The 144,179-nt window shown below is 41.7% G+C and overlaps 5 protein-coding genes and 1 pseudogene across 6 annotated transcripts; 5 read left to right on the top strand and 1 right to left on the bottom strand.

Moving 5' to 3' along the window:
- The first annotated feature begins 44,657 nt into the window (after nt 1-44,657).
- Nucleotides 44,658-47,020, top strand: LOC144331499 (putative ankyrin repeat domain-containing protein 20A2). Its single transcript, XM_077949057.1, has 2 exons — nt 44,658-44,894; nt 46,076-47,020. Exons 1-2 carry the CDS (start codon nt 44,658-44,660, stop codon nt 46,967-46,969), a joined length of 1,131 nt encoding a protein of 376 aa, XP_077805183.1. The 3' UTR covers nt 46,970-47,020.
- A 1,203-nt stretch (nt 47,021-48,223) lies between these two features.
- LOC721761 (ankyrin repeat domain-containing protein 18B) lies at nt 48,224-72,425 on the top strand. Its single transcript, XM_077949056.1, has 9 exons — nt 48,224-48,252; nt 55,501-55,630; nt 62,442-62,723; nt 63,644-63,855; nt 65,161-65,383; nt 69,468-69,569; nt 70,033-70,086; nt 72,147-72,151; nt 72,263-72,425. Exons 1-9 carry the CDS (start codon nt 48,224-48,226, stop codon nt 72,423-72,425), a joined length of 1,200 nt encoding a protein of 399 aa, XP_077805182.1.
- A 152-nt stretch (nt 72,426-72,577) lies between these two features.
- Nucleotides 72,578-73,455, top strand: LOC144331540 (uncharacterized). The gene is made up of 2 exons (XM_077949096.1): nt 72,578-72,747; nt 72,901-73,455. Exons 1-2 carry the CDS (start codon nt 72,607-72,609, stop codon nt 73,150-73,152), a joined length of 393 nt encoding a protein of 130 aa, XP_077805222.1. The 5' UTR covers nt 72,578-72,606; the 3' UTR covers nt 73,153-73,455.
- A 23,421-nt stretch (nt 73,456-96,876) lies between these two features.
- LOC144331539 (uncharacterized) lies at nt 96,877-101,320 on the top strand. Its single transcript, XM_077949095.1, has 2 exons — nt 96,877-100,388; nt 101,018-101,320. The coding sequence occupies exons 1-2, from the start codon at nt 100,126-100,128 to the stop codon at nt 101,175-101,177; spliced, it is 423 nt and encodes a 140-aa protein (XP_077805221.1). The 5' UTR covers nt 96,877-100,125; the 3' UTR covers nt 101,178-101,320.
- Nucleotides 101,321-103,196: 1,876 nt separating this feature from the next.
- On the top strand, nt 103,197-118,199 carry LOC144331498 (calponin-2-like; annotated as a pseudogene).
- An 8,773-nt stretch (nt 118,200-126,972) lies between these two features.
- On the bottom strand, nt 126,973-133,026 carry LOC144331536 (uncharacterized). Of its 2 annotated transcripts, XM_077949093.1 has the most exons (3): nt 129,227-133,026; nt 127,902-128,611; nt 126,973-127,272 (listed from the first exon to the last, which is right to left on the bottom strand). In XM_077949093.1, the coding sequence occupies exons 2-3, from the start codon at nt 128,108-128,110 to the stop codon at nt 127,053-127,055; spliced, it is 429 nt and encodes a 142-aa protein (XP_077805219.1). In that variant the 5' UTR covers nt 128,111-128,611; nt 129,227-133,026; the 3' UTR covers nt 126,973-127,052. The 2 variants fall into 2 exon arrangements, with proteins under 2 accessions (XP_077805219.1, XP_077805218.1); XM_077949092.1 differs by having other exon boundaries at nt 127,902-133,026.
- Nucleotides 133,027-144,179: the final 11,153 nt, after the last annotated feature.

Below are 144,179 nucleotides of genomic sequence, written 5' to 3'. Positions count from 1 at the left end.
TTTTTAGTTTTAGGAGAAACACAGAATAAGATTAGAAGCAAGTAAAGAGGAACTCTATGATCAGTAGTAGACTATTATAGTACATTCTCAATAGTACTATGTTTTTCTCCAGTTATAGAATTTACTTGAATGACGCACAATTAATCAATTATTAGTATTATAGGAGATGGGGTCTCTCTATGTTGCCTTGGCTAGAATACCGTGTCTATTCATTGGTGCATTCATAGCTCACTGTATCCTTGAACTCCTGGGCTCAAGCAGTCCTCCTATAGTAGCTGGGACTACAATTTTGTGTGGTTATATCTGGCCTGATACACAATTATTTATTTATTTAGTTTTGATATAGGGTCACCCTCTGTTGCCGGTACTGGGGTACAGTGGTGCCATCTTGGCTCACTGCAACTTCTGCTTCTTGGCCTTAAGTGATCCTTTCACCTTTTACCTTAGCCTCCCAAGTAGCTGGGACTACAGGCATGTACCACCACACTTGGCTAATTTTCTTTTGAAGGTGTTGTTGTTGTTGTTGTTTGTTTCTTTGTTTCTTTGTTTGTTTGTTTAATAGATGAGGTCTCACTCTATTGCCCAGGTGGGTCTGGAACTTCTGGGCTCAAGTGATCCTCCTGCCGCAGCCTCCCAAAATGCTGGGATTTACAAGTGTGAGCCACTGCACCTGACCTGCACAATTATTATAAAAAGGAATTAAGCCCACTTCCGTTGCAGAAAATTGACCACCTTTTCGTTTTTTTCTAGAAACATTCATATTGTAGAACATATTGTCGATCACCCAGATTTTCTATTTTTTCAGTTAAAATAGGATTGCTGCTTATTTCACATTATTTTCTGACATTATCGTTTCATTTATTCCTTTTATGGCTTTATTCAATTGGATAGATATAGAAATATAAGACTTTCCAAGTCAAATATCAAGGGAAAAAAAGAAAAGGAAAACAGATTAGGGAAAGCTATTCTGTGAAATAACCACCTGATTACAGTTACATATATCATATCAACTTCATAAAAATCTTACACAATGCATTTGTGTCAAGGTTCCCCAAGAGCATCCCCAGGTTTGGTGGTTCACTAGAAAGACTCACAGGACTAAGGAAATAGTCATACTCAGATCTTTACTTGATTACAAGAAAGGGGGCAAAGCAGAATTAGTAGAGGAAAAAGGTGCATGTGTCAAGTCTGGAGGAAACCAGGCACAAGCTTCCAGGAGTTCTCTCCTGTGGAGTTCCCAGGATCTGCTTCATTCTCCCAGGCTCACATTTTGACAACATTTGTGCAGTGATATCTAGCAGTACCAGAGTCTCATTAGAGACTAAGTACCCAAGTGTTTCTATAGAGGTTACTCTCCCTGACATGTACCCCAATTCCAGACTCCTAGAAGGAAAGCAGCTGTTCAGAGTAACCACACTGTTTCTGTAAACACTTTAGACACAGTGAGCCACTCTCCTTAGGGAATGGTGGAAACCCTTCTAGGCTCAAATGATTCTCCTGCCTCAGCCTCCCGAGTAGCTGAAATTAGAGGTGCCTGCCATCATGCCCTGCTAATTTTTGTATTTTTAGTAGAAAAGAGGTTTTGCCATGTTGACCAGACTGGTCTTGAATTCATTTCCTCTGGCTGATCTTGAACTCATGACCTCATGTGATCCCCCCACCTTTACCTCCAAAGTGTTGAGATTACAGGCATGAGCCACTGAGCCCAGTTGTGAATATCTTCTTAAAATCAGTAACTTTATTTCTTAGAGCAGTTTTAGGTTCACAGCAAAATTGAGAGGAAGGTACAGAGATTTCTCATATATTCCGTGCCTCCCACATGCATAGCCTCCCCCATGATTAGTATTTTCCACCAGAGTGGTACATTTGTTATGACTGATGAACTTACATTGAGACATTGTAATACATTCTAATCACTCAAAGTTCATAGTTTACATCAGGCTTCACTCTTGATGCTGTACATTCTGTGAACTTGGACAACTGTATAATGAATGATATGACATATATCAATTACTGTAATATTATCGACAGAACAGTTTCACTACCCTGAAAGTTCTCTATACTATGCTTGTTCATCTCTCACTTTCTCCCTAGCAACTCCTGGCAACCATTGATCTTTACTCTATCTTCACAGTTTTATTATTTTCAGAAGAGTACAGTGGATATCTTTTTGAATAGTTAAAAAATTAAAGCTCCATGGTAATTGAATGTAGTCATTTAAGATGTTCCTTGTCCTTTTTGTTTTCCTTTTGCTTCTTTATCACTGTAAGGAATGATATATGCTGATGAGATGTGCTTTGCATACTCAGAAAACATGATTTGTATAGATGTTTGGGACATAATAGAAAGGGTTGAGGGAAAGGACACCATGCCGTGCCACACGGCACAAACTGGAGTATCTTGCTGTATGATGTGGGTCCAGATAGACTCTCTAGCAATGGAAGGGGACAAGCGCAAGGGGTTGGACTTTATAAAAGTGGAATCACTAAGTCTGTCATACTTACCTTCGGTTGGAGTTAAGACCAGGCAGTGAATGCTATAGGTAAATACATGTGTTTCTCACTGATCCTCTTCCTTTGAGGGATGAGGTTGACAACAGCCTGTAGTATGATGACATGACTCATCTACAACTAGATTCTGTCATGAGGGATGGTAAGGGAGTTTTGCTTGATGTGAGGTGAAAAAGAATTTTCTTCTCCTACTTGGGAGAAGAGCAAGCATTGGAATATTCTAGTAGTAAAAGGGCATTGATAGTTTTCTTTCTATATATTTTTCACATCAGATAATACTGCCCAGCAGCCTGCCACACCTCCCCAGTGTTTCTTAAGCTTCTCTCTGAATGTGGATAAGCTCTTAAAGGAGTGATGTTTCCAGTGGTTCTTTCTGTGGGAGGTAAAATGGCAGGTGAATTTGGGCCTTGTTATACATAGGGCAGAACAAATAGCTACAACTAAGGAAACCACCCAGCACCTTCCCCAGAAGAGTATTAGCCAGAGTAACACACCGATCTCTCTTCAGCTCTTCTCCACTGGTGGCTGGAAGGTCTTTGCAAGGATTCTTGTTTCTGGTCTGATTCCTGTGTTTTGCTGGCTTCTGGTGATATAGGGTGTTTTATCCTAAACTGAACAGTTTGAACTGAAGAGCTAGAGAGGCTGTGTTGTGCTATAACAAAATAAGTGCAGTAGTTCCCCCTTAACTGTGGGAAATACATTCCAAGACTCCCAGTGGATGCATGGAACCACGAATAGTACTGAATCACAAACTGGTTTTTCCTATACGTACATATGGATGACAAAGTTTAATTTATAAATTAAATTAAATCTTATTGTGTCTGCAGATAAGGTGTGAGAATTGAATGTTGTCATCAGCAGGAAAGATTTTTGCTTGTTGGGGGAAAATCTCTCCACGCTTTGTCACAGAAGCCTTCTTTGTAGATGATTGTTGCTGTGGCGTGAAGGCAGAGAAAACCCTGTCAAGTATGTCTTTCCTCTCATATAGTGGATAAAGGGTACTACTGTATACTCTGTTTTAACGGCCTCTCATATTTTGGTCCAGAAATCATGCTCTTTGACACTGTTGACTCATCACACCTGTTCTGCTTACAATACCATTTTTACTCCCTCTCATGGGGTGTGGCTGGGATGACTTGTATACTGCAGGTTACATGTAGATACCAAATTTTATAAATTTATTCTTCTTTGCATCTAATAAATACAAAGGGGAGAGATCTTACTGCATTAATTACCTATCAATAGGTATAATTAATGTTAATTCTAATAAGGTCCCAGGCATGCTCCCAAAGGAATGCTTTATAACATAGCATCAGTCTTATGCTTTAAAAAAAGGAAACCAAAACAAAACAACAACAACAAAAACAGCATCTAAAGCATACACATTAGTGTGCACATTTTTTCATGAAGGTAGAGTCTTACTATGTTTCCCTAGCTGGTCTCAAATCTCTGGTTTCCTCAAGTGATCCTCCTGCCTCATCCTCCCACATAGTTTAGAGTACAGGCATGCGTTGTTGTGCACTCTTATCCTTTTAATATTCTGTACATTTATTATTGAATTAAAATGCATTTTTCCTTTTGCTTTAATAGATATTGGAAGTTCTGATGAATCTGCAGTCAGGTAGGATTTAATAGATGTAAACATTTATGTTAACTAAGGAAATAGAGATGGAAGAAACTAATATCTGTTGAGCGTTGTATTCTGGGCTAGACATCCTACTATGTTCTGTGCATTTATCATCTCATAAAGCCATCACAACATCTGTGTTCCTATAACCTACTATTTATTCAGTAAACAACTATGGATTAGTGCAGTCGATTGATTGCCTCATGATCCCATAGTTAACAAAGAAGCTGGCCCACAACTTGACCGTCAGCCTGTCTGCCTTCCAAATCCCTTCTCTTGCTCCTCAGCATAGATTGATAGACATCTGTGCAGCCATTGGATCAAGGTATAGGTCTGAATCAGTTTAATCAGATTCATTAATTCAATTAATGCCTAAATTAATGAGAGTTTAAATACCTTAAACTCTCATTGAAGGTTATTGTTAGAATGTGGTTAGTCCAAGAATCTGTCCGAATGAATTTTAAAATTTCCCTGGTAACCAGTATCTTCTTTTTACCATCAAAGTCTTTAGGGCAGAACCTACTTAGCTTTGGCCATAGGACTGGAAGTTTTACAAAAGTTGTTTTAAGTCATCACTATTCTTCCAGTTTAGGTAACAACATTTATGTCATCCATTAATTGAATTTTAAGCTCAGCTTCAGGACAGATAATTTGTGTGTGTAAATTACTGTCAGGCTCTGCCAATATATTGACTGTCACTATTTGTTATATAAAGCTCAAGGTCAGTTTTCATTGAATATTTTGTAGATTTAGACAGATGGAGGCAGAAATAGGTAACTAAAATCTCTTTTTAGAACAGAGGTCCTATTTTAATTTTATCAAGAATCATTATTTAATATATGGATCACTGACCTTTCCCCAGATTATGTCTTTTGTTTGAGGGGGAAGCTGGATATAAACTGGCAGTTATAAAAATTGTAAAGAAATCAACTTGCTCTTTTCATTGTGTGTTTTTGGTTTCAAGCATTTTCCATGAACTGCGTGTGGATTCATTGCCTACATTGGATGACAAAGACTTGAGTGTTGCTACTAAGGTAAAGTGGTGTCTTGTAAAATTAATTTTCTCACTCTGAATCTAGTTTTGCATAGTATTTACTTTTCAAGTTTAGCAGTGGTTTACCTGTCATTGTTTTATGGTGATAATGGAAAGGTGGTCAGAGAAAAACATACATATGGCTAGTTGATTCAAAAAATGTGTTTAACTTTGGTAACTAACAAAAATTGACAAGTACTGTGACCGGGTTGGAGCTTTGAACTGGAAAATAATAGTGACGGGAAAGTTGCATTAGTAAATGCTCCCCCAATAGAAGAAATATGAAATTTGGTTAAGGTTTATTTGGATAAATAGTAACACTTTGACTTTTAAATCATACAATTGTGACTTTCAGACTTTCATACTATTTATGCCTCTATAAATCTTCAGTGATCAAATGATTTGCAGTAATCATGGAGCCCCTCTGGTACCTTTTAGTTGTGAAAATGTCTAGCACATAGCATAGAGCTTTTTCTTCTTGGAAACTTATTATTGTGTTATCATATAGTTTCTAGGAGAAACTGTTTCTCTACCTATATTATTGATTCTATAGTGAGACTAAAATAATATTAAAAATTGTAGGAAAATTGCTGAGTGTGGTGGTGTGTACCTGTGGTCCCTCCTGCTTGGGAGTTTGAGGCAGGAAAATTGCTTGAGCCCAGGAGTTTGAGAACGGCCTGGGCAACATAACAAGACTGTATCTGATTTAAAAATATAAATTGTGTAATGTAGAAATTTAAATTTATGTTTTCAAGATTTGTATCGCAAAGGGATTTTTTTTGTGTTTTATGAGATGTCCATGAAGAGTTTATATAAAACATTTCATCTAATTTCATCTAATTGAATAACATGTATTTTGCTGCAAATAACCAGTTCTAGAAGCAGAGACTCTTAATACCAATATAGTAAGACTTTAACATCATAATTTTATCATCATAGTTTTTAAAAAATATTTACTTGGCTGCGTTCAGTGGCTCATGCCTGCAATCTTAGCACTTTGGGAGGCTGAGGTGGGTAGATCACCTGAGGTCAGGAGTTCAAGATCAGCCTGGCCAACGTGGTGAAACCTTGTCTCTAAATAAAAACACACAGAAAAATTAGCCGGGCATGATGGCACATGCCTGTGCTCCCAGCTGCTCAGGAGGCTGAGGCAGGAGAATCACTTGAACCCGGCAGGCAGAGGTTGCAGTGAAACAAGATCACACCATTGCACTCCAGCCTGGCTGACGGAGCTTGACTACATCTTTAAAAAATAAAATAAAATAAGATAAAATAAAATAAAATAACCACTCAAAGTCCTTATAAATAATCATTGGAAGCTCCTGCATACCATGAGCTACTGGACGTCAATGAACATACTTGTGTGTATCCTGGAGGGCCTAAAATACAGTCTTCTATGTAAGAAGCATTTTAATTATTGTTTTTTTTAGATGGGGTTTCATTCTGTCCGCCAGGCTGGAGGGCACTAGTGAGATCTTGGCTCACTTCGATCTCTCTTTCCTGGGCTCAGGTGATCCTCACACCTCAGTCATCCAAGTAGTTGAAATTATAGACCTATGTCATGATAGACCTGTGTCACCATGCTTGGCTGAGTTTTCAAGAGACAGGGTTTTGCCTTGTTGCCCAGGCTGGTCTTTAACCATTGGGCTCAAGTGTTCTGCCCGCCTCAGCCTCTCATAGTGCTGACGTTACGGATTGAGATGTTCAGCCTCAATATTTGTTTAGTCTGAATAAAGAGACAAGTGAATTTTTAAATAATAGAATGTTATAAGTAATATACCTAATGTATCTAATAATTGAATATTGTATTTAAAATATTGCTTACATTTGTGTTATTGTTAATATTTAAAGTTATGTAACTTTTGAAGTGTTATGTTGAGGAATTATGCCATAAATAACAAGGAAATAAATTAGAAATAGGTCATCAGTAGCAAAGAGGGTTACAATATATTTTCTAGTATGATTCAACTGGAATCTTAACATTGTGATTTTAGATTAACATTTCTTAAATGTTTTATTAGGCCCAACTCATGTTCTATTAAATATACCATTTTAAGCTATACATTACCCTTTAGAGTTCTGGTGACAAATTCTTTTTCTGGGTGGAAAGTTGATGGAAAGTTCCAGGTTTCTCTCTGTTATAATAATTTTCTTTCAGGTAGTGGTAGATGACCATATTTACCTATTTGAAAGTTTTAGAGTAATGAAGTCTATCACAGAAGTACTTACAAAAAACTTATTGGAGCATAAATATTAATTAGTATTATTAGGGATATGAAAGAACAAAAGGCTGTGTTACAGATTTCTTTCTCCAGGTACTTTATTGCACTTCATGTTGTTTCTTTTCTTTCTTCACTTAAGCTCATATTTCATTGATCAATTAGGCTTGTTTTTCATTTGTATCTCTCTTTACTCTCACATTTTAAATAGAAATTTTGGAGGAGTCAGGGTCTTGCTCTGTTTCCCAGGCTGGAGTGTAGTGGCATGATCTTGGCTCGCTACTGTCTCTAACTCTCAGGCTCAAGTGATCCTCCCACATCAGCCTCCTGAGCAGCTGGGATACAGGCACAGACCATCATGCCTGACTCCTTTTTGTACTTTTGTGTAGAGATGTGTTCTCATTTTGTTGCCCTGGCTGGTCTCAAACTCCTGAACTCAAGCAATCCACCCACCTTGGCCTTGCAAAGGGCTGGGATTACAGGTGTGAGCCACCATGCCTGGGCAACATTGAGGTTTATTTAAAGGAATTGATTAGGGCTGTGTGTGCTGGTGCACACTGGTTATCTCAACAGTGTGGGAGGCAGAAGTGGAAGGTTTGCTTGAGCCTAGGAGGTTGAGACCAGCCTGGGCAGTATAATGAGGCCTTGTCTCTACAAAACTACCAATAAATACATTAGCCTGGCATGATGGTATGCACCTGTAGTTCCAGCTATCAGGAAGTTGAGGTGGGAATATTGCCTGAGGTCGGAGGGTTGAGACCACAGTGAGCCATAATGATGCCACTGCATTCTAGCCCTGGGTTGACAGAATGAGATCCAGTTTCATAAAAAGAGAATGATAAGAATCTCTTGATGTAACTCATTATAATTTTTTAAATGGAAACTAATTCTTGATATTTCCTTAGAAGTGTGTCCCCGAGAAATTGTCACAGCCTTTACCTGGACCTTCCCATGAAAAAGACAACAGAATAGTCAATGGGAAAGGAGAAGGTGAGAAGTGTATTTTATTTAAAAAGTCATTTGATGGAATGTTTCTTTTAAAACATGAGCACTAATATAGTCTACTAGCTAAAGAAAATGTCCTATTAACTATAATAAGTAAAGGAGAAGTCAAATGGTGATAAATTATGTCTCTAACCAAGGGTCAGCAGTTGATTCTATTGGGAGCACCACTAAAGGAGCTGAGTGTGAGTTCCATTTTAAGATACTCTAAGACCTGAGGCAACTCAGGAGAGAGGGAAGAGGAAATGAATAAAGAGAAAGAAAGAATGAAGAGCGCAGAGTGTACATGTAATACATAAAAAAACATATGCGGGCGTATGTAATGGAGGTTAGTAAAGTCAAATTGCTCTGTAGAGGAAGGAAGAACAGGGTGTTAGAAATAGGAAAGAAGATAAAGTAAGCTTCCAGTATGAAAATGTGTCAGCGAATTAGAGTAACATTTTCCTACTCTTGCTGTCATCCTCACTACTGGGGAGGCATTAAGGATTGAGGTACTTTACCACACAGACCTGTGGTTTATCTACCATAGATGAATATCACCGTAAATGGTCAGCCATGAATGGCTATAATTTAGTTTTATAGAAAATGGTGTAAATTCATGGGATAGTATCGTATAGGCCAAATTAACATCGTTGAAATGAACAGTGTTGGGTGATTTATGGAGAAGAAATTAAGTAGAGATGGTATTGCCTGATTAAAAGTTCATTAGAAACATTATGGCTTATAATGTAGTATTAAATTCAGGGACATAGTAGGGAAGAAATTGACGCTAGGCCAAACAGGGCAATTAGGGTAAACCAATATGCAAGCACATCAGTGTAGAAAAGGGCATTCAAATTGTCGTGAATTAGTTGAGGAGCTTCTGGAAAGTGCACATTCTGATTCAGCAGGTATGGGATTCTGTATTTCTCATGAGTACTCAGGTGATGTTGGTGCTGGTCCCTGGACATATCCCTGAATAGCAAGGGAATAGCCTTCCTTTAGAGAAATCTGGAAAAAGAACCATTGGAGAGCAATTTAAAAAATAACAGAATCCAGGGAAAGCATTAATTTCCTTTTATTTCTGAGCATGATTCTAGCCACAGGGGAAGGAGAATGAGATGAGAAGAGAGAATACAGGTGTACACTACTCCTGAACACAGATGACAACAGTGGTCGCAATGATCCATAAAAAGCAGCTAGGAAGGGAAGCATCAGGATGACAGATCTAAAAATCACTTTTTCAAAGGAAGAGGGATTGTGAAAGGACAAGGAGGGAGGAAAGAAAGACATTTGCTGTGTTCTTGGGAGTTAAAGCCAAGTAAACTTGAGATGAGTCACTTCCAGTTACCTTGGCGTATGGCCAGTCTCACAAGAGAGGTTATTGCTGTGGAGAGTACTGGAGGCAGGAGGGAGTGCTAGACTTGGGGTAAACTGCAGCAGCTCATTTCATTTCATAGCTGTCAGGCCTCAGAGAGAGAAGTTTCACTGACATGAGCGAATAAGATGTGATTAAGTTGCATATAGATGCTTTGGCTAATTTTTTTTTGAGACAGCTAGTTATTTGATATGATAGCTGTTTCATAAATGTCCTTTACAGTGTAAGATAATATACCAAACTTAGTTAATTTTAGATGCAATCATATTATAAAATTCATTCTGTGAATACCAAATTTCTCATTTTCAATAAATACTGCACTGATTTTGCAATATAAAAGTGTATTCATATCCAGCAAGTCTGTGGTATTTCAGTGTTTTCTTTTTTGATAAATATTTTGATATTTTTAACTGATTCTACATGGTTTGGGATCAAAGAGCTGTAATTTAAGGCCAAACGAGGGGATAGGAGAAATGCAGGTGCTGCAGTAGCCCATGTGGTCATGGGAAAAATGAATATTTTATTTAGCTGTGATTTCATAAGTGTGTATAACAGCTGATCAATTTAGAACACTGTCTTTGATGAGAGGTGAATTGCACGTTCACCTGAACTGTCATCTCAACTGTGTATTTCCTCAGCGACAGGACATGGGGAATTTATCTGTGGTGTGCTGGCAGCAATGCCTCTGATGTGTTGAGTGAAAATACTCTGTACCTTCACCTTTAGCCTTGACATTGATACCCTCAGGTTTGATTTCCTCATCTGTTTAATGGTCTCTTTTCTCCTCATCAGCCCACGTGTTTACAGTGATATCCAGGCTTTTCTGTTTTAGGTATAGGCATTTGAAACATAATGTCACTATTGAAATGTAAACTGAGTATTAGGAATCCTATATTCCTATTTTCCTCATTATATTTCTGTCATGTTGCTGTCCTAGGCAAGGAAAAGAAGCAGCCAAGAATTACCCTCAAAACTTTAAGTAATTATATACAAATCTTTGGTCTATATTTAAGGCTTCACATGTGAATTCTGAAGGTATTCGTGCATTGAGGGAAGATCATCTCAGTTTAATGAAGGCAGTTTTTAATTTAATGTATATTCATTAAATTGCTTTTTGAACATTTTGTCTCTAGTACACAGAAACACACTATAATGTCATGGGTATTTGACCTTAATGTGTTCATGCACAAACTTAGTTATTCAAATATTTTCTTATCCCTCAAGAATCTGTTCACAGGAAGTGGTGGATAACACATCCTACAGTTTGGATGCAATTCTTTCATCTTTTTGACTTGTTTTGTGATGAACTGCTTTTAATGGATGAACCATTTTTTTAGTTTTAGGAGAAACACAGAATAAGATTAGAAGCAAGTAAAGAGGAACTCTATGATCAGTAGTAGACTATTATAGTACATTCTCAATAGTACTATGTTTTTCTCCAGTTATAGAATTTACTTGAATGACGCACAATTAATCAATTATTAGTATTATAGGAGATGGGGTCTCTCTATGTTGCCTTGGCTAGAATACCGTGTCTATTCATTGGTGCATTCATAGCTCACTGTATCCTTGAACTCCTGGGCTCAAGCAGTCCTCCTATAGTAGCTGGGACTACAATTTTGTGTGGTTATATCTGGCCTGATACACAATTATTTATTTATTTAGTTTTGATATAGGGTCACCCTCTGTTGCCGGTACTGGGGTACAGTGGTGCCATCTTGGCTCACTGCAACTTCTGCTTCTTGGCCTTAAGTGATCCTTTCACCTTTTACCTTAGCCTCCCAAGTAGCTGGGACTACAGGCATGTACCACCACACTTGGCTAATTTTCTTTTGAAGGTGTTGTTGTTGTTGTTGTTTGTTTCTTTGTTTCTTTGTTTGTTTGTTTAATAGATGAGGTCTCACTCTATTGCCCAGGTGGGTCTGGAACTTCTGGGCTCAAGTGATCCTCCTGCCGCAGCCTCCCAAAATGCTGGGATTTACAAGTGTGAGCCACTGCACCTGACCTGCACAATTATTATAAAAAGGAATTAAGCCCACTTCCGTTGCAGAAAATTGACCACCTTTTCGTTTTTTTCTAGAAACATTCATATTGTAGAACATATTGTCGATCACCCAGATTTTCTATTTTTTCAGTTAAAATAGGATTGCTGCTTATTTCACATTATTTTCTGACATTATCGTTTCATTTATTCCTTTTATGGCTTTATTCAATTGGATAGATATAGAAATATAAGACTTTCCAAGTCAAATATCAAGGGAAAAAAAGAAAAGGAAAACAGATTAGGGAAAGCTATTCTGTGAAATAACCACCTGATTACAGTTACATATATCATATCAACTTCATAAAAATCTTACACAATGCATTTGTGTCAAGGTTCCCCAAGAGCATCCCCAGGTTTGGTGGTTCACTAGAAAGACTCACAGGACTAAGGAAATAGTCATACTCAGATCTTTACTTGATTACAAGAAAGGGGGCAAAGCAGAATTAGTAGAGGAAAAAGGTGCATGTGTCAAGTCTGGAGGAAACCAGGCACAAGCTTCCAGGAGTTCTCTCCTGTGGAGTTCCCAGGATCTGCTTCATTCTCCCAGGCTCACATTTTGACAACATTTGTGCAGTGATATCTAGCAGTACCAGAGTCTCATTAGAGACTAAGTACCCAAGTGTTTCTATAGAGGTTACTCTCCCTGACATGTACCCCAATTCCAGACTCCTAGAAGGAAAGCAGCTGTTCAGAGTAACCACACTGTTTCTGTAAACACTTTAGACACAGTGAGCCACTCTCCTTAGGGAATGGTGGAAACCCTTCTAGGCTCAAATGATTCTCCTGCCTCAGCCTCCCGAGTAGCTGAAATTAGAGGTGCCTGCCATCATGCCCTGCTAATTTTTGTATTTTTAGTAGAAAAGAGGTTTTGCCATGTTGACCAGACTGGTCTTGAATTCATTTCCTCTGGCTGATCTTGAACTCATGACCTCATGTGATCCCCCCACCTTTACCTCCAAAGTGTTGAGATTACAGGCATGAGCCACTGAGCCCAGTTGTGAATATCTTCTTAAAATCAGTAACTTTATTTCTTAGAGCAGTTTTAGGTTCACAGCAAAATTGAGAGGAAGGTACAGAGATTTCTCATATATTCCGTGCCTCCCACATGCATAGCCTCCCCCATGATTAGTATTTTCCACCAGAGTGGTACATTTGTTATGACTGATGAACTTACATTGAGACATTGTAATACATTCTAATCACTCAAAGTTCATAGTTTACATCAGGCTTCACTCTTGATGCTGTACATTCTGTGAACTTGGACAACTGTATAATGAATGATATGACATATATCAATTACTGTAATATTATCGACAGAACAGTTTCACTACCCTGAAAGTTCTCTATACTATGCTTGTTCATCTCTCACTTTCTCCCTAGCAACTCCTGGCAACCATTGATCTTTACTCTATCTTCACAGTTTTATTATTTTCAGAAGAGTACAGTGGATATCTTTTTGAATAGTTAAAAAATTAAAGCTCCATGGTAATTGAATGTAGTCATTTAAGATGTTCCTTGTCCTTTTTGTTTTCCTTTTGCTTCTTTATCACTGTAAGGAATGATATATGCTGATGAGATGTGCTTTGCATACTCAGAAAACATGATTTGTATAGATGTTTGGGACATAATAGAAAGGGTTGAGGGAAAGGACACCATGCCGTGCCACACGGCACAAACTGGAGTATCTTGCTGTATGATGTGGGTCCAGATAGACTCTCTAGCAATGGAAGGGGACAAGCGCAAGGGGTTGGACTTTATAAAAGTGGAATCACTAAGTCTGTCATACTTACCTTCGGTTGGAGTTAAGACCAGGCAGTGAATGCTATAGGTAAATACATGTGTTTCTCACTGATCCTCTTCCTTTGAGGGATGAGGTTGACAACAGCCTGTAGTATGATGACATGACTCATCTACAACTAGATTCTGTCATGAGGGATGGTAAGGGAGTTTTGCTTGATGTGAGGTGAAAAAGAATTTTCTTCTCCTACTTGGGAGAAGAGCAAGCATTGGAATATTCTAGTAGTAAAAGGGCATTGATAGTTTTCTTTCTATATATTTTTCACATCAGATAATACTGCCCAGCAGCCTGCCACACCTCCCCAGTGTTTCTTAAGCTTCTCTCTGAATGTGGATAAGCTCTTAAAGGAGTGATGTTTCCAGTGGTTCTTTCTGTGGGAGGTAAAATGGCAGGTGAATTTGGGCCTTGTTATACATAGGGCAGAACAAATAGCTACAACTAAGGAAACCACCCAGCACCTTCCCCAGAAGAGTATTAGCCAGAGTAACACACCGATCTCTCTTCAGCTCTTCTCCACTGGTGGCTGGAAGGTCTTTGCAAGGATTCTTGTTTCTGGTCTGATTCCTGTGTTTTGCTGGCTTCTGGTGATATAGGGTGTTTTATCCTAAACTGAACAGTTTGAACTGAAGAGCTAGAGAGGCTGTGTTGTGCTATAACAAAATAAGTGCAGTAGTTCCCCCTTAACTGTGGGAAATACATTCCAAGACTCCCAGTGGATGCATGGAACCACGAATAGTACTGAATCACAAACTGGTTTTTCCTATACGTACATATGGATGACAAAGTTTAATTTATAAATTAAATTAAATCTTATTGTGTCTGCAGATAAGGTGTGAGAATTGAATGTTGTCATCAGCAGGAAAGATTTTTGCTTGTTGGGGGAAAATCTCTCCACGCTTTGTCACAGAAGCCTTCTTTGTAGATGATTGTTGCTGTGGCGTGAAGGCAGAGAAAACCCTGTCAAGTATGTCTTTCCTCTCATATAGTGGATAAAGGGTACTACTGTATACTCTGTTTTAACGGCCTCTCATATTTTGGTCCAGAAATCATGCTCTTTGACACTGTTGACTCATCACACCTGTTCTGCTTACAATACCATTTTTACTCCCTCTCATGGGGTGTGGCTGGGATGACTTGTATACTGCAGGTTACATGTAGATACCAAATTTTATAAATTTATTCTTCTTTGCATCTAATAAATACAAAGGGGAGAGATCTTACTGCATTAATTACCTATCAATAGGTATAATTAATGTTAATTCTAATAAGGTCCCAGGCATGCTCCCAAAGGAATGCTTTATAACATAGCATCAGTCTTATGCTTTAAAAAAAGGAAACCAAAACAAAACAACAACAACAAAAACAGCATCTAAAGCATACACATTAGTGTGCACATTTTTTCATGAAGGTAGAGTCTTACTATGTTTCCCTAGCTGGTCTCAAATCTCTGGTTTCCTCAAGTGATCCTCCTGCCTCATCCTCCCACATAGTTTAGAGTACAGGCATGCGTTGTTGTGCACTCTTATCCTTTTAATATTCTGTACATTTATTATTGAATTAAAATGCATTTTTCCTTTTGCTTTAATAGATATTGGAAGTTCTGATGAATCTGCAGTCAGGTAGGATTTAATAGATGTAAACATTTATGTTAACTAAGGAAATAGAGATGGAAGAAACTAATATCTGTTGAGCGTTGTATTCTGGGCTAGACATCCTACTATGTTCTGTGCATTTATCATCTCATAAAGCCATCACAACATCTGTGTTCCTATAACCTACTATTTATTCAGTAAACAACTATGGATTAGTGCAGTCGATTGATTGCCTCATGATCCCATAGTTAACAAAGAAGCTGGCCCACAACTTGACCGTCAGCCTGTCTGCCTTCCAAATCCCTTCTCTTGCTCCTCAGCATAGATTGATAGACATCTGTGCAGCCATTGGATCAAGGTATAGGTCTGAATCAGTTTAATCAGATTCATTAATTCAATTAATGCCTAAATTAATGAGAGTTTAAATACCTTAAACTCTCATTGAAGGTTATTGTTAGAATGTGGTTAGTCCAAGAATCTGTCCGAATGAATTTTAAAATTTCCCTGGTAACCAGTATCTTCTTTTTACCATCAAAGTCTTTAGGGCAGAACCTACTTAGCTTTGGCCATAGGACTGGAAGTTTTACAAAAGTTGTTTTAAGTCATCACTATTCTTCCAGTTTAGGTAACAACATTTATGTCATCCATTAATTGAATTTTAAGCTCAGCTTCAGGACAGATAATTTGTGTGTGTAAATTACTGTCAGGCTCTGCCAATATATTGACTGTCACTATTTGTTATATAAAGCTCAAGGTCAGTTTTCATTGAATATTTTGTAGATTTAGACAGATGGAGGCAGAAATAGGTAACTAAAATCTCTTTTTAGAACAGAGGTCCTATTTTAATTTTATCAAGAATCATTATTTAATATATGGATCACTGACCTTTCCCCAGATTATGTCTTTTGTTTGAGGGGGAAGCTGGATATAAACTGGCAGTTATAAAAATTGTAAAGAAATCAACTTGCTCTTTTCATTGTGTGTTTTTGGTTTCAAGCATTTTCCATGAACTGCGTGTGGATTCATTGCCTACATTGGATGACAAAGACTTGAGTGTTGCTACTAAGGTAAAGTGGTGTCTTGTAAAATTAATTTTCTCACTCTGAATCTAGTTTTGCATAGTATTTACTTTTCAAGTTTAGCAGTGGTTTACCTGTCATTGTTTTATGGTGATAATGGAAAGGTGGTCAGAGAAAAACATACATATGGCTAGTTGATTCAAAAAATGTGTTTAACTTTGGTAACTAACAAAAATTGACAAGTACTGTGACCGGGTTGGAGCTTTGAACTGGAAAATAATAGTGACGGGAAAGTTGCATTAGTAAATGCTCCCCCAATAGAAGAAATATGAAATTTGGTTAAGGTTTATTTGGATAAATAGTAACACTTTGACTTTTAAATCATACAATTGTGACTTTCAGACTTTCATACTATTTATGCCTCTATAAATCTTCAGTGATCAAATGATTTGCAGTAATCATGGAGCCCCTCTGGTACCTTTTAGTTGTGAAAATGTCTAGCACATAGCATAGAGCTTTTTCTTCTTGGAAACTTATTATTGTGTTATCATATAGTTTCTAGGAGAAACTGTTTCTCTACCTATATTATTGATTCTATAGTGAGACTAAAATAATATTAAAAATTGTAGGAAAATTGCTGAGTGTGGTGGTGTGTACCTGTGGTCCCTCCTGCTTGGGAGTTTGAGGCAGGAAAATTGCTTGAGCCCAGGAGTTTGAGAACGGCCTGGGCAACATAACAAGACTGTATCTGATTTAAAAATATAAATTGTGTAATGTAGAAATTTAAATTTATGTTTTCAAGATTTGTATCGCAAAGGGATTTTTTTTGTGTTTTATGAGATGTCCATGAAGAGTTTATATAAAACATTTCATCTAATTTCATCTAATTGAATAACATGTATTTTGCTGCAAATAACCAGTTCTAGAAGCAGAGACTCTTAATACCAATATAGTAAGACTTTAACATCATAATTTTATCATCATAGTTTTTAAAAAATATTTACTTGGCTGCGTTCAGTGGCTCATGCCTGCAATCTTAGCACTTTGGGAGGCTGAGGTGGGTAGATCACCTGAGGTCAGGAGTTCAAGATCAGCCTGGCCAACGTGGTGAAACCTTGTCTCTAAATAAAAACACACAGAAAAATTAGCCGGGCATGATGGCACATGCCTGTGCTCCCAGCTGCTCAGGAGGCTGAGGCAGGAGAATCACTTGAACCCGGCAGGCAGAGGTTGCAGTGAAACAAGATCACACCATTGCACTCCAGCCTGGCTGACGGAGCTTGACTACATCTTTAAAAAATAAAATAAAATAAGATAAAATAAAATAAAATAACCACTCAAAGTCCTTATAAATAATCATTGGAAGCTCCTGCATACCATGAGCTACTGGACGTCAATGAACATACTTGTGTGTATCCTGGAGGGCCTAAAATACAGTCTTCTATGTAAGAAGCATTTTAATTATTGTTTTTTTTAGATGGGGTTTCATTCTGTCCGCCAGGCTGGAGGGCACTAGTGAGATCTTGGCTCACTTCGATCTCTCTTTCCTGGGCTCAGGTGATCCTCACACCTCAGTCATCCAAGTAGTTGAAATTATAGACCTATGTCATGATAGACCTGTGTCACCATGCTTGGCTGAGTTTTCAAGAGACAGGGTTTTGCCTTGTTGCCCAGGCTGGTCTTTAACCATTGGGCTCAAGTGTTCTGCCCGCCTCAGCCTCTCATAGTGCTGACGTTACGGATTGAGATGTTCAGCCTCAATATTTGTTTAGTCTGAATAAAGAGACAAGTGAATTTTTAAATAATAGAATGTTATAAGTAATATACCTAATGTATCTAATAATTGAATATTGTATTTAAAATATTGCTTACATTTGTGTTATTGTTAATATTTAAAGTTATGTAACTTTTGAAGTGTTATGTTGAGGAATTATGCCATAAATAACAAGGAAATAAATTAGAAATAGGTCATCAGTAGCAAAGAGGGTTACAATATATTTTCTAGTATGATTCAACTGGAATCTTAACATTGTGATTTTAGATTAACATTTCTTAAATGTTTTATTAGGCCCAACTCATGTTCTATTAAATATACCATTTTAAGCTATACATTACCCTTTAGAGTTCTGGTGACAAATTCTTTTTCTGGGTGGAAAGTTGATGGAAAGTTCCAGGTTTCTCTCTGTTATAATAATTTTCTTTCAGGTAGTGGTAGATGACCATATTTACCTATTTGAAAGTTTTAGAGTAATGAAGTCTATCACAGAAGTACTTACAAAAAACTTATTGGAGCATAAATATTAATTAGTATTATTAGGGATATGAAAGAACAAAAGGCTGTGTTACAGATTTCTTTCTCCAGGTACTTTATTGCACTTCATGTTGTTTCTTTTCTTTCTTCACTTAAGCTCATATTTCATTGATCAATTAGGCTTGTTTTTCATTTGTATCTCTCTTTACTCTCACATTTTAAATAGAAATTTTGGAGGAGTCAGGGTCTTGCTCTGTTTCCCAGGCTGGAGTGTAGTGGCATGATCTTGGCTCGCTACTGTCTCTAACTCTCAGGCTCAAGTGATCCTCCCACATCAGCCTCCTGAGCAGCTGGGATACAGGCACAGACCATCATGCCTGACTCCTTTTTGTACTTTTGTGTAGAGATGTGTTCTCATTTTGTTGCCCTGGCTGGTCTCAAACTCCTGAACTCAAGCAATCCACCCACCTTGGCCTTGCAAAGGGCTGGGATTACAGGTGTGAGCCACCATGCCTGGGCAACATTGAGGTTTATTTAAAGGAATTGATTAGGGCTGTGTGTGCTGGTGCACACTGGTTATCTCAACAGTGTGGGAGGCAGAAGTGGAAGGTTTGCTTGAGCCTAGGAGGTTGAGACCAGCCTGGGCAGTATAATGAGGCCTTGTCTCTACAAAACTACCAATAAATACATTAGCCTGGCATGATGGTATGCACCTGTAGTTCCAGCTATCAGGAAGTTGAGGTGGGAATATTGCCTGAGGTCGGAGGGTTGAGACCACAGTGAGCCATAATGATGCCACTGCATTCTAGCCCTGGGTTGACAGAATGAGATCCAGTTTCATAAAAAGAGAATGATAAGAATCTCTTGATGTAACTCATTATAATTTTTTAAATGGAAACTAATTATTGATATTTCCTTAGAAGTGTGTCCCCGAGAAATTGTCACAGCCTTTACCTGGACCTTCCCATGAAAAAGACAACAGAATAGTCAATGGGAAAGGAGAAGGTGAGAAGTGTATTTTATTTAAAAAGTCATTTGATGGAATGTTTCTTTTAAAACATGAGCACTAATATAGTCTACTAGCTAAAGAAAATGTCCTATTAACTATAATAAGTAAAGGAGAAGTCAAATGGTGATAAATTATGTCTCTAACCAAGGGTCAGCAGTTGATTCTATTGGGAGCACCACTAAAGGAGCTGAGTGTGAGTTCCATTTTAAGATACTCTAAGACCTGAGGCAACTCAGGAGAGAGGGAAGAGGAAATGAATAAAGAGAAAGAAAGAATGAAGAGCGCAGAGTGTACATGTAATACATAAAAAAACATATGCGGGCGTATGTAATGGAGGTTAGTAAAGTCAAATTGCTCTGTAGAGGAAGGAAGAACAGGGTGTTAGAAATAGGAAAGAAGATAAAGTAAGCTTCCAGTATGAAAATGTGTCAGCGAATTAGAGTAACATTTTCCTACTCTTGCTGTCATCCTCACTACTGGGGAGGCATTAAGGATTGAGGTACTTTACCACACAGACCTGTGGTTTATCTACCATAGATGAATATCACCGTAAATGGTCAGCCATGAATGGCTATAATTTAGTTTTATAGAAAATGGTGTAAATTCATGGGATAGTATCGTATAGGCCAAATTAACATCGTTGAAATGAACAGTGTTGGGTGATTTATGGAGAAGAAATTAAGTAGAGATGGTATTGCCTGATTAAAAGTTCATTAGAAACATTATGGCTTATAATGTAGTATTAAATTCAGGGACATAGTAGGGAAGAAATTGACGCTAGGCCAAACAGGGCAATTAGGGTAAACCAATATGCAAGCACATCAGTGTAGAAAAGGGCATTCAAATTGTCGTGAATTAGTTGAGGAGCTTCTGGAAAGTGCACATTCTGATTCAGCAGGTATGGGATTCTGTATTTCTCATGAGTACTCAGGTGATGTTGGTGCTGGTCCCTGGACATATCCCTGAATAGCAAGGGAATAGCCTTCCTTTAGAGAAATCTGGAAAAAGAACCATTGGAGAGCAATTTAAAAAATAACAGAATCCAGGGAAAGCATTAATTTCCTTTTATTTCTGAGCATGATTCTAGCCACAGGGGAAGGAGAATGAGATGAGAAGAGAGAATACAGGTGTACACTACTCCTGAACACAGATGACAACAGTGGTCGCAATGATCCATAAAAAGCAGCTAGGAAGGGAAGCATCAGGATGACAGATCTAAAAATCACTTTTTCAAAGGAAGAGGGATTGTGAAAGGACAAGGAGGGAGGAAAGAAAGACATTTGCTGTGTTCTTGGGAGTTAAAGCCAAGTAAACTTGAGATGAGTCACTTCCAGTTACCTTGGCGTATGGCCAGTCTCACAAGAGAGGTTATTGCTGTGGAGAGTACTGGAGGCAGGAGGGAGTGCTAGACTTGGGGTAAACTGCAGCAGCTCATTTCATTTCATAGCTGTCAGGCCTCAGAGAGAGAAGTTTCACTGACATGAGCGAATAAGATGTGATTAAGTTGCATATAGATGCTTTGGCTAATTTTTTTTTGAGACAGCTAGTTATTTGATATGATAGCTGTTTCATAAATGTCCTTTACAGTGTAAGATAATATACCAAACTTAGTTAATTTTAGATGCAATCATATTATAAAATTCATTCTGTGAATACCAAATTTCTCATTTTCAATAAATACTGCACTGATTTTGCAATATAAAAGTGTATTCATATCCAGCAAGTCTGTGGTATTTCAGTGTTTTCTTTTTTGATAAATATTTTGATATTTTTAACTGATTCTACATGGTTTGGGATCAAAGAGCTGTAATTTAAGGCCAAACGAGGGGATAGGAGAAATGCAGGTGCTGCAGTAGCCCATGTGGTCATGGGAAAAATGAATATTTTATTTAGCTGTGATTTCATAAGTGTGTATAACAGCTGATCAATTTAGAACACTGTCTTTGATGAGAGGTGAATTGCACGTTCACCTGAACTGTCATCTCAACTGTGTATTTCCTCAGCGACAGGACATGGGGAATTTATCTGTGGTGTGCTGGCAGCAATGCCTCTGATGTGTTGAGTGAAAATACTCTGTACCTTCACCTTTAGCCTTGACATTGATACCCTCAGGTTTGATTTCCTCATCTGTTTAATGGTCTCTTTTCTCCTCATCAGCCCACGTGTTTACAGTGATATCCAGGCTTTTCTGTTTTAGGTATAGGCATTTGAAACATAATGTCACTATTGAAATGTAAACTGAGTATTAGGAATCCTATATTCCTATTTTCCTCATTATATTTCTGTCATGTTGCTGTCCTAGGCAAGGAAAAGAAGCAGCCAAGAATTACCCTCAAAACTTTAAGTAATTATATACAAATCTTTGGTCTATATTTAAGGCTTCACATGTGAATTCTGAAGGTATTCGTGCATTGAGGGAAGATCATCTCAGTTTAATGAAGGCAGTTTTTAATTTAATGTATATTCATTAAATTGCTTTTTGAACATTTTGTCTCTAGTACACAGAAACACACTATAATGTCATGGGTATTTGACCTTAATGTGTTCATGCACAAACTTAGTTATTCAAATATTTTCTTATCCCTCAAGAATCTGTTCACAGGAAGTGGTGGATAACACATCCTACAGTTTGGATGCAATTCTTTCATCTTTTTGACTTGTTTTGTGATGAACTGCTTTTAATGGATGAACCATTTTTTTAGTTTTAGGAGAAACACAGAATAAGATTAGAAGCAAGTAAAGAGGAACTCTATGATCAGTAGTAGACTATTATAGTACATTCTCAATAGTACTATGTTTTTCTCCAGTTATAGAATTTACTTGAATGACGCACAATTAATCAATTATTAGTATTATAGGAGATGGGGTCTCTCTATGTTGCCTTGGCTAGAATACCGTGTCTATTCATTGGTGCATTCATAGCTCACTGTATCCTTGAACTCCTGGGCTCAAGCAGTCCTCCTATAGTAGCTGGGACTACAATTTTGTGTGGTTATATCTGGCCTGATACACAATTATTTATTTATTTAGTTTTGATATAGGGTCACCCTCTGTTGCCGGTACTGGGGTACAGTGGTGCCATCTTGGCTCACTGCAACTTCTGCTTCTTGGCCTTAAGTGATCCTTTCACCTTTTACCTTAGCCTCCCAAGTAGCTGGGACTACAGGCATGTACCACCACACTTGGCTAATTTTCTTTTGAAGGTGTTGTTGTTGTTGTTGTTTGTTTCTTTGTTTCTTTGTTTGTTTGTTTAATAGATGAGGTCTCACTCTATTGCCCAGGTGGGTCTGGAACTTCTGGGCTCAAGTGATCCTCCTGCCGCAGCCTCCCAAAATGCTGGGATTTACAAGTGTGAGCCACTGCACCTGACCTGCACAATTATTATAAAAAGGAATTAAGCCCACTTCCGTTGCAGAAAATTGACCACCTTTTCGTTTTTTTCTAGAAACATTCATATTGTAGAACATATTGTCGATCACCCAGATTTTCTATTTTTTCAGTTAAAATAGGATTGCTGCTTATTTCACATTATTTTCTGACATTATCGTTTCATTTATTCCTTTTATGGCTTTATTCAATTGGATAGATATAGAAATATAAGACTTTCCAAGTCAAATATCAAGGGAAAAAAAGAAAAGGAAAACAGATTAGGGAAAGCTATTCTGTGAAATAACCACCTGATTACAGTTACATATATCATATCAACTTCATAAAAATCTTACACAATGCATTTGTGTCAAGGTTCCCCAAGAGCATCCCCAGGTTTGGTGGTTCACTAGAAAGACTCACAGGACTAAGGAAATAGTCATACTCAGATCTTTACTTGATTACAAGAAAGGGGGCAAAGCAGAATTAGTAGAGGAAAAAGGTGCATGTGTCAAGTCTGGAGGAAACCAGGCACAAGCTTCCAGGAGTTCTCTCCTGTGGAGTTCCCAGGATCTGCTTCATTCTCCCAGGCTCACATTTTGACAACATTTGTGCAGTGATATCTAGCAGTACCAGAGTCTCATTAGAGACTAAGTACCCAAGTGTTTCTATAGAGGTTACTCTCCCTGACATGTACCCCAATTCCAGACTCCTAGAAGGAAAGCAGCTGTTCAGAGTAACCACACTGTTTCTGTAAACACTTTAGACACAGTGAGCCACTCTCCTTAGGGAATGGTGGAAACCCTTCTAGGCTCAAATGATTCTCCTGCCTCAGCCTCCCGAGTAGCTGAAATTAGAGGTGCCTGCCATCATGCCCTGCTAATTTTTGTATTTTTAGTAGAAAAGAGGTTTTGCCATGTTGACCAGACTGGTCTTGAATTCATTTCCTCTGGCTGATCTTGAACTCATGACCTCATGTGATCCCCCCACCTTTACCTCCAAAGTGTTGAGATTACAGGCATGAGCCACTGAGCCCAGTTGTGAATATCTTCTTAAAATCAGTAACTTTATTTCTTAGAGCAGTTTTAGGTTCACAGCAAAATTGAGAGGAAGGTACAGAGATTTCTCATATATTCCGTGCCTCCCACATGCATAGCCTCCCCCATGATTAGTATTTTCCACCAGAGTGGTACATTTGTTATGACTGATGAACTTACATTGAGACATTGTAATACATTCTAATCACTCAAAGTTCATAGTTTACATCAGGCTTCACTCTTGATGCTGTACATTCTGTGAACTTGGACAACTGTATAATGAATGATATGACATATATCAATTACTGTAATATTATCGACAGAACAGTTTCACTACCCTGAAAGTTCTCTATACTATGCTTGTTCATCTCTCACTTTCTCCCTAGCAACTCCTGGCAACCATTGATCTTTACTCTATCTTCACAGTTTTATTATTTTCAGAAGAGTACAGTGGATATCTTTTTGAATAGTTAAAAAATTAAAGCTCCATGGTAATTGAATGTAGTCATTTAAGATGTTCCTTGTCCTTTTTGTTTTCCTTTTGCTTCTTTATCACTGTAAGGAATGATATATGCTGATGAGATGTGCTTTGCATACTCAGAAAACATGATTTGTATAGATGTTTGGGACATAATAGAAAGGGTTGAGGGAAAGGACACCATGCCGTGCCACACGGCACAAACTGGAGTATCTTGCTGTATGATGTGGGTCCAGATAGACTCTCTAGCAATGGAAGGGGACAAGCGCAAGGGGTTGGACTTTATAAAAGTGGAATCACTAAGTCTGTCATACTTACCTTCGGTTGGAGTTAAGACCAGGCAGTGAATGCTATAGGTAAATACATGTGTTTCTCACTGATCCTCTTCCTTTGAGGGATGAGGTTGACAACAGCCTGTAGTATGATGACATGACTCATCTACAACTAGATTCTGTCATGAGGGATGGTAAGGGAGTTTTGCTTGATGTGAGGTGAAAAAGAATTTTCTTCTCCTACTTGGGAGAAGAGCAAGCATTGGAATATTCTAGTAGTAAAAGGGCATTGATAGTTTTCTTTCTATATATTTTTCACATCAGATAATACTGCCCAGCAGCCTGCCACACCTCCCCAGTGTTTCTTAAGCTTCTCTCTGAATGTGGATAAGCTCTTAAAGGAGTGATGTTTCCAGTGGTTCTTTCTGTGGGAGGTAAAATGGCAGGTGAATTTGGGCCTTGTTATACATAGGGCAGAACAAATAGCTACAACTAAGGAAACCACCCAGCACCTTCCCCAGAAGAGTATTAGCCAGAGTAACACACCGATCTCTCTTCAGCTCTTCTCCACTGGTGGCTGGAAGGTCTTTGCAAGGATTCTTGTTTCTGGTCTGATTCCTGTGTTTTGCTGGCTTCTGGTGATATAGGGTGTTTTATCCTAAACTGAACAGTTTGAACTGAAGAGCTAGAGAGGCTGTGTTGTGCTATAACAAAATAAGTGCAGTAGTTCCCCCTTAACTGTGGGAAATACATTCCAAGACTCCCAGTGGATGCATGGAACCACGAATAGTACTGAATCACAAACTGGTTTTTCCTATACGTACATATGGATGACAAAGTTTAATTTATAAATTAAATTAAATCTTATTGTGTCTGCAGATAAGGTGTGAGAATTGAATGTTGTCATCAGCAGGAAAGATTTTTGCTTGTTGGGGGAAAATCTCTCCACGCTTTGTCACAGAAGCCTTCTTTGTAGATGATTGTTGCTGTGGCGTGAAGGCAGAGAAAACCCTGTCAAGTATGTCTTTCCTCTCATATAGTGGATAAAGGGTACTACTGTATACTCTGTTTTAACGGCCTCTCATATTTTGGTCCAGAAATCATGCTCTTTGACACTGTTGACTCATCACACCTGTTCTGCTTACAATACCATTTTTACTCCCTCTCATGGGGTGTGGCTGGGATGACTTGTATACTGCAGGTTACATGTAGATACCAAATTTTATAAATTTATTCTTCTTTGCATCTAATAAATACAAAGGGGAGAGATCTTACTGCATTAATTACCTATCAATAGGTATAATTAATGTTAATTCTAATAAGGTCCCAGGCATGCTCCCAAAGGAATGCTTTATAACATAGCATCAGTCTTATGCTTTAAAAAAAGGAAACCAAAACAAAACAACAACAACAAAAACAGCATCTAAAGCATACACATTAGTGTGCACATTTTTTCATGAAGGTAGAGTCTTACTATGTTTCCCTAGCTGGTCTCAAATCTCTGGTTTCCTCAAGTGATCCTCCTGCCTCATCCTCCCACATAGTTTAGAGTACAGGCATGCGTTGTTGTGCACTCTTATCCTTTTAATATTCTGTACATTTATTATTGAATTAAAATGCATTTTTCCTTTTGCTTTAATAGATATTGGAAGTTCTGATGAATCTGCAGTCAGGTAGGATTTAATAGATGTAAACATTTATGTTAACTAAGGAAATAGAGATGGAAGAAACTAATATCTGTTGAGCGTTGTATTCTGGGCTAGACATCCTACTATGTTCTGTGCATTTATCATCTCATAAAGCCATCACAACATCTGTGTTCCTATAACCTACTATTTATTCAGTAAACAACTATGGATTAGTGCAGTCGATTGATTGCCTCATGATCCCATAGTTAACAAAGAAGCTGGCCCACAACTTGACCGTCAGCCTGTCTGCCTTCCAAATCCCTTCTCTTGCTCCTCAGCATAGATTGATAGACATCTGTGCAGCCATTGGATCAAGGTATAGGTCTGAATCAGTTTAATCAGATTCATTAATTCAATTAATGCCTAAATTAATGAGAGTTTAAATACCTTAAACTCTCATTGAAGGTTATTGTTAGAATGTGGTTAGTCCAAGAATCTGTCCGAATGAATTTTAAAATTTCCCTGGTAACCAGTATCTTCTTTTTACCATCAAAGTCTTTAGGGCAGAACCTACTTAGCTTTGGCCATAGGACTGGAAGTTTTACAAAAGTTGTTTTAAGTCATCACTATTCTTCCAGTTTAGGTAACAACATTTATGTCATCCATTAATTGAATTTTAAGCTCAGCTTCAGGACAGATAATTTGTGTGTGTAAATTACTGTCAGGCTCTGCCAATATATTGACTGTCACTATTTGTTATATAAAGCTCAAGGTCAGTTTTCATTGAATATTTTGTAGATTTAGACAGATGGAGGCAGAAATAGGTAACTAAAATCTCTTTTTAGAACAGAGGTCCTATTTTAATTTTATCAAGAATCATTATTTAATATATGGATCACTGACCTTTCCCCAGATTATGTCTTTTGTTTGAGGGGGAAGCTGGATATAAACTGGCAGTTATAAAAATTGTAAAGAAATCAACTTGCTCTTTTCATTGTGTGTTTTTGGTTTCAAGCATTTTCCATGAACTGCGTGTGGATTCATTGCCTACATTGGATGACAAAGACTTGAGTGTTGCTACTAAGGTAAAGTGGTGTCTTGTAAAATTAATTTTCTCACTCTGAATCTAGTTTTGCATAGTATTTACTTTTCAAGTTTAGCAGTGGTTTACCTGTCATTGTTTTATGGTGATAATGGAAAGGTGGTCAGAGAAAAACATACATATGGCTAGTTGATTCAAAAAATGTGTTTAACTTTGGTAACTAACAAAAATTGACAAGTACTGTGACCGGGTTGGAGCTTTGAACTGGAAAATAATAGTGACGGGAAAGTTGCATTAGTAAATGCTCCCCCAATAGAAGAAATATGAAATTTGGTTAAGGTTTATTTGGATAAATAGTAACACTTTGACTTTTAAATCATACAATTGTGACTTTCAGACTTTCATACTATTTATGCCTCTATAAATCTTCAGTGATCAAATGATTTGCAGTAATCATGGAGCCCCTCTGGTACCTTTTAGTTGTGAAAATGTCTAGCACATAGCATAGAGCTTTTTCTTCTTGGAAACTTATTATTGTGTTATCATATAGTTTCTAGGAGAAACTGTTTCTCTACCTATATTATTGATTCTATAGTGAGACTAAAATAATATTAAAAATTGTAGGAAAATTGCTGAGTGTGGTGGTGTGTACCTGTGGTCCCTCCTGCTTGGGAGTTTGAGGCAGGAAAATTGCTTGAGCCCAGGAGTTTGAGAACGGCCTGGGCAACATAACAAGACTGTATCTGATTTAAAAATATAAATTGTGTAATGTAGAAATTTAAATTTATGTTTTCAAGATTTGTATCGCAAAGGGATTTTTTTTGTGTTTTATGAGATGTCCATGAAGAGTTTATATAAAACATTTCATCTAATTTCATCTAATTGAATAACATGTATTTTGCTGCAAATAACCAGTTCTAGAAGCAGAGACTCTTAATACCAATATAGTAAGACTTTAACATCATAATTTTATCATCATAGTTTTTAAAAAATATTTACTTGGCTGCGTTCAGTGGCTCATGCCTGCAATCTTAGCACTTTGGGAGGCTGAGGTGGGTAGATCACCTGAGGTCAGGAGTTCAAGATCAGCCTGGCCAACGTGGTGAAACCTTGTCTCTAAATAAAAACACACAGAAAAATTAGCCGGGCATGATGGCACATGCCTGTGCTCCCAGCTGCTCAGGAGGCTGAGGCAGGAGAATCACTTGAACCCGGCAGGCAGAGGTTGCAGTGAAACAAGATCACACCATTGCACTCCAGCCTGGCTGACGGAGCTTGACTACATCTTTAAAAAATAAAATAAAATAAGATAAAATAAAATAAAATAACCACTCAAAGTCCTTATAAATAATCATTGGAAGCTCCTGCATACCATGAGCTACTGGACGTCAATGAACATACTTGTGTGTATCCTGGAGGGCCTAAAATACAGTCTTCTATGTAAGAAGCATTTTAATTATTGTTTTTTTTAGATGGGGTTTCATTCTGTCCGCCAGGCTGGAGGGCACTAGTGAGATCTTGGCTCACTTCGATCTCTCTTTCCTGGGCTCAGGTGATCCTCACACCTCAGTCATCCAAGTAGTTGAAATTATAGACCTATGTCATGATAGACCTGTGTCACCATGCTTGGCTGAGTTTTCAAGAGACAGGGTTTTGCCTTGTTGCCCAGGCTGGTCTTTAACCATTGGGCTCAAGTGTTCTGCCCGCCTCAGCCTCTCATAGTGCTGACGTTACGGATTGAGATGTTCAGCCTCAATATTTGTTTAGTCTGAATAAAGAGACAAGTGAATTTTTAAATAATAGAATGTTATAAGTAATATACCTAATGTATCTAATAATTGAATATTGTATTTAAAATATTGCTTACATTTGTGTTATTGTTAATATTTAAAGTTATGTAACTTTTGAAGTGTTATGTTGAGGAATTATGCCATAAATAACAAGGAAATAAATTAGAAATAGGTCATCAGTAGCAAAGAGGGTTACAATATATTTTCTAGTATGATTCAACTGGAATCTTAACATTGTGATTTTAGATTAACATTTCTTAAATGTTTTATTAGGCCCAACTCATGTTCTATTAAATATACCATTTTAAGCTATACATTACCCTTTAGAGTTCTGGTGACAAATTCTTTTTCTGGGTGGAAAGTTGATGGAAAGTTCCAGGTTTCTCTCTGTTATAATAATTTTCTTTCAGGTAGTGGTAGATGACCATATTTACCTATTTGAAAGTTTTAGAGTAATGAAGTCTATCACAGAAGTACTTACAAAAAACTTATTGGAGCATAAATATTAATTAGTATTATTAGGGATATGAAAGAACAAAAGGCTGTGTTACAGATTTCTTTCTCCAGGTACTTTATTGCACTTCATGTTGTTTCTTTTCTTTCTTCACTTAAGCTCATATTTCATTGATCAATTAGGCTTGTTTTTCATTTGTATCTCTCTTTACTCTCACATTTTAAATAGAAATTTTGGAGGAGTCAGGGTCTTGCTCTGTTTCCCAGGCTGGAGTGTAGTGGCATGATCTTGGCTCGCTACTGTCTCTAACTCTCAGGCTCAAGTGATCCTCCCACATCAGCCTCCTGAGCAGCTGGGATACAGGCACAGACCATCATGCCTGACTCCTTTTTGTACTTTTGTGTAGAGATGTGTTCTCATTTTGTTGCCCTGGCTGGTCTCAAACTCCTGAACTCAAGCAATCCACCCACCTTGGCCTTGCAAAGGGCTGGGATTACAGGTGTGAGCCACCATGTCTGGGCAACATTGAGGTTTATTTAAAGGAATTGATTAGGGCTGTGTGTGCTGGTGCACACTGGTTATCTCAACAGTGTGGGAGGCAGAAGTGGAAGGTTTGCTTGAGCCTAGGAGGTTGAGACCAGCCTGGGCAGTATAATGAGGCCTTGTCTCTACAAAACTACCAATAAATACATTAGCCTGGCATGATGGTATGCACCTGTAGTTCCAGCTATCAGGAAGTTGAGGTGGGAATATTGCCTGAGGTCGGAGGGTTGAGACCACAGTGAGCCATAATGATGCCACTGCATTCTAGCCCTGGGTTGACAGAATGAGATCCAGTTTCATAAAAAGAGAATGATAAGAATCTCTTGATGTAACTCATTATAATTTTTTAAATGGAAACTAATTCTTGATATTTCCTTAGAAGTGTGTCCCCGAGAAATTGTCACAGCCTTTACCTGGACCTTCCCATGAAAAAGGCAACAGAATAGTCAATGGGAAAGGAGAAGGTGAGAAGTGTATTTTATTTAAAAAGTCATTTGATGGAATGTTTCTTTTAAAACATGAGCACTAATATAGTCTACTAGCTAAAGAAAATGTCCTATTAACTATAATAAGTAAAGGAGAAGTCAAATGGTGATAAATTATGTCTCTAACCAAGGGTCAGCAGTTGATTCTATTGGGAGCACCACTAAAGGAGCTGAGTGTGAGTTCCATTTTAAGATACTCTAAGACCTGAGGCAACTCAGGAGAGAGGGAAGAGGAAATGAATAAAGAGAAAGAAAGAATGAAGAGGGCAGAGTGTACATGTAATACATAAAAAAACATATGCGGGCGTATGTAATGGAGGTTAGTAAAGTCAAATTGCTCTGTAGAGGAAGGAAGAACAGGGTGTTAGAAATAGGAAAGAAGATAAAGTAAGCTTCCAGTATGAAAATGTGTCAGCGAATTAGAGTAACATTTTCCTACTCTTGCTGTCATCCTCACTACTGGGGAGGCATTAAGGATTGAGGTACTTTACCACACAGACCTGTGGTTTATCTACCATAGATGAATATCACCGTAAATGGTCAGCCATGAATGGCTATAATTTAGTTTTATAGAAAATGGTGTAAATTCATGGGATAGTATCGTATAGGCCAAATTAACATCGTTGAAATGAACAGTGTTGGGTGATTTATGGAGAAGAAATTAAGTAGAGATGGTATTGCCTGATTAAAAGTTCATTAGAAACATTATGGCTTATAATGTAGTATTAAATTCAGGGACATAGTAGGGAAGAAATTGACGCTAGGCCAAACAGGGCAATTAGGGTAAACCAATATGCAAGCACATCAGTGTAGAAAAGGGCATTCAAATTGTCGTGAATTAGTTGAGGAGCTTCTGGAAAGTGCACATTCTGATTCAGCAGGTATGGGATTCTGTATTTCTCATGAGTACTCAGGTGATGTTGGTGCTGGTCCCTGGACATATCCCTGAATAGCAAGGGAATAGCCTTCCTTTAGAGAAATCTGGAAAAAGAACCATTGGAGAGCAATTTAAAAAATAACAGAATCCAGGGAAAGCATTAATTTCCTTTTATTTCTGAGCATGATTCTAGCCACAGGGGAAGGAGAATGAGATGAGAAGAGAGAATACAGGTGTACACTACTCCTGAACACAGATGACAACAGTGGTCGCAATGATCCATAAAAAGCAGCTAGGAAGGGAAGCATCAGGATGACAGATCTAAAAATCACTTTTTCAAAGGAAGAGGGATTGTGAAAGGACAAGGAGGGAGGAAAGAAAGACATTTGCTGTGTTCTTAGGAGTTAAAGCCAAGTAAATTTGAGATGAGTCACTTCCAGTTACCTTGGCGTATGGCCAGTCTCACAAGAGAGGTTATTGCTGTGGAGAGTACTGGAGGCAGGAGGGAGTGCTAGACTTGGGGTAAACTGCAGCAGCTCATTTCATTTCATAACTGTCAGGCCTCAGAGAGAGAAGTTTCACTGACATGAGCGAATAAGATGTGATTAAATTGCATATAGATGCTTTGGCTAATTTTTTTTTTTGAGACAGCCAGTTATTTGATATGATAGCTGTTTTGTAAATGTCCTTTACAGTGTAAGATAATATACCAAACTTAGTTAATTTTAGATGCAATCATATTATACAATTCATTCTGCGAATACCAAATTTCTCATTTTCAATAAATACTGCACTGATTTTGCAATATAACAGTGTATTCATATCCAGGAAGTCTGTGGTATTTCAGCGTTTTCTTTTTTGATAAATATTTTGATATTGGAAACTGATTCTACATAGTTTATTTGATGTGTTTTATGGACCACCTTGTATGAGTGGATCCAGGAGCTCTAATTCAAGGCCAAACGAGGGGATAGGAGAAATGTAGGTGCTGCAGTAGCCCATGTGGTCATGGGAAAAATGAATATTTTATTTAGCTGTGATTTCATAAGTGTGTATAACAGCTGATCAATTTAGAACACTCTTTGATGAGAGGTGAATTGCACGTTCACCTGAACTGTCATCTCAACTGTGTATTTCCTCAGCGACAGGACATGGGGAATTTATCTGTGGTGTGCTGGCAGCAATGCCTCTGATGTGTTGAGTGAAAATACTCTGTACCTTCACCCTCAGCCTTGACATTGATACTCTCAGGTTTGATTTCCTCATCTGTTTAATGGTCTCTTTACTCCTTATCAGCCCATGTGTTTACAGTGATATCCAGGCTTTTCTGTTTTAGGTATAGGCATTTGAAACATAATCTCACTATTGAAATGTAAACTGAGTTTTAGGAATCCTATATTCCTATTTTCCTCATTATATTTCTGTCATGTTGCTGTCCTAGGCAAGGAAAAGAAGAAGCCAAGCAGTACCCTCAAAACTTTAAGTAATTATTTTTATATTCAGGCATGAGAACTCAGCTTGATAGTAACACTGCCTGAATGTTTGGTTGGCCCTGTCATACTTACATATAATTGATGACATATCCCCTTTGCTTTGTAGGGCCTCCTGCACAACATCCTTCCTTGAAGGTAATTAATTATGCATATTTTTGAAGCACTAACTCCATGTTGTATAAAATATATATGATTTATGAATCATTTTCTTTTAAAACCCATTCAGCCTAGCACTAAAATGGAAGATCCTGCTGTGAAAGGGGCAGTACAAAGAAAGAAAGTACAGACCTTGAGAGCAGGTACGTTATCAATACAAATGGAATGCTGGAAATAAGTACATTAAATGATGGAAGTGCTCACATTATTCTCACCGCTAATTCTATTTGCTTAAAATTGAATGGTAGGCATTGACATAAATGTTATTGTTTGTATTCATATTTGAATAAAAACAAATTTAGAAGCCATAAAAATATTTTTAAAATGTAAACTTTGACTCAGATGTTTCTCTTTTAATATTTTGTATAGCATAAAGTTTTCAATATAAAATTTTTGTACTTGTCAGGGATTCAAAGCAGTGAAATTTGAGACTCTTAAGATATTTCCAGTGAGTTATGTGCTAGTTGGAGTTCTGATCTTTACCTAGAGGAAGGCTTTACTTATTAACGTGTCAGTTTCTGTGTTAACTTTAGAGGCTTGCTGCTAGTGTTATTACACTGATGATCTGAAGCCAATCAGATGTTCCAATGAGCAGACTGTGCATGTAGGTGTATGCATACGTGTGTGTATGTGTGAGTTTGTGACGTCTTTGATTATTAAAAATGAGGAAAGTAACGATTCATTTATAACTGGTAGACAGTCTTTTAAAAGGGTTATTTTTAGACTTTTTGGTGTTAAGGTTTTTAAAACATGATTGCATAGAGGCTACCGACATCGTAAATTGGTTTTCATTTCAAAGCCCTTTTAAAATCTTTAACTATATTGTGATGCTCAGAAGTAATATGCAGAATGTTTTATTTGTGTCCTAAAATGGTACATGAGTGGTTCTACACTTTACATACTTTTCTGCCACCTTCTTTGGTGTATCATATTTTCCAGATGCATCCATATTGATATGATTATCTCTGGTTTAACTCATTTTACACTTTTCATTGTATTCCCTTTTTCCACTTTACCACTTTCAGTTAGACTCCCCTGTTGCTGATAAATGAAGAAAGAAAGAAAAATAGAAATAATGTCAGATTAAAAGGGCTTTTTAAAATCAGTTTGTATCTATTAATATTTACTATATGAAAGTTTAAAGCTGAAAAGTTCAGAATACAAGCATGCACCACCATATTTTATACATGCAGTTAGAACTATGACTCGTGAGCCTTTAGCCTATGAAGTTAGGACAATTCATTTCTCTGAGGAAGAATGCTGCACTGTTCTCAGAAAAGAAAATTGAAAATAGAAAGTGGCATTGTCTTATTTGACCTCGTGGACATCCTTGAATGAATCTGAAACTCCAGGGTCTCTCAGATCAAAATTCAGAAATAATGTTTTGATCAATATATATAGTTTATGTAAGTTCAGTTATCATGAACCCTTGATGGCCAACTGACCTTTCAAGTTTCACTTCTGCATTTTTTGCTCTTTTCCTTGACTTGTCTTAAAAGCTAAAATTCAACAGTTTTATTGATACAGAAACCGGGAATATAACTTTCAAAATATATTTCTGTCCTATCTCACAGCGTTGTGTACTCTTCAGATCTCGTGTGAACATAGACTTATTTTCATAATGGAAAAATTAGGTCTTTTGTTTGTGTTTTTGAGACAAAGTCTTGCTCTATCACCAAGGCTGGAGTGCAGTGGCTCAGTCTTGGCTCATTACAACCTCTGCCTCTTGGGTTCAAGCAATTCTCCTGCCTCAGCCCCTCAATTAGCTGCTATTACATCCACGTGCTACCACACCCTGCTAATTTTTCTATTTTAGCAGAGATGGTGTTTCTCCATGTTGGCCAGGCTGCTCTCAAACTCCTGACCTCAGGTGATCTGCCCACCTCAGCTTTCCAATGTGCTGGGATTATAGGCGGGATCCACTGTGTTGGCTACAGATAAGATTGTTAAGGCTATTGTATTTTAGATAAATCTTTGGTCTATATTTAAGGCTTCACATGTGAATTCTGAAGGTATTCATGCGTTGAGGGAAGATCATCTTGGTTAAATGAAGGCAGTTTTTAATTTAATGTATACTCATTATAATGGTTTTGAAGTTTTTGTCTCTAGTACACAGAAACACACAATAATGTCATGTGTTTATTCTCAAACTTAGTTATTCAAATATTTTCTTATCACTGAAGAATCTTAATTATTAATAAACAAATTTCTCATGGAAAACAACATATATAATAGAGATAGTTGAGTGATTCAAAGTAAATTGTAGTAAATCACAGAAGCTTAAAACAAGTTAAATAAACTTGTTTGAGTTAATAGCAATTACAGGACTTGTAAAATACATTAGACCATGAGGGAGTAGTGTGTTTGTGGGGTAGATGACAACATGGCAGTGCTTCAGGGAAGAAAGAATTTTTACACTTTATTACAATTTGTATTACTATTTACATTCTAATAAATAAAAATATAATTTTCAGATATTTTAGATTATGTTTCTACTAGTTGAATCATCAATAGTAAGACTTCAAAGATTTGGGAAGTTGTGAGTTGATGATAAATGTCTATCACCATCAGTGATGAAAAATCAGACAGCAACTACAGACTTTGGACACACGAACTTCATAGTTAAAGAAAGGATTAATATTGGAGCTGTGTTACTATCAGGGAATTATATTCTTCATTACCTGTGTGAGTCGCAGCTATTAGAGTAGGAAGAGAACAAAGAAGGGAAGGAAGCATAAAACATGTTATTCTCGATTCCCTTGGCTGGCTTCATGCTCCCATAGTTCTGACTTTTCAGAAGTCATTTTGTGGCCAAAAGTACTTTGTGTTTCCTCCCCTTCTGCAGCCTACACCCAAACAGAATGCTTCTTAGCAAGGCATTTGTATTCTTCCTTTAAGGAAAGCAACATACAAATAACCAAGAGAATAAGGAGAAAGAGTAATTTCATTGAGGTTAGTATTTAACATAAATTTGAGAGTGGGTACCATGATTATATTTAGAATTTTGGGGCTGGATTGGAAAAATTGGGGGCTGCTGCAGACGTCTACAGATTTCCTACTCAAGCACAGTGTGGCTTTGATTTATTTTTACATCTCTAGTTCTGCAATTATTAGTTACAACTGTATGCAATGTCACTAAAAATACCTTCCCAAACCAAATATTAAATAATGCCTATAGCTTTCTGTATTATAATGTTGATTTTCCCAATATTAATGGGAACCATCGAGCATTTGCCTTATGGTGTCTCCTCAGCTGTACTCACATGTTCCTTCACCTTGTCTTAATGGATAGTAATCCACTAGGAGTATGGGTGTTCAGAAGAGCTGTATCATTTAAAGATAACACAGGAGCATCAAATTTAGTTCTGCTAGAACACCAAGTCTATTGACTAACTGCGGCTAATATGGGGTCTACTTTACATACAAGTGAAATTCAGTGCTCTTAATCAGTCATATGATCATGTCAATAGTAATAAATTATGCAATGTATTTTCACCCCTATAGTTTTAATTTCTTTTTCCCCTTATGTCTAGAATTAACATTTTGTTTTACAAAACATGATGATAGTCTTCTAGAGTAGTGATGACAAGTTATAAATCCAAAGTTTCTTAACTATGCAAATGACTTGTTTGCTTCTATTTTCTCATGAGCTTGGTAAATCCAGGAAGCAGAACTTTTAAAAGAAAATCCCCAAATTTGGCTGGGCGCCGTGGCTTGTGGGTGTAATTCCAGCACTTTGGGAGTCTGAGGCAGGCAGATAACCTGAGGTTGGGAGTTTGAGACCAGCCTGACCAACATAGAGAAACCCATCTCTACTAAAAACACAAAATTAGCTGGGCATGATGGCACATGCCTGTAATTCCAGCTACTTGGGAGGCTGAGGCAGGAGAATCTCTTGAACCTGGGAGGCAGAGGTTGCAGTGAGCTGAGATAGCACCACTGCACTCCAGCCTGGACAGCAAGAGTGAAACTCCATCTCAAACAACAACAACAACAACAACAACAACCACAAAACCCAAATGCATTTCCTGTGCACGGTAAAACTGAAACAGAAAAAGTGTAAAGTAAATAGAAGTAACTGAAACAGTTTATGTAGATTAATTTACTTCTCATTTGATAAAGTTTGTAAAGTAATGAGCAGAGTTGTATTGCTCCAGGGACCCAGATATATACATTTGTTCATGCAGTAAAAATCTATTCTTATAATGACCACTGATACTTATATCCTAAATATTTCTGAAAACATCTCAGGCCTGCATCATCTTTGCAACATTGCCTTATGTTTTATCTTTGTTCATTTGTTTATGTGTCTCAGAATTTTATGCTCCTCACAGTATTTAGAGTTAATTATCTCTAATGCAAATAGATCCGTGAACCACTCCTGAATACCTAATGTCCAAGCATCTTAAAGGTATATAAGGATATCAGAAACTGACTTCTGGGTTGGGCACGGTGGCTCATGTCTGTAATCCCAGCACTTTGGGAGGCTGAAGCAGGTGGATCATTTGAGGTCAGGAGTTCAAGATGATCCTGGTCAAACAGGTAAAACCCCATCTCTAAAAAAAATACAAAAATTAGCAGGCGGTAGTGGCATGCACCTGTAATCTCAGCTACTTGGGAGGCTAAGGCAGGAGAACTGCTTGAACCTGGGAGGCCGGGTTGCAGTGAGCCAAGATCATTCCATTGCACTCCAGTCTGGGAGACAGAGTAAGACCTTGTCTCAAAAAAAAGAAGAAAAAAAGAAAACTGATTTCTGCCCAAATCTTCATCCATAGCCCGTTCCCCATCTGCCTTTTTCTCTGGAATTACTGAGCAGCTGGCAATGGCCCCCTCACCATTCCTCTTTTGCAGAGAAATACATACACTCTTGGAGGCTTCTCTCCCTCTCTCATTGCTTCCTGGCATGTGCTCACCCTTTCCTGCCCTCTGCCTCACTTAATCTGGCTAACCTCACTCTCTAAGTCGCAGCTCATGCATGATCTTTAGGAAAGCCATCGCTGACAGCTTTTGTTTTCCTTCCTTATACCCCAGTGCTTAACACATAGCAGGAACTCAATAACTAATTATTTAGTAAAGTTAAGACTGTTTATACAAAGATGATTCAAAAGATTGTCCTCTACAATCTAGCAGCAAAGGGGATCAACAAGTAAAGACATGATGTGCAGTTCAGGTGGTAAAGTGACACTGGAAAAATTGCCAAAGTACTAAGGGAGGCCCATGAAGCAGACACGTGTGTGTGGAGAAAGACAGCTAGAATGAAGGAAGACTTCACACAGCATTCTGAGCCTTTTTTCTTTTTCTTTTTCTGTTGTTGGAGACAAGTTCTTACTCTGTGCCCCAGGGTGGAGTGCAATGACGTGATCGAGACTCACTACAACCTCAAACTCCTGGGCTCAAGGGATCTTCTCACCTGAACTTCTTGAGTAGCTGGGATTGCAGGCACATATCAACATACCTGTCTAATTTTTTGTAGAGTCAATGTTATCTATGGTTCCCAGGCTGGCCTTAAAACTCTTGGCCTTGAGCAATTCTCCCATTGTGGCCTTCCAAAGTGCTGGGATTACAGATGTGAGCTATTATGGCCAGCCTACATTCTGAGTCTTAAAAGATGAAAATAAATTTTTCAGAATAGTAGGGGAAAACATTTGTGATGTAAAAAATGGGGTGAACACTAATTAAGGTATAAACAATGACAATTTTGCAAATTATTAGTAACTGCCAACTCAATGAGTGTGTTGTAAAAAGATACTGTTATGAATTATAGTAAAGTGTTACATTGTATATTTTGACTGCATTTCAAAATTTGTTTTGTTTGCAACAGCTTTGTTTATTTATATTGGGTGGAACAATTTGTAAGTGACCCTGAGATTTTGTATGGCTTGAACCTGGTGATACCTAGTGTCTCCCCAAGTGGTTTGTTGAAGTTTTGGATAATGAGAAGTATTTCTTAAAGAAGTAAATATTTCAGTAAACATTAAGCTTCATTTAAACTCTCAAAATATATAATACAAAGAAATTTTATTCTCTATTTTTATAAAGATTATAATCTTTATCTAACTGTTATTAGTTCATTTGAACTAAACCAATGAATTTGTCAACAGAAAAAGCCTTACTAGTGGCTTCAGAGGAGGAGCAAGAAAGGCATGAAAGAAGCGAAAAGAAGCAACCACAGGTATATAAAAATTTAAGTTTCTTGTTTAACATTGTTTTCTTTTTTTTTTTTTTTTTTTGCTTTAGTAAGAAAGCATAGACCAAATGACATGACCTTTTAGAATATACCTTTAGAATCAAATGGATCATAATTTTATATTCAATTTTTAAAACATTTTAACCTGTTACAAAACCTAAGATATTCTTACTATCTCTAGTAATTCATAGTTGTCTTTATCCTTGGAATTGAGGCAAGAAATCTTCTTTTATTTTTATAACCTTACTCTTAATACAGAAGGTAACATGAAATATTGAGTCATATTACTAAGGAATAGAAATTATGAACAATTTAACCATGATGGCCATTGAGCTAAACTAGTGCTAAAGGAGTCATCATTGCCAGCGGTTCAAATGTTGCAGTTTTATATTGCTGGTCATCAGTGTCGAGTTTAAAGATGTATTCTGTTTTGTGGTCACCAGTTGACTTCAGTGTCTGTGTTCAGGAAGTGAATGGGGTCATAAAAGTCAACCCAGTTGCCTATTAAGAGAATCCTACCTTGCAGAATGGGACTTTTGGTGTCAGGGTACAAATGATAACTTTATTTCAACATAAATACATAGTAAATATTCCTACAATTTAAAAAATCCATCCACTATCACTAGTGGAACTTAAAATATATTAGAAGTGGATATAAGCAGAAAATCTATCTAGATACATAACACTATCATAGTATATCATTTGAATTGGAATTTAAAATTTTGCTTCTCTTTCTTAGTGGTGTTCAGTTTGGCTCTTAATAATTGAGTGTTTGCCTAGTCTCTAGTTACTCTTCAGAAATATATGTGCACTGTAGGGGCTCACTCTTTCTGGTATGCTGAGGTAAAATCTTTGTAAGAGAGGAATCTTTTATAATACTACCTATCTTTGAATTCATTTCTGGTAGATTTAACACATAATGAATTAAGTTCAGTCCAAACAAACACAGAGAGTTCAGCTTGCCAGTTCATGTTTCTCTCCTATGTTAAGCCAAGGCAAATTATTTTTCACATTTTAGTTACAATCCCATCATATAAGAGTAGCGACACATAGATTAAGTATCAGTTAAATTTTAATTATTTTCTAACATTTCTTTGTTTGTACTTGATTAAAGCCAATTTTAAAACATGCACTCCAACAGAAAAGACAGTAACTGAGAAACAAAACAAGCAAATTTGTTTTCCATTTTGCACCTTCCAAAAAAAAGGTCTCAAGAACCAGAACTGGGTGAGAATTGTGATAACGGGAATCTATCTGTATATTCAGGACTTTCTTTAAGATTCATTACAAACAAGTTCAAGCTGAATATTGGTGAAAGTTTTGAAAACTCCAAAAGTATTGCTTCCCCTGAGGCAGAGCTTCTACATAGTAACTCTAAAGAGGGATGAACAAAAAAGGAGTGCCCTCTGATCTGATGAGTCGTGTCCATGATTGTGAGGAGGAAGATGCATCTGGAGGGTCTAACTCTATGGCATTCCAGGCAGCACCTGAACAGAGGAGGCCCATGGCAAATGTCTTTCATTCCATTCCCACTCCAGGTCCCTGAAATATACTTAGCAGTCATCTTCTAAGCTTCATTTAAATGAAAATAAATCAGACTATAAAAATGATAACAAACCAGACACATAGTTTGTTTCTAACACAGATGAAGAAAAAAATTTTAATGATACAGACACCAAAAAATTAAGGAACCTAGTAATTATGATTGAAATGAAAGATGATTAAGAGTATGACATGCAAATAGCAAAAAATATAAACCCGAATATCACTCTTTGGAAATTAGACATTAGGTATTGGCCTCCGTCTAGAGATCCTGAAAGTCTTTTTGATTTGTGGTTTACCCACCCCAAAGAAATGAAGCATATGATTCAGATAGAAAGCTACAGTATTTCTGCTGCTACAGATACTTCTAAAAACAGAAAACCAATATAGTGCTTATTCCAGAAGTCACCATATGACAATCCCAGTGCTAACAACTACAAAAGCAGGAATCTTGAATTATAAAATGTGAGTTATTCTCTGCCACATAGTGAAAAAACATCAAAAATATAGCTAGGAGACTTACAGCAAGATATTCCAAGGTTTAAGAATGAGATGGGCATGTTACAAGCAGAGTTCCTGGCTTTGGAGAAAGAGAAACTCCAACTTCAAAAAGACAGAGGTTTACTTGCTGCTTCTCTTTTTTCTCTTTATCAATTATTTGATGTAGTCAAATTTTCTATTCAAGAAAATCTCATGCGTACAGTTACAGCGGGGTTATCTAAATGTGTAATTATGTGTCAAAGTAGATTAGTTCTGCTATCTAAATAACGCTTCTGGAGAATGTTCTCATAATGTTTGTTCATTAATCAACCTAAGTCTCACTCTCAGTCTTCCAAGTGGCATATGGGCTGGGAAACTAATTCAGCCATATACCAAGAGACCTTCTGAACCAGAGAAACATAAAGAAATTGCTAAAGAAATAAGCTCTAGATTCTAGATTCTTTTTTCTGTATTCATTTAGAGATGAGTTACATTTATTTATTAATAGAATGGGAATACAATGGGAGGGAAGCAATGACTGAGATGAGCCACAAAAACACATCTCGCCTTGAGAGTTGCAATGAATATTCCCAGCCAAATGAGTCTGTTTAATGTGTTTACATGTATGCAAGTTTATCTGCTTAGCTCAAACTGTTTGAACTTATAGTCCCATCATGGTTATTTCAAATACTTTTGAAAACAGATATATACTTCCACATATTTTAAAAAATCACCAGTTTCCAATTTTTCTGCTGAATCAGACCTTATGTTGTTTAATAAAGTATAGTAAGTTTTGGCATGTATGATTTTGATCATATAAGGAGCATCATTTATCAGCCAAAAATTTAACCTTTGACTCTTTAGGAGGAAGTTGAGTTCTGTACATTGTGTTCTAAAGATAGAGATTTTCTTCTTTCAAAGTAAAAGCACATGAGGCTTTTTGCACCCTCTGAGGCATTAAATTGCTTTGCTCAAGTTAGACTTTTAATATATCTGACTAATTTGATAAATTGATCTTTTATGTAATTCAGCAATATAGAGTTCTATCATGTTATTTGGTGCCATGAAATGCTAGTGAATGCCACCTTAGGAGATGTGGATGAAACATTTAATAGGTCTTGGTTGGTTTGACTCCCATTATCAGTAGATAACGGGGCTAAAGTTGGTAACTGGAACATATACATTCCACCTATCAACTTTTGTGGTAATTGAATGTGAAATCTGGGAAGCATCGCATTTTCCAGAATTCTGCACTAGAAACTCAGCAGTTTCACTCTGCTTCTTGTGTTATGGCAAACTTTGGTTCCCATCCTTCAGGGAGCACGTTTACTTTTTTGATATCCCAGGATTCAAATGGAAAAAAAAAAAAAAGAGAGAGAGAGAGATAAAAGGCAGTGGGGAAAAGAATAGCTTAGTGCAGAAAAGGGAAACTTCTTTACTGTTCCTGAAGCCCCACAAGGTCACATCCTCTTCATCTGGCTATTTCATGTAAAATCCAGGTGGTAAAGACAGAAGACATATGTTACGCCTGTGTCTTTTTATTTCTCTGTTTCTGCCAGTCAGATAGCATAAAAATTTATATCAGGCAGCAAAGAGTGGATGGGAATAAAAGCACAAAATGGAAAAGAGTCCTTTTTGAAATTTTGTAAAATTCTTCTGTTCACTCAAACAGAAATAAGCAGACTCGGCAAAAATTTCAATGGTAAAATGATGAGTACCTTATAATTATAATCATTATGTACAATGGTAAAATTAAAGTAAACACAAAATACTTTTATGATAAAAATGGTGACATTTAACCTGAATCAAGTGAAAAAATCAGGGAAAAAGTTCTTTTTATTGAATAAAATAATAACAATTATTATTCATATTACTTTTATTAAAGGTCAAAGAAGGAAATAATACAAACAAAAGTGAAAAAATACCAGTATCAGAAAATCTATGTGATCGCACAGCTGCTGCTGACAGATTACCCCAACAAAGAAAGACTGGGGAAATGCATCCTCAGCAGTTTCCCAAGAAGCTGAAGGAAGAGCGTGATAGGTAAGCCTAGAGCACGGATTTTTTTTTTTCTTTTTCTTTTTCTTTTTTTGATGGAGTTTCTCTCTTCTTTCCCAAGCTGGAGTACAATGGTGTGATCTCGGCTCACTGCAACCTCTGCTTCCCAAGTTCAAGCAATTCTGCTGCCTCAGCCTCCCTAGTAGCTGGGATTACAGGCATGTGCCTCCATGCCTGGCTAATTTTTTGTATTTTTAGTAGAAATGGGGTTTCACCCTGTTAGCCAGGCTGGTCTCGAACTCCTGACCTCAGATGTTCTGCCCACCTCGGCCTCCCAAAATGCTGGGTTTACAGGAGTGAGCCACCCTGCCTGGCTGCCTATAGCAGTATTTAACAGGAGGTAATTGTCATTGTGCTATACACTAATGCAAATTTGGACTAATATTCCTTATGATTAACAAGTTTTATATTTTTACCAGGGATATTTAGTCCTGCCTGGTAATCAGAAAAATGCAAATTAACATAAAATAAGATATATTTTTAAAAGTCATGCTGATATTTAAAAAGTAATTACCAATGTTGGCGTATGTGAGGAAAAATGCATTCTCGTACACCGTTGGTATATGAAATTGGTAAATTATTTCCAAAGAGCAACTTAGTGCTTTGTATCAAAAATTCAAATAACCCGACATCCCTTTAACTCAACAACTCCATTTCTGGGACTAGATTTCACAGGAAAACATAACTTGTGTAAACATACACACACTTATTAAGGATATTAATTATATATTACACATAATGAACAATAGGTTAATAAATATATAAAATCTATGTAATAACAAGGTGAATTGAAAGTACTTAGAAAGTAATATAAAAAATATGGGGTAACAGATGTTAGACTCTTTAGCCTAGTTTTGGCTGACAGTCATCTGCAGATATAGTTTGTGTGAGGGACAGCTGAAGGTTCCATCTTACTCTGTCAATCATTTGGAGAGGTACCTGCAATATTTCATAAAGATGAAACTTTATTTCTAGTGAACTTAGACACTTGTCAATAAATAGTAACTTTAAAAATGTAGTTGATCGTAAACAATCTTTTCTAATAATGGAGTAATTATGATTGTGTGATTTGAAAAGGTAATTTTGAACATGTAACTTTACTGAATAATCTCCAGTATCCTTTTTTATAATATATACTAGAGTGACTAGTAACAGAAACTATAGCGGAATATCCTTTCCTTACTACTTTTCAAGTATATGCATTCTTTGGAAGATGTTGAAGTGAGAAATTAAATATCTGAGAGCTGCAAAGGAAAAATAATCCAGAACATGGAAGTTTTATTAGGATGATAAACAACATCTGCAGAGATGAGCTCTTTATTTTTTAACAAAATGCATTTTAAGAGAAATGTCTTTATCTGCAGATGCACCTTCAAACAGGAAAATGAAGAAAAAATAAATGTTAATATGCTGTACAAAAAAAATAGAGAAGAATTAGAAAGGAAAGAGAAACAACATAAGAAAGAAGCTGAAGCAAAACAACCTGAACCGACTGTTCAGTCACTAGAGATGAAACCAAAAACTGCAAGAAGTACTCCAAATCAGGTAAATCAATCTTTGGTAAAAATTCTATATTTTAAGCATTATTTATCAATTTTACCTATAATATCCACTTGATTTAATATATACTATAATAGGTCTAAAACAAATCAGAAATGTTATCTCACTTTTAAAAATGAATGATGACACTTACAGGTACAATTATTAATATTTATTATAAGTCTTGGCATCCACATAGGATATTATTTTATTACCAAGTGCTTTTGCAAACAATAACATGCCATAATGTATACTTAGTGATAACCTATTGATAAAAATGTTGTTCCCAGGAAAATTGTTCCTTGTACTTCCCTATTTCATATTGATTACTGTACCTAAAATAAAATAAAGAAGAAACAGAAATTATTGCAATCACAAATAATCTCATGATATCCTAAGAAGAGCTCTATAAATTTTATCTTATTTACCGTTGGTGTTTTAAAATAAAAGTTTTATTTTGTATTGATATAATTACACCACAGAAGTAACTGTGATCTGTTGGAGAACTAGAAATAGACTCACAAGTCCTGGGGAAAATCCTGTAGCTTGCTTATATTTTTAACCTTTCTTTTTCAAAATTATAGTAACTAGAGGAGTTCATCAATGAATGTATATAGGAGTGACTAGTATAATGTCTAGATTTATGATTTAGTAAATGCAATTCTTATAACTGACTATAGAAGTGCTAAAAGAGTCAAATTGCAATAGAATATTATCTGGGAAACAGAACTGTAATAACTTTGGGAAATTTTATCTGTCCAAATACGTGTGAACTAAGGTTCTTACTATAGGGTGGTGTAAGGGTTAGATATCAAAGTGTAAATGCATTTTTTGGTATATTTTAATTTAGTCAAATTTGTTAATGCTTTAATTTATGTTTTTGGGTTTGTTGTAATTCAGGCAAAGGCTTTTCCAATTCTGATATTCTTACAAATTCTCTGGTGTGCATGTGTGCGTGTGTGTGTGTTTACTTTTATGAACTCATTGACTTTAAATAAATTTCTGAACTTTTTGGAATTTATGCTCTACAAGGTTCAAAGTTTTGCTTCAACTTTTTCTCCTGTTGGATATCCACTGACAGTAAACTTTTTAGTGTATGGATGTGCAGGTTATTCTTTAGCTTCAGAGGTAATCATGATATGTTATTTTATGGAGTACTAGCTAAAACTTTCTTTTATTTTATTTAGGATTTTCATACTCATGAAGAAACGGAAGATCTGATGGATGAAAATTGCATTTTGAAGACAGATATTGCTATACTCAGGCAGGAAATACTCACAATGAAAAATGACAACTTGGAAAAAGAAAATGAATATCTTAAGGACATTAAAATTGTTAAAGAAAGAAATGCTGCCCTTGAAAAGAGTATAAAACTCAATGAGGAAATAACAAAAACAGCATTCCAGGATCAACAAGAGCTGAAAGATCTCAAAGCTGAGAATAAAAGGCTCAATTCCGAACTGCTGAAGAAAAAAGAAAGCAACACAGAAAGAAACCTAAAACTTACTTTACAGAACACACAAGACATTTCTGTGCAAGAAAAAATGAGTTCTGATATCTCCGAAGTTGAAGATAAGAATGAGTTTCTCACGGAACAACTTTCTAAAACGCAAATTAAATTCAATACCTTAAAAGATAAGTTCCCTAAGACAAGAGATACTCTCAGAACAAAGCCATTGGATTTAGAAACTCTACAAAACGACCTAAGCCAAACCCAGCAGCAAATAAAGGAAATGAAAGAGATGTATCAAAATGCAGAAGCTAAAGTGAGTAATTCCACTGGAGAGTGGAACTGTGTGGAAGAAAGGATATGTCAACTCCAGGGTGAAAATCTGTGGCTTGAACAGCAACTAGATGATGATCATCAGAAAGAGGATCATAAAGAGAGAGTAATTAATATCCAAAGAGGTTCTATTGAGAGTGGAAAGAAAGACCTCCTGCTCCAAGAGAAAAATAAGAAGCTAATGAATGACTATGATCATTTAAAAGAAAGTCTCTTTCGATATGAGAGAGAGAAAGCAGAAAGAGTAGTAAGTATCAAGGAAGAGAAATATTTTCAAACTTCTAGAAAGAAAATGTAAACATTTGGTTCTGGATACATGTTGAACCTAGTTGAATATAAAAATCAATAGATGAAAAGTGTGTTTACCATATTGTATAATTCCATTTACGTGAAGCATCCAAAAAAGAGAAACGTATAGGGACATAAAGTAGATTACTGTTTGCGAGGGGCTGGGGCTGGAAGCTGGTAATGACCGCTAAAGGGCGTGAGGGATCTTGCAGTGATGGAAATGCTCTAAAGTTGGATTGTAGAGATGGCTGCACAACTTAGTAAATGTACTAAAACTCGTTTAACTTAAGTTAAAACAGATTTAGTATGTAAATGATATTTCAACAAAGCTGTTTTAATAAGAAAACATAAAAGGCAAAATGTGTTTACTCCATCAGCTTAGAAACACACCTTGTTTCTAGGAAATAAAAGGTAGAGGTGAGAGATGATTTACTTTGAGAAAAGACATTGTGTCACCTGCAAAATTGTATTAGGCACAGAGTCATATTTTCAGGTAGATAGTCCTGTACTGGTTAAATAATAATTTTAATGTCTTTATGTTGCCACATGTTAAGACCATGATGAAGGTATAAATGGAAATGTTTACACCTGAAATGAGTCTTTTCAAATTACAATTTAATTAAGTGATTTTCTTTGACACTTAATTCTAGATTTCCCAGATGAACTGAAGTGCATTGCTGTGTCTTGTCATACCTTGCTTTAAGTAGCTTTTAATATATTTTAGTTGGTATAGCTTTGTTATTATTCATATTAACAAATCTGAAAATATGTCAAATTACATATTTTTATGACCACATAATGTTTTAAGGGCACCTACTTGTTATAAAATCATAATTTAGGATAAACGTGGTAAATTTTAGCAAAACCGTATTTGGTTTAGTCTTCCCACTGGAATTTATAGTTTACTTTGAATATTTTTATTAATAATTAACTCATAATTTTTATTTCAAAGCTCAATGACTATCATTTGAATATAACTTTGTCCAGTACAAAGATACTATAGCTGCCTGTGATTTATGAGTTAGGCATTAGATCCCCATTTTCAAACGAAAGAGGGGTGGTAGGCTTCACATACAGTGGGAATGGAGTAATTACAGAGGGAGTTGTAGGAGCTTGAAGTCAGAGAGGGAGGTAGAGGCCTGTTTACCTAGGGCCTCAAAGGTCATTGGAATTTTACTTTTATTCTGAGATAGGAATCTGTTAGAAGGATTTGAACAGGTGATTAAATATGTTAGGAACTTTGAGGTTGAGTTGAGCTTCCAAGATGATTGAATGGTGGGATGAGTCTGTTGCGTAAGTAAGAATACCAATTAGGCAGGAAGATAACACATTCTGCATTCCTCACTGAACTCAGTAATAAATAAAAGTGTGTACACGTGATGAAAAGAAGGTGAATTAATGTGTGTGGTGATAATTTTCAAAGTAGGTACGTTAGAGTTCAATAGTCTTAACATAATTTAATAATAAGGCAATTAATCAGTAACAAAATTATTTTATCGGGTGGTTGTGAGACAACTTCAACGAGAAGTAGCTGATTCCCTTAAAAAATTAACTATGTTAGAGTCTCCACTGGAAGGTACATCACGTTGTCACATTAATTTGGATGAGACACAGGCCTCAAAGAAGAAATTATTTCAAGTGAAAAGTCAAGTATGTATGAAATTTAACATGTCGACAGTTATTCTGCAGCTGATTGAATTATATAACATGTTTTAGGATACTAATTTTGGCAGAAGCTTTTGTGTTTTAATTATAATTAATTATTTCCATTTTACTATGTTTATAATGTACTCTTCTTTTATATTGTGACTTTCATTCTACCATTTTGAAAAACCATTGTATACCTTTTCTATTGCAACACATGCCCTTGGAAAGGTTGAGAATTATACATCATTCCTCACAGAAAATTGACTTTTCTCCTGTTAAACAGTATTTTTAAGTAATTTTTGTGTTGCTCTGATGAGGCACGCCAGATTAAATCAGAGGAGAATGTTTAATGGAATGTTCCAGAAAATTATCTTATTTCTTCACTTTTGTGAATGAACACAGAATCTGTGTCTATTTATTTCACAGATTCTAGGTTAACTTGTACAGAAAGGCCACTATAATAGTCTTTGAAATGTACGTATTTTAGGTTTTTTACAAACCATTTGAAAAGTTAGGCATTTTCTTTATCTTTTATTTAAAATATACTATAAAACTGTAGAAATATTTAGATTTGATATAGTATGTACATCAAAAATTGAGAGTTGATAAAATTATCTTGGTCCTGCCATTGGATTTTAAAAATGGTTTCACTGATATAATTCACACATCAGATGGTTCAACAATTTAAAATGTGCAACTCAGTATTATTAGTATATTCACAGCATTTTCATCACCCTGAAAAGCAACCCCACATCTCCTAAGCATGACTGCAACCTTCCTCCGTGTCTCTTCACCTACCCCTGTTATAGGCAACCACCATCTACTTTTGTCTCCACAGGTTGGCCTGTTCTGTGTATTTCATATACATAGAGTTATACAATCTGTAGTCCTTTGTGACTGGCTTTTTCACTTAGCATAATATTTTCAGAATTCGTGCACATTTTGGCACACACTGGTAGTTTATTTCTTCTTATAGTTAAATGATATTCTATTGCATGACTATACTGGTTTTCCATTCATTCATCAGTTGATGGATCTTTAGGTTAGTTTCCACTTTTTAGCGATTATGAAAAATGCTGCTGCAAACATTCACTTACAGGTTATTATGTGGACATGTGCTTTTATTTTCCTGCCATTGAACTTTATCCTCAGAGTTAATTGGGCAGATTTCAGCACTTGTCTTGCTCATGCTATCCTTTCTGCCTTTTCAGTTTCTGTTCATCTAGCCTCATTCATCAGACCTGGCAGACGATTTTTTGTTTCATGAATTTTTCTATGACTGTTCTGACTCTCATTGACCTTATGTGTTAGCAATTGTTGTCTAGTCTGTGCAGAAAAATTGAGTCCTTAATTTTACATGGCTTTTTTATGGAAGATAATTTTATCTCATTATAAATGTGCTTAATGGGGGAATAATATATAATATGTATGCCACCTATCCTTGCATAAATTGAAAACATTTTAGCTTAGAAGATTTTAGCATACAATGAAGTACTTTATACCACACCAATTATTTCTTCTTTGAGACTTTGACACAGTAAGGTTTATATTCTAAATGTATTTTTAGCAATTAAATATCAAATCTAAACCAATGAGTCTAATAGAGGAGAATCGTTCAAATCCATGTTTATGTTTTTCTCACTATGAAAAGGAATCTAAATTGGCCTTTTTTCACTCCGCAGCCAGAACTGTATTTCTGGACTGCTACCAGTTTGTCAGCTGAACAGTTCTGGCTGCAGCTTGTCTGAGGAACAATAGCACAGCCCCTCAATCTGAGTGCTCAGCAGACGGCTAGTGAAGGCAGCACCACAGCAACAGTTGCTCAGAGGGAACTGATTCAGGAACCTCGATTTAGCAATAGAGCCTAGGGTTTTCCAGCTCAGTGTCTTTAGCCTGTCTCTGCTGGTCATGTCAGTTACACACTATTCAATCCAGGAGGTGCTATTTACATTGTAGTACATACATAGTCATTGCCTACTGAGTCACACAGATAGAAAAGTCAGTTATAAATTTTATGCCCCCCATTTGCTGCAGCTCTCAGTGGTGAGAAGAATGATTGAGTGCAGCTATAGGAAACTAGTTCCATTGGCATGCCACCTGCCTAACATACACAATTTTGTTAAGATATACAGATAGAATTATTATACTAATAGCAAATATTTTATGTAGCTCACTATGTTCCACGTGCTCTTCTAAGGGCTTCATGTTAGTCCCCAGTTAAACACCTGGTTGGGGGAGGTGACTCATGCCAGTAATCCTAGCATTTTAGAAGGCTGAGGCAGGAGGATCGCTTGAGCCCAGGAGTTTGAGACCAGCCAGAGCAATATAGTGAGACCCTGTCTCAAAAAAAAAAAAAAATTTTAAACACTTACTGAGGCATAGTGGTGCATGCCTGTAGTCCCAGCTACAATGGGAGGCTGTGGTAGGAGGGTCACTTGAACTTGGAATATTGGGACTGCAGTGAGTGGTGATCAAGCCTCTGCACTCCAGCCTGGGTAACAGAGTGAGACTCTGTCTCATAAGTAAAACGTTCTGTATAAATTCCCATAGAATTAAGTTAGACATCAGGCATAGAATTATTAGCCACTTGATGTCTGCCTTGAGTGTAAAACATGTAATAAGGGGCAGCTTTAAACCATTTCCATCAATAGCCTCTAACTTCTCAGGAAGGTTCTTATTTCATGAATTTCTAAGCAAGAGACTACCTGGATTAAGACATTTGGTGGATACCATTTTGAGATGAGGAATCTCAATTGGGAAGCAGGGAGACCTCTACTTGACTGGAGCTGCCAATGATATAGTTGAGTGTCCCCCTGAAAGAAACTTTAGAACAAGACTTTCATCATGCCACATCTCTATGGAAAAGGAAATTCTTTAAAAGAAAACAAAGGCAAACAATTGATAATCTGATTCTCATGGGAAAGTTTTCGTTATAAAAGAAAACAAGGACTGGGTGCCATGGTTCATGTCTGTAATCCCAACACTTTGGGAGGCTAAGGTGGGTGGGTTATCTGAGGTCAAGAGTTCAAAAACAGCCTGGCCAACATGGTGAAACCCTGTCTCTACTGAAAATACAAAAATCAGCCAGGTGTGGTGGTGTGCACCTGTAGTCCCAGCTGCTTGGGAGGCTGAGGCAGGAGAATCACTTGGACTCAGGAGATGGAAGTTGCAGAAAGCCAAGATGGCACCACTGCACTCCAGCCTGGATGACACAGTGTGACTTCATATCAACAAAAAATGAAAAACAAAGAAAAACAGTGTATACTGGTCCAAAAAAGAAGAAAGAAAGAAAAAAAGGACAAAGTATACTGGTCAGTATTGTAACAGTGAGATAGTCCCTCTTTGAGATTAGAAAATAACAGTATACTCAGAGTAGCATCAATAAGAACCAATGTAAAATAGACAAGATTCACTATCTACAAAAGTCATCTGCACCAAGTAGCAACGTATGAGTGTGTGGTTGAGAATATGGTCTATAATATGTGTCCTAGAAGGAAGAGGCCTCAAGAGAAAGGTCAGAGCTGGAAATGTAGATTAGGGAATCTAGGTCAAAGTTTTGAGGTTTTTCAGAGTCCTGAGAGAATTTAAAAAGTGAAATAGCATCCGGGTGTGGTGTCTCATGCCTTTAATCGCAGCACTTTGGGAGGTCAAGGCAGGCAGATCATGAGGTCAGGAGTTCAAGACCAGTCTAGCCAACATAGTGAAATCCCGTGTCTACTAAAAATACAAAAAATTAGCCAGGTATGGTAGCACATGCCTGTAATCCTAGCTACTTGGGAGGCTGAGGCAGGAGAATCACTTGAACCCAGGAGGTGGAGGCTGCAGTGAGTCAAGATCATGCCACTGCACTCCAGCCTGGGTGACAGTGGGAGAGTCCATCTCAAAACAAAAAACAAAAACTAAACAGAACAAAAACCAAAAAGGAGTAGAGCTGAACAACACAGGTTGCTGCATTTAGAAATGAAGTGGGGTCAGAGGAGCAGAGGGAGCATTTGGTCACCGCTCGCAGTTGCTGCTGAGTAAAGCGGAGTAAAGTCCTTGACGACCCTTGGAGTTTTTTATTGGAATTATTAAAAATCAGATTTCAGTATAAAAAACACAGTAAGTGATGAAAAATAGATTTCTGGATGAGACCATGTGTCATAGAGTCCAATGGAAGGGGAGAAACAGGGTAATAGAAAAGCCACAAAAAGTAGACAAAAGTTGTGCTTTTGTTTATTATAGAAAAAATAAACTTTATTTAAAGAGAAGTGGTTAAGAGAAAGAGAAAAACTGAAACCTATGGGTGAATACTTAGAATGACAGTATTTATCTCAGCCTGAAGATAGATGAGGATCAAAAATGTAACAGGAACTAGATAAGAGTTTTCTAAAACTCGTGTTAGTAAGACATAATTTAAGAAAACTTGGAATATCTTAAATATTAATGACAATGTTTCTAGAGTATCTTTAAAAACTAAATGTAAATATATAACTACTACTTTTTTTTTTTTTTTTTACTAACCCTTAGTATTTTATGTGTAAAAACCCTCATTTGTAACAAAGATTTTTGGCAGTTTAAATTTCAGAAAAGATAATGATGAAAGTATGAATCATTTTTAGCAGTATTAAGAAAAATTACTATTTTTGAAACCTGCCCTTCCTGGCATCGGGTTTATAAAATGCACTTTATACACCTGCCTAAATAAGTATTACTCATCCACTTATGAGAAAAATATTTGAGATAAAAGAGGGTCTCTAGATTTTACAAAAATAATTTTAAACATTTTTTTTAAGACTGAAGAAAAAAAGGAAGAATTAAGAAAACTTGTTGAGTTAATATCATCACTGGAATGTAATGTGAATCGAGTAAGAAAGAAAAATCATGAATTAGAACAAGAGGCAACTGGGTAAGGTTTTCCTATTGTAGAACATGTTAACCATTTATTAATTGATTTAACTCTAATTTTACTTGACTAAAACCTAGATACAAATTCACGTTATGTCTGTATTTTCATAATTAAACGAATTCTATTTTGAAATGTATTTTACAAGCTCACAACACAACTTTATAGGCATCTGCGTCGTGGGGGCGGGAGTCAGCTGAGCTGCTGGGGCAAGGTGAAAGTTTTTTGAAGCCAAAATATTATACTTATTTTATTTTATTATTTTTTTTTTTTTGGTGGAGAACAGAGTCTGGCTCTGTCTCCCAGGCTGGAGTGTAAAGGCCCGATCTTGGCTCACTGTAACCTATGCCTCCAAGCAATTCTCCTGCCTCAGTCTCCTGAGTTGCTGGGATTACAGGTGTGTGTCACCATGCCTGGCTAATTTTTGTATTTTTAGTAGAGACAGGGTTTTTCCAAGTTGGTCAGGCTGGTCTCAAACTCCTGACCTCGTGATCTGCCCGCTGCAGCCTCCCAAAGTGATGTGAGCCACCGCGCCTGGCCACTTACTCTTTAATGGTTTTGAAAACAATGACAAAGCCTTGGACAAGTAATGTCAAGTACACTCTTCATTATCTAGCTTGAATTTTGATTTCTGAAGATATTTTTGCTGTCTGTGGTCATTTTTTCTTCCCTTTGTAGTATCCTCTGCTGCATTCAAATTCTTTAAAGACCTATTTGTGTCATTCTTTAACATCAAAATTTACCTTGATATGTAGCTTATATTTTGTTTCTGCTTCTTTCTTTTTCTTTTAGATATAAAACATATTGGAAGTTTACTCATTTTACACGGTACCTCCGTTGTATACATGAAGTATACATGTTATAAAACTTCTGTTTTACATAAATAAATTTCATATATATATAAATATATGTAAAACCTAAAGAAAAAGTAAAATGAGCATTCACGTTTTGATCACTTTTTTTTTTAATGGAATGTGTCTTTGAAGCCCTGAACACAGCTACTTCTCTATTTATTTACTGAGCACTTAAGTTTGTTTTTGAATCTAATCGACATTTTTCTGACATTGCCTTTCTCTACATGGTTTTGTATCTCTTTCATTTTGTTGACATCATGTCAGCAAAGATCTCTAGATCTCTTCTTCAAAGTCTTTAAATCATCACACATCTCTCTGCCCCTTTCCCTTTTTCTAAAACGGCCTGTTTCCTTTTTCTCCTCAACTCAGATACTAAAGATGTTTTCTTCTCTTTTTCTACATTGAATGATCTCCTTGATGCTTTTTGTGTGTACTTTTTTCTCTTCTTATAGACTGCGGTCAATGGGTGTCAAAATGTATTTTTGTGTCTTTTTCAAACATATGTGTTTTACTTTTTTATCTTGGTTACTCATCTCTGGGTTATGGCTTATATTTAGTAATAGGTTATTTTACTTAGCATACCAACATGGATATGAATAGTTTATTTACAAGAAGTGTAGTTAGGCCAGGTGTGGTGGCTCACACTTGTAATCCCAGCACTTTGGGAGGCCAAGGTGGGTAGATCATTAGAGGTCAGGAGTTCAAGACCAGTCTGACCAGCGAAACCCCATCTCTACTAAAAATACAAAATGAACCAGGCGTGGTAGTACACGGCTGTGATCCCAGTTACTTGGGAGGCTGAGACAGGTGAATCACTTGAATCCAGGAGGCAGAGGTTGCAGTGAGCCGAGATCACACCATTGCACGTCGCCCTGGGCAACAAGAGTGAAATTCCATCTCAAAACAAAACAAAACAAAATGTATGGTTATAATATCACTTTACCTGCTATATATGCCATAAATTATTCTTCATATTATTTATCTAAGATTGTAATTTCATATAGAATGCTTTCAAACTATGTTCAGTTGAAACTGAAAGGATCATAGCTTATAGATTTGTTTCTTTGATATGCCATAACATAACATCTTTTTAAACAATTATTTAATAGTTACTTTTAAAAATACTTGACTTACTAACTATGTACATTTTTGCAGATATAAGAAACTCCTGGAAAGGACAATAAATATGTTATATGTATTTGGAAATGAAGACTTTGGTTTCCATGGAGACTTAAAAACTGATAAACTGAAAATGGATATTCTGATTAAGAAGCTAAACCATAAGGTGATTTCTTTTAAAAAAATTATTTTATCTTAAGGTCTAGATTACCTGAGCAAGGCATGCAGGTGTGTTACATAGGTAAACGTGTGCCATGCCATGGTGGTTTGCTGCACCTATCAATCCATCACCTAGATATTAAGCCCCACAGGCATTAGCTATTGATCTTGATGCTCTCCCTCCTGACCCCAACATGCCCCAGTGTTTGTTGTTTCCCTCCCCAAGTCCGTGTGTTCTCATTGTTCAGTTCCCACTTAAAAGTGAGAAGATGCAGTGTTTGGTTTTTTGTTCCTGCATTAGTTTGCAGAGGATAACAGCTTCAAGTTCATCCATGTCCCTGCAAAGAGCATGACCTCATTCGTTTGTATGGCTCCATAGTATTCCATGGTGTATATATACCACATTTTCTTCAACCCGTCTACGCTGATGGACATCTGGGTTGATTCCATGTCTTTACTGTTGTGAACGGTGCTGCAGTGAACATACAAATGCATGTGTCTTTATAATAGAGTAATTTACATTCCAACATACGGTAATTTTAAATCAGTTTTGGGATCAAAAATCACATAATTTGGGAAAATATTAATAATGAAAAAACCCAAATTCTGCCAAAATATGTTGAGAAAATAGAGGATAAATATATCTTTTCAGATTTTAAATGCATCAGGCTCTTAGTTAATCTTCCCCAGAACTGGGAAGACCTAGAAGGGGAGAGATTGGGCTACATTAATGAGGGCCATTTCAATCTCTTGGCCCTGCAGCGGCCATTTCAAAATATGTCAAAAATATATTTAGGGGTTAAATATTTTGATTTCCTTCAGCTTCTTCTCTCTGTGATGCTGGACCGGAATCGGGTTAGAAAGTGAGCCACATTATAAGAGTTAATAAAACCCATCTGATGAGATTTTATAGTTTGATTCTATAGTTTATAGTTTTATAGTTTGAAGGGATTCCCAGACCCTGTGGATAGAAATTGGAGCCAAAGAAAACAAGGTCTTATTCCTCAATATAAATCTCTCAGTGCTTTAAGCAGTGAAAGAAAGATTTTTCATTTAATTTTACTGAGTTGATACTAATGAAAAGAATAGTTTTCAAAACATGAATCCTTTTTTCTATAAAAAGGACATGCTGTTGATTCTCTTAGGCCTTGACCTCTGGCCAGTGATCTGAAACCAAGCAACACCTGTCTCCAGATCACTAGTACCAAAATCACTAGTACCAAATTAATTTGGAGTGGAGCATAACAGGTTTATTGAGAAATAATGAGCACACCATGCAATTCACTAATTATAATATACAATTCATTCACTTTCATATTTTGAGAGAGTTCTGCAGTCCTCGTTACAATCAATTTTAGAACATTTTCATCACCCTAAAAACAAACCCCACATTATTTAGCCATCTTCACTAGTTTCCCCTTCCTCCTTCAGCCCTAGGGAACCACCCACCTTCTTTGTATAGATTTGCCTATAAGCCTCTGAAATAAAAAGCAAGCGGTCTACAGTGACTGGCTTATTTCACTTAGCATAATTTTTCATGCTGCATCTGTGCTGTAGCAGGTATTGATGCAGAGTTTTTGCTCCTTAGTTCAGCTAAATCTGGGTTCTTCTGTCATGACCAGGAAAAATTAAGCACGAAGACACATTGAAGGGTGAGGAGGACAGAATTTATTAAGTGAAAGGAAAGTGCTCAGCAAAGAGAGGGGTCCTGCAAACAGGTTTCCACCTCACAATTGAATACCAGGAGCACATGAGCTGAAGTGGTCAGGCTCCTCCCCTGCATAAGGCGGGAATTCCTGGTGACTCCTCCCCATCCCGCCAGTGCTTGTAGGCCTCCAGTCCTCTGCCGGCATGTCCAGGCAAGACAAGTCCAGGTTCCCTTATCTGCACATAACATTGCAGAAATATCTATTCAAAATCTTTGCCCATTTTTTAAATTGGGTTATCTTGTTGTTTATGAATGGCAGACATTCTTTATATGTCCTATATATGTAAGTCCCTTATCAGATATATGCTTCTCAAATACTTTCTTCTACTCAGTGTCTTACCTTTTCACTTCTTGATACTGTCTTCTCAGGCACAGCAGTTTTCAATTTTGAAGTCCATTGAATCCATTTTTCCTTTGGAGTCATAGCTAAGAAAACACTGTGAAATGCAGTCACAAAGATTTATTCCAGGGTTTTCTTCTGAGGGTTTTATAGTTTTAGCTGTTACAGTTAACTGTTTTGAGTTAATTTTTAAATAAGATATCTGGTCCAGCTTTATTTATTTTTTGCATATGGATACCCAGTTTTCCCAGCACCATTTGTTGAAAAGACTATTCTTTTCCCATTCTGTTCTTTTGTTAACCTTGTATAAAATCAATTGACTGTAAATGTGCAAGTTTATTTTTAGATTATCAACTCTTAGCTTGTTTATGTCTATTCTTATGCCAAGGCCAAATCAAATTTAATGAGGAGTTTTTTTCCATCATATTGCATATTACCAGATGTCTTATGTCATAATAAAAATTAAATGTAGTGGAATATCTTTAACTTCACTTTTTGTGTCTCGAAGATGTCTCTGGCCAGCTTATACCTTACTTAGTCTAAGACATGATGGGAAGTCAGGCTTACAAGACACACTTGATTTCTTTTTTTCTCCATTCCAACCTTTAGTCTCTTTTCCATTGCTCCACTCTATAGTTGTATTTGCGGAAAGTTTTGATCACAGGATATGCTGACATAGTCTAATATTTAGTGCATTATGTTTTGCTAATTCATTGTACTTCATAGAATCTTCCATAGCTGTCTACCATCCAGGAAGGAGAAGTTTAAGTCTGAGCTGCCAGCTTTCCTCAGTGGAAATCAAGTGAAGTCATCATCTTTCAGTTCGCAGATCCTCTTTCCACCTGGTAGCTGGTTCTCTCGGGTAGCACTGTGGCTAATACTTTTCTTGGTGCCAATCTTGCATTCTCAGAAACCACAGTTCCCTGTATTGACCTCCTTTTGCTGAAACAGAGATGCACAGCTCTGCTTTCTAGCTCAGTAGATGATTCTTGGAATATAAAGTTTAATTCATTCCAAGAAAAAGTCTTAGGAGTGCAGCACTTCAAAATCAGGTAATGTTCAGGCAGTTTATCAGAGACACATAGTAGATTAGTATTTTGACTTTTGAAATTTCAGAGTGTGCTATAGAGACACATTGTGGCATAACATAGAGATGGGATGGTCTTAACTTCTCCATACAAACAAGCTTGAAGTAAGGTGAAGGAGAAATTGCATTTGATGTCTTAGCACTCAAAGCGTGCTGTTTATTTTGCTTCTTTGAAGACTAAAAATCATTCCATAATGTTCTCCTTATTTCCTCACTGAGAAAAGGAAAATGAAAATTGAACACTAGATCGATTAATAAATACTCAAAGCTTCTTCTTTTAGGATTTTAGTTCATTGAAATCAGGTAAATGTCTGATTTTGGTTATGTAACCAAGTATTTCTAGTTGTTTCTCAAATCATATGTCTTCTTGCTTCCCAGTCTGGTCTCCTAACTTGAGGGGAAATTGTAAGGAGACACCCTGGCCTTGTTATCAGAGCTCATAATTGAAGGGGGTTTTAGGAAAAGTTCCTCCTCAGCAGCTTCTGTCTCTCTCCTGGTTATCTGCTGCTTCTCAGTAATGTTTGCCATCAGTGAATAAATCTCAACATTTATTAGATCCTACTTTAAAGGAGACTCTTTTCTGCTACACAAGTTATGTTTCCTGTCCTTTATTTTTCTAACAATTACCCAGAGTTTTGTGACTTACAAGAAAAACATTTTGTTTGTTCATGAACCTGTGGTTTGGAAAAAGCTTGGCCAGGAGAGCTTGTCTCTGCTCCCCTCAGCTTCTCTAGGAACAGCTGATCATTTGGGGAAATGGAATCATCTGAAGCTTTGCTCACCCACGTGTTTGATGGCTGATACTGGCCATTGGCTGGAACCTTGGTTGGGGCAGGCAGCATGAACACTGACCCTGGCACTGCCAGGCTGTCTTTGTGGCCTGATCTCTCTCACAATCTCTGGGGGCTGAGTTCGAAGGGAAAGCAGTCTGAGATAGGGAAGCCACATGGCATCCCTTTTACTGCATTCTATTCATTAGAAGGAAGTCAATAAGGTTGGCCCATATTCTGTTTTTAAATGGGATGAATATAGCCTCGCTTCTGTTCTAATTGACATATATATATATATATATATATAAATATATATATACACACACACATAATTATGGCCATAGAGTGACATTTTGATACATGTACATAGTGTGTAATGATCAAGCTAACTAGCACATTTACTACTTCAGTCATTTTTCATTTCTTTGAATTATGAACATTCAAAATCTTCTGGCTTTTAAAAAACATACTATAAATCATAGCCATATTCACCCCACAATACCACAGAACACCGGAACTCATTCCTCTTATCTAACTGTAATTCTCTATCCATTAACCAGCCTCCCCTCTCCTACTTCTGTGAGCTTTTTTGTTGTTGTTAAGAGACAGGACTTTTCTAGTGTAGTCTGGGCTCTGGGCAACTGTAGTCATCCAGATTGGAGACAGTGGTTTGATCATAGTTCACTGTAGCCTCAAACTCTTGGGCTCACATGATCCTCACACCTCAGCCTCCTGAGCAGCTGGGATTATGGGCATGCAGCACTGCACCTGTCTGATTTTTGACTTTGTAGAGATGTCTCCCTATGTTGTCCAGGGTGCACTGGAACTTTTGGCCTCAAGTGATTTTCCTGCCTTGGTCTTTTAAAGTGCTAAGAAATAACAGGCATCAGCCATGTTACCCAGCCCTCAGTTTTTCTTCAGCTCCCACACATGAGTGAGAATGTGCAGTATTTATCTGCACTTAACATAACATCCCTCAGACTGATCCACGTGGCCACAAATAACAGGGTTTAATTCCTTTATATGGTGAATAGTATTCCATTGTGTATGTGTACCACAGGATTTTGTCCATTCATTTGGTTAGTTGACATATAGGTTGATTTGATACATTAGCTGTTGTGAATAGTGCTACAATAAACATGTGAGGACAGGTATCCTTGTGATCTATTGTTTTCTTTTCTGTTGCCTGAATACCCAGTAGCGGGGTTGCTGGGTCCCTGGGCAGTCCCATTATTAGATTTTTGAGAAAAACTCGTGTTGTTTTCTGTAGTGGCTGCACTAATTTACCTTCCCACCAACAGCATGTAAGAGTTTCCTGTTCTCCGGAGCCTCACCAGCATTTGTTATTTTTCTATCTTTTCAATGACAGCAATGTATTCAAATTGAAGCAAGATTATATCACATTGTAGATTTGATTTATATTTCCCTGAGGATTAGTGATACTGAACATTTTAAAATTTATTTGTTGGCTATTTGTAGTTCTTTTTTCTAAAAACAAGTATAGTTAGATATTTTGTTCGATTTTGAACTCAGATTTTTTTTTTAACAGTCAAGTTGTTTGAGTTTCTTGTACATTTTACATATTAGTCCCTTATCAGATGAATAGCTGACAATATTTTCTCCCACTCTACAGGTTTTCTCTTCACTCAGTTGTTTGCTGGCCAGAAGCTCTTTAGCTCAATGTACTACCATTGGTCTATCATTTGTTTTTTCCTATGCTTCTGATGTCTTACCCATAAAAATCTTTGTGCAGACTAATGTCCTCAAGCATTTTCCCTATATTTACTTACAGTAGTTTGATAATTTGGGGCCTTACATTTCAGTCTTCAATTGATTATGAGTTTCTTTTTTATATGATGTTACAGAGGAAACTAGTATCATTCTTCCCCATATGGATATGTAGTTTTCCCAGTGCCATTCATTTGAAGAGACTGTCCTTTCCCCAATGTATGTTCTTGGCACCTTAGTCCAAAATCAGTTGGCTTTAAATATGTGGATTTATTTCTGGGTGCTGTATTCTATGGCCTTTACCCCAAGAATCATGACTTCTTAAAATGCAATTCAAATTGTCCTGAAACATTTGCAGTCTAAGGAAAGGCTTATGGCATTGAATCCTTATTTACAGGATTCATTATTTTGTGTATTTTTGAAATACGGTCTTTGTCTGTCATCCAGGCAGAAGTGCAGTGGTGTGGTCATAATTCACTGCAGCCCTGAACTCTGGGTACAAGCCATCCTTTTGCCTCAGTCTCCCAACTAGCTGGCTCTACATGCATAAGCCACCATGCCCAGATAATTAAAAATAAGTATATACACACACACACACACACACACACACACACACACACATATATATAGACATGGGAGTATCACTATTTTGCTCTTGCTGATCTCAAATTCCTGGCCTCCAGTGATCTTTCTGCCACAGCCTCCTAAAGTGCTGGAATTACCGGCATGAGCCACCATCCCTAGTATAGAGTATTAAATTATTTTCAAAGTCTTATTCCCAGAGCCATTTATTGACTTTGGCCTAAATCACCCACTATGATATGTCTGACACCGTTTTGACATATTATGGGGAGTGAGGATGAGGGAGGGGGTTAGACACTTTTCACTGAGAGATCACTTAGTGCCATTGAAGGAGGAACAGAAATGTATTATCAGGAAAATAAAAGTCAGATGAAGTGCAAAAGTTCTCTGGAAAGATGATGACAGTAAAGCATATATTTTTGTGACTCATGGTAGCTTTAACTTTGCTCTTAAAATTCAGAGTAATTTAAGGCTTTACATTTGAAGAATGTACTGTGTTACAGATAACATTTTATTGCAAGTAAATACTTTTCAAAATTTGCTATTGGTTTTGTATTAGATTATTCTTAGTCTATATCAAACTATATTATTTTATTCATGCAGTTTGATGATCTTATGGCAGAGAAGGAAGCTGTATCTTCAAAATGTGTCAGTTTGGTGAAAGACAATCAAGTTCTTCAACAGGAGTTATTATCTATGAGAAAAGTACAACAGGAATGTGAAAAACTTGAGGAGGATAAAAAGATGTTGAAAGAACAAATATTAAATCTTAAGACACATATGGAAAACAATATGGTAGAACTTGGCAAAGTACAAGAATATAAATCAGAGCTAGATAAAAAGGCAATGCAGGCAATAGAAAAATTAGAAGAAATCCATTTACAGGTTAGTTTTTTAAATCAGGTAAGTTTATCTGTAATGTGCTTTCATTTATTTCACTGCAAACTGTATTTTGGATATGTATATATTGTGTTTCTTCTGCCTCTCTTGTAGCAATTTGCTTTGTAGAGTTCTAGAAAAAAATGGCATCTGTTTTTTCTTTTAAACATTTAAATTTCCATTATTACTATAACAAGATCAATCTTTCAGAGTAATGATTCTCACTATGGAGTCATTTGATGATTAAGACCAGTTGGCATAAGAAAAAATTGTGATTTAGAGATTATGTGATACTTTTAAATTGGTCTTAAGCTACATTGTTCTTTGATCACTTTTTAAAATTATGAATGCATTCTATTACTTCTTGTATGACCAGATTACATTAACAGTAACATAATTATGATTTCAAATTTGTATAAATCAGACTTAATTCTGAATTCAGTTATTAGTTTTTTTGATATTGCTGATAAATATGTTAAGCGCCAGCCTTTTTTTTTTTTTTTTCTTTTTTTGAGACAGAGTCTTGCTCTGTCAGCCAGGCTGGGGTGCAGTGGCCGGATCTCAGCTCACTGCAACCTGCACCTCCCGGGTTTACACCATTCTCCTGCCTCAGCCTCCCGAGTAGCTGGGACTACAGGCGCCCACCACCTCGCCCGGCTAGTTTTTTGTATTTTTTTAGTAGAGATGGGGTTTCACCGTGTTAGCCAGGATGGTCTCCATCTCCTGACCTCATGATCCACCCATCTCAGCCTCCCAAAGTGCTGGGATTACAGGCTTGAGCCACCGCGCCCGGCCCAGCCTCTTTTTTTTTTTTTTTAACATATTCAAAATTGCTCTTTGAATCACTGACTCAAAATGAAAGGCAAAAAACATATGGTAATTAGGTTATAATTGTTTTAAAAATGTATTCTTTTCATTCATTTTAGACACAAGCACAACATGAAAAACAATTGGAGCAGTTAAGCAAGGATAACATGGCTTCACTAAATAAGAAGGAACTCATGCTTAAAGATGTGGAATGTAAATTCTCCGAAATGAAAACTGCTTATGAAGAGGTTACAACCGAATTGGAAGAATATAAGGAAGCCTTTGCAGCAGCATTGAAAGCTAACAATTCCATGTCAAAAAAAATAACAAAGTAAATCAAAACATACAATTGTAGGAAATGAATTAAGCTCACTAATTTGTTTTGAAAACATAATTTTTAGTGAGATGGCTTCAGGAGATTAGTACGAAGTGAATGCTAATTTGATAATGTAATTTTGGAAAATAATGTTAGTAAATAATCTTACCTTTAAAATATTAGTCAAGGATAATGTCTGTCCCATTTCTATTTTTTATTTTTATTTTTTTGCTTTTGTATGACTTTTTTCCTCTGAAAACTCTCATGTAGTTAATCTGATCTGTTAGTTTTTGTCACTAAGTATTTTTGAAGATTTATAATTCATAAAGCGATCTTGTTATAAAATTACTTGTCAGAGTTTCCCTAAATAGAAAGATTAATGAGTTTAATTTATTCTTTGGTAGATCACAACCTACACCCAAAGTGTCGAGTGGTACTGCTACTCTGGGCACAATCGTTTTTAATTGTGATTTTTAGTGTTATCAATAGACGGTGTCTCAAGAAAGACTATTTGTGTAACATTTTCAAGATGTTACAGAAAGGCATCCTTGTGAAATAGGGAATAATTATCAAGGAATTTAAAGAAGTGTAATTCACAAAGTCGTTAAAAAGTAACACCTTGTTCAGCCTGAAGATTTGTGTGGAAGGCAGAAAGAACAAGCCCCCCACTCCAGTGCCTTGGTCACAGTGCTGGGGGCTAATTGCCTTCAGCGCTGCTTTAGTTCTTTTTATTCCAAGCCACACCATCTAGTTCTCCCCAGGAGCTGTTACTCTGAGTTCTTCCTCAGTGCCAAATGCTTAATTGTTCCCAGATAATGGGTGAAATGTACAAGGGTGAAACCTAAAATTTCTTTACTAAACAGAACTATTCCTAGATTTTTTTTTTGTTCATTTTACAACATGATGTTTTGATATAATGATTTCCAGTGAAGTGGTTCTTATACTCCAACAAATCAACATATTCATTTTCCCGCATAGTTACCCTTTAAATACAAGTATTTCTAATGGAATCTTTAGAATCGCACAAGTGGAGCCATTTTAGAAAGCAGCAAGTTTCACCTGGTGAGCCGTGCATCACTGACAGCCATTTCTCTCCCCTGTCTACTTTGTTTGAACTGCTTGTTCAGTATAAATTACCTTAGAAACACGGGTGCTTCTTTAGGCTTACAACAGGTATGCTGTCACACATCTTCGGTGTGAAAACACCGTTTAGTGGGTACTTTGGTTTACTCTCAGGGCAACGTTTTAAAAACTGCAAGTCATTAAGAATCATTTAAGGAAAAATGAAATACTAAGCATTTGTCTTTGCTGTCTTTACAGATCGAATAAGAAAATAGCAATGATCAGCACCAAGCTCCTTATGGAGAAAGAGCGGATGAAACACTTTCTCAGCACTCTTTCTACAAGGCGAGACCCAGAGTCACCTTGTGTTGGAAATCTTACTAGTAGAGGACTCAACAGAAAATATATTCCCCAAATGCCCATCAGAATTCCTACTTCAAACCCACAGACTTCAAATAACTGCAAGAACTACTTCACTGAGGTTAGTTATATGATCGTTTCTCTTTTGGCTTTCATTTCTCTAATATAATTCCTCTTTGTAATTTGGTGAAATACTGAGTTCTGTTGACTTATGCATGTTAAGTAAAGATCATAATTAGCTATGTTAACACAGAAAGGAAACGGGAACTTTTCATTTTTTAATTCCCTGGAGCTCCCATTTTCAAGAGATACCCATTTCCTAGCTTTATTCAATACATGTGACTAAACTGACACATTTAAAATGTCTTTAAAAGCTGCATTTAAGTTAGGTTTTAGAAATTGCATGTTATTGCCTAATAACTGACGATATACCTTGAGATGCTTTGGCTTACTCTCTAATTCTAGTTTAGTTGCAGTGCATACTACCGCCTTTTTTTTTTTTCTTTTCTTTTCTTTTTTTTAATACAGTGTCTCACTCTGTTGTCCAGGCTGGAGGGTCGTGGCACCATCTCGGCTCACTGCAACCTCCACCTCCCAGGTTCAAACGATTTTCCTGCCTCAGCCTTCCAAGTAGCTGAGACTACAGGCGCCCACCATTACACCCAGCTAATGTTTGTATTTTTAGTAGAGAAAGGGTTTCACCCTATTGGCCAGGCTGTTCTCAAACTCCTGACCTTGTCATCTACCTGCCTCAGCCTCCCAAAATGCTGGGATTACAGGCATGAGCCACTGCGCCCAGCCCATGTCACTTTTAAAGTTTGTTTGCAGCAGACGCCACGGTGACTCATGCCTGTAATCCCAGCACTTTTGGAGGCTGAGGCAGGTGTGTCACAAGGTCAGGAGTTCAAGACCAGCCTGGCCAAGATGGTGAAACCCCATCTCTATTAAAGTACAAAAAAATATTAGCCGGGTGGGGAGTGGGCACCTGTATTCCCAGCTACTAGGGAGTCTGAGGCAGAGACTTGCTTAAACCTGGGAGGCAGAGGTTGCAGTGAGTCGAGATCACACCACTGCTCTCCAGCCTGGGTGACAGGGCAAGACTCCATCTTGAAAATAAAAACTTTTAAAAAAGTTTATTTGCACCATCTCAACTCTTCCCACCCATAATCACAACTGAATGATTGGCATCCAAACACTTTACCACATATGGATGTTTATTATTTAGTAGAATCCAATTTAATTGCATTTTATGAATTAAACAAAACCCTAAAATGTTAATTTCCTTTTTTATGTTAAAAGCTTTGTGCTTGGCCAGGCGCGGTGGCTCAGACCTGTAGTCCCAAGGCCTAGAAGTTTGGGACGCTGAGACAGGTGGAACACCTGAGGTCAGGTGATTGAGACCAGCCTGGCCAACATGATGAAACCTGTCTCTACTAAAAATACAAAAATTAGCAAGGCATGTTGGCAGGCATATGTAATCTCAGATACTCGGGAGACTGAGGGAGGAGAATCACTTGAACCCAGGAGACAGAGGTTGCAGTAAGCCAAGATCATACCACCGCACTATAGCCTGGGTGATGGAGACTATCTCAAAAAAAAAAAAAAAAAATCGGTTTGTGCCTTTCTTACATAAGAGTACGTCCTCTGACTATAAAAATCCTGGAAGAAATCCTAGGAAATGTTCTCCTGGATATCATGCTTGTCAATTAATTTATGGCTAACTCCTCAAAAGCAACTGCAAGAATAACAAAATTGACAAGTGTGATCTAATTAAGCTAAAGGGCTTCTGCACAGCGTGAGGAACTATCACTGGATTAAACAGATAGCCTAAATAATACAAGAAAATATTCACAAACCATGGATACAGCAAATGTTTATTATCCAGAATCCATAAGAGACCTAAACAAATCAACAAGTGAAAAATAAATAACACCGTTAAAGCTGGGCAAAGGCCATGAACAGACACTTCTCAAAATAACATATGTAAGTGGCCAACAAACACATTAACAAATGCTTACCATTGATAATCATCAGAGAAATGCCAAATAAAACATCAGTGAGATACCATTTCACACCAGTCAGAATGACTTTTGTTAAAAAGTAAAAACATATATATATAAACATATATATATATATGTTGGGGAGACTGTGGAGGAAAGGAAACACACACTGTTGGTGGCAATATAAATTAGTTCAGCTGCTATGGAGAGCAGTTTGGAAATTAAGTACTAAGAATGATCGTTGGATGAAGCAACCTCATTACTCTACTAGGGGTATGCCTAAAGGACAATAAATCATTGTAACATAAAGATGCATGAACATGTGTGTTCATTGCAGCACTATTCAAAATAGCAAAGACATGGAGTCAATCCAGGTGCATCCAAGGTAGATTGAAAATCCAAGCTAGATTGGAGAATTCCATATATACAATGGAATACTTTGCAGCCATGAAAAGAACAAAATCAGGCCCTTTGCAGCAACGTGGATACGGCTGGAATCTACTACCCTACTCAAACTAACACAGAAACAGAAACCAGATATCTCCTGCTTTCACTCATGTGAGAGCTACACATTGGGTGCACATTATCATAAACATGGGAATAATAGACACTGAGAAATAAGAACGGGGAGGGACAGAGTGGGCCAGGGTTGAAAAACTACTTATTGGGTCATATGCTCACTACTTGTGTGATGTGTTCAATTGTACTCCAAATCTTGGCATGCCTCAATATACCTTTGGAAAAAACCTCCACAGGTACCACCTTAATTGAGAATACAAACTAGAAAAAAAAATTAATAAAAGAAAAATTTACCATAAAAAAGTTTAGTATAAGTAGAGAATAGAAATTTCTTTTTAAGATAAAAATTTATTGGAGTAAAAAAACAGATTAAACTTTTATAAAGGGGAGAGTTCTGCTAAGAATTTCAAAGTAATGCATTCATTGTAAAAGATGACTTTAATTTTCTTTTTCTTTTTTGAGAAAAGGTCTCACTCTGTTGCCAGTCTGGAGTGCAGTGGTGCAATATTGGCTCACTGCAACCTCCAACCCCTGGCTTCAAGTAATTTTCCTGCCTTAGCCTCCCAAGTAGCTGGGACTACAGGTGTGGGCCACCACGTCTAGCTAATTTTGTATGTTTAGTAGAGACCAGGTTTCCTCATGATGGCCAGGATGGTCTCGATCACCTGACCTCGTGATCTTCCTGCCTTGGCCTCTCCAAGTGCTGGGATTCCAGGCATGAGCCACCACACCTGGCCATTGTTTAACCTTTGTACTAATAAACACCACCTTTCTAAAATTATGTATATGCAATAGACCAATATTAACTGTGTTTTTGTCCAATTACTCTAAGCAACATTACACAGATACATCCTCTGTTATCTAAATTAAAATAAGTAGAAAATTTACTTTATGTATGTGATTATTTTTCTTTTGAAGCAAACTTCAAGTTATGTCTAGTCACTAAAAATACTAAAGACCACAATTTGTAAGTGATATATTATTTTCATGATAATGTTTTTTGTTTAACTTAAACATTATTATTATTTTCACTTATTTTAGATGGAGCTGGACTGTGTAGAACAAATAATTAGAGAGACAAAGAGAAGTATGTTACCAAAATTTATTCCTTAAATTTAGGTTTATTTTAGAAACAAAATTTAATAACAAATGGCATTCCTTTTCATTGTTGGGTTAGTAGATACCATCTTAAGTATTTTTCTCTTATGCACATCTAATGAAAGATATGAAAACAAAAACTTCCACAGAGAAGACTGTCCTTGTGCACCATAAATTCATCACATCCCATAGCTTCAAAAATTCCCAAGAAGTCTATGCATCTCTTTTTCACTGGCTCTACACTTTCTTAAGTTTTGCCATCCTCATGGAACTGTCAGCCAGCACCCTGAAACGATTCTCAGAAAACAAAGGCATCATCAAGTTCTCAGGGTTTTGGTAGAGATTGAAGGCCAACAGATGTCAAATTCATTCAGAAATACTTAGCTGAGCAATAACCCTTCGTAGGCAGTCACTTCACAAGTGACATTTTAAATCTCCTGTCATTTACTGTGTCATTGGCTTATGTCTGTTCTCAGGAAAAGTTCCAACTTTTTCACCATGAAATAAAAACACCCACATCAATGTGATTCCTGTCAAGTTACTCAACCTTGTCTCTCACCACTTACTGCACTCTGCCCTTTGCTCTAGCGCCAAACTGGACGGAGCGGAACTCTGCAGGGCTCTTCCCCACCTCAGGCTCTTTGCCTGCACCTCTTCCCTCTCTCTGATGAGCTTTTCCTTGTCCTTCAGGTATCAAGTTATATTATCTCCTCCACCAGAAAGCCCATGATATTGACATAAAAGTGGGATAGAGGACCCTTCTGTGTGTTCCAGTAGTGCCCTGCTGTATACCTCTTGTGTATCCATGACTCTATATGGACATTGTCTTGTCTGGTTTTTTTGGGTATAGCTTATGACTGTTGGGAGGTGGACCATACCATCTTCATCTTGAAATTCTAGTGCTGGTTCTAGAATCTTAGCACGTGTCTGTTGAGTAGATGAATGAAGAATGAAAAAGCTCTGATATTTAAACACAATTAGATTTAATGTCATGTGTAAATTATTTAATAATAATTTTGTATTGTAAATGTACATACATATTTCTCATTCTTATTAACTCTGATAAAGTTCTCAACTCTTTAGTTTTTAAAATCACACTGAGCTAACCAAAGTGTTTTAGGTAAAGAACATAATTCTTTGTTTTTCTTTCCAGCTGTTGCTGTGTTGGACACTTTCACCCGTCTACTTTCTTCTGCAGAATCCACTGGTAAGCCACGTCTAATCAAGAGAATATTTAACCATAAAATCATAAGGACAAATTTTGTGATATAAAAGATTATAAAACTTTATTACTGGGCTATTTACACAACATTTTAATTGTTTCTCATAAAATATACAACATCACAATCTTTACTGAAGTAGGATATTTTTGTATCATATGTATGAAGATAACTTGTAGGGTATTTTAAATGATGTTTTTCAGTCTCCTTCAGTTTTAAGTGGATCTTGAAGATGAAAACCAGTATTATTGAGTTTGACATACTCAAATTGCCCAAATGCCAGCTATTTAAACAGCCAAACAACCAAGTCATCATTGATTCTTTAGTAAAGGTCATCGAAGACTTATTTGCATATCACAGTTTTTATTACTTAGGAGACCTAAGGAGTACCTGCCAGGCTTGTCCATGCTAATGTTATGATTTTCTTTTTCTAGTTGAACCGTATTTTGTGTGGTGATGATCTGAGGCTCTGTAAATATCTGGTTACTCCTCAAAACACACTAGATTTGGCATTTCATGGATGACTTGTGTTTGAACAATTATTACTGCAATGGTTGCCAGGTGATTATTTTCTGATTCTCTTCTTTGTCCTACATGGAGAAATAAAACCAATAAATAAGGGAGAAGGGAAAGCTCATGTTTCTGGTGCTCCAATTCCCCAAGATTAGGCCAGTGGTAGATATTCTAAGCTGACTCTTTATGTCTTTTTGATTGGTGCCTGTTACTCTGTCAGCACTTTTTTACTTTCTGGCACAAGATGTTCTAAGATAATCTTGTGTTTTCTCTGCCCCAGCCCTGAAATGAGTGATTTTTTTTGGAATCAGAGGTGGAGCCACTGAGGAAGTATAGGCGAGCCCTCCCCAGCATGTGCTCACTGGTCCTCAACAGAAAAACAGCTGCTGCATCCACTGAGGTACCAAGAAACTAGCAAAGGGCCTTCTGGCTGTCTGGGGTCAGTCCTCATGTGGTCCCTGGCTCAGCCTCAAGGGTTCTGGGTTAGTCTCCCTGCAGCCTCTGTGCTGTGTCTCTAGATCGGGCTCTGCGGGAAGGGCCCCGGGAGACCCAGCAGCACAGGGTGTCTCGTCTGCCAAATGTCCCTCCCTTCCTCCCACTCTGACACTCAGGAATAGGGTAGATGGGGTTTCCAGGCTGTGCCAGGCCACCTCACTGTCTCCTCTGAGATGAACCCTGAGGGCCTTGGGGGATGAGTGTGAAGCTGGCTACCTGGAGCCTGAGGCTGACTGTCTCTCCCTGTGTCTTGGAGGAGAGGCCTTGTCCCAAAAAAACCCCCAGGGCCTGACCCCTGGGCATGCATGCAGGGAGGGAGGGTCTGTGGGCTAAGGGGGGGCATGGTAATGAGACTTTAAGCAGCACTGCTCAGGGGCTGGGTGGGTAGACCGTGGTCAGAAATGACCTGGTCATTAGGACCTAGTCAGTTTGTACCTGATCACCAGGGGCCTGGTTAGTGGTGTTCTCCTCAGTAAAGTTCTCATCAGTGGGGACCTGGCAACCTAGTCATTGGAAGCCTGGTCAGTGGGGACATGGTCAGTGGGGGTCTTATTAGTGGGGCCTCATCTGTTGGAACATAAACAATGAAAAACTGGTTGGTGGAGCCTATACAGTATACCAGGGGCCTGGTCAGTGTGGGGCCTTAGTGGCTTGGAGCTTGGTCAGTGAGGGCCTGGTCAGAGGGGACTTGGTCCGCTGGGGACTGATCCATGGAGATTTGTTCAGTGAGGGATGGGGGGGCGACAACCTGGGAAATTGTGGTCTTGTCAGTGGGAACCTGGGCAGTGGGGACCAGGTCAGTGGGAAATTGGTCAGTGGAGTCTGGCCCATGAGGCCGATTAAGTGTGAGCCTGGTTAGGAAGACATGGTCAGTTGGGACTTGGTCAGTGGGACCTGGTCAATGGAGGAGTGGTCATTAGGGTCCTCGTCAGTAGGGATCTGGTCAGGGGCGGCTGGTCAGTAGGAATGTGGCCATCTGGCCACTGTGTGACCTCAGGCAGAGGGTTTGTCTGTGGAGTCTCCTTGCTTCCATCTGCAGGGAAGGTGAGTCAGGGCACCCTGGCAGGTGGTTGGTAAAAGAAGATGAGAAGATGTGTTGTATCCAGCACTGTTTGGCAGACCTACAACTTTACACAGGACCTGTATTCCACCTAGAGAGGATGCCAGCCCTTTCTGCTCTACCCGGTGCCCCTCCTTTGTCTGCATCCCCAGGACCCCCATGGATGGGGAAGGCAGAGATTGGAGAGCACCTGTAGAGGCTCTAATGCTGGCCACGGGCCCTGGTTGTGACAGTGGTGAGACCTGGGTGCTCCCCTGAGTGTAGAAGCTAAGCCTGGCCAGAGAAGCAAGACAAACACACACATACGCACACACACAGGCACACACACATGCACAAACCCACTGCATGCAGACGTGTCAGTTCAGGGGGTAGAGGACACTGACTCTGGGCCCCCTTGACCCAAGCAGGCTCCAGTTGTGCTGGGTTGTGTCACCCCACGATGTCACTGTTGCTGAGCCCCCATCGCCTCTGTGTTGTGGAGCAGTTAGAGGCACAGAGCAGAGTCCGTGAGTGGCTCTGCGTGAAGGACTGTTTTCTACATGAGAAGCACATCTCAGCACAGCTGACTCATCAGACTCAGGTGAGTGGGACCTGCTCTCTTCTCTTCCTCCTGGCTTGGGGACAGTCGCTATCAGGTGGGTGGTTTTGGCCTCTGGGCAGCTACTGAGGATAAACCCTAAACAGTCACCGGGTGCCTGTTCTGCGCTGACAGTCATCTCATTCATCCTCACAGCAATTCCATTCTGAATCTCCTCTGGACACCCCCAGGACCACCAGGACAACCCCATCAGGGCCCTGTCACCAGGCCCAGTCTGGCTCCATGATAACCAAGACGCAGGTCCAGAGACAAGCGCCCTGCATGGTGCCTGCATGTGACTCCCCTTGGTGGGTAGTGACCAGCTCACCACGGAAGAAGCCAGGGCAGCATGCGGCCATCTGCCCTGCAGCCCCAGATGACTCCTGGGCCTTAAGAAGTCATTCTTAAAGGGAAAGCTGGTCACTTTGAGGTCCCTGGAAGGAAGGGTGAATGTGTCATCCCAACAGCCCTGGCAGCCAGCAGCATGCCATACATCTTCTCACCCGATCTTTGTGACAGAGGCCACCTTCTGGGGCACAAGTCCCATACCTAAAGGGTCCTATCTCAGTCGGCCTCATCCTGAGCCCTGGGATGGGAGAGGCACCATGCACCCCCCTGCAGCAGCCAGGATTACCACCCAGGGGACTCATCCTTCTGTGGCCCTGGCCAGACTTAGAATTTGGCCCAAAACAGGACAAGCTCAGTCAGAGCAGCTTGTCAGTACCCAGAGTCTATGTATGCCAGACATGGCCACGCTGGCTCAAAGAGCAACCAGCCACCTCTGCAAGGGTGTGCCAGGAGCAGGTGGACCAGCCACCAACCTCATCCACTCAAGTAAACAGAGATGGCCAGCGTCTCACACCCTGAGTGACCACCACCTGACAGCTGATGAAGTGGAGGCCTGAGGAAAAGCAGATGGCACTGGGGCCCTGCTTCCAGGGCAGAATAACTGATTGACCCTGACTGGCAGTGAGTTGGTGACTGGTCCACCTGCTCCTGGCACACCCTTGCAGAGGTGGCTGGTTGCTCTTTGAGCCAGCTTGGCCTTGCCTGGCATGCACAGGCCTCAGTGCAACAACTGTGCTGCAAATGGAGTCACATAGAGGATATGAGCAGCAGCCTCAGGAGCAGGCTGTGCACTGCCTTTGGGGCTCCAGCCCATGCATCAGGGCTTCTACAGCACTGTGGGCTTCTTGGGTGCCAAGAGGCAGACCACAGACCATCCTGAGGAGGACTCTGGTAAGAGCTTCCTTGTGTATGTGGATGATGTCCAGGATGTTGGCCTGGTGTCCCTGAGGCAGCACTAACAGGTCCATAACTGGGTCCAGGTCCTGCCTGGGCTGATTGGCGAAGATCTCCCTGGCAGCATTGAAGGCATTGGTGGTGAAGTGGCATCTATGTTCAAGTGCAGAAAGGGCCCAGTCTGGTGGATGAACCACACGGCCAGCTTCTGGGTGTGGGCACGGTCCTTTGTCACTTCCTGATGTGCCCCACCAGCACTGAAGAGACAGCGTGGAGACAGGGCAAGAGGAAGGCTGAGAAGGATGAGATGGTGAGTCCCAGATTCTTCCTGTCCCTGAGCCCACCCTGAGTGACCCTCAACCTTTAGGAATGGGAGAGCAAGATTGACAGCTTCAAGTACTTCACCGAGAAGATAGACAACAGGGCACTCAGCTCAACTTCACAGCCAGTGAGTTGACATGCAAGCAGATGATGGTAACAGGCTTTAAGAAAGAGCATCAGATGGCAGCCAGTACTTCAGCCTCAGCCAGGCATTGGAGTTGGACCAGGCCATCCACTTCACCATAGAGGCCTTCCACACTATCAGTGAGCTCTTTGCCAGTCAGCCCAGGCAGGACCTGGACCCAGTCATGGACCTGTTAGTGCTGTCTCAGGGACACCAGACCAACATCCTGGACATCATCCACATGCACAAGGACGCTCTTACCAAAGTCACGGAGAGCCGGCAATATGTGACAGAAGTGAAGACAGAGGTGCAGAGGCTGATGACGTCAGAATCACAGGAACAGGATTTCTTTGGCTACTTTGGCTGAAATTCACCACTTTCATCCAATTCCAGTGAGAGACATGGACTCACAGATGCTGCATTTCTTGCAGCAAAAGATACTGTTTTTTCAAAATGCCACCCAGGAATTGATAGTGTTGAATGACTAGATACTCGATTGTGGACTGCTTCCAGTTCAAGGATTCATTCTACAGAGAATAATAACACTAGAGCAAAGAGCTAGTGCACGCTATCGGTGGTAGCACAAGGATGGTTTTGTGATCAACTGAAATCCAGGTGAATACAGAATTGTGTAGGAAACAGTTAATATGATGATACAATAGAAACAGTAGCAAACATGAATTAAATCATGCTATGAATGCCTAAACTACCATTGTAACTTTTGGAAGAATAATACCACTTTACTGCTTTTTGAAGTATGAATATTTTAGTGTATGTGCTATAGGCCTCAAATCCTATAAAGAATCTCCGAGAAGTTGGCTGGATAAATCCTGCTGTGGATGTCTTTATACTCAAAGATTAATGATGTAATTTGCATTGTCCCCACCAAATCTCCTGTTGAATTATACTTCCTATTGTGGAAGGTGGATCCTGGTATAAGGTGATTGAATTGTGAAGGCAAATTTCTCATGAATGGTTCAGCACCATCCCCTTGTAGCATCCTCACAATCATGAGCAACTTCTCATGAGATCTAGTCACTGAAAACTCTACATCACCTCCCTACTCTCCGTGTTTTCCTCTTGCCATGTGAGACAACTTACTCACTCTTTCTTTGCCTTCCACGATGATTGATAGATGTCTGAGTCCTCCCAGAAGCAGAAGCCACTGTGCTTCCTGTCCACCCTGCAGAACCATGAGTCAATTCAACCTCTTTTTCAAAACAAATCATACAGAAAATGGCAAATGAGGATCGGAACATTGCTATAAAGATACTCAAGGATGTGGAAGCAGCTTTGGAACCATGAAATGGGCAGAGGTTGGAAGAGTTTGGAGGGCTCAAAAGAAGACAGATAGATGAGAAAACTTTTGGAACATCATAGAGACTGTTTAAATGGTTGTGACAAAAATCCTGATGGAAACATGGATAGTGAAGGCCAGGCTGAGGAGGTCTCAGATATAAGAAGATTTCTGGAAAACGTCTTCCTTTTGGATATGGAAAGCTTATACAATGTCTGTACCATCATTGTGCCTTAGAAGCAGTGAATTCCCTTTCTATTTCCGAGGCTCATAGGCAAAAGTGACTGTTGCTTTGACTCAGATGAGACTTTGGACTTTGTAACTTTGAGTTAATGCTGAAAGGAATTAATGCTGAAGGGAATTAATGCTGAAATGAGTTAAGACTCATGCTGGAAAGGCAGGATTGTATTTTGCAATGTGAGAAGGACATGAGATTCATGGGATCAGGGACTATTCTGTCCCTGTGTCCCCCTACCAAAACTCATGCGGAATTCTATTTCCTAATGTTAGTGATGGGGCCTAGGTGGCAAAAGATTTAGTCATAAAAGTGTAGGGGTGGATCATTCACGAATGATGAAGCACCATCCCCTTGATGCTGTCCTGAGAGTGAGTGAGTGCTCATGTGATCTGGTTGTTTAACAGGCTGTGGAACCTCTGTCCTCATTTTGTGTTCCTCCTACTCCTGCCTTAGGAGACGTCTCATCGTCCCTTGGCTTTATGATATAATTAGGAGGCTTCCTGATTCCTTCCAGAAACAAAAGACACTAAGCTTCCTTCACTGCTTGCAGAATCATGAGTCAATTAAACCTCTTTTATTTACAATAATAAAGAAAAGTAAAACTGCCAAGAGGAGCTGTGAGATGTCTTCAAGGCCTTTTCCCCTTTGTCTTGGCTATTAGCACAGGGCTTTTTTGTATGCAAATTTCTGAAGTCTTCTTCAATTTTTCCCCTTAAATTGGGTTTTGCTTTATTACTACATAGTCAGCCTGCTATACAGATACCTGAAAAAGTAGAGCAGGCTCAGTAGTGGCTAGCAAACAAAGATTGGAAGGGTTTGGAGGGATTGGAGCATGATGGAAAGATGAGGGACGGGGAGGGAGTGATTTAATTATGGATGGGCGGGGGGTGTGGAAGGAAATAAGGGGGGAGGGTGGGAAGGAATAGGCTGGCTGTAGGGTGGTTTCGAGGGTGGTGGGTAGTAGGCAGGGGTAGTAGCCTGCTGCAGAGGCAGAGCCTCATGGAAAACCCCTACTAGGGCAGTGCACCTGTGGCTTTGCAGGTTTGAGCCCGCATTGCCACTGTCAAGGACTCGACTCATGTTCAGTGCCTGTAGCTTGTCCACACTGAGGGTGCAAGCTGTTGGTGGGACTATGATTCTGGGGGTTGGAGGGTGGTAGCCACCTGCGTGGGGGCTCCAAGTCCATATTTTCCTTCAGCACTGCCCTAGTAGAAGTTTACCAAGAACCCTGCCTCTGCAGCAGGCTTCTGCCTGGAAACAGCAGGGGGTGGGGGTGGCAGGCATATCCTTCACCAATGGTTAAGCACCATCTTCTTGATGCTGTCCTTGTGATAGTGTGTTCCCATGAGATCTGGTTAGATAACAGGGTGTGGCACCTCTTTCCTCTCTCAGTCTTGCTTCTACTCCTGCCATATGTAGCATGTCCTTGCCCCTAGGCCTTCTGGTATGATTGGGAGGTTTCCTGAGTCCTCCCAGAAGCAGAAGCCACTACGCTTCCTTTATAGCCTGCTGAACCATGAGCCAGTTAAACCTCTTTTCTTTATGATCATATGGAAAATTAGTGCTGTAAAGTGGAGCCATGAAATGCTTTCAAGGCCCTTTCCTCTTTGTCTTGGCAACCAGCACTCAGCTTCTTTTCATGCAAATATTTGAAACCTTTGTGAATTTTCCCCCGAAAATGGACTTTTCTTCTTTTATTACATTGCCAGGCTGTGACAAAGAGAGCTGACAATGTAGAAGCAGGTTCAGAAGTAGGTAAAAGACAGAGGTCGGGAGAGTTGGGAAAGCTAAGAAGACAGCAAGATGAGGAAAAGTTTGGACCACTGTAGAGAATTGTTAAATACTTGTGATCAGAAGGCTGACAAAAGGATAAACACTGAAGTCCAGACTTAAAAGGTCTCAGATGAAAATGAGGAATTTCCTGTTAACAGGAGTCAAGGTTCCATTTGATTGGCCTTAGCAAAGAACATGGCTGTGCAGTGACCCTGCCCCAGAGATCTGTGAACTATGAACTTGGGGGTGGTGATTCAGGATGTAGCTGGTGGAATGAACATCTAGGCAGCATAGCATAAGAGGTGTCCTGTCTGCATTGAACAGCCTGTGTTCTTATGTGTTACCTAAGAAATGACTTCAAGATAGAACTTCTATTTAAATGAGAAGTGGAGACCTAAAGTTCGGAATATTTTCAGCCTGGCCAAGTGTTCAAAAAGAAAAGCTGATTTTGAGTGGGAAAATTCAAGAAGCCTCAGGGTATGTGCATAAAAACCAGTCCAGTGCAAATAGACAAGACAATGGGAAAAAGGCCTTGAAGGCATCTCAGAGACCTCTGCAGCATCCCTTGCTGTCACAGGCCCTGGGGCCTAGGAGAGAAGAATGGTTTCCTGGAAAAGCTCCATGGCCTTGCTGCTGTGTGCACCCTCAGGACACTGCTGGCTGCATCCCTGCAGCCCCAGCTCCAGCCATGGCTGAAAGATGCACAGGTACAGCTTGGGTCACTGCTTCAGAGGTGGCTTCAAGCCTTGATGGTTTCCATATAATGTGAAGCCAGCAGGTGCTTACAGCAAGAACAGAGGCTTGAGAGCCCCCATCTAGATTCCAGAAGATGTACAGAAAATCCTGGATGTCCAGGAAGAAGCTTTTCCATAAGGCAGAGCCTCATGGGAAACCTCTACTAGGGGAGCCAAGAAGGGACATATAAGGTTGAAGTCCCCACACAGGGAGGCATCATCCTCCCAACCCCAGATTCATAGACCCACAAACAGCTTGCACCCTCAGTGTGGAAAAGCTACAGGCACTCAACACCAGCCCTGTCCATGAGAGCAGCCACAGAGGCTGAACACTGCAAAGCCACAGGTGCAGATCTGCCCAAGGTCTTGGGAGCACAGCCCTCACACCCCTGTGCAATGGATGTGGGACAGGGATTCTAAATGGATGATTTGGGAGCTGTAGGATTGAGTGACTGGTCTGCTGGATTTTGCACATTTATTTATCCTATGAGTCCCATCTGTGTTTTGTGCTTCTTTCTAGAAATTTTGTTTTCTATCAGCTGGGAATGCTTACCCATTGCCTGTGTAATCATTGTACCTTGGAAGTAGTTAACTTGCTTTATAATTCAGTGGCTCATGGGCAGAAGGGACTGCAGACTTGTCTCAGATAAGACTTTGGGCTTTGGACATTTGAGTAAATGCTGGAATGAGTTAAGATTTGGGGGACTATACAGAAGGCATCATTGTATTTTGCAATGTGAGAAAGACATGAGATTTGGGGGACCAGGGACAGAATAATATGATTTATCTCTGTGTCTCTCCCAAAACTCATGTGGAATTGTAATGGAAAATGTTACAGGTGGGGACTGGTGGAAGGTGATATAATCATGGTGGAGAGTGGAGTTTGGATGGGGAAGGGTGGGGAGAATTGGGGGGTATTGGGATGGGGAGAATTGAGGGGAAGGTGGTGGGGTTATGGGTGAAAGGCAGGGGTGGGGTGGATCCTTCACAAATGGTTAAACACCATGTCCATGATGCTGTCCTTCTGATAGTGAGTTCTCTTCACAATTTTGGAGCTGTGAGATTGAATGAACACTGGCCTGCTGGGTTTTGGGTGTCCATTGTGCCTGTGGTCCCATTTGTGTTATTTTTCTTGGAAATTTCTTCCCTTTGGATTGAGGAAACTTACCCAATACCTGTACCATCATTGTACCTTGAAAGAAACGAATGCACTTTTAACTTCAGTGACTCATAGGCAGAAGAGATTGTAGCCTTGTCTCAGATGAGACTTTGAACTTTTTACATTTGAGTTAATGTGGGAAAGAGTTAAGCTTTTGGAAACTTTTGAAAAGGCATGACTGTGTTTTACTCTGTGAGAAGGACCTGAGATTTGGGGGGCTCAAGTTCAGCATGATATGATTTGGCTGTGTGCCCCTAGAAATACTCATGTGGAATTGTAATCCCAAATGTTGGAAGTGGGGTCTGGTGGGAGATTTTATAATCATGGATGGGAGGGCTGGGGTGGAAGGAAAAAAGGGTGGGTAAGGTGGGGAAAAGTAGGCTGGCTGTAGGGTGGTGCGAGGGTGGTGGGTGATAGGAAGGGGAAGGAGCCTGCTGCGGAGGCAGAGGCTTATGGGAAAGCTCTACCAGGGCAGTGCACCTGTGGTTTTTCAGCTTTAGCCTCCATGGCTGCTCTCCTGGGCTGGGCTGGTGTTGAGTGCCTGTAGCTTCTCCATACTGAGGGTGGGAATTGTTGGTAGGTCTATGGATCTGGGGTCTAGAGGATGGTGGCCTCCTGCACGGCAACTCAAAGCCCTTATTTTCCTTCTGCACTGCCATATTACAGGATTTCCAGGAGGCTCTGCCTCTGCAGCCAGTTTCTGTCTGGAAGCAGTAGGGGATGGAGGTGTGTTGCGGGGCAGATCCTTCACCATCTTATGGTGCTAAACAGCACCATCTTCTTGATGCAAATGTCCTGATAGTGTGTTCTCATGAGATCTGGTTTTATAACAGGGTGTGGCACCTGTATCCTCTCTCAGGCATGCTCCTACTCCTGCCGTATGAAACATTTAATGGCTGCTTTCCTTCTGGTATGATTGGGAGGCTTCCTGAGTCCTCCCAGAAGCAGAAGCCACTATGCTTTCTTTACAGCCTGCAGAACCATGAGCCAACTGAACCCCTTTTCATTACGATCACACAGAAAATAAGTACTGCCAAGTGAATCTATGAAATATCTTCAATGACTTTTCCCCCATCGTCTTGGCGATTAGCACTGGAATTCTTTTTAACGCAAACATCTGCAGCCTTCTTGAAGTTTCCCCTGAAATGGAACTTCTTTTCTTCTACATTGCCACGCTGCAACAAAGAAAGCTGAACAGGTTAAGAAGTGGGTAACAGCCAGAGGTTGGAGAGTTTGGAGAGCTTGAAAGAAGACAGGAAGATGAGGGAAAATTGGGACCATTGTAGATACCTGTTTATCTACATAATAGCACACTTATTGGTGGGTCTATGACTCTGGTGTCTGGAGGATGGTGGTGTCCTGCGTGGGGGCTCCAAGCCCATGTTTTCCTTCTGTATTGCACTAGTAGAGGTTTTCCAAGAGGCTCTGCCTCTGCCTCAGGCTTCTGCTTGCAAACAGCGGGGGGTGGATATGGGGTGGTGGGTGGATCCTTCACCAGTAGTTAAGCACCATCTTTTTGATGCTGATCTCCTGATAGTGGGTTCTCATGAGATCTAGTGGTATAACAGGATATAACACTTCTTTCCTCTCTCTATCTTGCTTCTATTCCTGCCATATGAAACATTTCTTTGCTCCGTGGTCTCCTGATATGATTGGGAGGCTTCCTGAGTCCTCCTAGAAGCAGAAACAGTTATGCTTTCTTTAGAGCCTGAAGAACTGTGAGTCAATTAAACCTCTTTTCCTTATGTACATACAGAACATTAATGCTGCGAAGTGAAGCTATGAAATGGCTTCTAGACCTTTCCCCCAATCTCTTGGTTATTTGCACTGGGCCTTTTTTAATGCAAATATTGGAGACCTTCTAGATGTTTCTCCCTGATAATGGACTTTTCTTCTTTTACCACATTGCCAGCCTGCGACAAAGATAGCTGACAATGTAGAAGCGGTTCCGAATTGGGTATTAGCCAGAGCTTAGAGAGTCTGGAGAGCTTGGCAGAAGACAGGAAGATGAGGGAAAGTTTGGATCACTGCAGAGACTTGTTCAATAGTTGTGATTAAAAGACTGAGAGAAGGATGCACAGTGAAGGCCAGGCTTAGAAGATCTCAGATGAAAAGGAGGAACTTACCGGGAACAGGAGCCAAGGTTTTTTTGTTTTGCCTTAGCAAAGTAATTGGCCACACAGTGACCCTGCCTGGGAGATCTGTGAAACTTTGAACTTGAGGGTGATGTATCTGGTGGAATGATCTTCTAAGCAGCAAAGCTCAAGAGTTGTCCTGCCTACATTGAACAGCCCATGCTCTTATGTGTGATCAAAGAAATGACCATAAGTTGGAAATTATATTTAAATGAGAAGCAGAGCTTAAACTTTTGGAAAATTTGCCAACTGGACAAGTGGTCCAAAAGAAAAGCTGATTTTCAGGGGGAAAATCAAGAGGGCTTCACATATTTGCATAAAAAGGGTCCCGGTGCTAATAATTCAAGACAATGGGAAAAAGGCCTTGAAGGCATTTCAAAGCTCTTTGAAGCAGCCCTTGCTGTCATTGGCCCTGGGACTTAGGTGAAAAGCATGTTTTCCTGGGCCAGCCCCATGGCCCCACTGCTGTGTGCAGCCTCAGGACACTGCTGCCTGCATCCCTGCAGCTCCAGCTCCAGCCATGGCTGAAAGATGCACAGGTACAGCTTGGGTCACCGCTTCAGGGGTGCAAGCTCCAAGCCTTGGTGGCTTCCACATAGTGTTAAGCCAGCAGGTGCACAGAGCACAAGACTAGAGGCTTCAGAGCCTTCGTCTACACTACAGAGGATGTATCAGAAAGCCTGGGTGTCCAGTGAGAAGCTTTTCCAAGAGGCAGAGCCTCATGGTAAACCTCTACTTGGGCAGAACAGAAAGAGAGTATAGGGTTGGAGTCAACACAGAGGGAGGCACCATTTTCCAGACCCCAGTTGCATAGACCCACCAACTGCTCGCACCCTTAGTGTTGAAAAGCTACAGGCATTCAACACCAGCCCAGCCCATGAGGGCAGCTATAAGGAAAAGATTCTGCGGTGACACCGCTGCAGAGCTGCCCAAGACCTTGGGATCCCAGCCATCACACCACTATGTGCTCTGGATGTGGACATAGATTCCGAAAAGATGATTTGGAACTGTAGGATGGAATGACTGGCCTGCTGGGTTTTTGACTTGCATGGGGTCTGTAAGTTCCATCTGTGTTTTGTCTTTCTTTCTGGCAAATTTCTTCTTTCTGGCTTGGAATGCTTACCCAATCCCTGCACAATCATTGTACCTTGGAAGTAATTAACTTGCTTTGTATTTCAGAGGCTCAGGGGCAGAAGGGACTGCAGCCTTGTCTCAGAAGAGACTTTGGGCTTTGGACATTTGAGTAAATGCTGGAATGAGTTAAGACTTTGGGGAACTGTAGAGAAGGCATCGTTGTATTTTGCAGTATGAGAAGAACATGAGACTGGGGGGCAAGGGGAGAATAATATGATTTGGCTCTGTGTCCCTACCAAAACTCATGTGGAATTGTAATGGGAAATGTTAAATGTGAGGCTCAGTAGAAGGTGATTTAATCATGATGGACACTGTGGGTGGCAGATCCTTCACAAATGGTTAAATTCTATCTCCTTAATGCAGTCTGTGTGATATTTATGATAAATGAATGCGGTCCTGCTGGGCTTTGGACTCGCATTGGGCCCGTGTCCCAGTTGTGTTATTTTTCTGGGAAAATCTTCCCTTTGGATTGAGAAAGCTTACCCAGTGCCTGCACTGTCATTGTAACCTGAAAGAAGAGACTTCTCTTTCACATCCAGGGACTTCTAGGCAGGAGGGATTGCAGCCTTGTCTTGGATGAGACTTGAACTTATTACATTTAAGTTACTGCTGGATTGATTTTAGACTTTAAGAAACTTTTGAAAATGCATGTTTGTATTTTTCTCTGTGAGAAGGTCATGAGATTTGGGGGTGCAGGGTCAGAATTACATGGTTTGGCTGTGTTTCCATAAAAAATTCATGGGGAAGTGTATTCCTGAATGTTGGAGGTGCGGCCTGGTGGGAGGTGATTTAATCATAAACAGGTTAGTAGCGGTGGAAGGAAAAACCAGTGGGTAGGGTGGGGAGGAGTAGGCTGGCAGTAGGGTGGTGGGAGGGTGGTGGGTAGCAGAAAGAGGGAGGAGCCTGCTGCAGAGGCAGAGTCACATGGGAAACCTCTACTAGGGCAGTGCACCTGCGGTTTTGCAGGCTTTAGCCCCATGGCTGCTTTCATGGGCTTTGCTGCTGTTGAGTGTAGCTTTTCCATACTGAGAGTGCAAGCTTTGGGTGGGTCTATGAATCTGTGGTCTAGAGGACAGTAACCTGCGTGGACCATCCAAGCACAAATATATATATTTGTATTATATACATATATATTTATATTGTATACATATATATATTTGTGTGTGTGTATATATATATATATATATATATATTTTTCTTTTTCCACTGCCCTAGCAGAGGCTCTCCAAGAGGCTCTGCCTCTGCCTCAGGCTTTTGTTTGGAATCAGTGAGGGGTGGGGGTGGTAGGGGCAGATCTTTCACCAATGGTTAAGCCACATCTTCTTGATGCTGACCTTATGATAAGCAGTTCTCGGGAAATCTGGTTGTATAACAGGGTGTGGCACCTTTTTCGTCTCTCTGTCTTTTTCCCACTTCTGCCATATACAACATCCCATTGCAGCTTGGTCTTCTGGTATGACTGGGAGGCTTCCTGTGTCCTCTCAGAAGTGGGAGCCTCTATGATTTATTTAAAGCTCGCAGAATCATGAGCCAGTTCAACCTCTTTTCTTTCTGAGTATACAGAAAATTATTCCTGGGAAGTGGAGCTATGAAATGCCTTCAAGTCCTTTTCCCTGTTGTCTTGGCAATCAGCACTCAACGTCTTTTCAGGCAAATATCTGAAGCCTGCATTAATTTTTCTCCTGAAATGGATTTTTCTTGTTTTACCACATTGCCAGGCTGCAACAAACATAGCTGAAAATGTAGAAGCAGGTTGAGAAGTGTGTAACGGCCAGAGGTTGGAGAGTTTGGAGGTCTTTGAAGAAGACAGGAAGATGTGGAAAAGTTTGGACCAATGTAGAGACTTGTTAAATTGTTATACTTAAAATGGTGACAGAAGGATGGACAGTGATGGGCAGGCTTAGAAGGTCTCACATGAAAATGAGGAGCTTGCTGGGACCAGGAGCCAAGGTTACTTTTGTTTTGCCTTAGCAAAGGACATCAGTGCACGATGCCTCTAACCTGGAGACCTGTGAAACTTTGAATTTGAGGGTGATCATTTAGAGTGTATCTGGTGGAATGAACTTTTAGGCAGCAAAGCTCAAGAGGTGTCCTGTCTGTGTCGACCAGCCTGTGGTCTTATATGTGACCCAAGAAATGACGTAAAAGTGAAACTTATATTTAAATGAGAATAAGAGCTTAAAAGTTTGGAAAATTTGCAGGCTGGCCAAGTGGTCAAAAAGAAAAGCTGATTATCAGTGGGAAAGTTCAAGAAGGCTTCAGAAATTTGCATAAAATGGAATTCAGTGCTAATAGCTAAAACAATGTTAAAAAGGCCTTGAAGGCATTTCAGAGACTTTTGCAGCAGCCATGAGGCCTGGGAGAAAAGAATGGTTTCTTTCTCCAGCTCCATGGCCCCGCAGCTGTGTCCATCCTCAGGACACTGCTGCCTGCATCCCTGCAGCTCCAGCTCCAGCTCCAGCCATGACTGAAAGATGCACAGGTACAGATTGGGTCACTGCTTCAGAGGGTACAAGCTGCAAGCCTTGGTGGCTTCCACATTGTGTTACGCCATCAGGTGCACAGAGCACAAGACTGGAGGCTGGAGATCCTTCATCTAGACTCCAGAGTATGTATGGAAAAACCTGGGTGTCTGGGTTGAAACTTTTCCAAGAGGAAGAGCCTCATGGGAATCCTTTACTAGGGCAATACAGAAGGAATATACAGGGTTGTTACCCCCACACAGGGAGGCACCATTCTGCAAACACCAGATCCATAGACTCACTAACAGCTTGCACCCTCAGTGTGGAAAAGCTACAGGTACTCAACACCAGCCCAGCCCATGAGGGCAACTGTGGGGGTTAGACCCTGCAAAGCCACAGGTGCAGACCCACCCAAGTACTTGGGAGCCCAGGCCTCACACCCTTGTGCTCTGGATGTGGGATCTGGATTCACAAAAGATGATTTGGAGCTGTTGGGTTCTATGACTGGTCTGCTGAGTTTTTGACTTGCATGCGGTCTGTAAGTCCTATCTGTGTTTTGTGCTTCTTTCTGGCAAATTTCTTCCTTTTGGCTGGGAATGCTTACCCAATACCTGTACAATCATTGTACCTTGGAAGTAGTTAGCTTGCTTTGTATTTCCGAGGCTCAGGGCCAGAAGAGACAGCAGCCTTGTCTCAGAATAGACTTTGGGCTTTGGACATTTTGGTAAATTCTGGAATGAGTTAAGACATTGGGCAACTGTAGAGAAGGCATCATTGCATTTCGCAGTGTGGGAAGTACATGAGATATGGGGCTTAGGGTCAGAATAATATGATTTGTCTCTGCATCCCTGCCAAACTCATATGCAATTGTAATGGTGAATGTTAAAGTTGGAGCCTAATGGGAGGTGATGGAATCATGGAGAAGAGTGTGGGTTGGAGGCAGGGGTGTGGGGGGAATGAGGTAATTTATTTTGTGGGTGGGGGTGAAAGATGAGGGTGGGGGTTGGATCCTTCACAAATGGTTAAACATTATCTCCTTAATGCTATGCACATGATACTGAGTTCTGTTGATGGCTTTGGAGCTGTGAGATACAGTGAATACTGTCCTGCTGGGTTTTGGATGTACATTGGGCCTATGGGCCCATTTGTGTTATTTTTCTGGGAAATTCCTTCCCTTTGGAATGAGAAAGCTTACCCAGTTCCCGTACCATCATTGTACCATGAAAGAAAAGAACTCCATTTTAAATTCAGGGACTCATCTGCAGAAGGGACTGTAGCCTCGTCTCAGGTGAGACTTTGAGTTTTTTTACATTTAGAATGACTTGAGACTTTTGGAAACTTTTGAAAAGTCATGATTGCATTTTGCTCTGTGATAAGGACTTGAGGTTCTGGGATGTCAGTGTCAGAATGATATAGTTTGGCTGTGTGTCCCTATGAATCTCATGTGGAATTGTAATCCCTAATGTTGTAGCAGGTGTCTTCATTATGGGTAGGAGGTTGGTGGTGGTGGAAAGTAAAAGGGATGGGTAGAATTGGGAGGAGTTGGTTGGCAGTATGGTAGAGGGAAGATGGGGACTGGTAGGAAGGGGGAGTAGACTGCTGCAGAGGCAAAGCCTCATGGAAAACCTCTAGTAGGGCAGTGCACCTGTGGCTTTCCAGGGTTTAGCCCCGGCAGCTGCTATCATGGGCTGGGCTGATGTTGAGTGCCTATAACTTTTCCACACTGAGGATGTGAGCTGTTGGTGCATCTGTGATTCTAGGGTCTGGAGGTTGGTGGCCATCTGCATGGGGGCTCCAAGCCCATATTTTCCTTCCGCACTTCCCTAGTAGAGGTTTTCCAAGAGGCTCTGTCTCTGCAGCAGGCTTCTGTCTGGGAACAGTGGGAGTTGGGGGTGGGAGTGAATCCTTCACCAATGGTTAAGCACCATCTTCTTGATGCTGTCCTTGTGATAGTGAGTTCTCATGAGATCTGCTTGCATAATGGGGCATGGCAGCTCTTTTTTCTCTCTATCTTGCTCCTACTCCTGCCACAAGAATCATCTCATTGCCCCATGACAATCTCGTATGATCGGGAGGCTTCCTGAGTCCTCTCAGACGCAGAAGCCACTATGCTTCCTTACAGCCTACAGAATCATGAGCCCAGTCAACCTCTTTTCTTTATGATTATAGAGAAAATCAGTAGTGCAAAGTTGAACCATTAAATGTCTTCAAGGCCTTCTCTATTGTCTTGGCAATCAGCACACAGGTCCTTTTCATTCAAGTATCTGAAGCCTTCTTGAATTTTCCCCCCTGAAAATGGACTTGTCTTCCTTTACCACGTTGCCAGGCTGCAGCAAAGATAGCTGATAATGTAGAAGCAGTTTCAGAAGAGGGTAGCAGACAGAGGTCGGGAGAGTTTGGAGGGCTTTGAAGACAGGAAGATGAGGGAAGTTTGGATCTTTGTAAAGAATTGTTAAATACTTGTGATCAGAAGGCTCACAGCAAAACAGACAGTAAAGATCAGACTTACAAGGTGTCAGATGAAAATGAAAAATTTGCTGGGAGCAGGAGCCAAGGTTCCTTTTGTTTTGATGTAGCAAGGAACGTGGCTCCACAAAAAGAAAAGCTGATTTTCAGTGGAAAACTGAGGAAGGCTTCAGAAATTTGCATAAAAAGGAGCCCAGTGATAAGAGCCAAGACAATATGGAAAAGGCCTTGAAGGCATTTCAGAGATCTTTGCAGTAGCCCCTGCTGTCACAGGACCTGGAGCCTAGGAGAGGAGAATGATTTCCTGGGCTAGTTCCATGACCTCCCGACCCCCATCTATGAGTAGCCTGAGAACACTGCTGCCTGCAATCCCTGCAGCTCCAGCTCCAGCTCTGGCCATGGCTGAAAGATGTACAAGTACAGCTTGGGTCACTGCTTCAGAGGGTGCAGGCTAGAAGCATTGGTATTTTCCTCATAGTGTTAAGCCACTGGGTGGATGGAGCATGAGAGTAGAGCCTCTGTGGAGATTTTGGAAGATGTATGGAAATGCCTGGGTGTCCAGACAAAAGCATCTCAGAAAGGCAGAGCCTCATAAGAAACCTCTACTAAGGCAATGCAGGAGGAAAATTTGGACTTGGAACCCCCACACTGGAGGCCACCATCATGCAGACCCCAGATTGGCAGACCACCCTGACAACTTGTATCCTCAGTGGGGAAAAGTTACAGGCACTCAACAGCAGCCCAGCCCATGATGGCAGCTGTGGGGCATAAACCCTGCAATGCCACAGGTGCAGAGCTGCACAAGGCCTTGGGAACCCAGCCCTCACACCGCTGTGCTCTGCATGTGGGACGAGGTTTTTAAAAGGGTGATTTTGGAGCTGTGGAATTGAATGACTGGCCTTCTCAGTTTGGAGTGTCATGGGGCCCGTAAGCCCTATCTGTGTTTTGTTTTTTTCTGGCAAAATTCTTCCTTCTGGCTGGGAATGGTTACCCAATGCCTATACAAGCCTTGTACCTTGGAAGTAGTTAACTTGCTTTATATTACAGAGGCTCACGGCCTAAGGGACTGTAGCCTTGTGTCAGATGAGATTTGAAGCTTTCAACATTTTTATAAATGCTTTAATGATAGAAGATTTTAGGGGGCTGTAGGGAAGGCATCATATTTTGCAATGTGAGAAGGACACGAGATTTGAGGAGCCAGGGACAGAAGACTACCATTTAGCTCTGTGTCCCTACCAAAACTCATGTGGAATTGTAATCAGAATGTTAAAGGTGGGGCCTGGTGGAAGGTGATTTAATCGTGGTGGAGAGTGGGGGTTGGAAGGTTGGGGGGTAGGAAGAATGGGGGAATTGTGGTTGGGGTGAGGGGTGAAAATTGGGAGTGGGGGGGCAGATCCTTCACAAATGGTTAAACACCATCTCCTTATTGCTGTGCTTGTGACAGTGAATTCTCTTCATGATTTTAGAGCTCTGAGATTGAATGAATAGTGGCCTCCTGGGTTTTGGACTTGTTTTGCACCTGTGGTCCGATTTGTGTTATCTTCCTGGGAAATTTCTTCCCTTTGGATTGAAAAAGCTTACCCAATGCCTGGACCATTATTGTACCTTGAAAGAAAGGAACATCCTTTTAAATTCAGGGACTCATAGGCAAAAGGGACTGTAGACTTATCTCAGATGAGATGTTGAATTTTTTTACGTTTGAGTTAATGTTGGAATGCGTTAAGACTTTTGGAAACTTTTGAAAAGGCATGAATATATTTTGCTTTGTGAGAAGGATGTGAAACTGCAGGGGATCGGGGTCTGAATAATATGATTTGGCTGTGTTTCTTTACCAGAACTCATGTGAATTGTAATCCTTAATTTTGGAGGTGTGGCCTGGCGGGAGGTGATTTAATCATGGATGGGAGAGGTGCAGGAGTTGGAGGAAAAGTGGGGGGGCGGGGAGGGTGGGGAGTAGGTTGTTTGTAGGGTGGTGAGAGGGTGGTGGGTAGTAGGAAGGGGGAGTAGTCTGCTGTAGAGACAGAGGCTCATGGAAAGCCTCTACTAGGGCAGTGCACCTGTGGCTTTGCAGGGTGTAGCCCCATGGCTGCTCTCATGGGCTGGGCTAGTGTTGAGTGCCTGTAGCTTTTCCAACTGAGAGTGCAAGCTGTTGGTGGGTCTCTGAATCTGCAGTCTGGAGGATGGTGGCCTCCTGTGCTGGGGTTCCAAGCCCGTCTTTGCCTTCTGCCCTGCTCTAGTAGAGGTTCTCCAAGAGGCTCTGCCCCTGCAGGAGGCTTCTGCCTGGAAACAGTGGGCGGTGGTGTGGGTGGAAACTTCACCAATGGTTAGTCTTCTTGATGCTGATCTCCTGATAGTGAGTTCTCATGAGATCTGGGTGTATAACAGGGTATGGCACCTCTTTGCTCTCTGTCCTCCTCCTACTCCTGCCATATGGAACATCTCATTGTCACTTGACTTTCTGGTATGATTGGGAGGCTTCCTGAGTCCTCCCAGAAGCAGCAGCCACTATGCTACCTTTATAGCCTGCAGAACCGTGAGCCAATTAAACCTCTTTTTAAAATAATTTTACAGAAAATTTGTACTGCAGAGTGGATCTGTGAAATGTCCTCTAGGTTGTTTTCCTCTTTCTTTTACTATTATAATTTGACTTCTTTTATATGTATATATCTGAAGCCTTCTTGAATTTTCCCCCTGAAAATGGACTTTTCTTCTTTTACCACATTGCCAGGCTGTGACCAAGATAGCTGAAAATGTAGAAGGAGGTTCAGAGGTGGGTAACTACCAGACACTGCACAGTTTGGAGGGCTGGGAAGAAGACAGAAAGATGAGGGAAAGTTCGGACTACTGTAGACACATGTTAAATAGTTATAATTAAAAGGGTGACCATAGAGACTTGTTAAATAGTTGCAATTCAAAGGGTGACTGAAGGATAGACAAGGGAAGGCCAGGCTTAGAAGGTCTCAGATGAAAATGAGCAACTTACTGGGAACAGGAGCCAAGGTTACTTTTGTTTTGCCTTAGCAAGGAACTTGGCGGGATAGTGCCTCTGCCCTGGAGACCTGTGAAACTTTGAACTTGAGGGTGATGATTTAGGGTATGTCTGGTGAAATGAAATTTTAGGCAGCAAATCTCAAGACGTGTCCTGTCTGTATCACACAGCCTGTGGTCTTCTGTGTGACTGAATAAATGCCCTCAAATCGAAACATTTTTTAAATGAGAAGCAGAGTTTTAAAGTTTGGAAAATTTGCAGCCTGGCCAAGGGGTTAAAAAGAAAAGCTGATTTTCAGTGGGAAAATTCAAGAAGGCTTCAGAAATCTGCATAAAATGGAGCCAAGTGCTGATAGCGAAGGCAATGTTAAAAAGGCCTTGAAGACATTTCAGAGACCTTTGCAGCAGAGCTTGCTCTCACAGACCCTGAGTTCTAGGACCAAAGAATGCTTTCCTGGGTCAGTGCCATGGTCACACGTTTGTATCCATCCTCAGGGCACTGCTGCCTGCATCCCTGCAGCTCCAGCTCCAACTCCAGCCATGGCTGAAAGATGCACAGGTACAGCTTGGGTCACTGCTCAGGGGTGCAGGCTCCAAGTCTTGATGGCTTCCACATAGTGTTAAGCCAGCAGGTACACAGGGCACAAAACTAGAGGCTTGGGAGGCTTGTAATAGACTCCAGAGTATGTATGGAAAAACTTGGGTGTCCAGGCAGAAGCTTTTCCAAGAGGCAGAGCCTCATGGGAAACCTTTACTAGGGCAGTACAGAAGGAACATAGAGGGTTGGAGCCCCCACAACCCCACTTCCCCGCACTAATTAACATCAATGAAACATTCCTACCCTATTAAACCCAATCAAATGCCTCACAACTGGCAGCCTATATGCACCACTTTCCAGACCCCAGATTCATAGACCCACCAACTGCTTGCACCCTCAGTGTGGAAAAGCCACAGGCACTCGACACCAGCCCCACCCATGAGGGCAGCTGTAGGAGACAGACCCTGCACAGCCACAGATGCTGAGCTGCCCAAGGCCTTGGGAGCCCAGCCATCACACCCCTGTGCACTAGATGTGGGATGTAAATTCAGAAAAGATGATTTGGAGCTGTAGGGTTCAATGACTGGCCTGCTGGGTTTTTGACTTGCATGGGGTCTGTAAGTCCCATCTGTGTTTTGTGCTGCTTTCTGGCAATCGTTTTTCCTTTTGCCTGGGAATGCTTCCCCAGTGCCAGTACAATCATTGTACCTTGGAAGTTGTTAACTTGCTTTGTATTTCAGAAACTCAGAGGCAGAAGGGACTGCAGCCTTGTCTCAGATGAGACTTTGGGCTTTGGACATGTCAGTAAATGCTGGAATGAGTTCAGACTTTAGGGGACTGTAGAGCAGGCATCACTGTATTTTTCAGTGTGACAAGGATATGAGATTTGAGGGGACCCGGGTCAGAATAATAGGATTTAGCCCTGTGTCTCTACCAATACTCTTGTGGAATTGTAATGGGGAATGTTAAAGAGGGGCCTGGTGGGAGGTGATATAATCATGGAGAAGAGTGGGGAGTGGAGGTAGGGGCATGGAGAGAATGGGGGAGGTTATTTTGTGGAATACAAGACAAGGATGGGCAGTGGATTCTTCACAAATGGTTAAACGCTATCTCCTTAATGCTGTCTGCATGATAGTGAGTTCTCTTGGTGATTATTGAACTTAAAGATTGAGTGCATAGTGTCCTGCCAGTTTTTGTTTTTGTTTGTGTTTTTTCTTGGAGTCTCGCTCTGTCGCCCAGGCTAGAGTGCAGTGGCCGGATCTCAGCTCACTGCAAGCTCCCCCTCCCGGGTTTATGCCAGTCTCCTTCCTCAGCCTCCCGAGTAGCTGGGGCTACAGGCGCCTGCCACCTCGCCCGGCTAGTGTTTTGTATTTTTTAGTAGAGACAGGGTTTCACCGTGTTAGCCAGGACCTGCTGGGTTTTGCACTCACATTTGTGTTATTTTTCTGGGGAATTTCTTCCCTTTGGATTGTGAAACCTTACCCAATGCCCGTCCCATCATCGTACCTTGAAAGGAAAGAAATCCCTTTTAAATTCAGGGACTCATAGCCAGAAGGGACTGTAGCCTTGTCTCAGATGAGACTTTGACATTTTTACATTCTGAATGAGTTAAGACTTTTGGAAACTTTAGAAAAGGTATGATTGTGTTTTGCTCTGTGATAATGACATGAGGTTCTGGGGTATCAGGGTCAGAATTATATGGGATGTCTGAGTGTCCCTATGACACTAATGTGGAATTGTAATCCTGAAAGTTGGAGGTGGGGCCAGGTGGGAGGTGATTTAATCTTGGACGAAAAGGGATTGGGGTGGAAGGAAAGGAGGGGTAGGGTGGGGAGGAGTAGGTCGTGAGTAGGGTGGTGGGAAGGTGGAGGGCAGTAGGAAGGGGGAGAAACCTGCTGCAGAGGCAGAGGCTCATGGAAAACCTCTACTAGGGCCGTGCACCTGTGGCTTTGCAGGCTTCAGCCCCCATGGCTGCTCTCATGGGTTTGGCTGGTGTGGAGTGCCTGTACCTTTTCCATTACTGAGGGTGTGAGCTGTTGGTGGCTTGTGAATCTGGGTTCTGGAGGATGGTGGCCTCCTGTGTGGGGGCTCCAAGCCTATATTTTCCTTCTGCACTGCCATAGTGGAAGTTTCCTAAGAGGCTCTGCCTCTGCAGGAGGCTTCTGACTGGAAACAGTGGGCAGTGGTGTGGGTGGTTCCTTCACCAATGGTTAACCTTCTTGATGCTGATCTCCTGATGTGAGTTCTCATGAGATCTGATTGTATAACAGGATGTGGCACTTCCTTCCTCTCTCCATCTTGCTCCTACCTTGACATATGAAACATCTCATTGCCGCTTGCCTTCTGGTGTGGTTAGAAGGGGCCTGATCAGTGTGGGCCTGCTCAGTGGCGCTAGTCAGTTGAGACTTGGTCAGTGAGGCGTACTTAGTGGGGGCGTGGTCAGCAGGGGTCTGCTTAGAGTGGGTCTCAGGGGTTCTAGGAGTGGGGGTCTTGGTGAGTGGGGACCTACTGGCAGACAAATGTTTGGTGTCTGGTCAGTGCAAACCTGGGCTGCGGGGCTTGGTCAGTGGAGACCTGGTCAGCTGGGGCTTAGTGGTGGCTTTGTCAGTGTGATCTGGGTCACTGGTGACCAGGTCAAGGGGTGCTATTCAGTGGAGGCCTGGTCACATGGGACTTAGACAGCAGAGGCTCTTGTCAGTGGGTCCCTGGTCAGGGCAGCCTGGTCAGTGGAACCTTATCAGTCGGGGCCTGGTCAGAGAGGTCTTGATCAGTGGTGACTTTTGTAGCCTCGGTCTATGGGGTGACATGGTCAGCGGGGATCTGAGCAGTGCATGCCTGCTCAGCGGGGCCTACTCACTGGGTTCCTGGTCAGAGACATCTGGTCACCTCAGGCCTGGTTAGTAGGGGCCTGGTCACTGGCAGCCTATTCCCTGGAGGCCTGGTCAGTGGACCTTCATCTATGGGGCCAGGCAAAGGGGTCATGATCTGTGGAAACTGATCAGTGAGGCCTTGTGAGTAAGGACCTGGTCAGTGATCCCTTGTCAGTGAGGCCTGGTCAGTAAGGTCCTGGTCAGTGAGCCCTTGTCACTGAGGCTTGGTCAGTAAAGTCCTGGTGAGTGAGGCCTGGTGATTATGGGCCTGGCAGCGGGAGATTGGTTTATGGGAGCTGGTCATGGGGGTCTATTCAGGGAGGGTGTGGTCAGGGAGGAGCTGATGTGTGGGATCTGGTCAGCAGAGATCTGGTAAATGGGGGCTGCTGAGCACTGCTGGGAGATGTCAGAGGAAATGCACATTATCAAAGGACCTGTGGACAGCTGGGATGGTCCAGTGGTGTCCAACGGCCCAGTGAAAATGGAAAAAGCAGGTGTTTAGATGGACCTGGGAGATCTTGCTCAGAGATTCTGAAAGGACAAAGGTAGAGTGGCCGGAGAGATGGTCGCAGTCTATGGGCTGCACAGGATTGATGGAGGAAGCCAGGGAACAGGCAGGGTGGGCAGCTGGGGTGCAGAGAGAGGCAGGTGCATGCTGGGGGTGAGACCCTGTGAGGACTGTGGGGGGTTAGGTGGGGTGGGCTCCAGGTGCACCCTCAGTGCACTGGGCAGGTCTCAGGACAGGCTTCCTGGACCCCACCCGGGTGATGTGGTCACTCCCTGGGGGACTGTTGTCAGGCCCTGGTCACCCATCCTGGGCAGAACAATCCCATCTCCAGACTGGACTTTCTCAAATCCTGCAGAGGGTACAGCATCCAGCCCAAGAGCGGCAGCCCCATGGTGCAGCCTGAGCTCTCCTTGGGCCTGAAGCAGCCCCTGCCAGCCCTACACTTCCTGGTCTCCCAGGTCCCGCTTTTCCAGTGTCAGCCGGCAGGGAGGACATGCCCTCCCTTCCCTATGTGTCTCCTGGGCTGAAATTTGTGGCGCATTGGGACAGGGATGGTACTTCCCTCAGGCCCATTTAGGGAGGGGCCTGGCTCCCAGCCTGGCACAGGTCCTCAGCTCTGCCTTGGTTGCCTTAGAATGAGATGGGTCAGTCCGCACCCTGAAGGTAAAGGTAAGAGGCTGTCCCTGCTGTGTGCTAGGCTGGTCTAGGGATGGAGGACTTAACAGGTCTTCCCAGTGTGTCAGGCCTGGGCAGCACTCTCCTGTCTCAGGACTCAGAAAGTCCAGTCTGGAGATGGGATTGTTCTGCCCAGGATGGGTGACCAGGGCCTGTCAACAGTCCCCCAGGGAGTGACCACATCACCCGGGTGGGGTCCAGGAAGCCTGTCCTGAGACCTGCCCAGTGCACTGAGCATGAACCTGGAGCCCACCCCACCTGATGCCCCCACACAGCCCTCGAAGGGTCTGACCTGCCAGCATGCACCTGCCTCTCCCTGCACCCCAGCTGTCCACCCTGCCTGTTCCCTGACTTCCTCCATCCTCTCCAGCAGGATGCGATGGGCAGAGGGACAGCCTATGTGCACATTTCGTGGCAAGTAGGAGTGACACATCATCCCTGGAAGGGGCCATGTTTCCTGCCAAAGTCAACCCCAGAACTCTGTCCCTGAGGTGTTTTTACCAAACCCAAAACGCACAACTGCCGTTGTGGCTCAAGGGTCAGCACCCGCTAGTGCCAGGACACTACTGGGAGGCTGAGGCAAGACCATACCCCATGCTGTCTGTGGCCTGAGGACAGGGTGTCTTGGGGCCATAAGGCCAAGCCACCAATGGCCATTGGGTCATAGGGCCTGAGCCCCAGTGTTTGCCTTTCCCTGGCTCCTTCTGGTTCAGTCTCATCAGGGCCATGGAGCCCAAGACCCAAAGGTTCCCTCCAGGAATCCTGGTGGCTCGGCTTACTTTATCGTGTTTCATCTGAGAGCAAAAATGTCAGATCAGATGCACAGAAAAATGGCTCAAAGTGTTTAATGACTAGAGGAAATCTAGGAGCAGCAAGAAGGTAATGTGAAGACGGGAGGACCTCCATGACCAGTGTCTGCAGAGCCAGGGATACAGGCACCAAGTGCTGTGACCTGGTACCACCTGCCTTTCTAGGGTGCATGGCACACTCCTTTGCTGGAGGACAGAAGGCCTGGTCACCAGCTTTTCTACCTGGCCCTGTAGGCATCACATTGCTGGAAGAGAATCTCATGCCAGAGCTTGGACCACGCCCTGCTCAGGGGTTAGGGGTTGTCTCTTGGTGACCTAAATGAAAAACTAGTTCCAGATCAGAGTTCCTGATGCTGAGCAATCATCCACTCTTTGAATCATGGGAGGGCAGGCCTGGTACTAGGTAGACCTAACCTCTTTGAGGAACCACAGACCCCAAGGCTGGAAACCTCCAGAATCCTCCAGCCCCTGATCCTCCCCTGGGACCCCTGTGGCCTGTCTCACTGAGCAGTCTTCCATCTGTAGATGTCTTGGCTGCCCTACAAGGGAGTCCCCTTTCAGGAGTGGGAACAGGTATGGTCACTGCTGCTGGATGTCTAGAAAGTAGAAACCAAGAACCTAGGGAAATACCAGGCACAGCCTTTCCATTGTCATCCAGAGCAGGACAAACAGGCCAGCTGGTGTCAGGAGCCCAGGTCTCCAGCTGGAGGGAACGTCAACCCTACAGTGGGAGCAGGGGCCCATCGCATATCCTAGGAACAGATGGTAACGTAGGCATTGCAGGTAAGCCGGGCTTGGTACCCCTCCCTGGCTTCCGAGAGAAGCCAAACAAGGAGCTTTCTGCAGAATGAAACCTCTTTTCCATCCAGAAGCACTGCTGACTGTTCGGTGGTTGCCGTTGTGGCAGTGAGCTTTTTGTCCATTCTGAATGTGGGACTGGTTTCTTCTCTTGACCCTGCCCTACAGACCATAAAGGAGAACAGCGAGAGGCCCCCAGCAAACATCCGCAGATGGCCCTGGACATCAGCCACATTCTGAGAAACATGTCATGTTCTGGGAGGGCTAAGGCGTCAAGTAAGGTCTATGGGGCTGGAGGATCCCAGGGCAGGTAGAGCAATCCAGGGCCGTGGGGGCTTCTGTGGGAATCAGAGGTCCCATGGTAGAGGCAGGGGTTCTACAGGAGGAGTCACAGAGCCGCCAAGGGCTCTGCTGGCCCAGGGAGCAGTCAACACCATGGACGGAACACCCGCTGGGCTCCAAGCCCTGGGCCAGGCTGGGGCATGTGGGGCTAGGAGGCAGCTCAGAGTGGGAGGCAGGGAGAGAAGTGTGCCCAGAAGGCACCCATTTCTGGATGTAATGTGGTCCTGAGATTCTGGCAGGGAAGTCTTTCCAGGGTTTCTTACGTGTTATGGAACTGCTTCTTCTCCCCAGCCTCACCCTGCAGGCATCTCAGTAAGTATATTGCCACCATCTTGGAGCTGCATAGTGTAACAGCACCGGCAGATCTGCCTGTGCACAGACTTCCTGTACTGCCCAGTCCTGAGGAGAGATGCTTCTTCAGGGCCTGCGACCTGGAGCACAACTTTACACACCATCATCCTGGAGCAGCACTGCACCCTCACTAGCCAGGGTGTTGATGACTTCCTCAAGGCCAAGGCCACGTTCAAGATTTTTGACTTCAGTGATTCATTTGTCCTGAGCAAGTTGGGCTTCTCGGGGATCTTAATTCAGGAGGTAGAATGCAGCTTGAGATCAAGTGTCTGATCAAAGAATTTGAACTTGATCTGGAGGGCTCTGGGGAGCCATGGAAAGTGCTGGATACATGAGGGACAGTCAGATATGTTTTAGAGATGATTGTGGAAGGCTGCCTGGAAGGGATGAACAAGAGCCAGGAGACCAGGGAGGGAGCTTGTGGGGAGGTCTGGAGATGGCAAGGGAGGGATCCTGCTTGGATCAAAGGTCTTCAGGGACTGTCTCAGGTGCTCTCAGAGCTAGTGTGCTCAGAAGTCTTGTCTCCAGGATGAAAATGGGAAGGAGTTGTCAAACAAGGAAATATAAATGGAGGCTGGCATGTTTATGAGTGCCAATCGTGGTCCCGGTGTGGGAACTACTGTGGGAACAGGAGTCTCTCCATCCAGGGACATGGTGGATGGACCCTACATCTCTCCATGCTGCCTTTCCTTTCCCTGCCATTCTCCTGAGGGCCTCAGTGCATGGGCACTGTCCAACCTCTGGTGCTGAAGCAGCCAAGAAGCCCAAGACTGGGTGGCTGCCACTTAGGATATGACAGCACAGCCAGTGGCCTCCACTGCATCCTGTACAACCTCAGAAGACACCCAGACACTGAGAGTGCTGCCACCACGTGGTGCAAGAGTTCTGAGGGATCGCAATCCTGAAGACAATGAATGGAGGGTGCAGGGCCTCATGGCCTGTTCCCCAGCCCCTCTCATTGGCTCTGCTCCAGGTGGTGAAGGGGCATAACGTTTCTGCCAGTTCTGCCATGATTGCCTAGCAGGAAAAGGAGCAGAGTCCAGAAGCAGAGCCCGGTATCCAGCCTGCCTAACAAGGGAGAGTTTGTAGACTTTGTGGACAGAGAGAGCTGGGAGTCCATACCTTCACCCACTAACTTGCTGAGACACTGGTAAAATCAGTTTTCTTTTCTTAACTAGGTTTCTGTCATCTGTAAATTGAGGGGAATTTCTTCTACCTCATGAGGCTGCTTGGAGAATTAGTGACAGTGCGTGCAGAGCAGGTGCCACCCAGCAGGCATTTGGTGTCCAGACCACTCCTCTTCCCCCTTGATTTTCTGCCTCAATGTGCATTTTGTTCTTAAGACATTCACTCCCCTTAATTTTGCTCTTCCCTCTGTTCCTGCCTTATCGTCTATCCCATGGAGTCACCAGGATCTAAGTGGACAACAGTCATGTGTGCATGTATGTGTACATACATATGCACTGTGTTGGTGTGCAACACCTTGATGAAGGTCCCGTTAACTGCTGCATTCCTTTCCTGTCTCTGTTCCCCACGGCTCTACCGGTGTTTCCTGAGATTCACACCCTAAGGAAGGACTGGCAGTCGAATTACTGTCCTAGAGTTTTTATGAAAAAGGAACATGAGAGGGAAAGTCGCTTGCCCAGAGTCACCCAGCTGAACAGTGGTGGAGTTCAACTTTGACCATGGGTTGTCTGGCCCCAATGTGGTTGATTGCTCCTCACCCATGAGACTCCTCCCTTATCAGCGTCAAAAGAATGTATGCAGGACCTCAAAAGTGGGATCTCTGATGCCTATGCCATAGAAAGCCCAGGCTCATGGGTGTTGCCCGTGCACTCACTCTTATCTCATTAAGAGTAGTGAAGAAAAATATGCTCAGTGCTGACCGTGTGACTGGGGGTGTTGTTTTAGACACTCTCTGCTTACTTTAATTCATTTAATTTTCACAATAACCTTGTTTTTACTTCTAGTTGTTAGATGGAAAAACTGGGGCAAAGAGCAATACGGAGAGTTGCGAAAATTCATTCCACTGGTCCAGGTTTGAACCAAGCAGTCTGCACCTGGAGTCCTGGTTTGTAACTATGGCACCCTGGCTTCTCACACATCTCCTCATGGAGTTTCACCTTGTTTCAGGCATGGCACTGAGCAGCTTCTTTTAAGAACATAATTTGTAATTATGTAGATTACTAGTTCTGCTTCAAAATGCCACAGAGCCTTGGTGTGATGAAATGAAACCATTGGTAAGTCTGAGCATTGAGAACAAGCATTCTGTTTTCCACTCCTGACTCCATTCCAACAGCTGGGACAGTGTTTCCTCTGTGCCTGTAGAAACCTCAGCTCCTGTGCCGAGGAGCCTGGTCCCTCTGGGGAATGTGACAGTCAGGTGCTGGCAGGGACCTTGAAGCGACTGAAGGGTCATGAAGAAAAAGCTGTTTACAAAGGTTTGGGCAGGGCCAAGGGAAGCAGGTGGTATGGCACAGGGCCCTGGTGTTAGCATCTTGTGGGTGCTGTCACCACCCTCCATTTTGATGGGGCCACGGAGAAGCTGTTCCAGGAACTCGGAAAATCTGCAGCTGAGAGTGGAGGCCAGAGGAGGTATCACTCCGTGTGCCCTTCAACGGTCTCCGGATACCGCCACTGACCACGCTACAATCTCCTTATTAGACTGGAGAGGCTGCAGGTAGGGGTTCTAAGCCTCCTCTTGTGGCTCACCTCCAACAGTGAGTCAGCACCGGCTCCTGTAACCCCACAGCCCAGGATTCACTTAGCCCCTCTATCCTGCATGGTCCCCTTTCCTGCTGGGAAGCAGATACCCACATGAGCAGCAGAATCCTGTTTCTCCCTTCAGGCCCCTCTGCTCCATAGGAGTGGAGTTTTGTGGGTCTCCTCCCTTGGTTTTGGATGATGACACGCTTTCCCCTTCCACAGCAGTTGTTTCTGTGGACCTTACCCTAGGTTTTCCCCTGGTCGGGCATTTCTCAGGTTTCTGTTCAAAAGTCACCTTTTGGAGGGGTCTCCACCTGCCACTGTGTTTGGAACAGCTCCTTCCATTTCTTTCTAGCTCATCTCACTCTGGTAATGTCTTTCATTACCACCAGCATCTGACCTGGTCTTATGACCTATTAGCTTCCTGTGTCAGACATGAGCACCAGGATGGCAGGGACCTCATCTGTCCTGTTCCTCCTGTGACCTGGGTCCCAGCACCATGTCTGGTAGAGTGTAGATGCTCAAGGGAAGTTTACTTTGTAGAACTGTCTACCTGGGAGATGTTACTGTTAGTCTAACCTGTACCATGTTGTAAACCTCCAGCCATGTTGCAGACCCTGGTCAGAGTGAAACGTTCCATGGGAACTCGGGCCATGAGAAACATCCTTCCTGTCTGCCTTACTGCAGAAACATCCGTATCACATCGTCCCGGGCAAAGGCACCACAGTCTGTCTGCAGGAACATCCTTGCCATATCCTGCTGAGCAACAAGCTCTACCGCCCAGACCCCGCCGTCCCAGTCCCAAGATTACCCCAGCCTGTGAGCGGCAGTTGTGTCAGCACTAAGCTGGTTTAATCCTCCCCAGGGTTTTGCTGGCAATAAAGAAGTTGCTGTTGAAGCTGCCAACTGTCTCTCTGTCTTTCTTTAACCCTCGCCTTGCCTTCAAAACCTAACAATAACTATACCTCTTCCTTTTACCAAGGAGGATATGGGACTCAAGAAGAGTAAGTGACTCACCCAGAATTCCACAGCCAGTGAGTCACAGAGCCTGAACTTGAACTCAGTTCAGCTGAATCCAGAACTCCTGTCTTCCTGAGAGTCCAGGGAAGGAAAAGGTGGAACTGCAGCCTGTGGGTGACCACACACTTGTCCTAGGAGACCACAGGTGGCCTCCTGGGAATTGTGTCCTCATGGACACAAAAGAACTGCTCACCTGTGCTGCATCAGCTAACTGTCCCCATTGTCCCAAATTGTTATTTATTTTCAAAGTTTTGTTTTAATAATTAAATTTCTCACAGCTCAGTGTTGGAAACAAAGCACAGAGGCCTGTAGAAAGTCGTGTGTGAGTTTTTCTCGTTTTCTTCCCAGTGACCATATAAATGAGTGTACGAAGAACACAAATATGTTCATACTTTTTATCTAGAGATGAGGCCCTCCCGCCCATATTCCTCTGGTACTGTCCTTCCATTTTTCGCATGGGAGGACCACTCTTTCAATACTAGTCCATGGGATTTGGGAGGTGCTGACCCACCCTGGGCAGTCAGATCAGCAGGGTAATTCATTCAGGAGTGGGCGTGTGATCCAAGCTGGGCTCATGGAAGTCATCCCTGCACTTTTGATGAAACTGCTGGGAATGAGGTGCTTTCTTTTTACTGGCATAGCATTTTCCAAGGAAGTAAGTGATATGAAATTTATGGGGCCATTTTTTGCTGCTGTCTCAAAATAGCCTGCCTGAAAAGCAGAGCTGACACACGAAATGAAGAGACAGAATGAGCCTTGGTTGATGTTAGTTGACCCCTGATCCCACTGAGCCAGAAGTCCATCTACTCACGGACGTTTTTAGTAATTAGAGCGAATTAACTCAATGTTCTGCTGGATCGAGTTAGGTTTCCATCACATGCGGTCAAGAGAGTCCTGCGTAATATCACTTTCTCTTATGCTTAGGTCCCACCTGCCAGAGCTTTAGAGCTGTAGAAGGGTAAAGTGAACCCAGGCAGTGCTGAGCTCACCAGTCTCCTGGCTAAGTGTGCAAAGGAAGCCTGGAATCACTACCACTTTGTTCTGACAAGCAACTTTGCCTGCTGCTTACTACACAGCCACAGGAGTATTGCTTCCCTAAGCCCTTAGGCATTATACCTCTTTTTAAAAATGATGTTTATCTAGGAAAATGTTTTGTGGAGATGGTGTCTTCCTATGTTGCCCAGGTTTGTCTTGAACTCCTGGTCTAAAGTGCTAAGATTATAGGCATGAGCCACCTTGCTTGGCCAGCACTATACTTCTATTAGTTGTCAATGCTTTCTTTGTTCTGTAGTTTCTAGTTTGTGTTTGAGCATGTGCGTGTGTATGTCTGTGTGTGTGAGTGTGTGTTTGAGTTTTTACTTTTCTCTTGCAGGGTTATGGCAAGCACCAAGAGGGATCATGTAGACACAGCACTCAGCCCTGTGACTGGGACATACATGGAGTTCTCTCTGTTCTCCTCTTTTCTCCTCATGATTCAGAGAATGACTTAAGGATCTGTGATGTGGGCCAATTTTCAATGCCCTGGATAAGTAATGGGGAGATGAAGTTCTGTTGCCAGAAATTTGCACTAGTTTTAACTCATTGTATCGTTTTAGCATGAGATAGGTCAAAGTCACAGAAAAAATTTATCTCACGTGTATACACACACACACACACACATATATATACACACACACACAAGTATGTTTCTTGAGAGCTGACAGGCTTAGGTTTTGCTCCCTGATGCTGCAGTAGAAGCCACTGTGTTCTGATTTCTTGAGTGATGGCTGCCAGCCCTCCAAGCGTCACAGTAGGTGAGGCATCCATGGAGGTGAGAGCCAAGGATTTGTGGCCAATCGGCATCTGTAAGCCCATTTTGTCTATTCTCTTTATTTTTGTATTTTGTTTTATTCATTTTTAGGTTTATCATTCAATTTGTTATAAATATCACTCCTAAAATGTTTCCTAGTTCTATTAAGGCTTACTTTCATGAAACAAGTCCAGAAAAAGTCCAGGGCTGCCATGGATACCCAACATGCCTTTAGGGAGTTAGAAATCTTGTATATTGAAGGTTTTGTTGTTGGGACCATCATTCCAAGGGTCTTCAAGTCGCTTAACCTGACTCTGGGCATTTCATCCTATTCCCAGAGAGCAGCGAGCAGAAAGAGCAAAGGGAACTTGGTTAAAAGAAAAGAGTAACAATAACTCTCCCATTTCCAAAAAGATTTTCAGAAATCTAAACCAGTGAATTCTGCATTTCACATTACTCAGGACTATAAGCTCTGCTCACTGCAGTTATGAGAAAAACTGGGAAACTCATTTAAAGACATTAATCAGGGGCAGGCATGGTGGCTCATGCCTGTAATTCCAGCAATTTGGGAGTCCAAGGTGGGAGAATCACTTGAGCCCAGGAATTTGAAACGATTCCAGGCAACATAAAGGGACTCAGTCTCTACAAAAACAAACAAAAGTTTGGCGTGGTGGTGCACACCTGTTATGCCTGCACTCCTACCTACTCAGGAGTCTGAGCTGGGAGATCACAACGGCCCAGGAGTTCAAGGCTGTAGTGAGCTCTGATCATACCACTGCACTCCAGCCTGGGAGACAGAGTGAGACCATTTTTCAAAAAAAAAAAAAAAAATTTAATTAAATAATAAAATAAGGATAACGACATCAATAAAGGCATTTCAATAGTGCTCCTTGTAAAAAGTTCCATCTTCCCTTAGTGAAGAAGATGAGAATCATGGGTATAGCAGGGAAATGGACAGAATTGACCCCATTACACCAAAATGAAAGTCATAACAGGTACACCAAATCGGCACCATTAAAACCGCATAATGTGACCATAATGCAGTCAAATTGTGACCAACAAAAACAAACTGACAAAAAAGGTATCATGGAGAAGATGAATTCTAATTCTAAAGTGAATGGAGTGCAGAGAGGGCTTCACATTGAGAATGAAACCATGTGTGAGTGAATTGTAACCAAGCTACTACATAGCAACATTAACGTGGCAGAGCGGAAAGGGTGCTAAGACATATCTGTCATCTTATACCATTTTGTATAATGAAAGAAAAAACTAGAAACGTATGAACTTGGGTTCTACTTGAAGGATAAGACAATGATAATGGCAACACTGTTAACGTTTACAGTGCTTCAGTCCTACTATGTGCTCATTCATGCCCAATAAGTGAAGAGCTGGAACTGAAACTTTCTTATGTTCATTCCCACTGTAGTCTCCCTCCAGGGCGTGGAATCTTGTGCAACAGGAGGGATAAGTGTTTAAAGAGGTCTTTTCTACATTTTTTACTTCCACAAGCAGTCTCTGCAGTGTGAGTTCTTGTATGAATTATGAGTCTGAGGCAACACTGAGGCTTTTTTTCATATTCCTTACTTTCACAGCTTCTCTCCAGTGTGAGAACAAATAGGTACTCAAGATGAATGAAGATCAAAGGCTTTCCATAGACTTTACCTTCAGAGGGTTTCTTTTCACACTTCTATAAGATACGAGAGTTCAGGAAGATGTTCTTATGCATGTTAACTCATTGAGCTCCCTTCCAGTATGTCCTCCTCTCATATTGAGTATGGTGAAAAAATTAATGATGATTTCCCCATTTTCACCCACAGGGCTTCTCATTATTGTAAATCTTAAGATGACTTTTAATTCTGATGACTTTGCAAAGTCTTTTCCACATTTGTCACATTTATAGGGGTTTTTCTTTTCCAGCGTGGCTCCTTATATGTGCATGTTTTGAAGCTTGCTGAAGACTTTCCCACATTCCTTACATCCATAGGGCTTCTCCAGAATGCTCTTTCTTAAATGTTTATTCAGGTGTAGGGAATATCTAAAGACTTTCTGACTTTTGTTACATTCATACGGTTTTTATCCAGTGTGAATTTTCATATGTCTCATAAGAAATGACTGATATGTGAAGGCTTTCCCTCACTTGGGACATGTATGGCTTTTCCCTCCAGTAGTATTACTCCTGTGTGAAGCAGAACTTGGAGCGGGGCAGAGGTTTTTCACTTTGATGACTCTTAGTCTCTACAGTACAGAAATGCATCTGGACAGCATGGAGTGAGCTATTTCCGAAGATGTTTTCACATTGAGTAAAATTATACGTTTTCTCCCTAACATGAGTTATGTGTGCCCTATGGCGTACATCCTCACTGCAGGTGCAGGCTATTCCAAATGGACTCTCCTCATGAACGTTTGGCCTCCTATTAATTTTACTATGTATGTGATGGACAATGTTCTGACTGCCTGTCCACGTGTTTGATTTTAGCTGTTTTTCTCCCATATGAAATCCAGTGAATGTTGCACCTCAAGACTATCATATCATTGTTTTCCTATATATTACTACATTGAAATCGTTTTGGGAAAACAAGTGGTTTTCCATTACATAGAAAAGTTATTTAGTGGTGATTTCTGAGACTTTGCTGTACCCATTACTCGAGTAGTGTGCACTGTACCCAATGTGTACCTTAACCCCCCGAACCTTCCATCCGAGTCTCCAAAGTCCATTATGTCATTCTTATGCCTTTACACCCTCTTAGCTTATCTCCCACTTGTAAGTGAGAACATATCATATTTGTTTTTTTATTCGTGAGATACTTCACTTAGAATAATCATCTCTAACTCCATCCTGGTTGCTGCAAATGCCATTATTTGGTTCATTTTCCAAACTGAGTAGTATTCCATGGTGTATCTATAACACATTTTCTTTGTCTATTCATCGGCTGATAGACATTTAACCTGGTTCCACATTATTGCAACTGCAAATAGTGCTGCTATAAATGTGTGTACACGTGTCTTTTTCATATGACTTCTTTTCCTGTAGGTAGATACCCGGCTGTGAGCTGATACAAATTTAAATAAAGATAATTATAAAATTAAGTAATGACCAAGTGAAATTTACTATTTCTAGTAGTAAAACAAAACACATTTATTGAGTAAAATTTGAACGTATTTCTGCTCACATAAAGAACATAAAACTTCTGTATTTTGTATAAATGACATGCTTTTTATCTCACTAGACTTATCCTGTGGTGAATTGGTGGGGGAGGGTTGGAGAGAGTAACATATCTTTAAATTTAACTTTTGACTCACATTTTCTTCAAGTTTCAATTGTTCTTTTAGTTAAATGCCTCCAAGAAGATGTTCACATGCTTTGGGCTTTCTGTGGCCTCAAGGCAAAGGGAAATTGAATCTGGAGTCTTTTATTGTCTTCGTGCTATTCTCTAGACCTCTGCTTTCTCTGTGGCAGACGGTCTCCCTGGTCTGATCACTGGTGCCATTGCATTGCTCTTCTCTGAGATGAAGCTTGTACTGTTGAATCAGAGTACAGTGGAATTCCCTGGCTTTATTAGCCTCCTGTTGGCTTGGATAAGATCTTCAGATCTCTCTGAGTTTCAGCATCTAATTTCTTCTTCCACAATATGTCTGGAATGGTCACATGTGATATTTTGGCAGGATCATTTTGCCCCTTGCTGCAGTGGCCCCATGTTATGTATGTTAGTTTTCAACTCAGTTAAGTTGCTTCTTTACCTCTATGACACTTCCACATTGCATAGATTCGTAGGTCTAGCAGGAGGTATTTTATATAAACCAAGCTGCCAGAAACAGAAGAATGCTCACACAGTAAATCAGACAAACTACATTTATTACTAACAGAGGAGCAGGAAGAATCAGCAAAAGCCTAAGTTCTATGATGACAAGCCTGACCTTGAGGTCAGAAAAGTTGCCCAGGGTTGACAGAGTCTCCTTTGTGCATGCCCCACTGTGTACTGCAGCTGAGGAACCCCTGAGTGCCCCACCCCAGGTTTCACACCCCATGTGCACCTTGGTTCTTGGAGTTTAAGAATTGCAGGAATATCCTGTTCTAGGAAAAACAAGGACAGAGTCCAGACTGTCCCAGACAGTTTCTCCCCATCTCAGGATATTGTCTTCTTGGAACATTCTAAAATCATTCTGAGGACTAGGAGGTCCAGAACGCTGAGTTGGTCAAGGTCATTCAGGTCTTGCCCTCCTGACCACATAAACAAAGTAGACTACAAAACAATAAGCATTGGCAGAAATGATCATATTGCATTATGATAGCCATTCTTCATTATGATACAAATAATTTATCCATCAAAAAGTTATCTGAATTCTAAATCTGAATGAACCCAACAAAACATAGATTTAGGCTTGTTGTTCCAGTTTAATAAAATATATACTAATCCAACAAATTTAATTAAATACAAAAACTTTAGAATAAGTATAACAATCATAAAGACTCATTTCAATAAAAGCTGGCATACAAAGTTATCAGACATATGACAATAATAGAAAATGTTGACACTGCTTAGGGGAAAGTGAATATGATTGATATTCAAATGAACAAAGACAATAGTAAACTCAATAGAAAAATGGGCCAAAAAATCCGATACATTATTAACAATCTGACAAATGCAATGTGCACAAATAAAATGTGATCTGCATTTTCACCGCTTGTTTAGAAAATTTAAGAATCCTAGATAACACTGAGTGATGAGGATATGAGGAAAACAACCTTTATGGGCAATGGATGGGAAATTAAATGGTTTTAAACATTTCAGAAAATAATATGACAGGACCCGTTTGAAAGTGTGCATACTCTATAGCCTGTTTCAATGATGGGCACATACCCCTGATAGAGATTGGATGTGTGTCCCCTCCAAATCTCATGCTGAAATGTGATCCCCAGTGTTGGAGGTGGGACCCAGTGGAGGTATTGGAACGTGGGGTGGATCCCTTATGAATAGTTTAGCACAGGAATGTCCAAACTTTTGGCTTCCCTGGGCCACATTGGAAGAAGAATTTTCCTGGGTCACACAAAAAATACACTGAAAATAGCTGATGAGTTAAAAAGAAAAAGAAAAAAAGACACACACACACAGACATGCACACAAAATCGCTTATGTTTTAAGAAAGTTGACAAATCTGTTTTGGGCCACATTGAAAGCTGTTCTGACCTGCATTCAGCCCACAAGCTGCGGGTTCGACATGTTTAGTTTATCACAATCCACTTGAGTGAGTTCTTCAGAGTGAGTTCATGAGAGATGTGATTGTTAAAAACAGCCTGGAACTGCCCCCTTCTCTCTCTTACTCCCTCTATGACCATGTGACACACTGGCTCCCCTTCACCTTCTGCTAGGATTATAAGCTTCTTGAGTCCTCACCAAGAGCAGATGCCATTTCTTCGGGGCTCTGCAGAACCCCAAACCAAGATAAACCTCTTTTATAAAAAAAAATAAAGAAATAAATTACCCAGCTTCAGATATGTCTTCATAGCAATAGCAACAGACTAACAAAGCCCCTGACAAATTGTGACACATGACCAAAAAGTGTTTTCCTAAGGATACCATAAGGAAGTGAATATTTCTGTAGCAGGATATCATTGTGAATTCTGCTGCAAAACTGGATAAGGAAAATGGGGTTGATTCATTTTACTGAAAACTATGCAGCAGCTACAGGGGAATAAACAACCAAAAGTAACCTACAGCAATATCTGAATGTATGAAGGATGTTATGCTCTGTGAAAAAATTGGAAATAAAATTAGATTTACAGCACAATACTGTTTAAGCAAAATGTAAACACTCATGTATATACACATACACACACTCAGAAAACAACCTTCTTATCTTGTAAGAATTCTTTAAGAGTAAACAACCTATATCAAACACATTAGCATGCCTGTCTGTGACAACGGGTAAGAAATAAAAAAATTAAAGAAGTAAAGCCAGAGAGAAACTTGTCGGAAACATTAATAATAATGTCTCATGAAGTAAAGAATGTGATTAATTTTTTGCAACTATGGTATAAAAAGAGATTGTCAAAATCAAATATAATGAGGTTTAGCATAGAGCTTATTGTAGGGCAAAAATCAAATTTTAAATACTTAGTTTGCATAGTTTGATGGAAGAATGGTCTCCTATGTGAAGCAGTAATATACACTAAACATTTGGGTGTATGGGGAGAAAATACTCAAAATGCTACTTATACTTATTTTTTACTCATTTTTCCAACAGTTCAGTATCTAAATGTTAGGGGAGGCCAGGTGTGGTGACTCTTGCCTGTAATCCCAGTGCTTGGTTGGAGTGGGTGGGGGGCAAGGCAGGAAGAACACTTCAGGCCAAGAGTTCTAGACCAGCCTGGGCAACATACTGGGTTTTTGTGTCCACAAAACCCTAATAATAATTAGTAATGTTTATGGCTGTCAAAAAGCCACTGCAGGCTACTGTTAAAACCAGCTACACCACCATCTGAAGCCATTTGCCTCCCTCTGGTTAAAAACAGTCCCATGTTTACTGATGATGTAGTTAAGGCTGTATCAAGATCTTCTATCTCTCAGCAGGGACGTGGTTTCCCAAATGCTAATGGTTGACCAACAGAAGTTTTGCAGCCAGAGCTTGTGCAAGTATTGGTAGATAGAAAATACAAAATCGAACCATTTCTCATGAAATGGTTAAAAAAAAAATTAAAAATTAGCCAAGCATGATGTTGTGCACCGGTAGTTCCACGTATTGGAGAGGCTGAGGCAGGAGGATTGTCTGAGGGAGGAGTTTGGGGCTGCAGTGAGCCATGATCACTCCACTGCACTATAGCCAGGGTGACAGAATGAGGCCCTGTCTCTTAAGTGAAAATAAGTAAATGCGACGAGACCATATAGTTTTCCATCTTTGTTCAGTTCCCTGTAGATTATTTTGCTTCTTCCCAATGTTCCAGCTGTTTCTGCACATTGTCAGCTTCTTCTTCTACCTACTCAATGTCCCAGATCCAGCAAATGTCCTCAGAGATGGTTTCCGCTATCTAATCTGTGATCACCAAGGAAAGGATTGTTTTTCTCTGAAATTTAGTTCATTGAAACTTTAGGCCCACAGTTTTATGATGGCTTTAAACAAAAAAAATTTTTTTTAAGTTCATCCAATGTCTTCCCATTATGGCAAGGCGCAATTGCCTTTGATAACTTTATCTTAATTGGAAGAAGAATTTCTGACATTGGCATTGTAATGAGGTTTTTGGTCTTTGACCTTACTGGAGCAATTAAATCCAAGTCTATTTTCTATCTTATGTGTGTATTGAAGGATGAAATGAGAAAATATATGTAGAGTGCATGGTGTCCAATGTGTACTAGCGATATACAGTTGTATTATGACTACACACTGAAAACACATGATCAACCAGATTGCTTCCTGAGACTAGAGTCAGGCTTTTCCAATGATACTTCCCTGTCAAATAGTTCTATTCCATTTTTCATGGGACTTAGGGTTTGGTCCATAAAGTGCTGCCACAGTATGCAAATCAATTATGTCCATAAACATGCTAATTTATTCAGCAAACGTATTCTTGTAGCAATACTTACTCAATGAAAGAAGTAATATGTTTAATTTCTAATAGAATCTACTTCCCTCTTTGTGAACTGGTTACAAACCTTGAATGCTCTAACTATTTTGAGGACCATTAATAGGCGCTACCTAAAGAAGATGATGTATTCCCTAGACAGCAAGAACTCTTATTCTTCTTTGTCTTCTTTTTGATAAACTATACAGTCCCTTGGAGGTGAATCCAGATTCTGTGGGATGTACAAAACAATCCTCCATAAATTTAAATTTATACCTACGATCATGTGTAATGAAATTAGCCCTCAAGAGCCAACTTGAGACTACGTTCAGAATGTAAGTATCAGAAACCTATGGCAAACACATGAATATAAGACCATTTTAGACACGGGCCCCAAATTACCTCTGAATTCAGTGGGAACAAAGTGACAAGGAACAATATTTAGGGCATCTAGGATAGTGCCACCTTCTCATGCCTAACATAAGCAAATTAAAACCTCATACTGAACGCTCTGAAGCCTAATAATAATTAGCAATGTTTATGGCTGTCAAAAAGCCACTGCAGGCTACTGTTAAAACCAGCTACACAACCATCTGAAAGCCATTTGCCTCCCTCTGGTTAAAAACAGTCCCATGTTTACTGATGATGTAGTTAAGGCTGTATCAAGATCTTCTATCTCTCAGCAGGGATGTGGTTTCCCAAATGCTAATGTTTAACCAACAAAAGTTTTGCAGCCAGAGCTTGTGCAAGTATTGGTAGATAGAAAATACAAAATCAAACCATTTCTCATGAATGATTAAACAATTAAGAAATGAATGTGAGAAGACTGTGTGCATGTGCATGGGTATATGCATATGTGTGTGTATTCAACTTTGTTAACTTTAACTTTATTAACTCTGTTTAAAATTTAATTTTAAAATTAGATTGAGGAGTAAAATATCATTCTTCCTCTCTCATCATAAAACTTTTGGCTCATGGGATTCTGACATTCTGTCATGTTTGGGAAAGTTGGATTCATGAAACCAGTAGCAGGACTGAGCCTGCTTGTTCAGCTCTTACACAAGGCCTCCCTATTTTGCCCAACAAGCAGTTTCAAGAGTCCAGAGAGAGTGACTGAGAGAGACAGGCTCTGAAGACTTTTTATTTCAACTTCTTGGAATCACCACCTTGCTAATGAACATCAAAATCTTTTGTGTCATTTATCAGATGAATTACTTTTTCCATAAAAAGAGTGAGTTCAGAGGATAACAAGCAAGAAACTTCCTGTCCCTGCTTCCTCTTGAAAACAGGGAAATCAATATCTTAACCTGTTTTAGAGATGAATGAGTAGGTCAACATTGCTTGGCTATTTGTCCTTCTACTTGGGACAGATTACCACTACATTTTGCCTCAATCTCTAGAATCATGGCTTATAGAAAACAATTATGTACTGAATTACAATTGCATTAAAAGTTTATTAGACTTGTTATCAAAAAGCATGCTGAGATTTATCTATTATAAATAGTAATGAAAATATAAAAACCTAAAAACAATATTATAACTAAAATAATCCCTGTTACAGACAAAAGCTATGCACTGTTATGAAAGCCTTTCATATTTAGGGATATCAGGTAAGACTCCCCTTGGTGGGGAAGGTGAAGAGCAAACTAAACTAAGAGTAAGAGCTAATTAAATAAATCTGGTATGGTAGTGGGAAAAGCTTATGAATAAGAAGACCATAGTCCAGGAGAGAAGAAGAAATATATCTGAATCACTTAGTTCAATCATGTTCATGCCACAAGAGTGGGGAGAGAGAAAATAAACAAATTTTGTATTGCTTGAACCCATTTTTGAATCTTGATATTTATCCTAGCACCAATGTGCAGTCTTTGGAGTTTTTCAACAAAGCAATTTACAATGTAAATTGTATTTACTTCTCAAGTAATCATCTGGAAAGAGCAAAGAAACATTTTTGGAGAGAGAATCAGGGAGAGCACTTTAGAGGTGCTCACCATAGCCCAGTGATGGGCTGGAATCTAGGATGGCAATGAAGATAGAAAGAAAATTTCATTCAAGAAATAGAGAGAAGGTAAAATCTGACAACACTTGGTGATTGGAAGTGGAAATATGAAGAAGAAAATGTCAAGAATTACACTGAGATGTCAGGTGTAGGTAGAGGTTGACATCATTTGCTGGAAATAAAAAAGCACAGGAAGAATACCACTTTCAGTGAAAGAGACATCTAGGTTGCTTAAAGTATGAAATGGGACTTTTCCAGTTGCATGCAGGTAAGTTAGGAGGGCTCAACCTTGAGGCACAAAAGATGGTGATTATGGTAACAGTGGCCTTGAGACCAGGACCTGTACCAGACTCTAGAAAGATTAGTGTGATTTGGAGCAGCTACAGACTGGAATACTTCAGTGAAAAACAAAACAAAACAAAACATTCACACTTATTCTTGGAATCTTGTTTTATTGGAAGGAGTAAATAATTGGGCCTTATTCAGAGCTGCAAGTTTTGGTAAGCCCTAAAATGAACAGAAAATTATATCAAATGGAAGCAATTCACCAATTCTATTCACTAAACATTTACTGATTTTCTTCCAGGTTTAAGTATTATGATAGGCATTGTACAATAATTAATTTATTGACCATCTTCTCTGGTGTTTGTATTAATACACAAAGAAATCCAACTTTAAAAGTGTAGTATTGCTTTCAGCTTACACCAGTCATGACCCATTATCCCAATTCATAAAATCAGATTGTTTCAGTGCTAACTTCCATTTTGAAGTTAGGGAAACACTTAGAAGGCTGTGATGTTGTAACTGCAGATGTAGTATGCAAAACACGTTTGATTCATGTTGTTCAACTCAATTTCATCATAAAGTCTTATCTATGACACAAATATTTTTACACATCTATTATTATTCTCTTGCTTTAGGTAAAGTTTGTATCATTTATCTCTCAAATTAAGTTACATTTCTGGTTTTTTATTCTCAACCATAAATGACAGCGTTAATTTTTACAATCATTAATGATGAACTATACTCACTCATAACTGTTTATGTCTAAGGTGTCTTAGATTTATTGAACAATTTCTGAGTGACTAACGGCTAGCCTTTTATTATTCTATGATGATAAACATTTTTACAGTTTCCAGGCTTCAGACATATTTTTGAAAACTTATTTTTATATGGGTCAAAATTTAAATCAGTTGTAATATGTGACCCATTCAAACATATTCTCCAGGATGCACTATTAAAATGAAATACCAAAGTGGTTCCCCAAGACACCCATTTATAGTGTACATGTGCATTGCAGGGTTACTGGACCAAGGCACAATGTAATCAGGGAAATTTTATTTTGTGTTTTCTTTTTCCTAAGATGTTTCTTATTCCCAGTTATATAAAAATGTATATTACAGGCAAAGAAAAATTAACACAAAAAGATGTAAATCTAAAGTATATTCACATTAATATCAGCTTCACTTTAACTATTAAAGGATATAACATATAACAAGCTTGAGGTTTTCAGGACCTTGTAATTCCTGGTTCATTGGAAAGCACAGATATTCTTCAGATCCTCAAGAGTTGTGTTTAATGCATTATTTAAATAGGGTCCAACCACTAGTTAGATAGCTTAGCACTCAAATAGCCTTTGAAATCCCTGTAGACTCACCTCAATTGAAGAGTCCTGATAATTTACAAAAGTGTGTAGTGCACTAAGAGATCCCTGATATATGATGTCTTTGCCTGTAAAGTGTTTCATGTGTTGATCCACCAGAGTGTGTGTGTGTGTGTCTCTGTGTCTGTGTGTAGGTGGGTGGGTATGGGTGTGCACGGGTATGTGTGTGTGTATGCGTTTACATTGTGGTATGTGTCTATTGGGTTGCCACCATTAGGGATTTGGAAGAGTGAAGACCATAAACTTGCCAACATTCCTACATGCCTGCTTTATAAGAAGTGTACTGAACATGGTCAAAACTAACTAAACCAAGTAAACAAATTAGATATTAATTAAATTTAATGCTGGGTAGGAAATAATTATTCCAGACCAGGTAAAATGAAGAAATATAGGCTGGGCGCGGTGGCTCACACCTGTAATCCCAGCACTTTGGGAGACCAAGGCAGGCAGATCACTAGGTCACGAGATCAAGACCATCCTGGCAAACACGGTGAAACCCCGTTTCTACTAAAAAATACAAAGAAATTAACCAGGCACAGTGGCAGGCACCTGTAGTCCCAGCTACTTGGGAGGCTGAGGCAGGAGAATGGCATGAACCCATGGGGTGGAGCTTGCAGTGAGTGGGCATCACGCCACTGCACTCCAGCCTGGGTGACAAAGCAAGACACTGTCTCAAAAAAAAAAAAAAAAAGGAGAAATATAACCAAATGAATGAAATTTTTAAATTGATTAGCAGAAGGAGACAGGAATATTTTTTAAAGTTTGTAATTTCTAATGAATATCAGTATATAAAATAAGAATTATATGGCTGTCAATTGACTAAAAACTGTACTTAAGATTTGAGCTAGTGAAACAACCATATATGATCTTCTATTTCTACTTTTCTGTCTCAAGAATTACTTGTTAAAATGATTTTTTTTTTTGAAATTTTGCATTCTCAACTTGAAAGAGCTTCACAAAGCTTACATGAGAATCTGGATTCTCATAAGAGGTCTGATTTTTTAATGGTGTGTTTGTATTTCTGTTATGTACATCAATGTCAAGCATCCGTTTCCTGAGCTGTTCTGTAGAACACAATTTAACTTGTAACAGACACCCAATAAGTGGTCGGTTGGATATTCAAATCAACACCTTAGTTCCATCAATTTTCATTTCATATAAAAATGACTGACCTTCTATAGTCATCAGTGAAACAGACAGAGATGAAGGAGGGACACCAGTTGAGACTGAGAGGATGACAAGCAGACCTCATTCTGCAGTGGATTCCCTACACTCTCCACTTCTGAATGCTTGGAAACACTTGCCATGCTCAAAAAATATTGGTATTTCCTAGGCAGAAAATGGGCGTTACAGAACTTCCGTATTTCTATATTACAATAACTTACACTATAATACATAGACAACATATGTTTCTAAGCTATTCAATTCATAGAAAATGTAGATAAATTTAGTTGAGCAAGATGTAGGAGAAGGGTTAGTAATCAAGCTGAGTGTGATTGTGAGATTAAGTCTAATATCATCTTATACAATTATTGTATAATTGTATCAGTTGATGTATCTGTTGAAACAAAAGGTGGGAGAGTTTTGCATGAGCTTCTGAAATGTACTGGATGATGTTAGGAGAGAGGATGGTCAACGTGGCTAGGCCAGAAGTGTTTACTGATTAAGGCTTAGGCAAGTTAATTCCTAACCTCTCCCAGAGACTGGGAGATAGAGGTGCTAAATTCTATAACATTTATATTTAATATATATTTAATAATATATAATGAAGTCCTAAAATGCCAATTTTAAGTCTTTTCATTTTCTTCTTAAAAACACAGGTTTTACTGCGTTTCATCCACAGTCGGTATTTCACAATATCTCATGGGCAGGGCCCCTGGGGTGGGGGCCCCTGTGCAGTCGTTGGCAGCGCATGTGGCAGGGGGGGATAGACCAGTATACCTGGTCAGGCCCGGAAGGGGAGAACCAGGGCTGAGGCTCCTTAAAACCTACTGAGGGGCTGGGAGTGGTGGCTCATGCCTGTTACCCCAACACTTTGGGAGGACGAGGCAGGCAGATCACATGAGAGCAAGAGTTCCAGATCAGCCTGGCCAACATGATGAAATCCTGTCTCTAATAAAAATACAAAAAATTAGCCAGGCGTGGTGGCAGCGCCTGTAGTCCCAGGTACTCTGGAGGCCGAGGCAGGAGAATCGCTTGAGGTGCAGTGAGGCAAGATCACTCCACTGTGCTTCAGCCTGGGAAGTGGCCTGATCTTGGTTCACTGCAAGCTCCGCCTCCCGGGTTTAAGGAATTCTCTGCTTCAGCTTCCCGAATAGCTGGGATTACAGGCGCGTGCCACCACGCCCAGCTAAACTTTTTTTGTTTTTAGTAGAGACAAAGTTTCACCATCTTGGCCAGGCTGGTCTTAAACTCCTGACCTCGTGATCAGCCCGCCTCCGCCTTCCAAAGTGCTGGGATTACAGGCGTGAGCCACAGCGCCGGGCCGGAAGTTCTTTCTTCTTAAAAGGATCATAAATATAATTTACACTGGCATGACACTTTTACTAATATAGATTGACTTTTTGCTTCAAATAACCCATTCGTACATCTAAATTAATTTTGGTCTGTATGTGTGTGTGCATGTGTGCGTGCGTGGATGTGTGTGTGTAAATAGCAGTAAAGGGTAAAAGGGAAGGTGGAAAAAAGGGAGATGGTCTAACATTTTTCACACATTTTTTAAATACACCAAAGATATGTAGTAAAAACAATGGTGTGGTGAAAACAAAATATTGCAAACTAGATAAAAGACTTAGCCCCAGGTCCTGTCCGGTCCAGTCCGGAGGCGGCACCTGCCAGCCTTAAGCTCCAGGCAGTTCAACAAGGGCCGCTCCTACAGGTTCTTGCGGGAGGTCAAGAAGAGACTCCTCTCCAGATATGACCCCCAGAAGGAGGCAGAGCTCCGCAGCTGGATCACGGGACTCACCAGCCTCTCCATCAGCCCGATTTCCAGAAGGGCCTGAAGGATGGGATTATCTTACGCACATTCATGAAAAAACTGCAGCCGGCCTCAGGCTCTTAAGATCAACCGCTTCCGTGTAGAACTGGCACCAGCTAGAAAACCTCTCCAACTTCCTCAAGGCCATGGTCAGCTACAGCATGAACCCCCTGGACTTATTTGGGGCCAACCACCTGTTTGAGAGTGGGAACGTGACCCAGGTGCAGGTGTCTCTTCTTGCCCTGGCAGGGAAGGCCAAGACTAAGGGGCTGCAGACCAGGATGGACATCGGTGACAAGTACTAAGAGAAGCACGAGCAGAACTTCCACGACGCCACCATGAAGGCCGCCCAGTGCCTCATCAGGCTGCCCATTACCAACAAATGTGCCAGCCAGTCAGGCATGACCGTGGAGGGCAGGGCACGGGGAGGCATCTCTATGACCCAAGAACCACATCCTGCCCCCGCCATGGACAACTCCAGATGGGCACAAACAAGTGTGCCAGCCAGGTGGGCTTTTGGACTCCTCGGACCCGGTGGCACATCCACCACGCCAAGCTGGGAATCAACAACTGTGACAACTCCTCCATGTCCCTGAAGATGGGCTACAGGCAAGGCGCCAACCAGAGTGGCCAGGCCTTTGGCCACGTCTTCAAATACACGGCCTCAAGTACTACCCGGAAGCCCAGGGGCCCATGGGGCTCCCTTGGGTGCCGGCGACTGCCCAGGGCCAAGGGAGGCCCCTGAATATCTCCCTTACGACCAGGAGGAGACTGGCTACTGAGGCTCCCAGCACACTCTCCCCACATGGTCTCCCCGTCAGAGTGTTTGGGTTTTTCTGTGTTTTCGTCTTTTTTTTTTTTTTTCCAACCTGTTGAGTGCTGCCAGTCAACTGAGGGTCTGTGATTGGCGGCGTGGGATCAGGCAGCAGGGTTTTTTCCCCACACCCCTCCCCCTTGCTTTGGTTCCGTCTCAGGACTGAGCCACTGGGCTCTGGGGAAAGGGATCAAGGCCTTTTCCTGATGCGTGTAGGATAAGGGTCCCCGCTGGCATGTTCAGGCTGTGCACCCAGCTGTGCTGGGGAGAAGAGACCTGGGCGTGGAGGGAACCGGACCCAGAAGATTTCCAGTGGCCTCGCTTCTTCCCCTTTTTGTCAGCCAATCAGTTTGTGGTTTCTGTACCCACAAAAACTTCAGGAGGTTTTAAAAAAAGAAAATTTTTTTTTCCCCAAGGAACGGTGCGGAGACAGTGGAGAGGGTGCTGGGAAATGAGTGTCCTGGGAGAGGGGGCCCAGACACGATGCTAAAATATCTCAGGCTCCTGAGTGGCTGGATTACCCTCAGACCAACAGACCTCAGACCCTCAGACCTACATTGGGGCCCAGTGAGGAGACTGAGGCCCGTACAAGGTAGTGGAATTCTGAGTTGTCAGGGTTAAGCCTGACCCCTCTCCATCCTAGCTCCCCCACGCCCCTGTCCCTCACTAGGGTTTTTGTTTGTTTGTTTGTGTTTTTTTGAGATGGAGTCTCACTCTGTCGCCCAGGCTGAAGCACAGTGGAGTGATCTCGCCTCACTGCACCAGCCTCCCACGCTCAAGCGATTCTCCTGCCTCAGCCTCCAGAGTAGCTGGGACTACAGGCGCGTTTCACCACGCCTGGCTAATTTTTTGTATTTTTATTAGAGACAGGATTTCATCATGTTGGCCAGGCTCGCCTGGAACTCTTGCCCTCATGTGATCTGCCCGCCTTGTCCTCCCAAAGTGTTGGGGTAACAGGCATGAGCCACCACTCCCAGCCCCTCAGTAGGTTTTAAGGAGCCTCAGCCCTGGTTCTCCCCTTCCGGGCCTGACCAGGTATACTGGTCTATCAAGAAGCTTACAATCCTGGCAGAAAGTGAAGGGGAGCCAGTGTGTCACATGGTCAGAGAGGGAGTAAGAGAGAGAAGGGGGCAGTTCCAGGCTGTTTTTAACAATCAGATCTCTCATGAACTCACTGTGAAGAACTCACTCAAGTGGATTGTGATAAACTAAACATGTCCAACCCGCAGCTTGTGGGCTGAATGCAGGTCAGAACAGCTTTCAATGTGGCCCAAAACAGATTTGTCAACTTTCTTAAAACATAAGCGATTTTGTGTGCATGTCTGTGTATGTGTGTCTTTTTCTTTTTTCTTTTCTTTTTTTTTTTTTCTTAACTCATCAGTTATTTTCAGTGTATTTTATGTGTAGTCCAAGAAAATTCTTCTTCCAATGTGGCCCAGGGAAGCCAAAAGGTTGGACATTCCTGTGCTAAACTATTCATAAGGGATCCACCCTATGATCCAATACCTCCCACTGGGTCCCACCTCCAACACTGGGGATCACATTTCAGCATCAGATTTGGAGGGGACACACATCCAATCTCTATCAGGGGTATGTGCCCATCATTGAGACAGGCTGTAGAGTATGCACACTTTCAAACGGGTCCTGTCATATTATTTTCTGAAATGTTTAAAACCATTTAATTTCCCATCCATTGCCCATAAAGTTTGTTTTCCTCATATCCTCATCACTCAGTGTTATCTAGGATTCTTAAATTTTCTAAACAAGCGGTGAAAATACAGATCACATTTTATTTGTGCACATTGCATTTGTCAGATTGTTAATAATGTATCGGATTTTTTGGCCCATTTTTCTATTGAGTTTACTATTTTCTTTGTTCATTTGAATATAAATCATATTCACTTTCCCCTAAGCAGTGTCAACATTTTCTATTATGGTCATATGTCTGATAACTTTGTATGCCAGCTTTTATTGAAATGAGTCTTTATGATTGTTATACTTATTCTAAAGTTTTTGTATTTAATTAAATTTGTTGGATTAGTATATATTTTATTAAACTGGAACAACAAGCCTAAATCTATGTTTTGTTGGGTTCATTCAGATTTAGAATTCAGATAACTTTTTGATGGATAAATTATTTGTATCATAATGAAGAATGGCTATCATAATGCAATATGATCATTTCTGCCAATGCTTAATGTTTTGTAGTCCACTTTGTTTATGTGATCAGGAGGGCAAGACCTGAATGACCTTGACCAACTCAGCGTTCTGGACCTCCTAGTCCTCAGAATGATTTTAGAATGTTCCAAGAAGACAATATCCTGAGATGGGGAGAAACTGTCTGGGACAGTCTGGACTCTGTCCTTGTTTTTCCTAGAACAGGATATTCCTGCAATTCTTAAACTCCAAGAACCAAGGTGCACATGGGGTGTGAAACCTGGGGTGGAGCACTCAGGGGTTCCTCAGCTGCAGTACACAGTGGGGCATGCGCAAAGGAGACTCTGTCAACCCTGGGCAACTTTTCTGACCTCAAGGGTCAGGCTTGTCATTATAGAACTTAGGCTTTTGCTGATTCTTCCTGCTCCTCTGTTAGTAATAAATGTAGTTTGTCTGATTTACTGTGTGAGCATTCTTCTGTTTCTGGCAGCTTGGTTTATATAAAATACCTCCTGCTAGACCTACGAATCTATGCAATGTGGAAGTGTCATAGAGGTAAAGAAGCAACTTAACTGAGTTGAAAACTAACATACATAACATGGGGCCACTGCAGCAAGGGGCAAAATGATCCTGCCAAAACATCACATGTGACCATTCCAGACATATTTTGGAAGAAGAAATTGGATACTGAAACTCAGAGAGATCTGAAGATCTTATCCAAGCCAACAGGAGGCTAATAAAGCCAGGGAATTCCACTGTACTCTGATTCAACAGTACAAGCTTCATCTCAGAGAAGAGCAATGCAATGGCACCAGTGATCAGACTAGGGAGACCCTCTGCCATAGAGAAAGCAGAGGTCTAGAGAATAGCATGAAGACGATAAGCGACTCCAGATTCAATTTCCCTTTGCCTTGAGGCCACAGAAAGCCCAAAGCATGTGAACATCTTCTTGGAGGCATTTAACTAAAAGAACAATTGAAACTTGAAGAAAATGTGAGTCAAAAGTTAAATTTAAAGATATGTTACTTTCTCCAACCCTCCCCCACCAATTCACCACAGGATGAGTCTAGTGAGATAAAGCATGTCATTTATACAAAATACAGAAGTTTTATGTTCTTTATGTGAGCAGAAATACGTTCCAATTTTACTCAATAAATGTGTTTTGTTTTACTACTAGAAATAGTAATTTTCACTTGGTCATTACTTAATTTTATAATTATCTTTATTTAAATTTGTATCAGCTCACAGCCGGGTATCTACCTACAGGAAAAGAAGTCATATGAAAAAGACACGTGTACACACATTTATAGCAGCACCATTTGCAGTTGCAATAATGTGGAACCAGGTTAAATGTCTATCAGCCGATGAATAGACAAAGAAAATGTGTTATAGATACACCATGGAATACTACTTAGCTCTGAAAAGGAACCAAATGATGGCATTTGCAGCAACCTGGATAGAGTTAGAGATGATTATTCTAAGTGAAGTATTTCACGAATAAAAAAACAAATATGATATGTTCTCACTTACAAGTGGGAGCTAAGCTAAGAGGGTGTAAAGGCATAAGAATGACATAATGGACTTTGGGGACTCGGACAGAAGGTTCGGGGGTTAAGGTACACACTGGGTACAGTGTACACTACTCGAGTAATGGGTACAGCAAAGTCTCAGAAATCACCACTAAATAACTTTTCTATGTAATGGAAAACCACTTGTTTTCCCAAAACTATTTCAATATAGTAATAGATATGAAAATCATCATTCTTAGCAAACTATCACAAGAACAGAAAACCAAACACCGCATGTTCTCACTCATAGGTGGGAACTGAACAATGAGATCACTTGGACTCGGGAAGGGGAACATCACACACCAGGGCCTATCATGGGGAAGGGGGAGGGGGGAGGGATTGCATTGGGAGTTATACCTGATGTAAATGACGAGTTGATGGGTGCTGACGAGTTGATGGGTGCAGCACACCAACATAGCACAAGTATACATATGGAACAAACCTGCACGTTATGCACATGTACCCTAGAACTTAAAGTATAATAATAATAATTAATAAATAAATAAAAAGAAAATAATGAATATGATAGTCTTGAGGTGCAACATTCGCTGGGTTTCATATGGGAGAAAAACAGCTAAAATCAAACACGTGGACAGGCAGTCAGAACATTGTCCATCACATACATAGTAAAATTAATAGGAGGCCAAACGTTCATGAGGAGAGTCCATTTGGAATAGCCTGCACCTGCAGTGAGGATGTACGCCATAGGGCACACATAACTCATGTTAGGGCGAAAACGTATAATTTTACTCAATGTGAAAACATCTTCGGAAATAGCTCATTCCATGCTGTCCAGATGCATTTCTGTACTGTAGAGACTAAGAATAAGAGTCATCAAAGTGGAAAAACCTCTGCCCCGCTCCAAGTTCTGTTTCACACAGAAGTAATACTACTGGAGGGAAAAGCCATAAATGTCCCAAATGAGGGAAAGCCTTTACATATCAGTCATTTCTTATGAGACATATGAAAATTCACACTGGATAAAAACCATATGAATGTAACAAAAGTCAGAAAGTCTTTAGATATTCCCTACACCTGAATAAACATTTAAGAAAGAGCATTCGGAAGAAGCCCTATGGATGTAAGGAATGTGGGAAAGTCTTCAGCAAGCCTCAAATATGCACATATAAGGAGCCACGCTGGGAAAAACAAAAAACAAAAAAAGAAACCCTATTGATGTGACAAATGTGGAAAAGACTTTGCAAAGTCATCAGAATTAAAAGTCACCTTAAGATTTACAATAATGAGAAGCCCTGTGGGTGAAAATGGGGAAATCATCATTAATTTTTTCACCATACTCAATATGAGAGGAGGACATACTGGAAGAGAGCTCATTGAGTTAACATGCGTGAGAACGTCTTACCTGAACTCTCGTATCTTATAGAAGTGTGAAAAGAAACCCTCTGAAGGTAAAGTCTATGGAAAGCCTTTGATCTTCATTCATCTTGAGTACCTATTTGTTCTCACACTGGAGAGAAGCTGTGAAAGTAAGGAATATGAAAAAAAGCCACAGTGTTGCCTCAGACTCATAATTCATACAAGAACTCACACTGCAGAGACTGCTTGTGGAAGTAAAAACTGTGGAAAAGACCTCTTTAAACACTTATCCCTCCTGTTGCACAAGATTCTATGCCCTGGAGGGAGACTACAATGGGAATAAACATAAGAAAATTTCAGTTCCAGCTCTTCACTTATTGGACATGAATGAGCACATAGTAGGACTGAAGCACTGTGAAAACGTTAACAGTGTTGCCATTATCATTGTCTTATCCTTCAAGTAGAACCCAAATTCATACTTTTCTAGTTTTTCCTTTCTTAACAAAATGGTATAAGGTGACAAATATCAGTCTTAGCACCCTTTCTGCTCTGCCAGGTTAATGTTGCTATGTAGTAGCTTGGTTACAATTCACTCACACATGGTTTCATTCTCAATGTGAGGCCCTATCTGAGCTCCATTCACTTTAGATTTAGAATTCATCTCCTCCATGATACCTTCTTTGTCAGTTTGTTTTTCTTGGTCACAATTTGACTACATTATGGTCACATTATGTGGTTTTAATGGTGCCGATTTGGTGTACCTGTTACGACTTTCATTTTGGTGTAATGGGGTCAATTCTGTCCATTTCCCTGCTATACCCATGATTCTCATCTTCTTCACTAAGGGAACATAGAACTTTTTACAAGGAGCACTGTTGAAATGCCTTTATTTATGTCGTTATCCTTATTTTATTATTTAATTTAATTTTTTTTTTTTTTTTTTGAAAAATGGTCTCACTCTGTCTCCCAGGCTGGAGTGCAGTGGTATGATCAGAGCTCACTACAGCCTTGAACTCCTGGGCCGTTGTGATGTCCCAGCTCAGACTCCTGAGTAGGTAGGAGTGCAGGCATAACAGGTGTGCACCACCACGCCAAATTTTTGTTTGTTTTTGTAGAGACTGAGTCCCTTTATGTTGCCTGGAATGGTTTCAAATTCCTGGGCTCAAGTGATTCTCCCACCTAGGCCTCCCAAATTGCTGGAATTACAGGCATGAGCCACCATGCCTGCCCCTGATTAATGTCTTTAAATGAGTTTCCCAGGTTTTCTCATAACTGCAGTGAGCAGAGCTTATAGTCCTGAGCAATGTGAAATGCAGAATTCACTGGTTTAGATTTCTGAATATCTGTTTGGAAATGGGAGAGTTATTGTTACTCTTTTCTTTTAACCAAGTTCCCTTTGCTCTTTCTGCTCGCTGCTCTCTGGAAATAGGATGAAATGCCCAGAGTCAGGTTAAGCAACTTGAAGACCCTTGGAATGATGGTCCCAACAACAAAACCTTCAATATACGAGATTTCTAACTCCCCAAAGGCATGTTGGGTATCCATGGCTGCCCGGGACTCTTTCTGGACTTGTTTCATGAAACTAAGACTTAATAGAACTAGGAAACATTTTAGAAGTGATATTTATAACAAATTGAATGATAAACCTAAAAATGAATAAAACAAAATACAAAAATAAAGAGAATAGAAAAAATGGGCTTAGATGCTGATTGGCCACAAATCCTTGGCTCTCACCCCCATGGATGCCACACCTACTGTGACGCTTGGAGGGCTGGCAGCCATCACTCAAGAAATCAGAACACAGTGGCTTCTACTTCAGCATCAGGGAGCAAAAACTAAGCCAGTCAGCTCTCAAGAAACATACTTATGTGTGTAGGTGCGTGTTTGTGTGTGTGTATATATATATGTGTGTGTGTGTGTATGTGTGTGTGTATATATATACACACACACGTGAGATAAATTTTTTCAGTGACTTTGACATATCTCATGCTAAAACGATACAATGAATTAAAACTAGTGCAAATTTCTGGCAATAGAACATTATCTCCCCATTACTTATCCAGGGCATTGAAAATTGGCCCACATCACAGATCCTTAAGTCATTCTCTGAATCATGAGGAGAAAAGAGGAGAACAGACAGAACTCCATGTATCTTCCATTCACAGGTCTGAGTGCTGCGTCTACATGATCCCTCTTGGTGCTTGCCATAACCCTGCAAGAGAAAAGTAAAAACTCAAACACACACTCACACACAGACATACACACACACATGCTCAAACACAAACTAGAAACTACAGAACAAAGAAAGCATTGACAACTAATAGAAGTATAGTGCTGGCCAAGCAAAGTGGCTCATGCCTATATTCTTAGCACTTTAGACCAGTAGTTCAAGACAAACCTGGGCAACATAGGAAGACACCATCTCCACAAAACATTTTCCTAGATAAACATCATTTTTAATAAGAGGTATAATGCCTAAGGGCTCAGGGAAGCAATACTCCTATGGCTGTGTAGTAAGCAGCAGGCAAAGTTGCTTGTCAGAACAAAGTGGTAGTGATTCCAGGCTTCCTTTGCACACTTAGCCAGGAGACTGGCGAGCTCAGCACTGCCTGAGTTCACTTTACCCTTCTACGGCTCTAAAGCTCTGGCAGGTGGGACCTAAGCATAAGAGAAAGTGATATTACACAGGACTCTCTTGACCTCATGTGATGGAAACCTAACTCGATCCAGTAGAAGATTGAGTTAATTCGCTCTAATTACTAAAAATGTCCATGAGTAGATGGGCTTCTGGCTCAGTGGGATCAGGGGTCAACTAACATCAACCAAGGCTCATTCTGTCCCTTCATTTCCTGTGTCAGCTCTGCTTCTCAGGCAGGCTATTTTGAGAGAGCAGCAAAAAATGGCCCCATAAATTTCATATCACTTACTTCCTTGGAAAATGCTATGCCAGTAAAAAGAAAGCACCTCATTCCCAGCAGTTTCATCAAAAGTGCAGGGATGACTTCCATGAACCCATTTTGGATCACACGCCCACTCCTGAATGACTTACCCTGCTGATCTGACTGGCCAGGGTGGATCAGCACCTCCCAAATCCAATGGACTAGTATTGAAAGAGTGGTCCTCCCATGCGAAAAATGGAAGGACAGTACCAGAGGAATATGGGCGGGAGGGCCTCATCTCTAGATAAAAAGTATGAACGTATTTGTGTTCTTCGTACACTCATTTATATGGTCACTGGGAAGAAAATGAGAAAACCTCACACACGACTTTCTACAGGCCTCTGTGCTTTGTTTCCAACACTGAGCTGTGAGAAATTTAATTATTAAAACAAAACTTTGAAAATAAATAACAATTTGGGACAATGGGGACAGTTAGCTGATGCAGCACAGGTGAGCAGTTCTTTTGTGCCCATGAGGACACAATTCCCAGGAGGCCGCCTGTGGTCTCCTAGGAGAAGTGTGTGGGCACCCACAGGCTGCAGTTCCACCTTTTCCTTCCCTGGACTCTCAGGAAGACAGGAGTTCTGGATTCAGCTGAACTGAGTTCAAGTTCAGGCTCTGTGACTCACTGGCTGTGGAATTCTGGGTGAGTCACTTACTCTTCTTGAGTCCCATATCCTCCTTGGTAAAAGGAAGAGGTATAGTTATTGTTAGGTTTTGAAGGCAAGGCGAGGGTTAAAGAAAGACAGAGAGACAGTTGGCAGCTTCAACAGCAACTTCTTTATTGCCAGCAAAACCCTGGGGAGGATTAAACCATCTTAGTGCTGGCACAACTGCCGCTCACAGGCTGGGGTAATCTTGGGACTGGGACGGCGGGGTCTGGGCGGTAGAGCTTGTTGCCCAGCAGGATATGGCAAGGATGTTCCTGCAGACAGACTGTGGAGCCTTTGCCCGGGACGATGTGATACGGATGTTTCTGCAGTAAGGCAGACAGGAAGGATGTTTCTCATGGCCCGAGTTCCCATGGAACGTTTCACTCTGACCAGGGTCTGCAACATGGCTGGAGGTTTACAACATGGTACAGGTTAGACTAACAGTAACATCTCCCAGGTAGACAGTTCTACAAAGTAAACTTCCCTTGAGCATCTACACTCTACCAGACATGGTGCTGGGACCCAGGTCACAGGAGGAACAGGACAGATGAGGTCCCTGCCATCCTGGTGCTCATGTCTGACACAGGAAGCTAATAGGTCATAAGACCAGGTCAGATGCTGGTGGTAATGAAAGACATTACCAGAGTGAGATGAGTTAGAAAGAAATGGAAGGAGCTGTTCCAAACACAGTGGCAGGTGGAGACCCCTCCAAAAGGTGACTTTTGAACAGAAACCTGAGAAATGCCCGACCAGGGGAAAACCTAGGGTAAGGTCCACAGAAACAACTGCTGTGGAAGGGGAAAGCGTGTCATCATCCAAAACCAAGGGAGGAGACCCACAAAACTCCACTCCTATGGAGCAGAGGGGCCTGAAGGGAGAAACAGGATTCTGCTGCTCATGTGGGTATCTGCTTCCCAGCAGGAAAGGGGACCATGCAGGATAGAGGGGCTAAGTGAATCCTGGGCTGTGGGGTTACGGGAGCCGGTGCTGACTCACTGTTGGAGGTGAGCCACAAGAGGAGGCTTAGAACCCCTACCTGCAGCCTCTCCAGTCTAATAAGGAGATTGTAGCGTGGTCAGTGGTGGTATCCGGAGACCGTTGAAGGGCACACGGAGTGATACCTCCTCTGGCCTCCACTCTCAGCTGCAGATTTTCCGAGTTCCTGGAACAGCTTCTCCGTGGCCCCATCAAAATGGAGGGTGGTGACAGCACCCACAAGATGCTAACACCAGGGCCCTGTGCCATACCACCTGCTTCCCTTGGCCCTGCCCAAACCTTTGTAGACAGCTTTTTCTTAATGACCCTTCAGTCGCTTCAAGGTCCCTGCCAGCACTTGACTGCCACATTCCCCAGAGGGACCAGGCTCCTCGGCACAGGAGCTGAGGTTTCTACAGGCACAGAGGAAACACTGTCCCAGCTGTTGGAATGGAGTCAGGAGTGGAAAACAGAATGCTTGTTCTCAATGCTCAGACTTACCAATGGTTTCATTTCATCACACCAAGGCTGTGTGGCATTTTGAAGCAGAACTAGTAATCTACATAATTACAAATTATGTTCTTAAAAGAAGCTGCTCAGTGCCATGCCTGAAACAAGGTGAAACTCCATGAGGAGATGTGTGAGAAGCCAGGGTGCCATAGTTACAAACCAGGACTCCAGGTGCAGACTGCTTGGTTCAAACCTGGACCAGTGGAATGAATTTTCCCAACTCTCCATATTGCTCTTTGCCCCAGTTTTTCCATCTAACAACTAGAAGTAAAAACAAGGTTATTGTGAAAATTAAATGAATTAAAGTAAGCAGAGAGTGTCTAAAACAACACCCCCAGTCACACGGTCAGCACTGAGCATATTTTTCTTCACTACTCTTAATGAGATAAGAGTGAGTGCACGGGCAACACCCATGAGCCTGGGCTTTCTATGGCATAGGCATCAGAGATCCCACTTTTGAGGTCCTGCATACATTCTTTTGACGTTGATAAGGGAGGAGTCTCATGGGTGAGGAGCAAGCAACCACATTGGGGCCAGACAACCCATGGTCAAAGTTGAACTCCACCACTGTTCAGCTGGGTGACTCTGGGCAAGCGACTTTCCCTCTCATGTTCCTTTTTCATAAAAACTCTAGGACAGTAATTCGACTGCCAGTCCTTCCTTAGGGTGTGAATCTCAGGAAACACCGGTAGAGCCGTGGGGAACAGAGACAGGAAAGGAATGCAGCAGTTAACGGGACCTTCATCAAGAAAGTTTCCACTGTGGCAGCCAGGACTCAGCCCTGCCAGATACCTCCGAGAGACAGCATAGAACACGCGCCTCAGAGTCATCTCATCCAGAGCAAGGGAGCTGGGGTATTTATCCACTGATACCCACCAGTCAAACCTCAGGGACCCTTCCAAGGTCATGATTCCTCCAGAATGTCCTGCCTGCACTGCAAGGGTCAGACCTGGGGTTGAGGGCAGGGCCCCTGACAGCACCTCCAACAATGAGCAGGAACACAGCCTGGTGTGGGGAGTTTCAGTGAGTCACTGATTCCAACACACACACACACATACCTTCACACACCACACTCTAACACCAACACAGTGCATATGTATGTACACATACATGCACACATGAATGTTGTCCACTTAGATCCTGGTGACTCCATGGGATAGACGATAAGGCAGGAATCAGAGGGAAGAGCAAAATTAAGGGGAGTGAATGTCTTAAGAACAAAATGCACATTGAGGCAGAAAATCAAGGGGGAAGAGGAGTGGTCTGGACACCAAATGCCTGCTGGGTGGCACCTGCTCTGCACGCACTGTCACTAATTCTCCAAGCAGCCTCATGAGGTAGAAGAAATTCCCCTCAATTTACAGATGACAGAAACCTAGTTAAGAAAAGAAAACTGATTTTACCAGTGTCTCAGCAAGTTAGTGGGTGAAGGTATGGACTCCCAGCTCTCTCTGTCCACAAAGTCTACAAATTCTCCCTTGTTAGGCAGGCTGGATACCGGGCTCTGCTTCTGGACTCTGCTCCTTTTCCTGCTAGGCAATCATGGCAGAACTGGCAGAAACGTTATGCCCCTTCACCACCTGGAGCAGAGCCAATGAGAGGGGCTGGGGAACAGGCCATGAGGCCCTGCACCCTCCATTCATTGTCTTCAGGATTGCGATCCCTCAGAACTCTTGCACCACGTGGTGGCAGCACTCTCAGTGTCTGGGTGTCTTCTGAGGTTGTACAGGATGCAATGGAGGCCACTGGCTGTGCTATCATATCCTAAGTGGCAGCCACCCAGTCTTGGGCTTCTTGGCTGCTTCAGCACCAGAGGTTGGACAGTGCCCATGCACTGAGGCCCTCAGGAGAATGGCAGGGAAAGGAAAGGCAGCATGGAGAGATGTAGGGTCCATCCACCATGTCCCTGGATGGAGAGACTCCTGTTCCCACAGTAGTTCCCACACCGGGACCACGATTGGCACTCATAAACATGCCAGCCTCCATTTATATTTCCTTGTTTGACAACTCCTTCCCATTTTCATCCTGGAGACAAGACTTCTGAACACACTAGCTCTGAGAGCACCTGAGACAGTCCCTGAAGACCTTTTATCCAAGCAGGATCCCTCCCTTGCCATCTCCAGACCTCCCCACAAGCTCCCTCCCTGGTCTCCTGGCTCTTGTTCATCCCTTCCAGGCAGCCTTCCACAATCATCTCTAAAACATATCCGACTGTCCCTCATGTATCCAGCACTTTCCATGGCTCCCCAGAGCCCTCCAGATCAAGTTCAAATTCTTTGATCAGACACTTCATCTCAAGCTGCATTCTACCTCCTGAATTAAGATCCCCGAGAAGCCCAACTTGCTCAGCACAAATGAATCACTGAAGTCAAAAATCTTGAACGTGGCCTTGGCCTTGAGGAAGTCATCAACACCCTGGCTAGTGAGTGTGCAGTGCTGCTCCAGGATGATGGTGTGTAAAGTTGTGCTCCAGGTCGCAGGCCCTGAAGAAGCATCTCTCCTCAGGACTGGGTAGTACAGGAAGTCTGTGCACAGGCAGATCTGCTGGTGCCGTTACACTATGCAGCTCCAAGATGGTGGCAATATACTTACTGAGATGCCTGCAGGGTGAGGCTGGGGAGAGGAAGCAGTTCCATAACACGTATGAAACCCTGGAAAGACTTCCCTGCCAGAATCTCAGGACCACATTACATCCAGAAATGGGTGCCTTCTGGGCACACTTCTCTCCCTGCCTCCCACTCTGAGCTGCCTCCTAGCCCCACATGCCCCAGCCTGGCCCAGGGCTTGGAGCCCAGCGGGTGTTCCGTCCATGGTGTTGACTGCTCCCTGGGCCAGGAGAGCCCTTGGCGGCTCTGTGACTCCTCCTGTAGAACCCCTGCCTCTACCATGGGACCTCCTGATTCCCACAGAAGCCCCCACGGCCCTGGATTGCTCTACCTGCCCTGGGATCCTCCAGCCCCATAGACCTTACTTGACGCCTTAGCCCTCCCAGAACATGACATGTTTCTCAGAATGTGGCTGATGTCCAGGGCCATCTGTGGATGTTTGCTGGGGGCCTCTTGCTATTCTCCTTTATGGTCTGTAGGGCAGGGTCAAGAGAAGAAACCAGTCCCACATTCAGAATGGACAAAAAGCTCACTGCCACAACGGCAACCACCGAACAGTCAGCAGTGCTTCTGGATGGAAAAGAGGTTTCATTCTGCAGAAAGCTCCTTGTTTGGCTTCTCTCGGAAGCCAGGGAGGGGTACCAAGCCCGGCTTACCTGCAATGCCTACGTTACCATCTGTTCCTAGGATATGCGATGGGCCCCTGCTCCCACTGTAAGGTTGACGTTCCCTCCAGCTGGATACCTGGGCTCCTGACACCAGCTGACCTGTTTGTCCTGCTCTGGATGACAATGGAAAGGCTGTGCCTGGTATTTCCCTAGGTTCTTGGTTTCTACTTTCTAGACATCCAGCAGCAGTGACCATACCTGTTCCCACTCCTGAAAGGGGACTCCCTTGTAGGGCAGCTGAGACATCTACAGATGGAAGACTGCTCAGTGAGACAGGCCACAGGGGTCCCAGGGGAGGATCAGGGGCTGGAGGATTCTGGAGGTTTCCAGCCTTGGGGTCTGTGGTTCCTCAAAGAGGTTAGGTCTACCTAGTACCAGGCCTGCCCTCCCATGATTCAAAGAGTGGATGATTGCTCAGCATCAGGAACTCTGATCTGGAACTAGTTTTTCATTTAGGTCACCAAGAGACAACCCCTAACCCCTGAGCAGGGCGTGGTCCAAGCTCTGGCATGAGATTCTCTTCCAGCAATGTGATGCCTACAGGGCCAGGTAGAAAAGCCGGTGACCAGGCCTTCTGTCCTCCAGCAAAGGAGTATGCCATCCACTAGAAAGGCAGGTGGTACAAGGCCACAGCACTTGGTGCCTGTATCCCTGGCTCTGCAGACACTGGTCATGGAGGTCCTCCCGTCTTCACATTACCTTCTTGCTGCTCCTAGATTTCCTCTAGTCATTAAACACTTTGAGCCATTTTTCTGTGCATCTGATCTGACATTTTTGCTCTCAGATGAAACACGATAAAGTAAGCCGAGCCACCAGGATTCCTGGAGGGAACCTTTGGGTCTTGGGCTCCATGGCCCTGATGGGACTGAACCAGAAGGAGCCAGGGAAAGGCAAACACTGGGGCTCAGGCCCTATGACCCAATGGCCATTGGTGGCTTGTCCTTATGGCCCCAAGACACCCTGTCCTCAGGCCACAGACAGCATGGGGTATGGTCTTGCCTCAGCCTCCCAGTAGTGTCCTGGCACTAGCGGGTGCTGACCCTTGAGCCACAACTGCAGTTGTGCGTTTTGGGTTTGGTAAAAACACCTCAGGGACAGAGTTCTGGGGTTGACTTTGGCAGGAAACATGGCCCCTTCCAGGGATGATGTGTCACTCCTACTTGCCACGAAATGTGCACATAGGCTGTCCCTCTGCCCATCGCATCCTGCTGGAGAGGATGGAGGAAGTCAGGGAACAGGCAGGGTGGACAGCTGGGGTGCAGGGAGAGGCAGGTGCATGCTGGCAGGTCAGACCCTTCGAGGGCTGTGTGGGGGCATCAGGTGGGGTGGGCTCCAGGTTCACGCTCAGTGCACTGGGCAGGTCTCAGGACAGGCTTCCTGGACCCCACCTGGGTGATGTGGTCACTCCCTGGGGGACTGTTGACAGGCCCTGGTCACCCATCCTGGGCAGAACAATCCCATCTCCAGACTGGACTTTCTGAGTCCTGAGACAGGAGAGTGCTGCCCAGGCCTGACACACTGGGAGGACCTGTTAAGTCCTCCATCCCTAGACCAGCCTAGCACACAGCAAGGACAGCCTCTTACCTTTACCTTCAGGATGCGGACTGACCCATCTCATTCTAAGGCAACCAAGGCAGAGCTGAGGACCTGTGCCAGGCTGGGAGCCAGGCCCCTCCCTAAATGGGCCTGAGGGAAGTACCATCCCTGTCCCAATGTGCCACAAATGTCAGCCCAGGAGACACATAGGGAAGGGAGGGCATGTCCTCCCTGCTGGCTGACACTGGAAAAGTGGGACCTGGGAGACCAGGGAGTGCAGGGCTGGCAGGGGCTGCTCCAGACCCAAGGAGAGCTCAGGCTGCACCATGGGGCTGCCACTCTTGGGCTGGATGCTGTACCCTCTGCAGGATCTGAGAAAATCTAGTCCTGAGATGGGACAGTGTTGCCCAGGGTGGGTGACCACGGCCTCACAGCAGTCCCCCAGGGAGTGACCACATCACGCAGGTGGGATACCAGGAGCCTGGCCTGAGACCTGCCCAGTGCACTGAGGGTGCACCTGGAGCCCACCCCACCTGACCCCCCACAGTCCTCACAGGGTCTCACCCCCAGCATGCACCTGCCTCTCCCTGCACCCCACCTGCCCACCCTGCCTGTTCCCTGGCTTCCTCCATCCATCCTGTGCAGCCCATAGACTGCGACCATCTCTCCGGCCACTCTGGCCCTTCCTTTACCTTTGTCCTGTCAGAATCTCTGAGCAAGATCTCCCAGGTCCATCTAAACACCTGCTTTTTCCATTTTCACTGGGCCATTGGACACCACTGGGCCATGCCAGCTGTCCACAGGTCCTTTGATAACGTGCATTTCCTCTGACCTCTCCCAGCCGTGCTCAGCAGCCCCCATTTACCAGGTCCCTGCTGACCAGATCCCACACATCAGCTCCTCCCTGACCACACCCTCCCTGAATAGACCCCCATGACCAGCTCCCATAAACCAATCTGCCACTGCCAGGCCCATAATCACCAGGCCTCACTCACCAGGACCTTACTGACCAAGCCTCAGTGACAAGGGCTCACTGACCAGGACCTTACTGACCAGGCCTCACTGACAAGGGCTCACTGACCAGGTCCTTACTCACAAGGCCTCACTGATCAGGTTCCACAGATCATGACCCCTTTGCCTGGCCCCATAGATGAAGGTCCACTGACCAGGCCTTCAGGGATTAGGCTGCCAGTGACCAGGCCCCTACTAACCAGGCCTGAGGTGACCAGATGTCTGTGACCAGAAACCCAGTGAGTAGGCCCTGCTGAACAGGCACGCACTGCTCAGATCCCCACTGACCAGGTCACCCCGTAGACCGAGGCTACAAAAGTCACCACTGATCAAGACCTTTCTGACCAGGACCCGAATGATTAGGTTCCACTGACCAGGCTGCCCTGACCAGGGACCCACTGACAAGAGCCTCTGCTGTCTAAGTCCCATGTGACCAGGCCTCCACTGAATAGCACCCCTTGACCTGGTCACCAGTGACCCAGATCACACTGACAAAGCCACCACTAAGCCCCAGCTGACCAGGTCTCCACTAACCAAGCCCCGCAGCCCAGGTTTGCACTGACCAGACACCAAACATTTGTCTGCCAGTAGGTCCCCACTCACCAAGACCCCCACTCCTAGAACCCCTGAGACCCACTCTAAGCAGACCCCTGCTGACCACGCCCCCACTAAGTACGCCTCACTGACCAAGTCCCAACTGACTAGCGCCACTGAGCAGGCCCACACTGATCAGGCCCCTTCTAACCACACCAGAAGGCAAGCGGCAATGAGATGTTTCATATGTCAAGGTAGGAGCAAGATGGAGAGAGAAAGGAAGTGCCACATCCTGTTATACAACCAGATCTCATGAGAACTCACATCAGGAGATCAGCATCAAGAAGGTTAACCATTGGTGAAGGAACCACCCACACCACTGCCCACTGTTTCCAGTCAGAAGCCTCCTGCACAGGCAGAGCCTCTTAGGAAACTTCCACTATGGCAGTGCAGAAGGAAAATAGAGGCTTGGAGCCCCCACACAGGAGGCCACCGTCCTCCAGAACCCAGATTCACAAGCCACCAACAGCTCACACCCTCAGTAATGGAAAAGGTACAGGCACTCCACACCAGCCCAACCCCTGAGAGCAGCCATGGGGGCTGAAGCCTGCAAAGCCACAGGTGCACGGCCCTAGTAGAGGTTTTCCATGAGCCTCTGCCTCTGCAGCAGGTTTCTCCCCCTTCCTATTGCCCTCCACCTTCCCACCACCCTACTCACGACCTACTCCTCCCCACCCTACCCCTCCTTTCCTTCCACCCCAATCCCTTCTCGTCCAAGATTAAATCACCTCCCACCTGGCCCCACCTCCAACTTTCAGGATTCCAATTCCACATTAGTGTCATAGGGACACACAGCCATCCCATATAATTCTGACCCTCATACCCCAGAACCTCATGTCATTATCACAGAGCAAAACACAATCATACCTTTTCTAAAGTTTCCAAAAGTCTTAACTCATTCCAAATGTAAACATGTCCAAGTCTTATCTGAGACAAGGCTACAGTCCCTTCTGGCTATGAGTCCCTGAATTTAAAAGGGATTTCTTTTCTTTCAAGGTACGATGATGGGACGGGCATTGGGTAAGGTTTCACAATCCAAAGGGAAGAAATTCCCCAGAAAAATAACACAAATGTGAGTGCAAAACCCAGCAGGTCCTGGCTAACACGGTGAAACCCCATCTCTACTAAAAAATACAAAACACTAGCCGGGCGAGGTGGCGGGCGCCTGTAGCCCCAGCTACTGGGGAGGCTGAGGAAGGGGACTGGCATAAACCTGGGAGGCGGAGCTTGCAGTGAGCTGAGATCCGGCCACTGCACTCCAGCCTGGGCGACAGAGCGAGACTCTGTCTCCAAGAAAAAACAAAAACAAAAACAAAAACCGGCAGGACACTATGCACTCAATCTTTAAGTTCAATAATCACCAAGAGAACTCACTATCATGCAGACAGCATTAAGGAGATAGCGTTTAACCATTTGTGAAGAATCCGCCGCCCATCCTTGTCTTTCACACCCACAAAATAACCTCCCCCATTCTCTCCATGCCCCTACCTCCACCCCCCACTCTTCTCCATGATTATATCACCTCCCACCAGGCCCCTCTTTAACATTCCCCATTACAGTTCCACAAGAGTATTGGTAGAGACACAGGGCCGAATCCTATTATTCTGACTCGGGTCCCCTCAAATCTCATATCCTTGTCTCACTGCAAAATACAGTGATGCCTGCTCTACAGTCCCCTAAAGTCTTAACTCATTCCAGCATTTACTGACATGTCCAAAGCCCAAAGTCTCATCCGAGACAAGGCTGCAGTCCCTTCTGCCTCTGAGTTTCTGAAATACAAAGCAAGTTAACAACTTCCAAGGTATAATGATTGTACAGGCACTGGGGAAGCATTCCCAGGCAAAAGGAAAAACAATTGCCAGAAAGCAGCACAAAACACAGATGGGACTTACAGACCCCATGCAAGTCAAAAACCCAGCAGGCCAGTCATTGAATCCTACAGCTCCAAATCATCTTTTCTGAATTTACATCCCACATCTAGTGCACAGGGGTGTGATGGCTGGGCTCCCAAGGCCTCGGGCAGCTCAGCATCTGTGGCTGTGCAGGGTCTGTCTCCTATAGCTGCCCTCATGGGTGGGGCTGGTGTCGAGTGCCTGTGGCTTTTCCACACTGAGGGTGCAAGCAGTTGGTGGGTCTATGAATCTGGGGTCTGGAAAGTGGTGCATATAGGCTGCCAGTTGTGAGGCATTTGATTGGGTTTAATAGGGTAGGAATGTTTCATTGATGTTAATTAGTGTGGGGAAGTGGGGTTGTGGGGGCTCCAATGCTCTTTGTTCCTTCTGTACTGCCCTAGTAAAGGTTTCCCATGAGGCTCTGCCTCTTGGAAAAGCTTCTGCCTGGACACCCAAGTTTTTCCGTACATACTCTGGAGTCTATTAGAAGCCTCCCAAGCCTCTAGTTTTGTGCCCTGTGTACCTGCTGGCTTAACACTATGTGGAAGCCATCAAGGCTTGGAGCCTGCACCCCTGAACAGTGACCCAAGCTGTACCTGTGCATCTTTCAGCCATGGCTGGAGTTGGAGCTGGAGCTGCAGGGATGCAGGCAGCAGTGCCCTGAGGATGGATACAACCGTGTGACCATGGCACTGACTTGGGAAAGCATTCTTCGGTCCTAGAACTCAGGGTCTGTGAGAGCAAGCTCTGCTGCAAAGCTCTCTGAAATGTCTTCAAGGCCTTTTTAACATTGCCTTCGCTATCAGAGCTTGGCTCCATTTTATGCAGATTTCTGAAGCCTTCTTGAATTTTCCCACTGAAAATCAGCTTTTCTTTTTAACCCCTTGGCCAGGCTGCAAATTTTCCAAACTTTAAAACTCTGCTTCTCATTTAAAAAATGTTTCGATTTGAGGGCATTTATTCAGTCACACAGAAGACCACAGGCTGTGCGATACAGACAGGACACGTCTTGAGATTTGCTGCCTAAAATTTCATTTCACCAGACATACCCTAAATCATCACCCTCAAGTTCAAAGTTGCACAGGTCTCCAGGGCAGAGGCACTATCCCGCCAAGTTCTTTGCTAAGGCAAAACAAAAGTAACCTTGGCTCCTGTTTCCAGTAAGTTGCTCATTTTCATCTGAGACCTTCTAAGCCTGGCCTTCCCTTGTCCATCCTTCAGTCACCCTTTGAATTGCAACTATTTAACAAGTCTCTATGGTCACCCTTTTCATTATAACTATTTAACATGTGTCTACAATAGTCTGAACTTTCCCTCATCTTTCTGTCTTCTTCCCAGCCCTCCAAACTGTGCAGTGTCTGGTAGTTACTCACCTCTGAACCTCCTTCTACATTTTCAGCTATCTTTGTCACAGCCTGGCAATATGGTAAAAGAAGAAAAGTCCATTTTCAGGGGGAAAATTCAAGAAGGCTTCAGATATATACATATAAAAGAAGTCAAATTATAATAGTAAAAGAAAGAGGAAAACAACCTAGAGGACATTTCACAGATCCACTCTGCAGTACAAATTTTCTGTAAAATTATTTTTAAAAAGGTTTAATTGGCTCATGGTTCAGCAGGCTGTAAAGGTAGCATAGTGGCTTCTGCTTCTGGGAGGACTCAGGAAGCCTCCCAATCATACCAGAAAGCCAAGCGACAATGAGATGTTCCATATGGCAGGAGTAGGAGGAGGACAGAGAAAAGAAAGAGGTGCCATACCCTGTTATACAACCAGATCTCATGAGAACTCACTATCAGGAGATCAGCATCAAGAAGACTAACCATTGGTGAAGTTTCCACCCACACCACCGCCCACTGTTTCCAGGCAGAAGCCTCCTGCAGAGGCAGAGCCTCTTGGAGAACCTCTACTAGAGCAGGGCAGAAGGAAAAGACGGGCTTGGAACCCCAGCACAGGAGGCCACCATCCTCCAGACTGCAGATTCAGAGACCCACCAACAGCTTGCACTCTCAGTTGGAAAAGCTACAGGCACTCAACACTAGCCCAGCCCATGAGAGCAGCCATGGGGCTACACCCTGCAAAGCCACAGGGGCACTGCCCCAGTAGAGGCTTTCCATGAGCCTCTGCCTCTACAGCAGACTACTCCCCCTTCCTACTACCCACCACCCTCTCACCACCCTACAAACAACCTACTCCCCACCCTCCCTGTCCCCCAACTTTTCCTCCAACTCCTGCACCTCTCCCATCCATGATTAAATCACCTCCCGCCAGGCCACATCTCCAAAATTAAGGATTACAATTCACATGAGTTCTGGTAAAGAAACACAGCCAAAACATATTATTCAGACCCCGATCCCCTGCAGTTTCACATCCTTCTCACAAAGCAAAATATATTCATGCCTTTTCAAAAGTTTCCAAAAGTCTTAACGCATTCCAACTTTAACTCAAACGTAAAAAAATTCAACATCTCATCTGAGATAAGTCTACAGTCCCTTTTACCTATGAGTCCCTGAATTTAAAAGGATGTTCCTTTCTTTCAAGGTACAATAATGGTCCAGGCATTGGGTAAGCTTTTTCAATCCAAAGGGAAGAAATTTCCCAGGAAGATAACACAAATCGGACCACAGGTGCAAAACAAGTCCAAAACCCAGGAGGCCACTATTCATTCAATCTCAGAGCTCTAAAATCATGAAGAGAATTCACTGTCACAAGCACAGCAATAAGGAGATGATGTTTAACCATTTGTGAAGGATCTGCCCCCCCACTCCCAATTTTCACCCCTCAACCCAACCACAATTCCCCCATTCTTCCTACCCCCCAACCTTCCAACCCCCACTCTCCACCACGATTAAATCACCTTCCACCAGGCCCCACCTTTAACATTCTGATTACAATTCCACATGAGTTTTGGTAGGGACACAGAGCTAAATGGTAGTCTTCTGTCCCTGGCTCCTCAAATCTCGTGTCCTTCTCACATTGCAAAATATGATGCCTTCCCTACAGCCCCCTAAAATCTTCTATCATTAAAGCATTTATAAAAATGTTGAAAGCTTCAAATCTCATCTGACACAAGGCTACAGTCCCTTAGGCCGTGAGCCTCTGTAATATAAAGCAAGTTAACTACTTCCAAGGTACAAGGCTTGTATAGGCATTGGGTAACCATTCCCAGCCAGAAGGAAGAATTTTGCCAGAAAAAAACAAAACACAGATAGGGCTTACGGGCCCCATGAAACTCCAAACTGAGAAGGCCAGTCATTCAATTCCACAGCTCCAAAATCACCCTTTTAAAAACCTCGTCCCACATGCAGAGCACAGCGGTGTGAGGGCTGGGTTCCCAAGGCCTTGTGCAGCTCTGCACCTGTGGCATTGCAGGGTTTATGCCCCACAGCTGCCATCATGGGCTGGGCTGCTGTTGAGTGCCTGTAACTTTTCCCCACTGAGGATACAAGTTGTCAGGGTGGTCTGCCAATCTGGGGTCTGCATGATGGTGGCCTCCAGTGTGGGGGTTCCAACTCCAAATTTTCCTCCTGCATTGCCTTAGTAGAGGTTTCTTATGAGGCTCTGCCTTTCTGAGATGCTTTTGTCTGGACACCCAGGCATTTCCATACATCTTCCAAAATCTCCACAGAGGATCTACTCTCATGCTCCATCCACCCAGTGGCTTAACACTATGAGGAAAATACCAATGCTTCTAGCCTGCACCCTCTGAAGCAGTGACCCAAGCTGTACTTGTACATCTTTCAGCCATGGCCAGAGCTGGAGCTGGAGCTGCAGGGATTGCAGGCAGCAGTGTTCTCAGGCTACTCATAGATGGGGGTCGGGAGGTCATGGAACTAGCCCAGGAAATCATTCTCCTCTCCTAGGCTCCAGGTCCTGTGACAGCAGGGGCTACTGCAAAGATCTCTGAAATGCCTTCAAGGCCTTTTACATATTTTCTTGGCTCTTATCACTGGGCTCCTTTTTATGCAAATTTCTGAAGCTTTCCTCAGTTTTCCACTGAAAATCAGCTTTTCTTTTTGTGGAGCCACGTTCCTTGCTACATCAAAACAAAAGGAACCTTGGCTCCTGCTCCCAGCAAATTTTTCATTTTCATCTGACACCTTGTAAGTCTGATCTTTACTGTCTGTTTTGCTGTGAGCCTTCTGATCACAAGTATTTAACAATTCTTTACAAAGATCCAAACTTCCCTCATCTTCTTGTCTTCAAAGCCCTCCAAACTCTCCCGACCTCTGTCTGCTACCCTCTTCTGAAACTGCTTCTACATTATCAGCTATCTTTGCTGCAGCCTGGCAACGTGGTAAAGGAAGACAAGTCCATTTTCAGGGGGGAAAATTCAAGAAGGCTTCAGATACTTGAATGAAAAGGACCTGTGTGCTGATTGCCAAGACAATAGAGAAGGCCTTGAAGACATTTAATGGTTCAACTTTGCACTACTGATTTTCTCTATAATCATAAAGAAAAGAGGTTGACTTGGCTCATGATTCTGTAGGCTGTAAGGAAGCATAGTGGCTTCTGCATCTGAGAGGACTCAGGAAGCCTCCCGATCGTACGAGATTGTCATGGGGCAATGAGATGATTCTTGTGGCAGGAGTAGGAGCAAGATAGAGAGAAAAAAGAGCTGCCATGCCCCATTATGCAAGCAGATCTCATGAGAACTCACTATCACAAGGACAGCATCTAGAAGATGGTGCTTAACCATTGGTGAAGGATTCACTCCCACCCCCAACTCCCACTGTTCCCAGACAGAAGCCTGCTGCAGAGACAGAGCCTCTTGGAAAACCTCTACTAGGGAAGTGCGGAAGGAAAATATGGGCTTGGAGCCCCCATGCAGATGGCCACCAACCTCCAGACCCTAGAATCACAGATGCACCAACAGCTCACATCCTCAGTGTGGAAAAGCTATAGGCACTCAACATCAGCCCAGCCCATGATAGCAGCTGCCGGGGCTAAACCCTGGAAAGCCACAGGTGCACTGCCCTACTAGAGGTTTTCCATGAGGCTTTGCCTCTGCAGCAGTCTACTCCCCCTTCCTACCAGTCCCCATCTTCCCTCTACCATACTGCCAACCGACTCCTCCCAATTCTACCCATCCCTTTTACTTTCCACCACCACCAACCTCCTACCCATAATGAAGACACCTGCTACAACATTAGGGATTACAATTCCACATGAGATTCATAGGGACACACAGCCAAACTATATCATTCTGACACTGACATCCCAGAACCTCAAGTCCTTATCACCGAGCAAAATGCAATCATGACTTTTCAAAAATTTCCAAAAGTCTCAAGTCATTCTAAATGTAAAAAAACTCAAAGTCTCACCTGAGACCAGGCTACAGTCCCTTCTGCGGATGAGTCCCTGAATTTAAAATGGAGTTCTTTTCTTTCATGGTACAATGATGGTACGGGAACTGGGTAAGCTTTCTCATTCCAAAGGGAAGGAATTTCCCAGAAAAATAACACAATTGGGCCCATAGGCCCAATGTACATCCAAAACCCAGCAGGACAGTATTCACTGTATCTCACAGCTCCAAAGCCATCAACAGAACTCAGTATCATGTGCATAGCATTAAGGAGATAATGTTTAACCATTTGTGAAGGATCCAACCCCCACCCTCATCTTTCACCCCCACCCACAAAATAAATTACCTCATTCCCCCCACACCTCTGCCTCCAACCCACACTCTTCTCCATGATTCCATCACCTCCCATTAGGCTCCAACTTTAACATTCACCATTACAATTGCATATGAGTTTGGCAGGGATGCAGAGACAAATCATATTATTCTGACCCTAAGCCCCATATCTCATGTACTTCCCACACTGCAAAATGCAATGATGCCTTCTCTACAGTTGCCCAATATCTTAACTCATTCCAGAATTTACCAAAATGTCCAAAGCCCAAAGTCTATTCTGAGACAAGGCTGCTGTCTCTTCTGGCCCTGAGCCTCGGAAATACAAAGCAAGCTAACTACTTCCAAGGTACAATGATTGTACAGGTATTGGGTAAGCATTCCCAGCCAAAAGGAAGAAATTTGCCAGAAAGAAGCACAAAACACAGATAGGACTTACAGACCGCATGCAAGTCAAAAACTCAGCAGACCAGTCATAGAACCCAACAGCTCCAAATCATCTTTTGTGAATCCAGATCCCACATCCAGAGCACAAGGGTGTGAGGCCTGGGCTCCCAAGTACTTGGGCGGGTCTGCACCTGTGGCTTTGCAGGGTCTAACCCCCACAGTTGCCCTCATGGGCTGGGCTGGTGTTGAGTACCTGTAGCTTTTCCACACTGAGGGTGCAAGCTGTTAGTGAGTCTATGGATCTGGTGTTTGCAGAATGGTGCCTCCCTGTGTGGGGGTAACAACCCTGTATATTCCTTCTGTATTGCCCTAGTAAAGGATTCCCATGAGGCTCTTCCTGTTGCAAAAGTTTCAACCCGGACACCGGACACCCAGGTTTTTCCATACATACTCTGGAGTTTAGATGAAGGATCTCCAGCCTCCAGTCTTGTGCTCTGTGCACCTGCTGGCGTAACACAATGTGGAAGCCACCAAGGCTTGCAGCTTGTACCCTCTGAAGCAGTGACCCAATCTGTACCTGTGCATCTTTCAGTCATGGCTGGAGCTGGAGCTGGAGCTGCAGGGATGCAGGCAGCAGTGTCCTGAGGATGGACACAGCTGCGGGGCCATGGAGCTGGAGAAAGAAACCATTCTTTTCTCCCAGGCCTCATGGCTGCTGCAAAAGTCTCTGAAATGCCTTCAAGGCCTTTTTAACATTGTTTTGGCTATTAGCACTGAATTCCATTTTATGCAAATTTCTGAAGCCTTCTTGAACTTTCCCACTGATAATCAGCTTTTCTTTTTGACCACTTGGCCAGCCTGCAAATTTTCCAAACTTTTAAGCTCTTATTCTCATTTAAATATAAGTTTCACTTTTACATCATTTCTTGGGTCACATATAAGACCACAGGCTGGTCGACACAGACAGGACACCCCTTGAGCTTTGCTGCCTAAAAGTTCATTACACCAGATACACTCTAAATGATCACCCTCAAGTTCAAAGTTTCACAGGTCTCCAGGTTAGAGGCATCGTGCACTGATGTCCTTTGCTAAGGCAAAACAAAAGTAACCTTGGCTCCTGGTCCCAGCAAGCTCCTCATTTTCATGTGAGACCTTCTAAGCCTGCCCATCACTGTCCATCCTTCTGTCACCATTTTAAGTATAACAATTTAACAAGTCTCTACATTGGTCCAAACTTTTCCACATCTTCCTGTCTTCTTCAAAGACCTCCAAACTCTCCAACCTCTGGCCGTTACACACTTCTCAACCTGCTTCTACATTTTCAGCTATGTTTGTTGCAGCCTGGCAATGTGGTAAAACAAGAAAAATCCATTTCAGGAGAAAAATTAATGCAGGCTTCAGATATTTGCCTGAAAAGACATTGAGTGCTGATTGCCAAGACAACAGGGAAAAGGACTTAAAGGCATTTCATAGCTCCACTTCCCAGGAATAATTTTCTGTAT

This window comes from Macaca mulatta, chromosome 10, assembly GCF_049350105.2.
Source record: "Macaca mulatta isolate MMU2019108-1 chromosome 10, T2T-MMU8v2.0, whole genome shotgun sequence".
NCBI lineage: Eukaryota > Metazoa > Chordata > Mammalia > Primates > Cercopithecidae > Macaca > Macaca mulatta.
The sequence above is the reverse complement of the archived record's forward strand: the minus strand, read 5'-3'. Positions and strand labels throughout refer to the sequence as shown.

Excerpts from the sequence above, each read along its gene's own strand:
- LOC144331499 (XM_077949057.1), top strand. The coding sequence starts at position 44,658 with ATGAGCTCTTTATTTTTTAACAAAATGCATTTTAAGAGAAATGTCTTT. Across the intron at positions 44,895-46,075 it reads CAAGAAGTACTCCAAATCAG|GATTTTCATACTCATGAAGA; the intron begins GTAAATCAATCT and ends TATTTTATTTAG.
- LOC721761 (XM_077949056.1), top strand. The coding sequence starts at position 48,224 with ATGATTGAATGGTGGGATGAGTCTGTTGC. Across the intron at positions 62,724-63,643 it reads TAGAAGAAATCCATTTACAG|ACACAAGCACAACATGAAAA; the intron begins GTTAGTTTTTTA and ends CATTCATTTTAG. Across the intron at positions 69,570-70,032 it reads AGCTTTTCCTTGTCCTTCAG|CTGTTGCTGTGTTGGACACT; the intron begins GTATCAAGTTAT and ends TTTTCTTTCCAG.
- LOC144331540 (XM_077949096.1), top strand. The coding sequence starts at position 72,607 with ATGTCACTGTTGCTGAGCCCCCATCGCCTCTGTGTTGTGGAGCAGTTA. Across the intron at positions 72,748-72,900 it reads AGCTGACTCATCAGACTCAG|CAATTCCATTCTGAATCTCC; the intron begins GTGAGTGGGACC and ends TCATCCTCACAG.
- LOC144331539 (XM_077949095.1), top strand. The coding sequence starts at position 100,126 with ATGAAGAAAAAGCTGTTTACAAAGGTTTGGGCAGGGCCAAGGGAAGCA. Across the intron at positions 100,389-101,017 it reads TTAGACTGGAGAGGCTGCAG|CCATGTTGCAGACCCTGGTC; the intron begins GTAGGGGTTCTA and ends GTAAACCTCCAG.
- LOC144331536 (XM_077949092.1), bottom strand. The coding sequence starts at position 128,110 with ATGGCACAGGGCCCTGGTGTTAGCATCTTGTGGGTGCTGTCACCACCC. Across the intron at positions 127,273-127,901 it reads TTAGACTGGAGAGGCTGCAG|CCATGTTGCAGACCCTGGTC; the intron begins GTAGGGGTTCTA and ends GTAAACCTCCAG.